General features: G+C 39.1%; 5 protein-coding genes across 8 annotated transcripts in view; 2 read left to right on the top strand and 3 right to left on the bottom strand.

Moving 5' to 3' along the window:
• LOC132851424 (carbohydrate sulfotransferase 8-like) overlaps nt 1-20,868 on the bottom strand; it is an 88,614-nt gene extending 67,746 nt beyond the window's left edge. Inside the window, exons 1-2 of the mRNA XM_060878310.1 lie at nt 20,806-20,868; nt 6,599-6,799 (exon numbers count right to left, since the gene is read on the bottom strand). Of these exons, the coding sequence (XP_060734293.1) occupies nt 6,599-6,788 (190 nt within the window). The 5' untranslated portion in view covers nt 6,789-6,799; nt 20,806-20,868. The remainder of the gene's footprint in view (nt 1-6,598; nt 6,800-20,805) is intronic.
• A 4,695-nt stretch (nt 20,869-25,563) lies between these two features.
• Nucleotides 25,564-34,467, top strand: lbhl (LBH regulator of WNT signaling pathway, like). The gene is made up of 4 exons (XM_060878309.1): nt 25,564-25,868; nt 30,155-30,236; nt 31,312-31,588; nt 33,068-34,467. The coding sequence occupies exons 1-4, from the start codon at nt 25,810-25,812 to the stop codon at nt 33,136-33,138; spliced, it is 489 nt and encodes a 162-aa protein (XP_060734292.1). The 5' UTR covers nt 25,564-25,809; the 3' UTR covers nt 33,139-34,467.
• Nucleotides 34,468-36,682: 2,215 nt separating this feature from the next.
• On the top strand, nt 36,683-39,657 carry c5ar1 (complement C5a receptor 1). Its single transcript, XM_060878308.1, has 2 exons — nt 36,683-36,797; nt 37,141-39,657. The coding sequence occupies exon 2, from the start codon at nt 37,146-37,148 to the stop codon at nt 38,223-38,225; it is 1,080 nt and encodes a 359-aa protein (XP_060734291.1). The 5' UTR covers nt 36,683-36,797; nt 37,141-37,145; the 3' UTR covers nt 38,226-39,657.
• A 7,103-nt stretch (nt 39,658-46,760) lies between these two features.
• On the bottom strand, nt 46,761-56,406 carry LOC132851699 (uncharacterized). Its single transcript, XM_060878683.1, has 4 exons — nt 56,037-56,406; nt 51,420-51,531; nt 49,619-49,711; nt 46,761-48,067 (listed from the first exon to the last, which is right to left on the bottom strand). Exons 1-4 carry the CDS (start codon nt 56,211-56,213, stop codon nt 46,761-46,763), a joined length of 1,689 nt encoding a protein of 562 aa, XP_060734666.1. The 5' UTR covers nt 56,214-56,406.
• Nucleotides 56,407-57,558: 1,152 nt separating this feature from the next.
• gramd1bb (GRAM domain containing 1Bb) lies at nt 57,559-140,581 on the bottom strand. 4 transcript variants are annotated; one of them, XM_060878306.1, is made up of 20 exons: nt 140,092-140,581; nt 120,268-120,339; nt 88,495-88,708; nt 75,952-75,972; nt 69,313-69,397; nt 69,079-69,182; nt 68,900-68,995; nt 68,624-68,704; nt 68,197-68,312; nt 67,900-68,062; nt 67,610-67,805; nt 66,976-67,122; nt 66,716-66,834; nt 66,221-66,363; nt 65,794-65,897; nt 64,813-65,013; nt 64,628-64,721; nt 63,906-64,013; nt 63,176-63,296; nt 57,559-62,158 (listed from the first exon to the last, which is right to left on the bottom strand). In XM_060878306.1, exons 2-20 carry the CDS (start codon nt 120,273-120,275, stop codon nt 62,069-62,071), a joined length of 2,211 nt encoding a protein of 736 aa, XP_060734289.1. In that variant the 5' UTR covers nt 120,276-120,339; nt 140,092-140,581; the 3' UTR covers nt 57,559-62,068. The 4 variants fall into 4 exon arrangements, with proteins under 4 accessions (XP_060734289.1, XP_060734287.1, XP_060734288.1 ...); XM_060878304.1 differs by lacking the exon at nt 140,092-140,581 and adding an exon at nt 128,132-128,823; XM_060878305.1 differs by lacking the exon at nt 140,092-140,581 and adding an exon at nt 128,132-128,823 and having other exon boundaries at nt 64,628-64,718.
• Between the last annotated feature and the right edge of the window lie 3,598 nt (nt 140,582-144,179).

The raw sequence follows: 144,179 nt of genomic DNA, 5'->3' as shown, positions 1-144,179 counted from the left end.
TCTACCTCTTATCCGAACTACCTCGGGTCACGGGGAGCCTGTGCTTATCTCAGGCTTCATCGGGCATCAAGGCAGGATACACCCTGGACGGAGTGCCAACCCATTGCAGGGCACACACACACACACACACTCTCATTCACTCACACAATCACACACTACGGACAATTTTCCAGAGATGCCAATCAACCTACCATGCATGTCTTTGGACCGGGGGAGGAAACCAGAGCACCTGGAGGAAACCCCCGAGGCACGGGGAGAACATGCAAACTCCACACACACAAGGTGGAGGCAGGAATTGAACCCCCAACCCCGGAGGTGTGAGGCGAACGTGCTAACCACTAAGCCACCGTGCCCCCCACCCCACACACAAATAATAATAATAATAATAATATGAAGTGAGAGTTTTCTATCTGCTATAATATAAGTGATATAAGTGATAACACGACATTAAGAGCTATGAACAGATAAAAGTGTCTCGTTAAATAAACTAATAAACTAAAATTGTCAGGAGCTCGGTCAGTTCCTTGCCAGACCACCAGAGGGGCGCTGGCAGGTGTTGTCTTATCACTTATTTATTGTTTCTATGTGGGCGGTGCTACACTATTTACCTGCTCCATGTTCCCACCATGTCACCTGTTTCTTCTTTGTTCTAACTGGTTGCATTATACATTTCTGTTTGGTTCCCTTTGTGTTTTATGAGTCTTTGTCTTTGTCCGTGTCACATCGATGTGAATGTTGTTATTATTAGGTTAATGTTGTTATAGTTATGTGTGATCCGTTGCCATGTTTGTGATGTTTTGTTTAATAAAACAATGGACACACGGAAATCCTGCTTTTGGGACTGATTCACTATTATGTGCAGATGAGTTTTATCCAAGCTTGTTACACACCATTGTTTGAGAAATGCTTCAGAAAACTGAGTCGGGACGACAAACAAAACAAAAATCAAAACAAACGAGAGAGTGTTCAGTGTGCATGTGTGACATTAGCAGAAAGCGGTTTTAACAGTGACATGGAGGATAAAAACAAAGAAAGAAAGAAATATATATATAAACTTTGGAATGTCTTTGGAAAATAATACGTGATGAGGTTTATTTTTATTATTTTTAATAAAAGTTATATAAGCAATAATAAAACTGCAGGCTGGACATTATTATTATTATTATTATTATTATTATTATTGTTGTTGTTGTTGTTGTTGTTGTTGTTGTTGTTTTTTCACACAACTTCCTTTTGAATTCTAGAAACTATTTAGTGAATCCATGTTCGTGTGTGTGTGTGTGTGTGTGTGTGTGTGTGTGTGTGTGTGTGTGTGTGTGTCCAATAACAGCTATTGCACACTGTCCCTATACTCGTCACCTCATTTATCATTTATCAGTTGAGCATCAGTGAGTCACTGCATCGCTGCGTCTCCTCATCCTCCTGTCAGCTGTGGAACTTTTCACCAGCTGACAGCTCGTTATGGCTTCATCCTTTGCCCCTCCAGATGAGACCCGACACACACACACACACACACACACACACACACACACACACACACACACCACTCAGAGAGACAGGATTCACCCACTCCTCCTGTTTTCTGTCTTCCATCGAGTGTCACTTTCTCATGGCCCTCCATCAAAAGAGTGTCTTGCTGAAGGAAAGCTCCACATGCAGCTCTGAGACACTTTACCCTAAGATCACGGGGCTTATCACAGAGCCTTGTGCTATTGTTTAACATTCTGTTGCTTTGAATTTAAAGAAATTTCATCAGAACCTTTCCAAATGTGTAACACAGAGAAGCCTCAGAAGATGTCAGATAGAAGAAACCGACTGGATTTTTCTTTACCTTTTGATGTTACGTGTCATGGCGAAATTGTTTAACACAAGTTTCACATTCACGTTTCCAAAAAACAAACAAAGGACATTAATTGTTTAAAAAAATTACTGAATAAAAAAAATTACAAGGCCAACCATCCTGACTAGAGTTATTTATGTCTCTCTCTCTCTCTCTCACACACACACACACACACACACACACAGACACTCCGCATGAGTAAACAACCACAATCTGAATGTGTTCTGGATAATTAAACAGATGCACATACACACACACACACACACACCACACACACACACACACACACACACACACACACACACACACACACACACACACACACACACACACACACAGAATCAGAGCATCACATTAACTTCCTCAGGCTTTGCTGTGTGAAGGTGTGTTAGGGATTAAGGGAGTCGACTTCTCCTTCTGCAGTGCTGACAAATGGGATTTGCATGTGTTGCATCCTCTTTCACTTCGTTTCACTCGGTTTCTCATCTCCGTCAAAACACATTACATTAAACATCGAAGTGGCTGAAGAAAAAATCACAAATCTGGTTCTGGGCCAAAGTTTTTAAGCTTATAACATCATCATCACAGCTTTAACCCTTTTCTTAACAAAAAATGTTCATGTTCAGTATGGAACATCTTTGTCATGTTTCACTCTACAGTGGTGTTAAGTAGATGCTCAGGACTCCTGTAGTGTAATTTGTCATGTTTTTTCAGTATTTCTGTTTTTCCTAGATGTTTCCTAAACGTTTCTAACTTTAAAGTAAATGATTCTAATAAAATTCTGAATAAAAATATCTGATATAGGAGAATGTGTTAGTTATGGGTTAGCATTATAATATGGAAGCCAGTGTTCTGGCAAAAAGGCTTCAAAAATAAATATAAAAATATAAAATAAATATATATCTAGTTGGTAAAAGTCAAGATTTGATCGAGTTGTTGTCAAATAGCTACATTAATTACTACAGTATCTGTCTGGGGATAAATTCAAACAGAAATCCTTTCAGAACGACGAGTCTTCATTCTGCAGACTTCCACCATCAGAAGCTACTGAGAGCCTACAAAAGCAGGTGAGATCTTATAAAACCCCACAGATGTGTGTATTGTATTTTTTTGTGCTCGTATGCAGCGTCTGGAGTCCACAATAAATAGACGGCAAGAAATGTATTGAAATTTACTTCTTTGTTTACGAAAAGTCTAGTGTACAAAGTCTAGTGTACAAAGTCTAGTGCACAAAGTCTAGTGCACAAAGTCTAGTGCACAAATTCTAGTGTACAAAGTCTAGTGTACAAAGTCTAGTGCACAAAGTCTAGTGTACAAATTCTAGTGAACAAAGTCTAGTGCACAAAGTCTAGTGCACAAAGTCTAGTGTACAAAGTCTAGTGCACAAAGTCTAGTGCACAAATTCTAGTGTACAAAGTCTAGTGTACAAAGTCTAGTGCACAAAGTCTAGTGCACAAAGTCTAGTGTACAAAGTCTAGTGTACAAAGTCTAGTGCACAAAGTCTAGTGCACAAAGTCTAGTGTACAAAGTCTAGTGCACAAATTCTAGTGTACAAAGTCTAGTGTACAAAGTCTAGTGCACAAAGTCTAGTGCACAACGTCTAGTGTACAAAGTCTAGTGTACAAAGTCTAGTGTACAAATTCTAGTGTACAAAGTCTAGTGCACAAAGTCTAGTGCACAAAGTCTAGTGCACAACGTCTAGTGTACAAAGTCTAGTGTACAAAGTCTAGTGTACAAAGTCTAGTGCACAAAGTCTAGTGTACAAAGTCTAGTGTAAAAAGTCTACTGCACAAAGTCTACTGCACAAAGTCTAGTGCACAACGTCTAGTGTACAAAGTCTAGTGTACAAAGTCTAGTGCACAAAGTCTAGTGCACAAAGTCTAGTGTAAAAAGTCTAGTGCACAAAGTCTAGTGCACAAAGTCTAGTGCACAACGTCTAGTGTACAAAGTCTAGTGTACAAAGACTAGTGCACAAAGTCTAGTGTACAAAGTCTAGTGTACAAAGTCTAGTGTACAAAGTCTAGTGCACAAAGTCTAGTGCACAAAGTCTAGTGTACAAAGTCTAGTGTACAAAGTCTAGTGCACAAAGTCTAGTGTACAAAGTCTAGTGTAAAAAGTCTACTGCACAAAGTCTACTGCACAAAGTCTAGTGCACAACGTCTAGTGTACAAAGTCTAGTGTACAAAGTCTAGTGCACAAAGTCTAGTGTACAAAGTCTAGTGTAAAAAGTCTAGTGCACAAAGTCTAGTGCACAAAGTCTAGTGCACAACGTCTAGTGTACAAAGTCTAGTGTACAAAGACTAGTGCACAAAGTCTAGTGTACAAAGTCTAGTGTACAAATTCTAGTGTACAAAGTCTAGTGCACAAAGTCTAGTGCACAACGTCTAGTGTACAAAGTCTAGTGTACAAAGACTAGTGCACAAAGTCTAGTGTACAAAGTCTAGTGTACAAAGTCTAGTGCACAAAGTCTAGTGTACAAAGTCTAGTGTAAAAAGTCTAGTGCACAAAGTCTACTGCACAAAGTCTAGTGCACAACGTCTAGTGTACAAAGTCTAGTGTACAAAGTCTAGTGCACAAAGTCTAGTGTACAAAGTCTAGTGTAAAAAGTCTAGTGCACAAAGTCTAGTGCACAAAGTCTAGTGCACAACGTCTAGTGTACAAAGTCTAGTGTACAAAGACTAGTGCACAAAGTCTAGTGTACAAAGTCTAGTGTACAAAGTCTAGTGTACAAAGTCTAGTGTACAAAGTCTAGTGCACAAAGTCTAGTGTACAAAGTCTAGTGTAAAAAGTCTACTGCACAAAGTCTACTGCACAAAGTCTAGTGCACAACGTCTAGTGTACAAAGTCTAGTGTACAAAGTCTAGTGCACAAAGTCTAGTGTACAAAGTCTAGTGTAAAAGGTCTAGTGCACAAAGTCTAGTGCACAAAGTCTAGTGCACAACGTCTAGTGTACAAAGTCTAGTGTACAAAGACTAGTGCACAAAGTCTAGTGTACAAAGTCTAGTGTACAAAGTCTAGTGTACAAAGTCTAGTGCACAAAGTCTAGTGTACAAAGTCTAGTGCACAAAGTCTAGTGTACAAAGTCTAGTGTACAAAGATAGTTGTAAAGCATTTGATTCTAAAATTAAGCACTTTTTACTAGAATTAAAAAAGTTGAGAAAGGAATTCTTCAAACCTTTGTTAGTATTTAGATAAATGTACTTGTTTATAGTCTAGCTCTACTGATCTGAAGATATAATTCCAGTGTTGTATAAAGTATTAGAAAGCAATACTTGAGTAAAAGTACAAGTATCATACTAGAAAAAGACTTTGGTTGAAGTGAAAGTTACCTTGTAAAATATTACTCAAGTAAAAGTCTTAAAGTATCTGATATTTACTGTACTTAAGTATCAAAAGTCATTTTCTGATATTTAATGTACTTAAGTATTTGAAGTAAAAGTAAAAAGTAAAATTTCAGTGATTTTCTGTAGGCATAAGATCAGGGGCGGTTCTAGGGTCTCATCTTTAGGGGGTTTTAGCCCTCAGTGAGAATTTAAAACAAGAAGAGTTTTATATTATATATTATATGACTACATAGTAAGACAAAAGTTATGGTATTATTAAATGGCAAAAGTGGACACCAAAATTTTATGCATGATGTAATGATGCCAGTCTTGAATCAGATCAGTTCATGTATGTGTGCATTCTCTACAAACAGTGTGTCCAATGAATGCAGTCATCAATAAAAATATTCACAAAGACCAAATCAGTAAATGTTATTTTTATTTAGTATTGAATGGATTGTTTGCATTAATATTTTGTTTGTGCTACAACTCTGGTCATAAGAATAGTGACATTTCACTGCTTTTGGTTGCCGTCTTTGGCATTTACCGCCGATTAACGTTATAGATAAACGCCTCCAGCTCTGACCACACGTGCACGCTGCACGTCCCTGTGCTTCTCCGTAGAGAGTGCGGAGCGTAACGCAATCTAGGAGCAGTGATTCGCCAAACCTCCCTTATTGCAGTCGCACACATTTCTTCTGATTTTATTTTGTAGTAATGAGTAACGAAGATGCTGAGTGGAAATATAACGGAGTAAAAGTATACATTTTATCTAGGAAATGTAGTGGAGTAAAAGTGAAAGTTGACATAAATTTAAATAGCGAAGTAAAGTACAGATACGTGACATTTCTACTTAAGTACGGTAACGAAGTATTTGTACTCCGTTACATTACAACACTGTATAATTCAGACATCTATAGCCTTATTTAAAGACGAAGGCTCTAGCATTTGCTGAATTTTAGTACTTTTTCTATATATTGGGAAAAAAATTCAGATTTTTTTTTTTTTTTTTTTTGTATAAGCAAATTTACTTTTTAGTCTAACCGCACTGGTTTTAAGACATCTGTGAGTTCTCGGAGACTAGTTATCTTCTCTCTATTTTATTACTTTCTTGTAGCTGAACAGAAATTTCAGAGAAAGATGAGCGAACGTGACAGTGTTGGACTTCAATCCCAACACACGAGAAGCATATGAGTGGATTTCACATCATTCCTCAGTGAAGACACACCACACACCACGTTTCTTAGAGCTGACAAGTTATATATGAGGTCCAAAAAAAGGATGGATGACAAACTTAATTTAAAATCTTTCAAAATGACAAAATCTCTCATTGGATGTTTGCATCAGATTCATTTTGATTCCTGATTCATTTGAATTCCAGTAAGGTTTTTGTGTGTGTGTGTGTGTGTGTGTGTGTGTGTTTGCAGTCACTGACCTGGTCCCTGCTGCTGCACCATCTCTGACAGATCCTGTAGGTGGATGAAGAGTATCAGACCACCAGCACCGAACAACACAACAAACCAGAAGGAGCAAGTGAGCTTCAGCCGTGAACCACGCATGAACCCTCGCCTTGACCTCCACCTTCCTTTAACAGCCTCCAGAACTTTACAGTCTGACCACGGCATCTCACTACACACTGAGAGAGAGAGAGAGAGAGAGAGAGAGAGAGGGAGAGAGAGGGAGAGAGAGAGAGAGAGAGAGAGACGGTGTTAAATGGTGTGACACAGTTCTCATCTTACACTGATCTCTCGAGGGAATTTAATTACATGAAGTATTAAAAAAAACTCACTAATATTTGTAACGTAAATATTGGTGTAAATTCTTCTTGTTCTTCTTCATGTTTATTTTTTCTTCATCTTCTTCTTCTCGTTGTTTTCTATTAGTCATTTCTTCTTCTTCTTCTTCTTCTTCTTCTTCTTCTTCATGTGTTTGTTCAGTTCTTCATCCTCTTCTCCTTCTGCTTCATCTTTTTCTTCTTCCTCTGCTACTTCTTCTCCTTATTATATATTATTATTTTTCTACTGCTTTTTCTTCTTGTTCTCCTTGTTCTTGTTCTTCTTTATCTGTTTTAGTTCTTCTTCTTCTTCTTCTTCTTCTTCTTCTTCTTCTTCTTCTTGTGTTTGTTTAGTTATTTTTTTTCCTTCTGCTTCATCATCATCATCATCATCATCATCTTCTTCTTCTTCTTCTTCTTCTTCTTCTTCTTCTTCTTCTTCACAGTGAGCTCACCAGTGATACAGAGCTCTGATCTCTTTTCACTCTCTTTCTCATCATGTGTAACAGACCCAAGCTTCACGTATCTCTATATTTCTTGAAACAAATGTTTTAACACACTCTCAGTGCTCAATGGACAATGTGGGAATCTTCCATATCACAACAAAATCCTGACTGCAGGCAGAACAAAAAGAGATCATTTCAACTATCTGCAGAATAAACAGTAAAAAGAAAAGAAAGTCCCATCGGCTCCTGCTGTGTTGAATGAAAATTGATGATGTTCAGTAACATGGAGAAATCATGGAGCATCTGGTCAGTCAACTAATAACCAGCAGGGAGTTTAACGTTCGGTTAATGTGGATATGAACACATGGACTGTATTAGAGACAATAAGTGACAATGACTCCAGAGTTAATGTTAAAAATGATTACAATGCACAATAGACAGAATAGATATCATTTTGGTGGAGTTTACCAAAGACTATCACAGTTAACAGGAGAAAGAGAGAGAGAGAGAGAGAGAGAGAGAGAGAGAGAGAGAGAGAGAGAGAGAGAGAGATTTCCATTACACGATCATCTTTGTTTTTTTTGGAATCTTGCCCCTCAGTTAAACCAGTTTTGCCACCTCAGCTTTGGTGGCTGTGTTAAAATCAAGGAAATCCCCTAGAATAAAAACTGCTCCAATTCCACCCAGGCTCCTAATCCCTGGACTGGGTGTAAACAATGTGTTGAATCCCCCTTTAATGAAAAACAGTAAAGAAAGAAAGGTCCATAAATCCAGGAATGATGTGACATTGCTGTCCTGCATCTATCTGAACGTTAGACTACCTGGTTATCACAAACAAACGCCACTGAATTCACACTTGTAAGTCTAAATGAGTTGATATGTGTCTGAAAACATTGCTGTCCAGTCACATAGAGACACGAGGGTTTACTTCATCCTGTAATGGCACAACCAGGTCTGTGTGCTCCTGTAATTGTTCAGTGTGTGTGTGTGTGTGTGTGTGTGTGTGTGTGTGTGTGTGTGTGTGTGTGTGTGTGTGGGTGAAAGCGATACATAAGCCAGTTCCTCACAGGCAGACGGGCCATTGATTGTTTAACCGAGGCAGACTTTGTCGAGTTGTGGTATTGATAATTGTGCTACAGTCTGCATCTATTTCATTTATCCTTTTCAATAATGTATCAACAGGACAACAATCAGCCCCATGAGGGCATAAGAAAGTAAAAATCAAGTCAAATTTACAGGAGATATAATTATATAATTGAAACGCTACAAAAGTTCGACAAGATTGCAGAATTTATACGTTTCTATCAGCAAGAGGAAAACACACCTCAGCTCACCTCACATCATAGTGCTTGTACATTGTACGCCCAGACTTCCCTCTCCCCAGACACTTCCTCCAGCTCTTCCGGGGAATACCGAGGCGTTCCCAGGCCAGCCGAGAGACATAGTCCATCCAGCATGTCCTAGGTCTTCCACGGGGCCTCCTCCCGGTTAGAGCCAGATTCCGTGTGCGGGGATTGGGTCGCCGAGGCCCCCGCCTTCGACTGCCACCCAATCCACATTGCACCAGCCCCTTACGGTTCCTCCTGCAGGTGGTGGGTACACAGGAAATCGGCCCCACGTCACTTCTTCGGGCTGAGCCCGGCCGGGCCCCGTGGGGTAAGACCCGGCCACCAGGCGCTCGCATGCGAGCCCCAACCCCGGGCCTGGCTCCAGGGTGGGGCCCCGGTTGCGACATACCGGGCGACGTCACGGACCTTGCTTTTGACTTCTTCATAAGGGGGAATTGAACCGCTCTTTGTCTGGCCCGTCACCCAGGACCTGTTTGCCTTGGGAGACCCTACCAGGGGCAGAAAGCCCCAGACAACATAGCTCCTAGGATCATTCAGGCACGCAAACCCCACCACCACAATAAGGTGGCGGTTCGAGGAGGGGCAGTTTATGTAATTATACAGTATGGTTATTAATGGTGCTTGCAAAGCAACATTATTACTATTGTGCCGGACAAAACTTCGGCGTGTAACTTGTCCCGCAGCTTTTGTCCTAGACCCATGAATGACATGTCAAATCGACCGGCTCATTGAGGAGAGGTGTGCTATTACTTTTATAAGCGATCCGAGTACCGGTGCTTCCGGTACCGGGTCTCAAAGTGGCCTTTTTTCCCATAGACTCCCATTATAAATTTTGGAGGTTTATAACTCGACAAGCTTTCGAACTATCTACACCAAACTCGACCAGCTCCTTTAGGGTGATACTCTGAACAAACGTTTAAATTGGTGTACCGACTGGTCTTTCGGTTCTGCAGCAGCCCCGCCCCCAAAATATGCAAAATCAAAAAACTTTTTACAACATGGACATGTGACATATCAAAACACTCACAACAATGAGGGGAACATCCTCACAGGTATTCTGATGATGTCACGTGATGTCACGTGATGTCACGTGATGTCACGTGAAAATAAATAATTAGCACAACATGGACATGTGACATATCAAAACACTCAATGAGGAAAACTTCCTCAAGAATATTCAGATGACGTCACATGCTCGTCTCGACTAGCCTCCGGGATTTGCCACGTGCAAGCACCATTCACATTTTCTTCAGGAAATGTACGTTCTAGTTGTTTCCTGTAATTGTGTGCTCGGGTTTTCATCAGTAAACATCTGAAGACTTTAGCAGGAAGGAATTAGTGTTAATTCTGTAATGAACTCAGTAATGACTCTGACCTGTTAGTTCCTCAGGAGCTCTTGGTTGCTCAATTCTACTGGACTATAAACTGTTGTATAAAGGACATTATTTACATTGACATTATTTCTGTCCAGTGTCACTAAATGAGGATGAGGTTCACTTCTGAGTCTGTTTCCTCTCAAGGTTTCTTCCTCATATCATCTCAGGGAGGTTTTCCTCACCACCGTCACCTCAGGCTTGATCATTATGGATAGATGTTAGAGATCAATGGGTTTCATTTTAAACTTCTGTAATGCTGCTTAGAGATAATGTGAATTGTTAAAAGTCCTAAACAAATAAATTGAGTTGAATTAATTACTTGCTAGCCCTGTCTAAATAACTCCCTCTGGTTGCACTGTGTAACTCTCACTCATTTACACACTCACACACTTGCTCACTCACTCACACACTTACTCACAAACTCACTCACATACCCGCTCACACACTTGCTCACTCACTCACTTACTTACTTACTCGCTCGCTTACTCGCTCACCTATTTGCTCACAAACTCACTCACTCACTCACTCACTCACGCATTCACTCATTCACTCACTCACTCACACACTCACTCACACACTCACACACTCGCTCACTCACATATTTACTCACTCACTTACTCACTCACTCACTCACTCACACAATTACTCACTCACTCACTTACTCACTCACTCACACACTCACTCACACATTTACTCACACACTCTCTCACACACTCACTCACTCACACATTTACTCACACACTCACTCACTCACACACTCACTCACTCACTCACTCACACACTCACTCACACACTCACTCACACACTCACACACTCGCTCACTCACATATTTACTCACTCACTTACTCACTCACTCACTCACTCACACAATTACTCACTCACTCACTTACTCACTCACTCACTCACACACTCACTCACTCACTCACACACTCACTCACACATTTACTCACACACTCTCTCACACACTCACTCACTCACTCACTCACACATTTACTCACACACTCACTCACTCACTCACACACTCACTCACTCACTCACACACTCACTCACTCACTCACTCACTCACACATTTACTCACACACTCACACACTCACTCACTCACTCACTCACACACTCACTCACTCACTCACTCACACACTCACTCACTCACTCACTCATACACTCACTCACTCACTCACTCACACATTTACTCACACACTCACTCACTCACTCACTCACACACTCACTCACTCACTCACTCACACACTCACTCACTCACTCACACACTCACTCACTCACTCACTCACACATTTACTCACACACTCACTCACTCACTCACTTACTCACACACTCACTCACTCACTCACTCACTCACTCACACATTTACTCACACACTCACTCACTCACTCACTCACACATTTACTCACACACTCTCTCACACACTCACTCACTCACTCACTCACACACTCACTCACTCACTCACTCACTCACTCACTCACTCACTCACTCACTCACTCACTCACTCACTCACACACTCACTCACTCACACATTTACTCACACACTCACACACTCACTCACTCACTCACTCTTCAGTATTTCACTTTGCAGACTATTTAACAGTCTGAATGAATAAAACACTGATGGGGCAAACTCTGCTGTTACATTTATTACATTACAGTTTAGATTATTATGTTCACCACTGCAATTATTGCTGTTAATCTGATGAACTTTATTCTTCTCTGTTGGCATGAGTGCTTCAGACTCCTGCTGGGATCTAAAACCGTGTTTGAGTGAACATCTTTAGAGCTGCAGAATAATTCAGTAACCATCACACCTGGATGAACACACACATTTCTCAACACTGCAACGGTGTTTCCAGGAAGGAAAACACCCCTGAGATGATATGTAGAAGAAACCTGGAGGTTGTAAGCGTGCATTTTAGAGTTCTACAACCTGGAACTAAAACAAATTTAATTTACCAATAAAAATAGTTTCAAAAAGGCACTGTTGCTGTGAAAACCTCATTTGTTGTGCATTTTTTTCGGAATGACAAATGGATGCATTATGAAACCAAATATTTAGCTTATTGTCAGAAGTTATTGGGACAATCCCTGGCCAGGTCACTCGGGGACGCTGGTAAACGGTTTATATTATATATTATTGGGTTTATTCCCACGTGGGCGGTGTCACGTCCTTTCCTAACGTTTTCCTGCTTTTTCAACTGTCCCTTATTTTTAATTTAATTTACAAAAGTAAAAGAAAAAGTAAAGGAGAGGAGAGGTACATTAAACACAGGACAAATACAACATGATTAACAAAACATAACAAAACCAGGAAAATCTTAAACACATCCAATCGTAACGTGCAAACATGAAACAATGACTGGTGACCACAAAGACTACATAGCAAACTTATATAGAGCCATGCATCAAGGGAAAGGAAATGATGGTTGAAAAACAATAGGAAAGGGCGTGGCACCACCTACATGGGAATAAATACAATAATATATACATAAAACTTCTGCCAGCGCCCCCTAGTGATCACGCTAGGGATTCTCCCAATAACTCCTGACACTTTTTTTGTTTTTTTAAATTATTCAATACTTTGCCCCCTGGTGGAATACAACAGCTCTAAAAAAAAACCGTATATTCGTACACACTGAGCATACGTAAAACATTACAGTTATACCGTATGTGTAGCCATATCTCATACATTATACTCTCACTCTCTTACTCATTTTCTACCGCTTATCCGAACTACCTCGGGTCACGGGGAGCCTGTGCCTATCTCAGGCGTCATCAGGCATCAAGGCAGGATACACCCTGGACGGAGTGCCAACCCATCACAGGGCACACACACACACTCTCATTCACTCACACAATCACACACTTTGGACAATTTTCCAGAGATGCCAATCAACCTACCATGCATGTCTTTGGACCGGGGAAGAAACCGGAGTACCCGGAGGAAACCCCCGAGGCACGGGGAGAACATGCAAACTCCACACACACAAGGCGGAGGCGGGAATCGAACCCCCAACCCTGGAGGTGTGAGGCGAACGTGCTAACCACTAAGCCACCGTGCCCCCCTCATACATTATACTTCATATTAAATTACACTAGGCTGTGCCACATTAACTGCATACCGACTACATAGAAGCAGAACAAATCATACATAACTTATAGCATCAGTTTTACATATTTATTGATATGCATTGATATTAATGACTCTAATGAGCTCTTAGCAGTGTACAGTTTAGTGTTTAATCCTGTATATGAACAAAAAACACTACATATCGATATTAATTGTGAGTAAAGGAAGACCGTAATAGAATTTCACACGTCTACACGTATAAAAAGCTACAAAATGATATAAACATATTATGAAATGATGCACTGATTATACCATGATTACGGATTTGGCACAATAAAGATTTTTTGCCATGATGACTGGCTATATTATTTGATATATAGGGAACGACACAGCCATCATTAAGCTCCATCATGTCTGTAAAATGGTTGGTATAATTAAACTGACAACGTAACAGAAAGTTTCTTTATACATTGTGTAAAGTCCAACATAAAAGCGTAATTTCCAGCAGTGTCGAGTTTCCTTAATTTGATAAAACGAACTAGACGCTTTAATTCCCAACCCTACAGACAGTAGAGAAGAGCGGCTACAATGACACTCTCTCATGTGTTCAGACTGAATGATTTGCAGTGTGAAGACATCGTCTGGTGAGACAGGTGAGAGACTGCTTCAGGTGAGACACCAGTCAGAAAATGTCTGCCATATCGAGAGGGTACTGACTGTACGATGCTCCACATCACGGCACAGCAGAACAAGGCCATTTCATTATCCAGAATGACTTACAGTTCTCATTTATAGAGCTGAGCATTAGAATTAAGGCAATTGCTCAGGGGCACAGATTGGTGATCCTGGGATTCAAACTCACATCCTTCCAATCAGTAGTCCACCACCCTGGACTAGTAGATCTCCACCTATCCGACTTACTGTACCAACCTTACTCGGTTATTTAACCGATACACATCTCTACCAACCGGCCAAGTAAAATCTTCACACTGTGACATCATGCGGTGGAATGAACTTCCACTAATGGTCAGAATATCTGAGTCCCTGGCTGTCTTCAAACCACATGTAAAGACCTACATCTGTTTTTTAAATGTCTGTGTGTATTTCTTGCTGTATTTCCTCTCAACAGAGTCTTCAGACTGATGGTGTTTCTAATCCATGATGTAGTGAACCAGTATCCGGATTTATTCTTAGAGGCTTTACAGCACTTCTGTAAGTCACTCTGGAAAACAGTGTCTGATAAATTCCATAAACTGAGCTGATGTGTTTAAGCTATTTAAATGTCATTTGTACATCAGACATATAATCCATTTCATTTTTACATTTTTTAATCGATCTATTTATTTCTTTTTATCTATTAAATTGTAAAATTAGAGGTGTTCAGTCACAATTTCCTCTCTGCCACTGCACAAAGAAAGAAAAAAAATGGTCCGAATAACTCCCGTGAATACGAGTCTCAAATTCATCCTCGTCACTTTTGTTGAATCCTGGATGAAATTAGACGACGTCCGTAACTATAAGTCCATACTTAGTGTTCAAGGGGTTCCACAGTGATTCTGACCATGATAAAGTGGCTCCTGAAGAAGAATGAATGGATAAAATATTAGGCTCCTGCTGGCTCTTTCAGTGCTTGGACCCCTAGTTATCAACTCAATCTCAAATAAGTCCCATCATTCAACACTCTTAAAGAAAACAGAGTGAATTATACACCTCTGCACTTTATTTAAACTATTAAAATCTAATTAATCCGCACATTTATTTGAAAATACACTGCTCCTGACCTGTGGAACCAATCAGCTGCAGCCATACAAGAAACAGTTGGCAGAAAACTGGCAGAAAGTCAGTAGGTGTCATGCACCAGTAACAGCAACAGTAACACACTGATGTTAAAAGTAAACACTGATGTTAAAAGTAAGTTAAAAGTGTGTTTACTTGTAAAGGGATAGAAGGTGAAGGGGGTAAGAGAGCGAGGGAGAGATCAAACAGAAGGCAAAGAGCAAAAGCAGAGATGGTTCTTTCTTCTCCTTAAGCGCTGACCTCCACGCAGCTCTGAGCCTTTTATGAATTTATGAAATAATCATGAAAAAAATCACATGCTGCTCTTTCTCAGTTCACCCTGCCTGCAGCCATGATGGCACTTTGATCCAAATATAAAAGACACACACACGCACACACACATGCACACACACACACACTCACAGACACACACACACAAGAGCCATTATCCAAACCCGTCCTTGCACATACACACTTACAAGTACATCACCATATTTTCTTTTCATCCCAATTATAAACCCTGAAAATGGAAATATATTCTTATACTTTTGTGTTCATAAATCTGACAATGTTCACACACTCAGATTTGGAGGCATATAACGAGACAAGTATGTAAAGAAAAACTACTGGGATATTTTGTTGGCAATGTTTTTGCTCAGTTTAATGGTGTTAAACCTCCAATGGACCCAACTGGAACGGATAAAAACATGAAGCTGAATTAGCATTAGCCATCTTTAGCCAGCATTAGCCATCATTAGCCAGACACTTAGCCATCTTATCTATCTCATCTTATCAGCGAAGACAGCTAATGCTAGATATAGTTTAGCACTTTATCAATGGTCTGTTAATGATACTAGCATTTTGCCAGCTCTGACTGGTCGAAATGCCACATTGAGACTGGAACACCCTTTATAATAAAACTCATATTCTTATTTCTGTAGACTCATAACACCACGTATTAGCGTAGCTGACTACTAAACACTTAACCTTCATTTAGGCTCATTTATTTAAGCCTGTGTAACACTTCTAGAGTGAAATAATGAAAAATGTGTCGATTATTTCTTTTCTTTTCTTCAAATTCAATTAAAAAGTAAAGGGACTTACAAACACCATCAGCTCAGAGTACAAATCAAACAAAAGGACAAATAGCAGAACTATAAATTTTTGTTTAAAATTTTGCTAATAAGTTTTGTTTGTAGGACAATCTGGTTAATGCCATAATAACCTGAACCCTAAAGCTGCAGCTTTCTTCCTCCGAACGCACTTGATACGCTTTCTCATCTATTGCATCACAAAGCTAAGTGCTTTAACTACATGTTCTGTTGTCTGCACTACAGACTATTCACTATTTTCTGAAAATTCTTATTATAAAATTCTAAATATATACAGTATATACAGTAATATACAGACAGCATGCTAACCAGCACGGCATTAATAAAACATGTAAGCCTGCGAGGTTACATCTAGTCTGCATTAGCATGCCTAGCCAAGCGCTGTGCCTTTGATTTAGCATTCAGAGGGATGTCACTGTCACTTCTCTCTCGGTTGCCAGGTGCAGGCAGCTCAAGGGATTTTTTTTTTTGTGTGTGCTTTAGAGTTATATCCAGCTGAGCATTTCTCAGAAAATGTCATCACATCGTCTCAAGGACATGTCGCGAGTGCATGTGTGTGAAGAGACGCTCCTCTGATCCGTTTCTCATTTTCTATATGGGTTACAGACACAAATTTGCTCAAGGATAGATTTCAGATTATATACAAAAAATAATACAAAGGCACTATAAAATACTCGTATTTTTCATGATTTAAGTCATCGAGGTAAAGCTATAGCAGTGTATGATGATGGAAACGGCCTTGTGAAGGAGACGGATGACAGCAACAGTCTGTTCCTCATTGGACCCTATTAACCTACTTGCCAGTCATGCTACCAAACAGGAAATACTCTGATAAATGAGATCTAAACCAGGCCACACATTGTCTGTTGTATCCCAGGTGTGTTTTCACTCAATAAGGTCAATGACATCAAATTCTGCTCTCTGTAGAATTCCAAGAAACATATCCATGACCTGAGACAAACACACAGTGATCTTTCTCGATACTACACACAAAAAAAAATCTTTTTGCTTGCACAGATTTTACCGAAAACAACTGATGCCTGTATTTCCTACTCAGTGAGGAGTGAAGTCCCTTTCTAGAACCTTCCAACTGACTGTCCTTCAGTGATAGAACTTACTCCTAATTTGCACGGTGGCTTATCACGTTCGCTTAGAACGTTAGCACGTTCGCCTCACACCTCCAGGGTTGGGGGTTCGATTCCCGCCTCCGCCTTGTGTGTGTGGAGTTTGCATGTTCTCCCCGTGCCTCGGGGGTTTCCTCCGGGTACTCCGGTTTCCTCCCCCGGTCCAAAGACATGCATGGTAGGTTGATTGGCATCTCTGGAAAATTGTCCGTAGTGTGTGATTGCGTGAGTGAATGAGAGTGTGTGTGTGTGTGTGTGTGTGTGTGTGCCCTGCGATGGGTTGGCACTCCGTCCAGGGTGTATCCTGCCGTGATGCCCGATGACGCCTGAGATAGGCACAGGCTCCCCATGACCCGAGGTAGTTCGGATAAGCGGTAGAAAATGGGTGAGTGAGTGAGCTTCTGGGGGCAACAGAGATAAAAAAGAAAAAACAAGGGCCACAATGCATCAGAGCAACAATTAGCACCTGAGAACAACCAGGTGCCAAACTCTGTAGAGACCGTAACTCAGCTCAGGGTCGTACCATGGATCATGAGATGAACCAAGAGGTGGTTCACCTATTTTTCACCATGTTATTGCCCTGCATGAACCCAGAATCGAGTGCAAAATACTCTCAGTAATTTGTCAACAAAGTGAGGCACATCTTTGACCCTATTCTGTACATGACATTGTCAATCTCTAAGCAGAACAAATATCATCAGGTCTATGACAATGTGTAACCATGACAACACTACAATTATTCACACAGTTTGATGAAATTATTCATTCAGTTTGATGAAACTTGTCCTCAATAACAGGAGCTATAAACACACCAACCTTATTCTACCAACCGTTCTACCAGTCAGATCCATTCATTCTCTATTTAGTGACAGATTTTCACAGCTGGACACCAAAGTCAATCTGATGGACAATCTGATAAAAAACCTCAGCGATAAGAGATCTAACAATCTGTACATTCAAGTGCTTGTTTTAATATGTAAATTATCTTCTTTTATTGTCTTGTATGATGGATGGTCTACATATATAGACTACGAACTTGCACTATGTTTATCAGAACATCCTTGACGTTGCACTGGATGACAGAATCGGACAGAAGCGTGTGAGAAAGTATTGATTTTATATTACGGTGGCATGAAGCCTTGTTATTTGTGACCTCCTTTCCACTGTGGCAATATATAATAGACTGTAATACATACTTCACCCGATACAAAGGCTAACAATCTGCCATGCCGACTGTTTATGTGGCTCCATTTACAGACTTGTGTCCAAATATTTTTATTTAAAAGCCACATGAAGTGAAGGAAAGAACCGTTTATGCTGTTTGTATGTAAGGAACCCAGAAGCTGATCACACCAGTACTGGGCTTGAGGGAATCAAGATGGCTGCTAACTAAAGTAGTCCAGTAATGTAAAACTCATTAAATAAACACCACACACATGTAAAATCGCACTACAGTATAAAAATGTGTAAAACTGATCAAATACATGGAGTGTTAACTTCAGCATAGTTCAATCTCCCACATATTTTTCAGTATCACTAACGTCTGAAAGAACCGCAGCTATAAAATCCATGAAAGTATTTAAAAATCAAGTCGACTGAAGTAGTTCATAATTACGGATATTTGTGCTTTGATATTCTGAAAAAGAAAAATTAGTTTACAACTTCCAATCCTTCAAAAATTGGTCAGTGATCTTTGCTTTTAGTTAAATTATTAGTTACAAGGTAAAATGTATATTTACTCATTTAATGTCATTACTATATGTTTAACTTTAAATCCCAAAGCCGTATAATTAATGACACTTATTATCTAATGAGACAACAATTAAATAAGGAAGGAAATATGGCTGGGTGATGTTAAAACTCTTAAGTTATTTAATTTCCAGTAAAAGCACATATTTTATTGTTTAATATTAATAATCATACAATTCAATATTTTATTCTTCTTTCAACAATTTGCCAATGCAAACATTTCTAGTCAAAACTTGACTTCTATTGAAAACATGACTTTTTTTTAGTCATTTATAGTTATATTTAATGATGCAGAACATCCACAATACTAATGAGTTCCTGTTATCACTTGTATTACAGCAGCTATAAATATCTGTTTATTTTTCTTTCTCTAAAGTGATTAAGGAATAAAAATAAACAGAAAGGTTCTCTCCTCACAATAAAGCACATCTTTTGCAGAGGACTTGAGTAATGAGTGTTTTAATATAAACCTGGGGTTTGTCTTTGAGCTCGCTAATGTCACAGGTTCTGTAATAGAAAATTAATCCTCACTTTCTGACCAATCAGAATAAAGAATGAACTGTGGGACGAGTAAAAGTACAGAACAGGCTATAAATCCATCATATTAGAGTTTGTGAGACCTATTTTCCTCTCTATTAGTACCATGACTGCAGCAACGCTCCAACACCCTCCTGTTCTTCACTGCCATATTAAGCAGTAATCAGTTACAGTAATTGAGTTTGGTGTGTTCCAGCACCTCTGATGATCCACATCCGGCACCTGGTGCTCACGTCCTCATTCTGAGTTACAGTTTTAAGAGTTCTGCACAAGAGGAGATGAAAATAGGGAAACTTGACCTCTTTTTCTCCCTCTGTTTTCCATACACAGTGTTATCTGCTTTTCCAAAGCGCTTTATTCTCAAAGTGCTCACCAGATCTCGCCAGTCCTTCACTGCGTTTCTCAAAAATAATGAAAATAAAACTTAATTTTGCTGACGGATATAAAGTCATTAGTAGCTAGTATTTACTTTTTAATGAATCTCTGCAGGGGGGCACGGTGGATTAGTGGTTAGCACGTTCGCCTCACACCTCCAGGGATGGGGGTTCGATTCCCGCCTCCGCCTTGTGTGTGTGGAGTTTGCATGTTCTCCCTGTGCCTCGGGGGTTTCCTCCGGGTACTCCGGTTTCCTCCCCCGGTCCAAAGACATTGTCCGTAGTGTGTGATTGCGTGAGTGAATGAGTGTGTGTGTGTGTGTGCCCTGTGATGGGTTGGCACTCCGTCCAGGGTGTATCTTGCCTTGATGCCCGATGACGCCTGAGATAGGCACAGGCTCCCCGTGACCCGAGGTAGTTCAGATAAGCGGTAGAAAATGAATGAATCTCTGCATTGCCTTTTTTCCATAACCACTAATGTTTCATGAGAATAACATGAAAACACCACTAACTAAGAAATAGCAACACAATCCCTAAAACAAATGACTTTTTTTCAGTATAAAACAGTTCAGAAGTTTCATAGGGAGTTTAATTTAGTGGTCTTTTTATTTGCCTTAGTGGAGCATCACATGAAGTTTATCTAGACTTTATCTAGGAGGTTCCTCAGGACTGGGAACCTGTGCCATAAATCGCAAGGTGTTTGTTCTCTGCTGTGATGTTGCACAGTTAAACCGTGACCCACGTGCGTTGTGTGTTTATCAGGTTTACGTTATTGTTTCTCGGAACCGTGAGAGCTGAGATGGGGTTTGTTTTCCGACCACCGGTTATATGATATAAATAAAAACGGCACCGTTAAAACAAACAACTACAATTCATGTCAGATGCCACAATGATAAGGAGAGTTGTGATCTCATCACTGGTGCTGAGGAAACAGCTCCAGTTGGAAGTTTACCTGCGAGGTGTGAATGCCGGGCTGCGGGCTCGAGCTGGTGCGCGCGCTGTCCGGGATCGATGACTCGCGATGTTCAGCTTTTTCCCAATAAGATGCGATGTTAAATTCCCTCCTGTTTCTCTGCTCTATTCCACAAAGCGGGAAGACGATCGTGTTCCAGTGAGAACTGCACCGCTGCGCTCCCTGGGACACGCGCCACTGTTCCTCCTGCACGGGGCGCCACCGGGAACGTGAGGAAAACTGTCTGGAAGAAAAGATGCTGTTGTTTGGAATCACGTTCAGCTTCTGGTGAACACTGACAGGCAAAAACAAGCTGCCCCATAAACACACAACTCAAACTGCCGTTTACCTCCAGCACGGCCATCTTTATTCATCTCTCTCTCTCTCTCTCTCTCTCTCTCTCTCTCTCTCTTTGTGTCTCTCTCTCTCTCTCTCTCTCTCTCTCTCTCTCTCTTTGTCTCTCTCTCTCTCTCACTTTCTCTCTCTCTCTCATTCTCTCTCTCACTTTCTCTCTCTCACTCTCTCTGTGTCTCTCTCTCTCATTCTCTCTCTCTCTCTCTCTCTCTCTCTCTCTCTCTCTCTCTCTCTCTCTCTTTCTCTCTCTAAGTCTCGGTCTGAAACTGTGAACTTGCTATTTTGTAAAGGATCTATCTATCTATCTATCTATCTATCTATCTATCTATCTATCTATCTATCTATCTATCTATCTATCTATCTATCAAAAGATAATGACAGGATTAGCTGGACTCCCAAACCAGTCATCATTCAATACACTGCAATCCGGTGTTTCTTCATGTGAAGATGTTTTCTTCATACTTTATATTTTCAGCCCCCACAGTGGACTTCCCTCCCACTGTTTATGGTAAAAGTGAATGTGATGTTAAAGGGCGCTCTGACTGCAAGACCTGTATAAAAGGCTTTGCTAATAAGCTTCTGTCACTCCTGCACGTCTTCACCACCAAATGCCTTTCAAGGGCACAGTCCATCATCTTGGCTGCCTTGCAATTGGCTCATACACTTTACTCCTCTCTTCCCTCTGGCGAACGCTTCTGCAGCATCAAGACAAACACTACTAGCCTCAAAAACAGCTTCATCCTGCAGGCAGTAGGCCGAGAAAAATGTCCGTCTCTGTCCATGTGGCCATCTCTCTCCACGACCATCCTTGCAATTTATTAGATCAATACATCTCTTTCAACAGCCATTTTGGATATTTCATATGTTCTTACTATACAGTATAAATTTGTGCGATGCTGTATGTATGTATGTATTATTATTATCATTATGTATACTAATTTAAAGTATATTTATAATTTTTGTGTGAAATGTTTACTTGTTGAATTTTACAAGAATTTTATTGTATATAGATGCATAAAGCATCCCCTATTCATATAATATTAAAAAAAAATTACTTTTTATTTGTCAATTTCTCCATCATGATATAAAATAAAAAATGGCCCTAAAGGTTATTTATTTTGGGACATCTATTTTTGTTTATTGGCGTCTCGTATAGACCTGTGTTTAGGGTTTAGATGACTTCATTAATTGACTTACAATCATCACTTACAATTAGTGACTTACAATGATCACGTACAAACACACAGAGAGTTAAATTAACTACTTATAATAATTATAATGAAGTTTCCTTCCACTGTCCAGAAACAAACTGGTGTGAAATCCTTCTTAATATTTTAACATACAGATCATACAGTAATATACTGTACTTTAAAAGTAAGTTAAGGTGATATTATTGATAACTATACTGTCATTATCAAAGAAATACATGTGGAGAAACACAGGTGATTCATCACCTCAGCAGCTTTTAAATTAAAGAAAAGTTTCTTTTCAACCATTTTTCTATTCTAAAAGTTTTCCTTACAAACTTTATCAGCTGGACTCCATGCGCCCCCGTGTGGCCAGGAGCGGTTTTGCAGTGGTTTGCAATTTTCTCATACACAAGCTAAAGCTAACAAAAATTAGGAATAAAAGCAAAAGGAAAATCAAATCGAATTGTTGGTGAAATGTTGACTTTAAATACTATACTATACAGTTTAGTTTTGCGGATGCACTGATTATATCTCAGCACAGATTTATTACCTGCATGCTAACATGTAATAAAGACAAATTCAAAATTAAAAATATGAAATTTCTAGCATCTCCAGGGTATTTAATAAATGTAGAGGTAGTTGACAGCATTGAACAAAAAGTTTCCAGATAAACAGGACATCCTGTCTTCCATCATCTGTATAAGTGCTTCTATAAGCTGGAAGATCCCAGTTTCTGGTTTTTATTATAAAGTCACATGATTTTGACCTCAGGACAAACTTCAGAGATTATGTTCTGATTATATTCATTTAATTATCAACATATTTGCATTTCAAAATAATCGGATTATTCATCTGTTCATCCCTCTTCTGTATGTGCTTTATCCTGGTTATGGTGGATCTGGAGCTTATCCCAGGAGCACTGGGTGTGAGGCGAGACTACTGTACATCCTGTACGTCTTTACCTGTTCTTGCTATTTCAAACACACTAGTGTTTTGTAGGTGATGCTGGTTACCAGATGGTGGTAGTTATGGTACAAAAAAAATAAATAATAATCTATACCTTAATATGTGTATTCCAGGAAAAAAAAGGAGGAACAAATGAAATACATAATAAATAATAAATTGGTTATAAAGGACCCTTTGGTCAAGGTGCTATCAATGTTAACTAGATCTGTAAAGTTTGTTGTGACAAACATTGATGTTGGCTTTGATGAAGCAAGTATTCGCAAAGGCCGGTGCTTTATGGAGGCCAGTGGACATAAGGGACAGTTTTGCTTTTAGAAGCAAGTGGACAGAAAGCTAGGGTGCCAAAACATTTGGAGGCAAGTGGAGACAAGCATGTGACATCATCTGAATACTCTTGAGGAAGTTTCCCTCATTGGGCTGAGTGTTTTGATATGTCACATGTCCATGTTGTGCTAATTTTTGATTTTGCATATTTTGGGGCGGGGCTTCGGTACAACCGAAAGGCCAGTCGGTACACCAATTTAAAACTTTGTTCAGAGTATCACCCTAAAGGAGCTGGCCGAGTTTGGTGTAGATAGTTCGAAAGCTTGCCGAGTTATAAACCTCCAAATTTTATAATGGGAGTCTATGGGAAAAAAGGCCATTTTGAGACCCAGTACCGGAAGTACCGGTACTCAGATCGCTTATAAAAGTAATAGCAACAAACTTCAGACCAGGGTCTCTGAATTTGGTGCATGTGGCTCGAAAGCCCTAGGAGGAGTTACTATTGATAAATTTTTGTCTAAGCTTAAATAGGAAAACAGAATGTTGGCTTCTACAAAGCTACATAATAAAAGTTCATTGGTGCGGTTCATTACAGTTTGTTATTAAATGCTACAAGTTTAGAGTTGAAGCAGAGTTAATATTTGCCAGAAGATGGAGGTAGTAAAGATATGAGTATTGATATTGATATAAGTTTTGTAATTTGCGAATCAAGAATTTTAACTAAAAAACAAAACACTGCATTTTTTTCTTGTCCATTGCATATGCATAATTTCCCTAATGTGAACTAGTATGAAATCTATCATATTCACTATTAAACATGATCAGTTTGCTTATACATGGCCCTGAGTTTGAAACATTGGAGTTACAAGGTGTTATTTTCCGCGCCCCGTAAAACTAAGTGGTTTATTTCAGCTTTAAATCTTACAATCTGCTTAGCATAGGTGCTCTGATCAGTGCACTTCCTTTTACAAGCCCTGACACACTTTCCTATAGTGAACCTGGCACGTGTGTGCTTGCAGGACAACAGATGAACAAAGGACGTTTAGGATTTAAAGGATGTTGGCTAAAGCTAATTCACTGTTAGTGTAAGCCTGAACACTCTGCTTTATATCTGCTAGCACAGAATCACACTAATTTATCGTATCAGCTCGCTGGCAGACAAGCCAGGGACAGTCGGTATAAATGTGTGTTAGCATGGCTATGCTAACACACATTTATATGGTTATGAAAATGAAATGTTTATGTGAATAAACATTTTATGTTTCTATGTTTATGAAAATAAAAAGGACTGAAGGTGTGAATTGTTGATCAGATGATTTAAACGATGGAAGAAACAACATGCAACAGATATTGACAGATATTAGATGTTAGCTTCTCTTCAGCTAAAAAAAGTGTGTATATGTGTGTTGGCGTCTACAGGGGTTCAGTTTTTTAGGGTGATTTTAGGGCACAGTCGGGCCACAGGAGTCACACAGTTAAACATTAGACTCAGTGGGTCTCTCGAGCTTGTAGTAGTTTTGTCTACCAGATTTGAGAAACATTCTGTAACCTTGATTTATTCATTACTTTCTTCACACACACACACACACACACACACACACACACACACACACACACACACACACACACACACACACACACACATATATATGTATATATATACCGAATACCTCCATAGTACACCTGATTTGTATTATAAGTGACGACTAAATACATAAAAACATATCAGTTTAATTTATGTATAAAATTACAGTAACTCATCACCAGTGATACAGTTTGGAGCTGATTAATTGAGCTTGTTGTGCTAAAAGGTAGAATCAGATGAAGTTCCTCCAGAAGTCAATACAGCTGGAAGAACCATACAGCACAAGCAGAGCAGCACAGCTTTGGTAATCATCTGCTCACATCTCTAATCAGCTCTGTCACTAATCCTGCTCCTCTACAACGTCCTTCTGCTGGGATAGAGAGAGAGAGCGCTGAAAAGACCAGGGAGTGGGAGAGGACTCAAGAGAGACAGATGAATGGAAAAAAGTGTCAGAGTTTGTACATTTGACGATGAACAGGTTGCTTTTGTATTTGGGAAGAGAGTCTAGGAATATTGAATATTGACCTGCAGGTCACGTCTCAGCTTCATCTTCATTTCCCATGTTTACGGATCACCCCAGGTCTTAATACAGAGAGACCACAGAGCTCCTCAGCTGGACCTGAACCTTTTTTTCTTATTAGCTGGATGAACAGAGCCTGTATGGAGCACGGCAGCATAGCAGAGGACGCCTGTATCTCCACAGGGTAGGACACCTCTGAGCTACAGGAGAGAAAGAGAGAGAGAGAGTTAGAGAGAGAGAGAGAGAGAGAGAGAGAGAGAGAGAGAGAGAGAGAGAGAGAGTCATGTTGTGTAATATTTAATAGATTGAATTAAGATTTTTAAATTACATCTTGTAAAGAGCCACAGAGAAAAGAGAAAAAGAAATCACAACAGCACTTCTAGCTTTACAGTATTCATTTATTTCTTTTTTTCATTAGCAACAGTATTTGTTTTTATATTTTATTTATTCACAGTTTTTAATGCAGAGGTCAGGAGGAAGATGAACAGTTTTCATCGAATATAGAGTAATATAGAGGGTGTCAATACTTTTGGGCCATGTGCTTACGGTTGTGTGTGGTGTGTTTCTGTGTGTGTGTGTGTGTGTGTGTGTGTGTGTGTTGCCTGAGCTCATTAATGACTTTGGCAATAACAACATAGGGATATGGCCGGATTTAATCTAGTTCTTCACTCCAGCTTCGATGGCAGGGGGTTGTGTGATATATGTGACATTCACACGACATGCTGGGTTGCCTTACTGATATGTTTAAAGTTATTAATGTGGAAAACATCTGCTTATTTTTGCGCAGACTAAAAAAAGATTATATATTTCAAAAAATATTATGAATGTACTGAAGATTATCGATAAAGCATTAATGTAATAGTAGTGTAACATTAATAAATCTGCATATTTTTACTCATTTTATGCATGACTCTTTTGCAAAAAGAAAATCAAATCTAAAAAAGAGACATCTCTCTCTCTCTGTCGCTCTCTCTCTCTCTCTTTCTAGCTCCCTCTCTCTCTCTCTCTCTCTCTCTCTCTCTCTTTTCTGTCAATCACAGTAACTCTAGCAGTTTTGGGTCTGTGTGCATCTAAGAAAGACAGCAGACAGCATTTTGCTTCTCATGCCTCAGAGAAAGCATGTGTTAGCCTTCACCCTTACTGATAAGTACAGTAGCTGATGGAGATCTGGCTGGTTCGTGGGAAGTGACAGCTGAACAAATTCTTTCCTGCATGCTCTAATACCCTACATAAGCCTGCTCTATTACCCTACATAAGCCTGATTCTTTACCACAATTCAACACAATAACAACAGTGGCCTCCTTTTTTTTTTTTTTTTTTTTTTTTTTACATTTCTTTTTAACATTCAAAACTTTGGAGATTTATGACTCGGCAAGCAAGCTGCTTACACGGATGCTTGTGATCTAAGTGAATATTCATTTTAAAAAAATGAACGTATTGGTTGTATAATTATATGTTCTGAACTAATAAATTAACAAACCAAAGAAGTCAAAAGTTGAAGTAAAATTTGAGCCAAGTCGATTGAGACTAAGTACAGAGCTCTTAAAAAAGCCAAGCGAGTTTAAATTGATCACAAATAACTCCTGTTTTTTCTTTAAATGGTAGAATTGCCCTAGCAGTGTATGTAGATAGTGTGAATATGTTTAAACTAGATATCATTCAGTTTAAAATTTTATCTGATGATGCAAACATGCAACCTCAGTGTGTTTCCATTCACAATGAGCTTTCAGGCATAGCTGGTGGAGTTACTTAGATTGTAGATTGTACTGATTGTACTGATAATCTTCTTCTTCTTCTTCCTCTTCTTCTTCTTCTTCTTCTTCTTCTTCTTCTTCTTCTTTCCCCCCACTATGCAGTTTGGTAATGATGTCCACATTTAAGTGTAATGAGGTGCAAATGAGATACCAGGAAATAGAGTTAATAATGTTGGGATAGTTTGAAAAGTTTAAAACAGTCCTACTGAAGAATTCTGTATACTGTTCATATTCACGTTTGTTGGCAGCTGTAAAAAAAACAATTTATTTATTTTTTAAGTGGTTTTATATTTGCAGAATGATTGGTTTGGGCTTTTCTAATGTTTTTCAAAATCTAATAATTGTACAGAAAGAATTAAAATAATAACAAAAGAAATTATTATTAATAATAATAATAATAATAATAATAATAATAATAATAATAATAATAATAATAATAATAATCCAGCATAGACTCATAGAAAGCCCCCACCCCACCCAAACAAACAAACAAACAAACAAATAAATAAATAAATAAATAAATAAATAAATAAATAGATAGATAGATAGATAGATAGATAGATAGATAGATAGATAGATAGATAGATAGATAGATAGATAGATAAAGTCAAACCAAATAAGGAAGAAAAGTCAAACCAACACAGGAAGAAAAACAGGAAAGCCAAGTTCTTTTTCTGTTTTCGACTCTAAGAACTTCCATTTCCACTTCAACCCTTAATCGTGCTTGCTGTGTCAGAAAGTCGTTATCGCATTAAAAGAAGCTTTTTCCATTTGTATACTGAATCAGTTTATATTTTAACTCAGTGTTTATCATTTTATGATAAACCATACACCATTTTCCACACACCACACCAGCGAGATGGGAGAAATGACATGCAGAGCATCATGGACTCGCTTTCACACACTGATGTATTCAATGTATAGAACTCATTGAAACCCTGGGGACAATCTCTGCACACACAGTAACCTGAGCTGAGCGAACTACATTTGGATTTGGAAGTGATATAGTCAGGTTTATAACAGAAGAAATGTCCTGATCCACTCACCCACATAAATGATGAACGTGTGATAAAAATGGAAGTTACATTAAAGTAATAACTTCTGTTTTCACTTTTAAAATCTGGTTTGTTATAAACCTTTATTTTGTCCCTATGTTAAGATATTTGAGACTATAATCGTGTAGGGATTACTTTCGTGACCCGATCGTATTAGAGATGATCTAACATCTGTATGTTATAAACGTAAACATCTCAGACACAGAGCAGAAATGTCATAGCGACAAATTCTATCATTTCTGCCGCTACAGCATTTCTGCATTTCTTCACTTTCTCTGTATATATATACACACTGTGTCAGAGATGTTACCTCTATTATGATTGGTCACAAAATCTAATAATCTCTACACGATCTGATGTGTATCATCTTATTAACTCACTATCATTATTAAATATTATATACAATACATTTCTTCTCCTCTTCACCTTTCAGTCATTTTCTCCTCATAAAGAAAATCTTAATCCTTTTAAAGTCATCCTCACTACTACTAACACTTTTTAACCTTATGAGCTCTTTTAAGGGTTAAGATGCTTTATCAATAATTTTTATCTTTACTAGGATGTCCTCTTTAATTCTAACAGGAAACGCCCACATTTCTAAGAATTTCATTAGAATTTCATCACTAGGAGGAACTCTTTGCACTAAGAAAGTTCATGAACACTGGCCTTGGTTTGTATTTCTTCCCTCAATAGGATCTGATGAAAAATGATTTACATCCAAAACATCCAAAATCCTGATCCAGAATCTTGAACTAAGCAGAGCCTATTGATCAGTTCACCTACGAAAAAAAATTGGTAGTTCAGTAGCTCCAATGTTCTCAGCATGAACCAGCTCAGCTTTTTCCACAGATCCTATTTACTGAGTTACATCCATTCACATTTATGTAAATGATTGAGCTAAAGGCAACTCATCAGACCAGAGTCTAGCTACAGGGCTGACGATATTAACAGATGTCAGGGAATTGAAGTCAAACCAAAAATGTGCAACTAGAAGCAAAGCCGTGGAAGGTAAAATGGGAAACAAGGCATGACAGCAACAAAAACATGACAAGACTATACACAGAAACCTTAAACTAAATGCTGATTAGTGGAAACATGTGTGAGTACTTACAGTAGTGAGAGTGTGACATGCAGGGTCATGTGACTAACGTTTGTTCTCCTTTCCCAACAATTTGAAGTGTTTTATTTACAGCCATGGACTGTTGTCACGACTCAGTCATGTTAGATTCTTATCCTGTCTTTCTTAAGCTTCGGATTTCTCGTGCAAATGAACTGTAGTCAATTAAATGACTGTGACATAGTGTAATTTGTTCGGATTTGCTTAAGCCTTGAATGAGTAATCTAAGCAGCGTAATCCTGCCTGCACACAACAGGCACATAAATAGAAACTGGGACTCTAGACAGATTAACATATCAGTTCATCTTGACCAGCGAAGGCCCTGATTCTTAAGTTTGATGGACAGACAATGCAGCCAATCATAGGAAAGTGTAATGTGAGAATATTTTCCACACAGGAAAAAGCATGCTGCGTATCTTAGAGTTGTGAAAGACTTGTGAACGTGATCACACAACCTCTGCACGTGATCTTTTCATGTCTTTTTTTCACTTAGTCATCATGCTCTAATAAAATCCTTTCTTCCTTCCTTTTTTATTTTAAATAGATGTGTGGAGGATGTAACAACCCTGGACTCGGTTATGTATGAAATTCCACTGCAGAAAAAACGGGACAAACTGCCTTTTCAGGTAAATATTTAATTATGAAGTATAAAATGAAAAAAACAAAAAACAAAACACTTATACAGACAAAAATAAAGTAAAAGTTTTTATACCTTAACAACCTTATTCATTTTTATGCCCATGCTCATTTCTTCTGCTTTAATCTGTTCCAACATCTCCAGTGTTAAACCACACATTCTTCTAACCAGATCTGAAGACCAAGTGGGTCATAAACCTGTGTTAAGATTAATACTTTGTTGGACTTTTGCATTATGTATAGATGGCTCCATTATTTCCAGGGTTGGCCATCCATCCATCCATCCGTCCGTCTATCTGTCTATCCATCCATCCATCCATCCATCCATCCGTCTGTCTATCTGTCCATCCATCCATCCATCCATCCATCCATCCATCCATCCATCCGTCCATCCATCCGTCTGTCTATCTGTCCATCCATCCATCCATGCATCCGTCCGTCTATCTGTCTATCCATCCATCCATCCATCCGTCTGTCTATCTGTCCATCCATCCATCCATCCATCCGTCCATCCATCCGTCTGTCTATCTGTCCATCCATCCATCCATCCATCCATCCATCCGTCCGTCTATCTGTTTATCCATCCATCCATCCATCCATCCATCCATCCATCCATCCATCCATCCGTCCGTCTATCTGTCTATCCATCCATCCAGCCATCCATCCATCCGTCTATCTGTCCATCCATCCACCCATCCATCCATCCGTCCGTCTATCCATCCATCCATCCATCCATCCATCTGTCTGTCTATCTGTCCATCCATCCACCCACCCATCCATCCATCCATCCATCCATCCATCCATCCATCCATCCATCCGTCTATCCCTCCATCCATCCATCCATCCATCCATCCATCCATACATTTGTTCCCCCATCCATTTATCTTTCTGTCGGTCTGTACATTCTTCCATTCCCTCCATCCCTTCATCCATCCATCCATCCATCCTCCATCCATCTATCTATCTATCTATCTATCTATCTATCTATCTATCTATCTATCTATCTATCTATCTATCTATCTATCTATCATGATTTTAAAAAGAATATTTTATCCATCCCCGCAGATCTTTCCAGACCCGGTGGAGGTGGTGCTGCACCCAGAGGGAACTCTGGTATGTGTCCCTCAGGGGAAAGAGCGTCTTCCCTCCATCGTGGTGGAGCCAACAGACATCAGTGAGGTGGAGAGCGGCGAGCTGCGCTGGCCTCCGGAGCAGGGAGACTCTGAGGATGACGACCTGTTTTTGGAGCAGTGTATCCCGCCAGCTAACATTGCTGACTGGGGGGAGGAAGATGAGGATGAGTCCATCATCATCAGCAATCAGCCAAGCACCTCCCTGTTGGGTGTGTTTGATAGCTTCACATTACTACTGCAAACACCTACAACAAAATATCTCCATGCATGGCCAAGGTTTATGCAAATAATATTAATCATTGTAATAATTACAATTCTATTGTGTAAATAAAATAAAAAAGTAAAATATGTGTTAGGCAAGGTTGCCAACTCTCACGCAATTAACCCAACTCTCACGCTCTCACGCCACACCCCCATATTCTCACGCAGACTCGTGCAGCAGTGAAGGAAAACAAATCGCACCACATGATCTCTCAAAGCAACGCGCAGAGAGACCAGACAGTCAGTGTAGTGAGTTTTTTTTGTGACAATTGTGAGGGAAATACACAATTTATTCCCATAAACTGTGTAGTCAGCCGTTCTCCCTCCCATCTGCACCGTGTGAATTGTGAACGCAGGGAGGTCAGTGGGGTGCTCCGTGTCTCCGTCCAGTTTAGTCTAGTAACTAACAGGTCTATGCTGTTATATAGTTTATATAGAATTAAGTTAGCATTAGCAGAGTTGTTTGTTTTGCAGCACTGAGCAGTTATTTTACATAACTTTATCATAAAAAACAGTACAAAAGCATTTCCAGATGACAAATATCTGGACATGCCTAGTAGTTAATGTCATCTCTAATGACAATCAAGATGGCAGACTTGGAGCCATGCTTCAAGTGGGACCTGCATCCAAATCAATGATTAAGGCTGCAAAATCAGCCACCAGCACTTACAATAGAGCACATGTTAATCTGTGAACATGTTAATCTCATGTTAATCCTATTTCTGTAAAATGGTTGTGAAATTTAAATGTAATGTAAATCTCCTGGAGGGCACGGTGGCTTAGTGGTTAGCACGTTCGCCTCACACCTCCAGGGTTGGGGGTTCGATTCCGTCTCCGTCTTGTGTGTGTGGAGTTTGCATGTTCTCCCCGTGCCTCGGGGGTTTCCTCCGGGTACTCCGGTTTCCTCCCCCGGTCCAAAGACATGCATGGTAGGTTGATTGGCATCTCTGGAAAATTGTCCGTAGTGTGTGATTGTGTGAGTGAATGAGAGTGTGTGTGCATGTGCCCTGCGATGGGTTGGCACTCCGTCCAGGGTGTATCCTGCCTTGATGCCCGATGATGCCTGAGATAGGCACAGGCTCCCCGTGACCCGAGGTAGTTCGGATAAGCGGTAGAAAATGAGTGATTGAGTGAGTAAATCTCCCAAGAAATTTTGTATAGATACCAAATACTTGATACTAATTGACAATCAATATATACTTAATACACTTATGCTAATGCAAGGATTTTGTGTTTGTATTTTTTTCCACACCAAACTACGCCCCTCCATAAGCCCCGCCCCCCAAAATCTCACTCTAAGCTGAACTCAAAAGTTAGCAGCCCTGGTGTTAGGTCAATCCAGCTTTCATACTAAAATTACCACACAAAAAAAATGCTTTTCTTTCTGCTATCTTTTGATCTCTGTTATTCTTTACTTCCCTTAACAGAGCTTCAGACAGATGATTTCAGAGATAACACCCCAACACTTCTTCCTGAGAATGTTCCTGCATTAAACTGAACAACTGCATCACACTCCAGCCCTTGCCTTGGTCACAAAAACACATTTGGTCCAATTTAAAGAACTTTTTCTTAATTCTTTTTTTTTTAATTTTGTACTAAGTAAGCACCAGTAAACAATTCTGACTTCAGTCTTCAGTATTGCATTCTGAACGAGGAACTAATACAAGCCTTCCATGACATCAATCATCCTACTTGTGTGTCAGAGAACTGCGCAATTTGTGAGAACGGCACATATTCTGCGCATCACAGCAACTTCCATTTCCTGTTCCTCTTTCACTGACCTTTTTAATCTATGCAAGTCACCTGTCTTAGTAAATATGATAAAAAATAACTTTCTTTTTTCCTAAACACATGTTTTTCTGAATGAAATAATTCTGTTGTGTCAGAATTCGCTGAATGACAGAAAATCTGTTGTGTTTTACGGAACCGGCAACTCTAATAAGGACTTTAGCTTCATTAAAAAATAAAATAAATAATATTTGAATTCACTGTAAAGACAAATCCTAGCTAACTACCTATGTCCAATAAGTAGCTAGACAAAAATGTCTGTGCCAATAAATTAAATTCAGTTCAATTTTATTTGCAAAGCGCTTTTAACAATCAACAATAGTAAAAAAAAGAGATTATTGTTATACAGAAGTTCAAGATTAATATTAGACTTCTATTTAAATGTGTTTGTATTTATCCCTAATGAGCAAGTCTGAGGTGACTGAGACGACTACGGCAAGAATAAATCTTTTAGATGGAAGAGGAAGAGTGTTGTTATGAATAATGTCTTTTCTACAGTCAGATACAGTCTGACAATTGTGTATTGATTAGGAGGTTGTTGTAATTAAAGACCACATGGAGTTGGAATCTTCTCTTTAAATGTCCAAAATACTCATGGCATGAAATCCAACTGGAGCTGATACAATCTCCATGGGATCTGTAGAAAAAGAGAAACTAGCTTGCATATCCTTGTATTTTGTTAATTATGTTAACCACCATTTGACCACCAGGTAAATCATTTAGTTTATATGATTCTAATTAACTTATATTAGCTAGTTCATTTGCTATTAGCTTGCAAAAAGTTTGCTTGCTACTGTCGCTGCCACTAACAGGATTTAGCTTCCTTTCAGCTGTTGTTACACTTAGGTTCCTTTGGGCCTTTGCTACTATTAATGGACAAAAAAGGAAAATCAATTAATCAATCAATCAATCAATCAATCAATCAATCAATCAATCAATCAATCAGTCAACCAATCAATCTAACCTAAGTGTATGTAAAATGTGTGTTTTTTTTTTTTTTTAATAATTATAATAGAATTGTTGTAAACGTTAATAAAACCGTGAGACAAAATAGTTTCTGTGTGTACTTTGTGGTATTCGAATACCAGCATATTTTTTGTTTAGTGACTGTCTGACCTTGTTATAATTTCTGTGATACTATAGGAATAAAAACTCTAGCTCTGTTCACTTTTAATCTTGACACATAAAATAACCTTAACGGTAAGCCACAGTTTGAGTTTCCAAACAAAACAGTACACAAAAACTGATTGGTGCAAATGTGAACTGAGAAACACGCAGCACAGTGCAAGCATTTTGTGTAAGCAGTCATGAAGGACTGTTATGGTTACCAGCTACACAATGTCAGGTCTGGTAGCGTTAGCTTATTTTACTACATTCAGAGCTCGAGCCAATGGTAGAGAAATTGTCATTGCTGCTTTAATACATTTAATAGATTTGATTAATCAATTCTCCTTTTCTCCTTTTTTTATTTTATAGAAAACATATAAGTGAAATGTTGTTCTTCGTTTAATGAAAATCCAAAATTAGCTATTTTTTTATAGATTAATCACAATACAAGATAACTTTATGCTTTATTTAAGGAAATGAAAAAGGAAAGTGATGTGACATACGGCTAAGTACGGTGACCCGAACTCAGAATTTGTTCTCTGCATTTAACCCATCCAAAGTGCACACACACAGCAGTGAACACACACACTGTGAACACACACTCGGAGCAGTGGGCAGCCATTTATGCTGCGGCGCTCGGGGAGCAGTTGGGGGTTCGGTGCCTTGCCGACCCGAGACTCGAACCCACAGCCTTAGGGGTTAGGAGACAGACTCTCTAACCATTAGGCCACGACGCCCCAATACTTTAGGATACATTACAATATCCTAAATATATACAAAATCGGAATTACTAGATCATTGCGTCTATATTTACATTTTTATTTTCAGTGCAGTGCATCAAAATGTATTTGAAATGATCAAACAAACAAATAACATTCATTCATTCATCTTCTTCCGCTTATCCGAACTACCTCGGGTCACGGGGAGCCTGTGCCTATCTCAGGCGTCATCGGGCATCAAGGCAGGATACACCCTGGACAGAGTGCCAACCCATCGCAGGGCACACACACACTCTCATTCACTCACGCACTCACACACTACGGACAATTTTCCAGAGATGCCAATCAACCTACTATGCATGTCTTTGGACCGGGGGAGGAAACCGGAGTACCCGGAGGAAACCCCCGAGGCACGGGGAGAACATGCAAATTCCACACACACACAAGGTGGAGGCGGGAATCGAACTCCGACCCTGGAGGTGTGAGGCGAACGTGCTAACCACTAAGCCACCGTGCCCCCTACAAATAACATGATGTTTCTTTTTTTTTTTAAGTTGGTATTGATCACTTGCTGATCAGATGCCGAGGATGGCTCCACAGGAACAGACCGGATATCCCTGGGTTTACTGTGGATTTACTTTAAGTCTCCAGTGATCAGTTCTTTCTGACTTTAACACAATCGACTTCATATTAAATCCAGAACAATTTCTCTGATTAAACGATTCTACATTTTGAGCATATTTTACACGTAGAAAGGAAATTATTTAATTGCACTATCTGGTGTCGCCTAGAAGAGGATGAGTTTTTATTCACCAGTCCATCACCGATACCTCTGGCTTACTTGTAAGGGATAAAATGTGTAATTGTTTATCCTGGATTAATATATTTCTGTAAAGCATCTGTATGATAATGTCCATTGTTAAAAATGCTATACAAATACAATTAATTTGACATTAAAAATAATATTAATAAATATTATTATTAAACAATGTTATACATGAATATTAAATATTTAATTCTTTGTGTAAGCACATCTGAAATTCAGATCAGTAATATTACAGATCAGTAATAGTGAAAAGATAATATATAATATTTTATTTTTTTGTATTTTTATGTAATTAACTTATTACGTTTCTACCTAAACAAGTAGGTAAATTTAACATCTGTTATTGATTTATATTATTTTATTTTCAGTCCACATTAATAATTTTCTCTCAGTTTTTTACACATACAAATCTATCTTTTTCCTTTTTCTTATTGTTTTACAGGTTTAATGAGTAAACTATACATTTACATGTTTTTTATAAAAAGTTTATTTATAAGTCTCTGTTGGTATGTGGCGCAATAAAGGCGTAAGTTCCAAAGCTGTTAGGCGTAGTTTTAGACGTAGCCACTTCCTTTCTGGCTCAATATATACAAATTGCAGAAGACAACACAAGACAAGATTGCAGATCACACACAAGAACCTGAACCTGTCAAAAGCCTGATACCACATTCAACCTCAACCAACCACATTATTCAATTTTCTGCAGTTCATCTAAACGTAAGTAACAGATCCTGAGAGCAGGAGACCTGGAAAAGGAAAAGATTTGATTTGGGCTTTGTTTTTTTTTTTAGTTAGGAAGGAAAGATATTGATTTATATAGATAAGATAGATTATTTTATTAAATTATATAGATTAGATTTTAGTTATAATTATATAGATTATATAGATTATTTTGGCTTATACCCTTTTTATAAGTCTTCACTCTTATGTCTGTGGCCGAGTCCAGGTCCTGTTCCATATTAGATGTTTCAGAAGATAAAGAGCAGATTAACATTTAATACAAACTTTGTCAAAATGTAAATCACAAAATATCTTTCTGCTCTTGTCCTTCCCCTCACAGATAAAATGGATGACTATGATGATTATGCAACATATGATTTCTCCAACCTAACAGACCCATGTGGTGGTGAAAAAAACTGTACGCTGTTCGACAAAACTGACATATCCCTGCTCGGTTGGCGTCACTGGTTTGCGCTAATCTGCTATGCGATAGTCTTCTTGTTGGGTGTCCCTGGCAACGGTCTTGTCGTCTGGGTGACTGGATTCAGGATGCCCCGTTCAGTTAATGCCCAGTGGTTTCTGAACCTGGCCTTGACTGACCTTCTGTGCTGTTTATCCCTACCCCTGCTCATGGTACCGCTGGCTCAAGATATGCACTGGCCCTTTGGTCCGTCAGCCTGCAAATTACTGAATTGCCTACTGTATCTGTTTATGTACTGCAGCGTGCTGATATTAACGATCATCAGTTTGGACCGCTTGCTCCTAGTCACTCGGCCTGCTTGGTGCCAGAACTGGAGGCAGCCGCATTTGGCTCGTTGGGTCTGTCTGGGTACCTGGGTGATGGCACTAATTGGGACCATTCCCCAGTTCTTCCACATGGTTGAAACGGATCATGGGTCGAAGAAAGTGTGTCATGGCCATTACTTAAATGAGGGGCATGCTTGGGCCATGGTTGCGATGCGTTTCCTGTTTGGTTTTCTTCTACCTTTCATTATAATCTGTTTCAGCCATTGGGCAGTGTACAAGAGGGCACACAAGAAGAAAAACGAGAGGTCGACACGTACCTTGAGGGTCATCCTAGCTGTAGTGATCACTTTCTTTGTGTGCTGGATTCCCTTTCATATGATTGACATTGTTATGCTTATATGGAATAAAGCAGTGGACAAAACAAAGGCAAACCTTCACCTGGCGCAGACATTAGCTCTCTGCCTGGCTTACTTGAACAGCTGTCTGAACCCGTTGCTCTATGTTTGCCTGGGCAGAGGGTTTAGGGAGAGCTTGACTAAGACCCTGAAGAGTGTACTCAACTTTGCTTCAGAGGAGCCAGCTCGAGGAACCAGTATGACATTAACCACCAAGAGCATCACCGACACAAACTATGGAGAGACCAGAGGTCTCAGTCAAAAAGAGCTTTCTAGGAGATAGATGCAAAACATTGCTCTGCTCCACACACACACACACACACACACACACACACACACACACACACACACAGAAATAGATAAAAAACAGCAAGTGTGTCTGTGGGTCACACAGAGAGTACCTGAGCTGCTCTGAGCTATAATGATACACCAGAGCAACAGTCGAGGAGCATAAAGATCTTTTCAATACATCACTCTATACATCATACATCATACCTGCCTAAATATTATCCATCTGCTTATCTATCCATCCATCTATCCATCCATCTATCCATCCATCTATCCATCTGGCTGAATTCTTTCAGCAATACAATTTATATATAAATAAATGTAAATCATTGATCAGGTATGTCACGTTGACTCCAGCAACTGTTTCAGCATGTTTGTAATTTCAAATCATTTTGCTGTTCTCTTTGACTTGAGTGTCACTGTACTGTAGGTAATGTCAAGTCATGAAGAAATGAAAACAAATGTGTCAATAATGTGTTTGTGCAGCTAATTTTAATGCAGCTAATATATGTATATATTGCCATATGTATTTTAAATGATCCATATAGATATTAATAAATAAAGTGATATCATATTTTAATAAATATTTCCTCAGTTCTAGTTTAGTTCTACAGTAATTTCATTCTGTAACATCTTACTCTCACAGCTTAATTTATTATTCAGTCTTTCAGCTTAATGTATATTACTCAGTGACTAGCAGCGCAATGTATTCAGCTACACTATATTTAACAGTAGTTATAAGGTTTACGATCGTACGGACTTTACCTAGCCTACTGTAGATTCATCTTTCAGACTGGTTTGAACTGGAATTTTAACTTAATTAGCGCAGTAAAAGGAGAAATTTCGGTTAAGATTACAAAATGAGCACACAGTAAACAGGATGTTGAGCAAACTCGGGCTCCTGCTTTGACACTTCTTCTAACTCCAAAATGCATGCAAATACAAACTTTATGCAAATGCAAAATTGCATGCAATCTTAAAGATTATGACTCTTGGTTATGGATTAAAAAGTGCCTCGTTCAGGACTTTTTTTATTTAATGAGGAAATAAATTCTAAATATATGAAATTGCTCAACAGTTTTGACAAGTTCTGTACAACTGACAGGAAACGTTTTTTTTTAATAAGAAGTGACCTAAGCAGGATCCTAAAACCTACAGCTTGTTTAATATAAAGTGGTAATAGAAAAATATTAATAAGCATCATCATCATCATCATCATCATCATCATCATCATCATATGTCTGAACAGTTTAAATGTCATTAGTGTGATCAATTAATAGATTGTGTGTGTGTGTGTGTGTGTGTGTGTGTGTGTGTGTTGATCACAATACAAGGATAAAATTAGATCCTTGGACAATCTGTAAAAATGTAAATGAACTAAAACAATAAAATTAATTGATCAGTTATTGACCTGGTGACGGAACAAATTTGTGCTCTGGCTTATAACAAGTTTGCAATATTTCTTTCTGTGTGCAAGTAACTTGTCATTTCAGTATCGTGACCAAATACTGTATATGATTGTTAAACGGATCTGAAACTTGAAATGTGGAAGAAAATATTATTTTGTCAGCATCTTGTGTATAGATGTTTTTTTCAGAGGCACATTCCTTTAGTACAAATACATTTTTTATCATTAAAACAAAAAAATGATAAAAAAAAAATAATTAAAAAAATATATTTATATGTTTATGTTATTATTTGTCTCATTTATAGTCTTGCAATAAATAATAATAAACCACATAATAAAATGCAAAAAGAAATATAAAAAAATAAATAATAAAAATTGCATCTTTACTGTAAATTGTAAAATAAAACCTAAAAGCTTAAAATATTTAAAACTAATAAAATAATAATCACAAATATGAATATATGAGCTGAAAGCCAATATTTTTATGCCTCTCATATATCCAGATTAAAGAGAATTACACGGTGAAAACATTAATAAAAGTATCTACAGTTAAAAAATATAATCGAAGGCATTCATGAAGAATTGATGTGAAACTTCTTAATTTATTCTGGTGCCTCTCTAATTAATCCCCTCTTTACTCCTTCACTGACTTTTGGTGACCAGACGCGACGAGGCAAAATCCGTTTTTTAATCGGCCCCTCCAGGATTTCTTGATTTTCTGATTGCAGTAAATTAAAACAAACTCAGTGAGATTTGGAATAGCTTGCAATTTTTTTTCAAAATGGCCACAGATCTTCCACAGCATTGGGCCAAGACGGGTTGTGGGACATCATCACAACACACATTTAGTCAAAACCCCATCCCTTTGTGTGTGGAACATACTGTAAGTAGAGCTATTAAAGAAGGTCAGTACATATGTGTCTTCACTGGTAGGAGTCATGTGAATCATGTGAATCAGGTAGGAGTCAAGAAGAATCATGTGCTCGCAATTTCACATTTCAGATAGCAAGTTATTTATTTATTTATTTATTTATTCATTCATTCATTCATTCATTCATCTTCTACCGCTTATCCGAACTACCTTGGGTCACGGGGAGCCTGTGCCTATCTCAGGCGTCATCGGGCATCAAGGCAACACACCCTGGATGGAGTGCCAACCCATCGCAGGGCTTTATTTATTTATTTATTTATTTATTTACTCAGCAAAAGCAAGCAACAATCACAAAAAAAAAAAAAAAAAAAAAAAAAAAACTTTGCAAAAATCCTGCAGGGACTGACACAATGTTCAAGAGATCTTTGGAATATTTTTTATAACCAAATATATTTGATAATCAACCAGATCTTTGCTATTTACCCTCACAAACACTTCAGGGAGCCTTCAGGGAACTTGCACCACAACCAGTTTCACAACCGTGTTTCACATCAATAGGCCATGAATATTTCTGCATTCACAATTTTTGTATTTTGTATTTGCACAAAGAAAAAAAAAACATAAAAAATAAAATTTCACACTTTCTGTACACTGTGAACTGAAGTGTGGCTAAAAAGCAGCTATTAGTCAGATATTCTGTTTAATTTAGTGAGAACTGTGGACATGTGTAGAGCTGCAACTTATGAGAGAACAAAACGTGTTTTTTATAAAGAAAAATTCCAAAACATAAAAGTGTGGTGAGAATCTTGAGCCATTCTAAGCATTACAAGAGTAAAAAGATTTCTAGGAGGCATTTTGAGGTATGAGACTATATAAGCTCCAGAATATTTGGATAATCAATTGAAACAAACAAACAAACAAACAAACAAACAAACAAACAAACAAACAAACAAAATAAATAAATAAATAAATAAATAAATAAATAAATAAATAAATAAATAAATAAATAAATGATACACATCAAAGAGGGGGGCACGGTGGCTTAGTGGTTAGCACGTTCGCCTCACACCTCCAGGGTTGGAGGTTCGAATCCCGCTTCCACCTTGTGTGTGTGGAGTTTGCATGTTCTCCCCGTGCCTCAGGGGTTTCCTCCGGGTACTCCGGTTTCCTCCCCCGGTCCAAAGACATGCATGGTAGGTTGATTGGCATCTCTGGAAAATTGTCCGTAGTGTGTGATTGTGTGAGTGAATGAGAGTGTGTGTGTGTGTGCCCTGTGATGGGTTGGCACTCCGTCCAGGGTGTATCCTGCCTTGATGCCCGATGACGCCTGAGATAGGCACAGGCTCCCCGTGACCCGAGTAGTTCGGATAAGCGGTAGAAGATGAATGAATGAATGAATATATATATAATCATTTAGATTTCTGGTGAATGTGGTAAGGTCTACCAATAAGTTGGACTATCCATTGGATGGTTGTGAGTTCAAATCCCAGGTCCACCAATTGTCCACTGCTGGGCCCCTGAGCAAGGCCCTTAACCTTTAATGGTGTATAAATCTGATAAAATGCAAGATGCTCTGGAAAATGGTTTGTGGCAAATGCTATAAAAATGTAATTTGTAGTCCAATTATTTTAGTATACGTTTAATTAAATTCTTCTTAGAAAAATGTTTCTAGTGAAACAGAATATGTTTCTTTCTGTGTGCTTGTTAAGTAACTTGTTATTTCAGTATCATGTCCATATGATTGTTATATGGATCTGAAACTTTAAATGTGGAAGAAAATATTCTTTTTGTCAGCATTTCTGTTTATCTTGTGCATAGATGTTTTTTCAGAGTCATATTCCTTTTGTACAAATATTTTCTTTTATCATTAAAACAATTACAAATTGTAAAAATAATTTTTAAAATATATTTATATCTTTACGTTATTATTTGTGTCATTTATACATCCTTGCAATAAATAATAATAATAATCACATAATAAAATAAAGAAATAAATAATAAAAATTGCATCTTTATTGTAAATTGTAAAAATAAATACTAAAAGATTAAAATATTAAAAAGAATAAAAAATGACATAAATAATAAATATAATAAAAACTAATAAAATAATAATCACAAATATGAATATATGTGCTGAAAGACGATATTTGTTTGCCTCTCATATACCCAGATATTAAAGTGAATTACATAATTGTTCACCTACAACCTGGAACACAAATGCACTGAAGTCACGAATCTGCATCAAACACTACATAATATTAAAATATGCTGAAAATATTAATAAAAGTATCAACAGTTAAAATATATAACATAAAAGTGCTGTGAGAATCTTGATCCATTCTAAGCATTACAAGAGTTAATATGTTTATATACACACACACAATCATTCAGATTCACCAGGAATCTGAATGATTATTTTATACATATATATATATATATATATGTATAAAATAATCCTTCAGATTCCTGGTGAATGTGGTAGTGTATTCGGTAAGGTCTACCAATGTGTTGGACTATCAGTTGGATGGGTGTGAGTTTAAATCCCAGGTCCACCAAGTGTCCACTTCTGGGCCCCTGAGCAAGGCCCTTTACCTTTAATTTCACTGGTATATAAAATTAGATAAAATTTAAGTTTCTCTGGAAAAGGGTTTGTGGCAAATGCTAAAAATGTTTTATTTGTTAAACATATTAGTATATGTTTAATTAAATGATAAAAAATACTATCTTCTGCATCTTTGTTTTATATTTTAAATATCTGGTTTGTTTATTATGTTGGCTTTGTAGAAGCCAACATTCTGTTTTCCGTTATAATCTTTTTATTAATGGTGCTTGCAAAGCAACATTCTTACTATTGTGCATACTCTTCTGGACAAAACTTCGGCGTGTAACTTGTCCTAGACCCATGAATGACATGTCAAATCGACCGGCTCATTGAGGAGAGGTGTGCTCTTTTCTAAGCGATCCGAGTACCGGTACTTCCGGTACCGGGTCTCAAAGTGGCCTTTTTTCCCATAGACTCCCATTATAAATTTTGGAGGTTTATAACTCGGCAAGCTTTCGAACTATCTACACCAAACTCGGCCAGCTCCTTTAGGGTGATACTCTGAACAAACTTTTAAATTGGTGTACTGACTGGTCTTTCGGTTGTGCAGCAGCCCCGCCCCCAAAATATGCAAAATCAAAAAACTTTTTATCAAAACACTCAGAACAACGAGGGGAACTTCCTCACAGGTATTTTGATGACGGCACTCGACACCACGTGACGTCACGTGTAGCCCCGCCCCCAAAAATTAGCACAACATGGACATGTCATATATCAAAACACTCAGCCCAATGAGGGGAAGTGCCTCACGTGTATTCTGGTCACATCACGTGACGTCACGTTATGTCACATGAAAATAAAAAAATTAGCACAACATGGACATGTGACATATCAAAACACTCAGCACAATTAGGGGAACTGCCTCACGTGTATTCTGCTCACGTCACGTGACGTCACGTGATGTCACATGAAAATCAAAAATTTGCACAACATGGATATGTGACATCAAAAATCGAGGAGAACTGCCTCACGGGTTTTCGGATCACATCACATGCTCATGTCCGCTCGCCTCCAAAAGTATTGGCACCCTAGTGGTCCAGTAGCTTTCACAATCTTTCTGTCCACTTGCCTCCAAAAGTAACACTGACCCTTATGTCCACTCGCCTCCAAAAAGCACCGGCCTTTGCGAATATTTGCACCGTCGAAGCCAACATCAAAGTTTGTTGCGACGAACTTTACAAATCTAGTTTTAGAAATTCTTTCTTTCTTTCTTTCTTTCTTTCTTTCTTAGAAAAAAGTTTGTAGTAGAGGCAGATCTGTAAAACAATCAAAGAATCTTTTTTTTAAATTGGTGCAATATGCAACATTGCATAGGAAATATATAACATAGAAAATAAATCAATTTGATATTTTTGGCATTTTGCCATAACTTAATTCTGTTCATTGTGTAGATGCTCAGTGTGAATGTGAAGGTTTCAGCACAAGTCAGGAATCAGGTTAGACCATAAAAAAAACAATCAATGCTGTAGTTCAGTTGCACCATTGTAATGTACATAGATCAAAACAGACACGATCGGATGTGTGTAACCATGTTTTTAAAATCTCACCCCAAGACATAAGGGTAGGGGCGGGCAAGGTTGTTTCAGGCTCTGTTGGCTTTTAAACTGAGACTCTGAGAGCTTTTTTGACAGAAGAATTTCCATGACACTGTGTCCTATTCATTGTCAAGATGTGTAATGAAAAGGGTTGATAATATAAAAGCTTTATTATCATCATGCAGTAAAAGGGAATCAGAAAGCGTTTCCAAATACTTAAAAAATCTGCATCTAAAATGCAAAGATGCTGGAATAAAAACAGCAGGCAAGACAATACTTCATTATGTACAAAACTTTGTGACAGAGCGCATTCACAGAAATAGTTTTAAACATTTGTTTTATGTTTAAATGTACAGATTCTTACAGCTTTCAGAATGGCTATTTCTCACATGGAGGTCGGCAGTGCTATCACAAGACAGCAACAACTTACATTCAACTGATACACTGGGTGGCATCAAGCTCATACTTAAAGAACAACTCCAGATAAGTTTGATTTTCTGGACATTCAGGACTTTCTGCTGAAGGTTTATTCAAAGGCATCAACTTACTTTCTGTGAGAAAGAAAGCAAACATGCTGGAACTTTCCAAGGCCAGCCAAGGCTCCTGCTATTGTATGAGTCATATGACTTTGACCTGGAGCTTGGAGATCATGTCTCACACACCATAGAGCTTCTACCTGCAAATAAATAACATTAGGTGTCTTTACTGTAGGTGACCTCTTACTCATTACTAGCAATAACTTCAGGGTGTCCAGATTGGGTAGGAAATAAAATCTCATGACAACAGGAAAAGGTTACTGGAGTTGTTCTTTTGGATCCCCATGACACAAATACCTATGTGTTGGAAGAGTTCAGGTTAATTAAATTCAGTAATAAATCCATGCTTGTGTGAGATTTGCAACCCTTAAGAGCAAAATGCATATCTTGTTAGGAGATCTCATGTAGTATAAACATTAAACTCCATATGGCTTGTCAAGGGGACATCATTACATTCTTTACAAAAGAAGGTTATGAGAGAAAACATTCGGAATTAACTTGACATAGTGTTACATAGTACAAAGATAAACAGTACAAAAAATGGGGGGAAAAGTAGAGCAGGTGGTTAATTACCTGCAGTGGCCCACTTCAGGCACTTCATATGAAATGCACTAAAGTAAGTCTGAATCTAAACACACAAAATTCTTCTTGCTTCCTGAAGTTATTCTATCTAGGATATGCACCAAAGAGAAGAACTATCTTTAGCCATTATCCAAGTTCAGGGATATGTTTTGAGTAAGATGCGACATGGTATCGTTCAGTGTTATGTCCATCTTAGGACTAGTGATCCTCACTCATACTTTTGTCTTCATTCATTCTTTTGTCTTTTAACTTCCTTCGCAGGGTTGTGATTAATGTAGAGCTTATCCCAAAAACACTGTGTGCAAAGTGGAAATATAGCCTGGAGGGGATACCAGTCAATGGCAGAGAGACAGTCCACTGACCAGCATTATTATGTGGGGGATAACAAAAGAAGAAGAAGAAGAAGAAGAAGAAGAAGAAGAAGCCTTTCTTTGTCATATACAGTATACATTACAGCACAGTGAAATTCTTTTCTTTGCACATCTCAGCTTCAAAAGCCATGATACAGCACCTCAGGAGCAAAGAGAGTTAAAAGCCTTGCTCAAGAAACCAACAGTGACAACCTGGTGTTACTGGGCCTTTAATCCCCAACAACAACCCAGGGCCTTACCTGTTTGGGCTACAACTGCCATAGGGAACACATTTAGATATGACATAGCAGCAACAATACCTACTGCTGTACCATGACACCCGGCACATGATTAAATATTCGCAAGTCAGGAATATGAGTTTGGTCTTGATCACTAAAAAAACAAAAGGGAAAGTTTGTTGAAAACAAGTCTCTCACCCAGAGAATCCAAAAGTGTGTTTGTGTGTTCTCAAGTTTCCATACTTAGCCAGCATTGTAAATTGTACAGTAGTTTCCATAACATTCAACTAGGTCAGAATTTGGACATATATTAAAATCCAGCTTTGGGTGGACAGATTCCACTTTCTAATACCAGACACCAACACCGGAAGCACAGCATATACCAAATGAATCTCAAATGCCCAAGACTATACAGTGGTCATGACCTTTAGTGAGCCTGAGCGGAAACGCAGGATCTTCCTCTTTAGTGCATGCGAGGCTTTGATCCTGACTATAGCAGTAGGTGCATTCTGGGAGAAAGAAGGCACATATGGGGGCACTTGTTGAGGCCAGACAAGGCCCCCACTGTCATCTGAGTCACTTGACTTTGAGCTGGAAGCTGGGGAGCATGTCTCACTCAAACTGGAGTCAGATCCTTCTCCCTGAGTTCCTCTAGCATTTGAGTCATTCCCAATGTGGTGGTCCTGCTCAGTGTACTTAGTACACAAATATGGGCTGATCTGAAAAGGTAGGTGTGTGTCTCTGAGCAGTCGTTCTTCTGCTCTGAGCAACGTCGCCTTCTCTTCTTGACTGAGGTCCACCGTGGAGCTCCAGGGTCTCTGACTGGACATATAATCTTCACTGAAACTGTGTATGTCTGTATCCCACCCCATTGTGTGATAGCCATGCTCTGGTTCATTGGTAAATCCTTGCGATTGGAAGCTACCTTCAGATCGAGACTGGTTGGTTGTCTTTATATGCCTCTGCCCGACCGATGACCATCTTTCCTCCTGATACAGTCTGCCTAAGGGCAGCTGATGTGCCAGTTCCAGAGATATAGGTGTCCAGTCTTGCTTGGGCGATTCAGAAGTTAAAGGTAAAGAAACACAGGGATGATTAATACAGTGTGAATCTATATCAGCCACAATAGTGGGTAAGTCTATGGAGGAGCTTGGATCTTTGCAAGCCTGTGAGAAGAGATCAGTCTCATTTCCTACATAGTACCTATCCTGTAATGTATTTTCATCACTAAAGATTTCCCATTTTTGCCACTCTGAATTTTCAGCTTGATCACAGTAGTCAGGTGGATAAGAATGTAGTTCTTGCCAGTGATCAGGAGCACAACTGAGGACTTCTGTAGAGGAGAGTGTTTGGTTGAGGCTATAGCGTTGTAGAAGACCCAAAATATAGGTCTCCACACGCATGGCTTGCTGAATGTCTTCTTCCGTGGGGCCCTCATCCACCTCGACAGTGGGACCTTGATGATCACAATGGATCCCAATGGGGCCACTATCCTCATTTAAATGAATAATGGGAGCCACGTCAGGTTTATTCACGTCCTCTCCATTTGGAGTTTGACCTTTTGACCACAGCGATCCATTGTCATCATCCTCGGCATCCTCAATTCCTTCTGCGATGCCCTCTAAAGGGGAGTACGGGGCAGAGAGTGAACGGGGCAGAAAAGCATGCAAGTGTCGTGGCCTTTGACCCTCCCAGTCCTGCATGTACGTGTCTTCTGGGAAAAGGGAAGGAAATTCAGTATTACTATCTAGATCAAAACTGAGATTTTTCATATATTTATAACTAATGCAATTTTAATATACCTTACAAGGTATTAAGCAGTATATTTTTTATACTGTTAAGAAACTACTCTGCATTATTCTGACCAAACTTGTTCACGCTTGTCAGCTCGTATGAACGCTGCAATTCATCAAAAGTCTCTTTTTAGAGGTTTCATTTTGACTGTGGCATTTTCATGTGGTATGAAAAAAAATAAACAAAAGATAGATCATGCAGCTCGACTCTAACGCATCCCCTCATAGACCTGATGTAGGAGATACTGATATATTTTCTGTAGCTGCAGCTTTGACAATATTGCCAATAACTGCAGGGTAAATCACACTAAATGAATGTACTCTCTTTAATGCATTATTGTTTTTTAGTAACAGATCCTTCAGCAGGACTCGATACCAAAGACAAATGTATAATCATTGATATGGGGAACTTTTCTACTTGGGAATGTTTATATAACCTTTATGGAAGGAGTCTCCAGTGTCAGCATGACTTGAGGGGGGACAATGACAAATGACGAAGAAGGTTGGAAATAATAGGAAATTAACAAGGACAGGAAGATCCACATACAGAAATATCCAAGAGCAGACCTTGAGTCTGGGAAATAAGGAATCAGAAAAACAGGACATTAGGTCACTTAGGAGGCGTATGAGGTAATTCTGGAAAATAAGGGGAATTCTGAGAAGTTAGGTAAATGATTAGGCGGGGCTTTGAGGGCAACTTTGAGAAATAATGGGTAATTGTATGTAAGGTATGTAAATTAAAATAGGAGGTGCCTAGAGGCACCAGAGCATATATTGAGGTGATGTTCTTGGGGAGGGGGGCATCTTTTTTGGGTTGCAAGGGAATGCTCTTTTGGGTTTTTATTTGTTACTTTTAACTTAGACATTTTTCCTTGAGCTCAATGGAATTGTTGGCTGGTTGGCTGCAATAAAGAAGTTTGCTCATTCTCATCCAGGTCTGAAGAGTCTTCTCATTGTTTTATTTGTATTAATGTTAGTGCTATCAGTGAAGTTTAATTAAAATAATTGATATTTGGCTAAAAGTCTATAAGTACAAATCACCCTGCGATATGTCCACTTGGAGGCGGGCTCTAAGTTCCGACAGTAGGAGTGTATATATTGTAGCTCCTATAACAGGAAGTTCCATATCATTAAATGTAATTTGATATTTATATACTATATATGGATAAAGAGTATATTATGTATTTGTAATGAATAAAAAACAGAAGTTGGCAAATTGGTGTAGTATTAGAGTAATCAAACACTTCAGGACACTACAGGATTAGAGCATAATCTACTTCACATTACCCAGTAACTGATGATTTTCCTATAATCACACACTCAGTGCTGTTTTATTCTTTGCGTAAACATCATTTACTAGCAGATTAAACAGATTATTACCAGTAAAGAGAATGTAATAGCAGAGTAATCATAATCAGTGAGCTCAGTGTGTATAAAAGGAGGATTAGTGAATATCTGGTGTACGGACTGACCCATCGATCTGCCTCTGTGGTTGTAGAAAGAAAGACTTGGAGAAGATCTCGACTGTCTTAATGAAGACTGAATTTCACTTTGCTCGTAAGAACCTGAGGAGACACACAACCGTACATCCGATGTCCAACACGATTTCACATTGCACAATAAAGACAGCATGAATACAATATGTTTTCCTCCATGTTGAGCTTGTACACTTTATGTAGCCTTTTTTTTAATCCTCTGATGAGGCAGTTTGCACTTTGTGAAGCAAGTGAACATAACAAAGAAGAGAGGTAGAGTGCTGAAGGAAAAATCAATCTTCTTAATGATTTTAATATTGAAGTGCCAAGCACAAAGCAGCAGCTTGGGTCTAAATAATGCTTGTGTGTATCTACTAAGACTTGTATTTTATTACGGTTTATACCACAGACAGTCATTCTGGATGTAATGAAAATCACATTTTAATGATTAAAGTTTAACGATACATGATCAATTCTATGGTATCATTTCTATTATATTTCTACAGTAATAACACACAGGGATTTACTGTATATGGCAGATGAACGCTAAGCTTCAGAGTAACTTGTTTGAATGTTTTCTGTGAAGTGATGTTTATTATTGACAAAATCTCCAGTGTCAGTGCTTTCTGAGGTAAAAAAAAAATAAAAAACTAAACCTAGGTGATTACAGGAACAAACTTGTTTCGTTGAAGCCTCACAGCATTAAACTGAACTATAAATGTGTATAAAAGTGTGTTTCATTAAAGGCAGGGTCTCCGATTTTTAAGAAATGCTTCAGAAAACTGATTCGGGCCGAATAATAAACAAAAATCAAAACAAAAATCAAAACAAACGTGTAGCCAATGAGCAGAAAGGGGCGGGGCTTGTCAATATGCGGCGGAGAGAGTGTTCAGTGCGCATGTGTGACATTAGCAGAAAGTGGTTTTAACATTGACTTGGAGGATAAAAACAAAGAAAGAAAGCGAAGAAAGACTTACGATAAGGTAAGAAGTAGGACGTGTTAATATAGGATCAGCTTTCCAGTGCTGGAGAGAACTGAAGGAGCAGGAAGTTGGTCACATATTCACAGATTGGAGTTTCCTGAGTCAATAACTCCTGAGCTAAACGCTGTTACTACACAAATAACACCTCTTTTCTATCGTAGTAATGTAGAGACGCAGCTACAACCACGTTTTGTGTAGTAACAGCATTTAGCTCAGGAGTTATTGACTCGGGAAACTCCAATCTGTGAATATGTGACCAACTTTACTTAAGACGCCGAGGCGCTTTTTTCCTTCTCGATAGGTGAGTAACGTTGGTTTTTCTTTGTTACACAGAACTAATATATGTCTTTGTCCTTTACATGATTATGCTTGTGTGTCATTTTTGCTTGTTTGTTTATCTGCAATCGTATTGTTCTTCCCTTCAGCTATGATAAAGACATTTCTTTCCATTAGTTGCCTGGGTTACGTATGTATGTGTGGGCGGAGCTATCAATACAGGGGTGGGGCCCATTTGGGTTAGGGGCGTGTTTGTTTTGGTGATTTTATATGTCAACACTGGCTTTCAAAAATTCTGTATTCACTGAAGTGATGAATAAAACACACTGCCCTATCGTTTGGGTTAACTACACACGCTGTCTTGTTTCTTTGACCTTTCTTTCTTTATATAATACATTTTTATATTTATTATCTAGCGATGTTGTTAAAGCTTAAGTGGTTGTTTTGTAGCCATTGTTTTTCTATATCATTGTAAATTTCCCTCTAGGTAGCAATGAGAACCTCAACAATGCATGTTTATGTGCGTCTGGATGTAGCACCTGAGCTCGACATGTGGTCCAGGTTGCCTTCTGTGTTGGAGTGCATTGTCATCTCACTGAGGTGCTGCTGCAGTACCGCCATCACACCACCGGGGGCATCCGGGAGCTGCTTCTACAATACACATCATAATGAAGGCAGATGAGTGTCAGGGTTTGTAATCCTAGATCTAGTCCATGTGTTTTCTGGACTTTTACAAATCTGATTTAATTTGTCTTAACACAAGTGTCGTATAAATTGCACAAGTCTCAGAAACTGCACAAGACTCTGAGCTTTTTCCATCTGGCACACATTTAACACACACTTTCTCTCTTATTCTATCTCTTATTATCCACCTAATCATTATTGAATTAGTGAAAGCTGTGAAAAGGAAATCTATCCTGAGTATCTCCCATCTTTGGAAAGCAGAAAATCCAATCATGATCTGCATTCTTATTAAGGCAATGCATAATTTATTAACTTTCTCCATGCAGTTCTGGTTAATTAGTGGAAACGATGTCTCTGGATGAGGACAAGGTATTAAAAGTGATCATTCTGGTAACAGTAAAATATACGTGTTGGTCAGCAAAGTGCTTCTGTGATTTCAATAATGAACAAACAACCAAAAAAAAAAAAACAGATGTGGTGAAATCCATCCATGTGGTCTGAGCAGACAAGAAGATGGAGCTTATTGTTTGATGTGTGTGTGTGTGTGTGAGAGTGTGTGTGTGTGTGTATGTGTATGTGTGTGGTATATTATCTGTTATTTAAACCACAACAAGAAGTGTGGAAAATTTTCCATTTTTATGTTTACATTAAATAAATGATTTTCTTAAAGGTTTAGTTTAATGATCTATCTATCTATCTATCTATCTATCTATCTATCTATCTATCTATCTATCTATCTATCTATCTATCTATCTATCTTATTATTAATAATAAGATCTTCTTGCCTTATGTTAAGCATCTGTGTGTATTAAATAACATGAATACTGACACAAAGCATGTAACATACATAACTACGTCTAAACTAAATAACATATTAATACGTCAAGAATTAAACACTGTTCAATCTGCAGATTTTTGCCGTCTGCACTCTTCTTTTCTTTCTTGCATTTTGGTTCCTTAATTATTTTTTTCATTTTCATTTCTCTCGTGCATTCAGTCCAGTTTAATTGTCAAGTTGTAATTTGTTTTCCATTTATGCAGCACTTACACAAGTGAATATTTTTCTTTATTCTCTCGCTTGTTTCGTTTGTTATTTGTATTTTTTCACTCTTTTGTTTTTGTTTGTTTGTTTATTCGTTCGTACATTCATTCATATATTCATTTATTCTCTCTCTTTCTCTCTCCCTCGATTTAAGGTGCCTTTAAAAGTGGCTTATTATCTTTAGCCCTCTGTAGAGAAAGTAAAGTTGGACTCAAAATAAATTCCATTATAATTGATTTCGCAGCTGCTTGTAATCTATTTGAAGTAGCTCAAGATTTTAGATTTACAATTCATTTAACTTTACATGCATTTGTCTATTTATATCATTAAAGTGTTTAGGACGTATCTCACAGTTTGAAAGTGTGAGTCTAAATTTCAATTTCAAAGAAACAATCTGCTTCTGTCTAAAAGCACAATAAACAGAAATAAAGGCTCAGAATGACAAATGAGTTTAAAATCTGCAGCCTACAGAGCGATAGGAAAACTGATTTGTTCCCTAAGCCCACTATCTGTCTGAAACAGTCTTCATTTACATAAATCCTCAATTTGAATCCCTATGAACACACACACACACACACACACACACAATCTCTGTCCTGAACACGTACGTAAGTTTATCTTGGATAAGTTTGTGACATCTTGTTCAGTCCGAATTTCACAGCCTCTAATGTTCGACGTGACCATGACTGTATTAATGCTGACGTGCATCCATGGCAACGTGTTTAAGTGATGGATGGCAGAGAATGAAAGAGGAAGACAAAGAAGAAAGAGAAAAGGGAAAGAGAAGCTGGAGTGAGACCAGGTCTTTGTGTGTTAATGTTTTTGTTTTGTGTTAATCGCTTTTGCCAGGCTTGTGTCTTTTCTGACTTCTCAGTCGATTGATTAAATGAAGGCTTGTAGAATTAAAGTGAACAACTGAATCTCATACTGTGCTTCAGTGAAAGTGGAATTCAATCTCCATGATGTTGCAATCAAACGCAAACAGCCTGCAGCTCAGAGCTGCCCTCTGTTCCCTCTGAGACCCCTTAGGACTTATCCAAAATTAATCTTCATATACTGTGTCAAGGTGTGCGCACACACACACACACCACACACACACACACACACACACACACACACACACACACAAATGTAAATTTATTTCAATATAAAAAGACCACACACCCACACACACCCACACACACACAGGAAGTAGCACACACTACACACAAAGGTCTCTGTGCCATGTTTTCTCCGTATAATCAGCAGTCTAGTCCTCTGACAAATGCCACCAGGTTCTGCGTGTAACGCTGCCTCACCTGCATTCATTTATTTTTACCCCAGCAGTGAATCAGTTATTACGACTCTAGGCCTCTGATCAGAACATTTAAACACTGGCATTAAGAGACAGAGCATCTCTTTAAGTCTTATCATCTTAGCTGTATTGTAATTTTGCCAAATGACTAAATGTGAAATGTAGGTCTATGAATCCTACAACACACTGAGGCTCAGCTCACATGGTGCTAATGAGCTAATTCAATGAATTAAACAGGATTACATGACACTGTGACGCTGTCTGCGCCATGATGCACATTTCAGATGTAATCTCCCAGCTTGCCTAAAGTAAAGCTAGGTACAATAAAGGCATTGTCACTGGAAAGCCCTTCTGTTGCACATAGAAACGTCAAGCCAAAAACATTATTAAGGTTTTAATATTTTAGGATTTTTAGCATGTATCTCCCAGTTTGAAAGTCTGAGTCTACTGCTGTCTAAAAGCACAATAAACAGAAATAAAGGCTGAGAATGACAAATAAGTTTAAAATCTGCAGACATAAAACATAAAAACAATCACTTAATATATATTTATAAATATGCATTTAGAAATATGCTGCATATGTGTGTGTGTGTGTGTGTGTGTGTGTGTGTGTGTGTGTGTGTGTGTGTGTGTGTGTGTGTGTGTGTATGTATGTATGTATGTATAAATCTGCATGAAAATAATAAATAAATCATGAGGTGGGGGAAGGCACATTAAAGAAAAAACAAACATTCTTCATATTTACTTAATATTCTTCTTCTTTGTGCTTTAGATTTTTGTTTCTAAATACATTTACATTTACATTTACATTTACAGCATTTGTCAGACTCACTTATCCAGAGCGACGTACATAAGTGCTTAAATCTCTAACATTGAATACATTAATGATGGTTCACTAGATTACATACTTAAGATACCATGAGTTTAAAACATTGTTCAAAGTTACAATGAAAAAGTTTCAAAAGTGTTTTTTTATTTTTTTTTATTTTGTTTGTTTATTTATTTATTCTACAAATAATCATTATTTATTATTATTTATTCTACAATTATTTAAAGGAATGAATTGTAGTAAACAAAAAACCTGATATATAATAAGTAATCTCACTGTGTGTTGATTTTGTTGAGTGTGATAAGTTTTCCTGTGGCACGTGCCAGTGACAACACGTTTGATTGACGTTTCTCGAGCATTGCTGGTTCGGGATCAAAGGGTTCGTGACTCCGGGGCTCGCGCTGTCCCGTGAGAGATAGAGTGCAGCTCATTAGTATTCCACTCCACTCGTCTTTTGTTTGATCCACCGAAATGGGGGCGGGGCCTCGGGGGAACAGGGGGTGGGATGTTTTTTATTTGATTATTTCATTATTTAATTTCTCTCAAAGGGCCACAGTGAAGCGTGTGCGAGTGACGTCAGTGTTGCACGTGCTGTGTTGTACAGAAGCGCGGTTTATTCATCTGCAAGCATTTCTTTTTTTTTTAACAAATGTATTGATTTTGCTATTTAGTTTTGACTGGGTTCTATAACTTGCTTTTGTTTTGTTTGTTTGTTTGTTTTTGAACATGTGTTGTGTTTCTTCTGCTCACAGATGCACAGATGACTGTAAGTCTATGCTGCATGCAGCTTGCAGGTGTTCATAGTGCACTTTTCTGTGTAAACGCATTGCAAAAAATAAAAAATAAAAATACAGACAAGTTTTTTCTTTCTTGTTTTCTTTTTTTTTATATATATATATATATATGAAATACTGCGTGTTTCGATATCTGTAAGTTGACTAGAAAGGAACAATGGACCATTAAAATGGGTCCAAACTCCACCCCCATCCCAAAGACGCATCAATTCCAGCTGTCAAAATAGCCTCACACATTACAAAGGGGCAGGGGATGCAATGCGTTTGAACTATAATCGAGACAGAAAAGATCAAATTAAAACCCTAATTAGATTCATGCACTTAGCTTCAGCACCTGCCTAAAATGTTTACGCAACCTTTACGCGCCGGAGAGGTTTAACTACCTTAATAACGCACCATGTTCTCCAGATGTATGCATACATTAGGAATTCTTTATGTTCCATTTTATTTGTTATTTATTCCTACACCAGTAATACTCACACGAAACCGAATGCAGATGTTTTCTATACCGACCTGCTGCCATTTCAGAGTCTCGTGCTCTTTCTCGGTGTCTCCATCTGCCAGGACGCACAGCACCAGTCTCTCCTGTCTCCGTCTGGCGGTTTCCAGCTCCCACAAGCTGTACACGACGTCCTCCAGGAGCTCCTTATTATTGCGGCTCGTCATGTGGAGAGAAATTCCGCGGTGCATCAGGACACAGAACTGCTTTCCTCAATCAACAAAACGATGTAAATCTCATTAACTCCAACACCAGGTTCGTGTGAAACGCCTTTGCAAAACGCCAAAAAACATCTTTATCCCTTTAGCCACAGCTTAAAGCGTCTTTTTTTAGTTTCTCCAGCTGTTCTCCACGTCAACTGAGCAGTACGCGCTGCTCTCACGCCTCTCATCCAGACGCACGATGAAATCGACGCTCTCCGTCGACTGAATCTTTGAATATTCATCCCAAGTCGCCTGCTATTGGATGCGAGCTCCTGCTGCAATCATGAATATGTGAACGTAATCCAGCGCGACTGCTTCCTATTAGCTTATCCAGCGTTTAATTTGCATACAGCGCGTGCGGCCCCAGGTTTTTCCCACCACGCGCATGAATGAACGAAGTCTCTCTATATTCTATCATATAAATAACAACATAAATAGATTAAATATGAAATGTAATGACATAAAATCAATTATGTAAATTATGATCTAATAATGCATTGCCAGTAATTCAGTTAAATTAATTAGTTAGATTAGTTAAAATAAATGTAATTAATTAATCAATAAAATAAAAAAATAAAATAAAGCACGGTTTTATATATATATATATATATATATATATATATAATGTTTTGTAGCATATATATATATATATATATATATATATATATATATATATATATATATATATATATATATATTAGTTATTCTTAGATTATTTAATATATTTGTTTACCACCAAAAAATAAGTTCATATTCACTTACATGTGAATTACATGTACATTACACTTCCACTTAAATTCCTTAAATTAATGTTTCACTCTGCTACAAAACACTTAAATATAACTTTTCCTCCCAAAAAAGTTTTCCATGTCGCTGTTTAATAGAACATTTCCTGATGGATATTTATGATATAGATTATTTGACATGTCTCTTGTTAATAAGATTGAATAATGCAGCTTGTCTTGTTAAAAAAAAATACTACAGCATTAGTTCTGTAAAAACCACTGACACTGGAGTTAAAAAATGAGAAAATGTCAGTATATCAACTTAATAATAATAATAATAATAATAATAATAATAATAATAATAATAATAATAATAATAATAATAATAATAAATATTGTTATTATTATTATTATTTTTGTATGGAACAGTTACATATGGAATGTTGTTGCCATAGAAACAATAAGGAATTAAGCCAATTAATATTAACCTCTGATCTAGATAGATAGATAGATAGATAGATAGATAGAAAAATAGATAGATAGATAGACAGATACTTCTATCAGAGCTTCATTAAGTGCCTTTAGGTGTGAATAAATCTACAGACACGTTTTAATTTTTCCAGTGTTTTATTCAACCTTTCCTAATTCACATAGATCAGAAAGCCACTCAGTCTCTATGAGGCAAAGTGTGTCGGGTTCGAGAGGAGGCCGGCGCACAGCGCAGACTCGCTCTCTGTGTCAGTGTACACTGCAAATATACATTACATACACATATAGTGCATATGTACTCATATATTATAAATCTATCCTTCTGTCCTAGAGAACAAAACTGTTCTAAAAACAAAGTGAAAAAGGAAAACAAACATGTGCATTAAAAACCAAATGTGCTGACATTTGACGTGCTGGTAAAAAAAACTACATGAACAAGGAAAAGAAATTCTTTTGCTATGTAAGATTGTTACTTGGATTTATGTGCGATTGTCCATCACACCACTACAGCACTATAGAGGACGTGATGTTTGTGTGTTACCAAGGAGACTCATCACATGATCATCATCACCTATCATAAATGAGCTGATTTACAAGTAACTGCACATGCAGCGCATTTCACATGCAACGTGCATGCTTACATAATCCTGACTTTAACAAGTGATTCAATAACAGTGACTGTAACCGAATCATTCAAGTCGTTCAGATCCACATCACACACTCAAAGTAGTTTTGGTCAAACACACCAGCAGGAGTGATCATGATAAACAAGAAAGACGTTTAAATGACTAAGAAATACAGTAACTGTGACTGCCAGTTCATTTCACTGACGTTTGTGGACATAATAACTTCATCTGAGATGATCAAGGTCCATAAGAAAAAAAAAATAACTATGTCTATAAAATATGAAATGGAATACATGCACACACATATACACACACACACACAGAGAGAGAGAGAGAGAGAGAGAGAGAGAGAGAGAGAGAGAGAGAGAGAATCAAGCTGCCTAAACAAACTCTGAATATGTGTAACGTGGCATAAAAATCGGGATTTAAGTCACCAACTCTGAACATGGCCCACAGAAAAAACTATATAAAAAATTGAGGAAATGATTTTGTCTGTAATGACTGTAACATTAGTGAGAGTTTTAAACCTGAATAAAATAAATCACTATAAATAGGCAGCAGGTAGTCGACATGTAACACTCATTTCTAGAAATGTTTCAAACAGCATCTTGAACCAAACACAAACCAAAAAAAAAAAAAAAAAAAAAAAAAAAAAACACAGCAAACTACAGCAGAGGAAACATTCAATCTGTTCAAACGTTCAAACCCATGAAGAAGTAGGAATAAAAAGGAAAATTTAACAAATGACATCAGAGCAAAGCAAGCTATTGGGAATAAAAGGAACATTCTAGAAAGTTCTGTAACTGTGCAACTTTGATTTAAAGTTGAAGTGATTTAGCAAAGCACCTGATTCCAAAGAAATTAGTTGATAAACTAAAATTAGAACGATCCCAGCATGTGACGTTACGAGCACACGAAATACTCTCCACAGTAATGTAGCTCTCTCTCAGTCAACACATTCCTCTGTCTCATGCTGTCACCAATAAATAAAGTGCTTTATCTCTTCACACACACACACACACACACACACACACACACACACACACACACACACACACACACTTTTAGGCTGTGTTCCAATACTGTATTTATAAACCCTTTGATGACTCTGTAACATCTGCAGGACAGGAAGCAGATTTTTCTTCATCTGAAGCAAAATGGCAGCCATTTTCTTTTCTATTTGTACAGACTGTTTTACTAGCTAATGAGCTGGTTTAGCTAGTTGTGTCATGAAGGCCTGCAGTACATCAAATTCTTTATTTAATACACCAATACAACAGAAATCACGAACTTATTCCCAAAAGGGAGAATACAAATCTCTAAAGGGTTTGTTGCCCTCTAGGACTTTAGTTTGTCACCCCTGAGCTAGCGTGCTAACTAGCGAGGCATTTAACTAGCTAGGCAAGTGTCCAGAGCCAGAAAATTAATTCAAATTCTTTTCTACTAAATAAATAACCTGCTAAATTTGAAGCACAGCATCAAATTCTTTACACTAGTTAAAATAGAAATACAGTAAAGTTAGTTAAAGTAAGAAACGATGGGAAAACCGTAGCTGAGGCAAACTAACAACTGTTGAGACTCCGATGAGACAAACTACATATTTTAAAGCTAAAAAAGTCACACATGCGATAAAAGAGAAAGACAGTGATGTTTTAAAAATTAATTTTGTCATATAGAAAAAAATTCTTAAGTTAATTACACACACTTAAAAAATAAAAAAATACAGTAGTAAAATAATTGGACTTTTTATTTCCAAACTCTGCTCCTATGATGTACAGGCGGTGAAGTTGGCTGTGTATAAAACCCACTTTTGAAGAAGATTTATTCTTTTAGTCTGTGATGTGACTCCGGCTCGGTTTCTCAGCCGTCATCTAACAACCTTTACTTAGCCGAATATAATAATTAATAGAAAAACCCTAAAGATTGTAGACAGTATTGGAGCACAGCCATAGACTTAATGACCAAGAGTAACAAAATAAAAGTCAATGGGTCTCATTATTATTATTATTATTATTATTATTATTATTATTATTATTATTATTATTATTATATACATCTATACAGAATTCAGTAATATATTTGGTTCAGGTTAAACCCTTCTCTGTCTCCTCTGTGCAAAAAGATGTTCCTTGACCAAATATATTGACAAGAAAATTCAGGTCTTTCAGTGCTTTGAAAATTCACCTCAGGCATTGTGTTTACGTCAGGAGAGCGGTGATCCAGACGTCTACCCTAAACAATAGGTGACTGCACTCTCTGTGTGGGGGGATGGGGGACGAGCCGATATGGCGGCTCTGGGAGTTTACTGCTCGATAACTGCTGGGCAAGAGAAAGGCAGCTTGGCTTTGTACACCAGACATGAAGAACATGACAAGTAGAGTGGAATGGTCTGAAACTTCAAACACGCTAGACAATTGTCCACTTGTACTAACACACGGAAACACGTGACACATAGACGTTACTTATTACAGTACAAGTTTCTCACACTCTCTCACACATACACACTCACACACACGTCACAGACGTGTGCCGGTGCAACACTGAAGTAAACGCTATTTCATTTTAGAGTTTTTTTTTTTATCCTGTCTAGATTTAGATTCATCACATAGATAAATTAAATATATATTATATATTCTCTTCCCAAATATACTATATATATATCTTATATTTCCATATCATTTAACATTTTAGGAGAAAGAATCACAGTTTAGTAACCAAACACTGTAATAAAAAATACATCTCTTCTTTGACGACTGGCTGCAGTGTCCCTTGTTTCACAATTGGCCAAAAAATAAAACACAACAGGGTTCGGGATTTAAAAAAAAAAAAAACAAAACTGAATACATCATACTTTCATACTCTGATACTGGAGACTCCTTTCCAAAAAGTAAAAAGTCTCCTTAGAGAAAATGTCTCTGTGTCAATGATCATCACGTCTTTAAATATTTTCTAAAAACCAACAGGCATACAAGTAATAGTGTAAGTTGTTGCTATAGAAACGCTAACGTATTAGAATATACCTGTGATTTGAACCGTTATCTGTCAAACGAATCGAATCGATTCCAAATGAATCGTTTTTGAATCGAAAATAAATTCTAATCACTTTTCTTGGGGATGGTTACATAATACGTCACATAATAAATAGCAAACAAATGAGTTAGCAGTAAAGTGACTGAATTTTAAGCACCTTTGACCAGAAGACTGAAGCCCCAGGACCGGAGAGAGCATTCAGCCAGACGGCTATCAGCGTCACCGCCTTGCGCTTAACTACAGCCCTGAACTCTCTCCAGCTGGACCCAGAGTGCTGATCTTATACTCTGAAATGTTCATGATTCAGCTCACAGGCAGCAGAAGTCTCTCCGACTTACAAAAGCGTCTACACCTTTAAGTTTTAAAGGCACTTTACTACTTATGTGGCTTCTAATACTTCCTGCAATAACAGTCCAAATATTGGGCCACTAGGGTTCATTTGTAATGGAAATGTGAGGGAAGAGTGTCATCATGGCCATGTGTATGCTGGGAAAGGGACACTGCAGCCGTACAGTGAAACGACATGCCAGAGAGTCTCCTGAAGGCTAAAATGATCACATCACTTTTCTTCAATTAACAGAAAAGGGGTCACAACACTTCAAGGACTAGAGGGTTTCAAATGAAACTATATAGATAAAAAAACAGACTTCTCATTTTTGCATCCTCGATCCACGGCTTGTCTCTCTGCGGAGACTTTCGTCTTGCTATCAGCATCGGTGAATGAAAGGCGGAGAAAAAGAGGGAAGACTGCAGCACGTCACGTTCCCACGATTCCTCAGAGCAGATGGAGTCATGATATCCTAGGTGTGGATTCTCCGTGAACGTTCCCCCAATCTTTCTCTGTGCCCAACCCCAAACCCCCACCGCCCCTATTGGTGTAACAACAGTGCACAGGAGGATTCTGTTCACACACTCGTACACGGACTTCACGCTGCGCTGACCGGCGACACCTGGTGGCTCTACAGGGGATGTGTCAATGGTAGCGAGTCCGTTTCTCGTCTGAGTCTGAGCCATAGTCTCTAAAAGTTACACCTCTCTGCAGACTCAGCAAAGAGTCTTTCATCTGAGAGGTCACAAACATGCACACACACACCCACACACACACAGAACAAACAATTAAAACATAATTAATATACACAGATGTGATAGAGAGAGAACATTTGACACCAAATTTGATCTGATTTTTCCATTTACATGCATTTCAGTAATCTGAAAACCCTGTTCACTATTTACTACACACTGTTTTTCACTCTCATGCAGACAGGTCTGGGCGGTCAGATAAAATGACGATAGACTAAATTCTAGACCAGTATGTATTCCCTGCTTTAGCTCTGTTGTGGATTGCTAATTTCTGGAGGGAAATACAACCAAGTAATTTCATGCAGAAATCACTAAACAAGTTCGAGTACATGTGATTGGTCACAGTTCATTCAGGATTGGACAAGACTGGAATTAAATGAAAAAGTAATTTTTTTTACACCTCTAAAGGAAAGATTCAACTATCAAACACCTGCATAAAATTATAACTTCTATTTGTACAGTGAAGAATCTGAAGTTGGCTGTTATGGTGATAATCGTGTCAAGCTAAAAGTAGACTAGATTTAAAGTGCATTATACAGTAAATATGAATCAATTTACTCCTAATTATAGAATGAAATAACATCTTATCAGTGCTAGAAACCCATTACAGAGCTATAATTTACATCCAGTTTAGATTTTATTTGACTTTATCTGGATTTCAGACACTTCCTGGTGTGTCATGTGTCAGCTTTAATGCTTACATTGTGATCTAGAGTATCTTGTGAAAGGAGATATGATTTTATGTGGCTTCAAACTTGTGTGTATGTGTGTGTGTGTGTGTGTGTGTGTGTGTGAGTGGGTGGTGTGTGTGTGTGTGATTGTGAGTGGGTGGTGTGTGTGTGTATGTGTGTGGGAGTGTTGTGTGTGTGAGTCTGTCTGTGTGTGTATGTGTGTGAGTGGGTGGTGTGTGTGTGTGTGATTGTGGGTGGGAGTGTTGTGTGTGTGAGTCTGTCTGTGTGTGTGTGTTATGAGAGAGTGTGTATGTGTGTACACTCTCTACCTGGTCTAGCAGCAGAACTGATGATTTGATGATTTCTCTCCATTTCTGTAGTTCGGCTTCATGGAAGCGCTGCTGAGACTCTAGAAGCTGAGCCCATTCCACCTGCGTCTGAGGTAATTTACTAGAAACACACACACACACACACACACACACACACATTAACAAACACTACTCCTACATCCTAAGTGTCTGAAGGAGCAATTATTAGAGTGTACAATCAAAGCTGCTCCCAGTGAACCAGTGACCATAATGACACACTGTTATTACTGTTTAACTGTAATAATAACAATAACAAAGTATTCTAAACAACATGTGCAATAATAGAACTTTTGAAAAACGTGCAATATTCCTCGTGTGCAATATGTCTGTTCATGTCACTACTACTCGTGGTCTCTTTTTATACTTTTTGTTGTGTACATACTGTATATTATATTATATTATATTATATTATATTATATTATATTATATTATATTATATTATATTATATTATATTATATTATGTCTCTATTCTTTTATATATTTGCATTTCTTTATCTCTGCTGCTGTAACAAATAAATTTCCCCATTGTGGGATGAATAAAGGTATATTTATCTTATCTTATCTTACTCAGTGATGATTCATCTATTTGGTGTATAGATAAGAAGAACGGTGGATGTGCCTGGTGTGTGTGTATGACAGCACACACTGGAGTGGAGTGTTTGTGTATCATTACACACACTCTGCTCGTACCTCTCGTCCAGACGGAGACCTTGCCAGGTCATAAGACTCTGAGCGGAGTACTCCAGCATCCACAGCTTATAGAAGAGCATCATGTTTAGGAAAACCAAAAGCACCAGGCTGGAGAGAGCACGCACACACACACACACACACACACACACACACAAAAAAAAATAAAAATCAGGTCACACAGCTGCACAAAACAATGTAAAAAATAATATAAGGTAATGTTGGGGTAATAATGAAGAGTCAGGGTCATTAGTGAGTGTTTTAATGTACATTAATAATCAGAGTATTATCTAATTTGATCAGTTATCAGATTAAAGTGGCTAACTATACCATGATATCTTAAATCGGATTATATTATAAGAAATTCCTGTTCCAGTTAGCGATGTTTATCCAATTTCATGATATCTACTCACATTAATATAAGATTAATCTAGTCAGTCTACTTAAATCAGATCTTTAAATGCATGTAAACCCACTCACTGTAAATCAGCAGTCAGCTCACTTATCAATATGTCTTTATAAAAAAAATAGAGAGAAATTGGTTTAATGTATGCAGTGAATGTACCTTAAGCAGATCCTAATGGCAGCCAAAAGGAGAAGGAAAGAAAAATAATACACACAAAGAGAACCTCATGAATACAAATCTAAGCAACAGATCGGGATTAAAAAACATGTCAGCCGAAGAGAGTTAAGACGCATACGTAGAGAAAAACACATGTACTTACACGAAACTGATAATGAGCAGCAATTTGGAGAGTTTGCAGAAGGCTCCGCCTCTGGGGGTGTGTTCAGGAATGTGTCTCGTTTGGGTGGAGCCTGCTAGGAAAGTCGTGCGGAGTTACACACGTACATCAGTAACATGCAGCGTTACAGAGCATGTGTGTGTGTGTGTGTGTGTAAAACAGCACACCTGATACATGCTTGATTCTATGGATGACTTCCTCATCAGTGGGTGTAGTCACAGGGCTGAGCGTTTCCTCCATGTGAGGTGTGCGCAGGTGAGGAAGAGGCCTTTTTCTCCGCCTCAGGGTGGAGTTTTTCAGAGCTTTGGTTTTCGGTGACGGCCCGTGTACTTCTAATATGAGCTCTTCGGCTTTCGTCAGCTCGAGCTCTGCATGAAGGGATTTAAATGATCAATCATTTACATAACATGTATATTTTATATATATAAAATATATATATATATATATTAAAATAACAATGTTTTTATTTCAAGGTTATTTCAAGTTTCTTTATTTATCATTTCGCTACATGTTGAGACATGCAGTGGAACGAGATGTCGTGTCTCACAGGTCAAACGGTGCAACATCCATACAGACATTAAACATCAAAAAAAACAACACAAAGCACAAAACAAATGACCTCATGAACATGACCTCATGAACATCCTGCGGCTCCTTCCTATACCAGAACTATAATAAGCCCATAAATTAGTGCTGGGATTGTATCATTGGTTGTTGTGTGTTTAATTGATGTCTTTTTTGTTGCTTTGTGAACTTTATGTGTCTATTTGTTCCTATTTCTTCAATCTTTTTAACAGAATGTTTAACCGGAGGTTACCAAAGATCAGAAAATGAAAATTATGCTGAATCCAACTAAAGCTCATAATGCTAACTTTCCCCAAAAACGCCACCTCAACATGGAAATCCTATTCGGAATGTCAGGAATGTCTCCTCAATCCAGCGTTGAGAATATGACATCATGAAAACATTGTTATTCAGAAATTAAAATATCCTTTCACTTTAAATGCGACTCTAGTAACATTGTTGTGAGCAATTAGCTATTCATGACAAACTGAGCCATTTATTAAATCGCTCCGGTCACCTTCTCTTTGAAGCTGAGCTATTGGACTAATAATAAAACCTGTGCATGATCTGAGTGTTCTGCCCACCGAGGCTCCTGAAGTTCTCCTCCAGTCCGCTCCAGAAGTTCTTCTCGATGAAACCTTTGACCAGTCCCCAAGGCTGCTTCCTGTATCGCAGCTCTGTAGAAACCCTGCGGCAAACAATGAGATCGCTTTAAAGCTTATTACAGGTCTACAAAATGCAAGAGACGTTTTTCAAAAAACGAATGACAAAAATCTAGGAAACGAACGAGTTAATGAAATCTGATAGGCTCTGTTAGTTATTATACTGTAGAATGACATCATTGGTTTGTCCATTTATAGTTTATCATTTCCTGCGATCACGTACGTTAACACGTCTCCCTGTTTCTCATTCATTTCAACAAAAAAATGGCAGCTTGTCACGTTACTGGGAAACTATTTGTAGATTCATATTATTATAACCAGAAAGCAGTTGGTTGAATAGACAATGTACCTGAGCCGACACTTGTTCTTGGCCACGCGGGTGAGTGTGTAGCGGTTCAGTGTGTAGAAATAGTCGTGATAAGGAACATCGTGAGTGACAACTTCTGCATCGATGATGTAACACTCTTTCTCCTGGCTGGCTTTGTACAGAGTCTAATTATCAGAGAGAGAGGAAGAGAGAGAGAGAGAGAGAGAGAGAGAGAGAGAGAGAGAGAGAGAGAGAGAGAGAGAGAGAGAGAGAGAGAGGAAGAGAGAGAGAGAGAGAGAAAGAGAGAGAGAGAGGAAGAGAGAGAGAGAGAGAAAGAGAGAGAGAGGAAGAGAGAGAGAGAGAGATAAACAACACATATGGAACAAATATATATATATATATATATATATATATATATATATATACATATAGTATATAGAGTATATAGGGTGTGAGATGTCTTCTTCTGTCTCTGTCTCTGTGTGTGTGTGTGTGTGTGTGTGTGTGTGTGTGTGTGTGTGTGTGTGTAAAGCTGACCTGAGTCTCGCTGACGTTGGCTGTTTTGGGAGCCAGTGGGTTGGAGAGTGAGATAGTGTACATGATTTCTCTCCTCTGGTTCCCTGCTTCCTCTTTCTTCCAAGGCTGGAACACTACATCTGTGTGTGTGTGTGTGTGTGTGTGTGTGTGTGTGTGTGTGAGTAGGAGGGCAGAAATCCAGAGCAACTTATAAATAAAAACCAAAAAGTTGTATTTCTGTATGAACACGCTGTCTACGGTGTGGAGGTAAATGAACAAACCTGTGAATCTGCGCTGCTCCATAAAGTCTGCCATGAACTGCGACTCGGTGAAGAGGAACGAGTACATTTTGTCCACGCTGAATTTAAACACCTCATTAATGTACTGACGCCCGTTTAGGTCATCATGGAACGCCTGTACCTCCACTTCTGAGCACACACAATATACATATGGACGAGTTTGTACTGGTGTACTGTGCATTATATAGTATGATATTTAACAAATTTATATGGTTTAATTTCCCAAAATATAAACAAACTAATGGGGTCACGGTGGCTTAGTGGTTAGCACGTTCGCCTCACACCTCCAGGGTCGGGGTTCGATTCCCGCCTCCACCTTGTGTGTGTGGAGTTTGCATGTTCTCCCTGTGCCTCGGGGGTTTCCTCAGGCTCCCCGTGACCCGAGGTAGTTCGGATAAGCGGTAGAAGATGAATGAATAAACAATGACCCTAACCAGGGCAGTTCCTCAGGAGGAATCAATCGATCTTTGTGTGCGTCTCATAGGATCTCAGTGCCGATGTGTACCTTTAATACCCACGTTAACCTGTGAACATTTCTGCCAAAAAATCGCCTCCTATTTGCCTATGCATTTTTATCTGTTTAGAATTTGTCGTTCGTTCAAAATAATGCGCAGACCTTCGTCGTCTGTGTCAGACGAATCGCTGAGCTCGGTCGGGATATCTTCGTTATCGTTGAAGTCGAGAGAAGGCGAAGACACGGGACCCAGCTGTCCCTCTGCAGACTCGCAGCTCTTCTCGTCAGCCAGCAGAGGCAACGTGAGGAGCTCCGGGTCGGGCAGACAGTCCGTGTACTCCTCAGAAGCAAGAGCAAACTGCAACCAGCAGAGAGCACTATTTTACACACAAACCGCAAGGTGCTAGTATTCAGCATGCAGACAGGTAGTGGAAAAGTGTGTTTGTACTCACAGACAGAGGCAGGTCTGTGCTGCTGGGCATGGACGTGATGGTGGAGTGTGTGATTGACCTCTTGTGTGACTGAGGGCTGCTGTCCTGCTTATTCTCTCCGCTGCTCTTAGATGAGTTATCATTACTGACCTCGTTCTCTTCAGCAGGGATCTCTTCAGAGTAACTAGAACACGAACACACACACACACACACACACACACAGGGTGGAATGTCAGGAATGTCTATAAGTTTATAGTATATGAGTAACCTGTGTGTTTCATGAATCATGTGTGTTATGTGTTACTTGTGTGTGTTTACCCCATAGTGTTAAAGTCATCATCGGGGGGAACGTAGTCTTCATCGTCACTGGTCAGCCCGAGCTCGTTACCATAGCACTGATGCACAAAGTGCCACAGTTCCTTCGGACACAGGGGCTGTAGCGAGAGAGAGCGAGAGAGAGAGAGAGAGAGACGATCCATCAGAACACATCATGCTACACAAGCTTCACAAATGATTTGCATTTTGTTGCCTAGCACTAAATTACAATAAGCAAATATAGAGATCATTTTCAGGATAAGGACGTCTGCCAGTTAGTTAACCGCTAGTTAAAGGCATCTTGACGCTAGAATCACTTCGTTATTTAGTGTAAAGTTCGGAATCTCTCATTATGAGCAGATCAGATGATGTACTGTAAGGTGAAATTTTACAGTGTGTTAGGGGACGTGTCAATGGCACGTGCGTGTACCTTATCCAACAGAGCGTTCTGCCAGAGCCGGAACATCATCATGTACGTCCTGTCCCTCGCCCCGAACGATGTGAAAAAGTGCTGGAGTAGAGACAGAGAATAGAAATGGTTGTGTAGATGCTAACATCCAATATGGAATAACTGACAGATATTCGCATAAATGTAACTTTCAAATGTTATTATAAAACAACAAACGTGAGCCGCTGACCAATAGATAACTCATCTTGTCCTCTCTAACCCTGCTTCTTGCTTGTGATTATAGAGTCCTGCTGTTACCTTCTCAGAGTCTGTGCACACTTGGATGGCATTGGGAATGAGACGCGCTGTCTTTTCTTTAGTCATGGAGCAAATATCCTTCAGACGCACCGTCAGCTACACACAGAAACAGAAATCCTGCTTTATTAACCGGTTACGTAACCGTAATCCCTTTTAGATTGAATAAGAAAGACTCGTACTAGTGTCTCCCAGCGGAAGATGTTGCTATAGAAACAGATCCAGTTCTCGGAGAGGTAGAGTCTTCCCTGCAGGAGGATGTCCCTCTGCAGAGCACAGGAGTAGTCTAAAAAGGGTCAAAGGTCAAATATGAATGCTTACTGTCAAAATTATAGCCAATATATTCATTTTATTAGTAATTACTTAGGTACAGTAGGTTAAATGTATTTCTTGGAGTGTGCGTTTACAGTACATACCCACAATGAGGCGCTCTGTATCTGGGAGCTGTTTGAAGAGCTTCCTGAAGTCTTCATTTCGCTGCTTATAGGTGGGGCTGAGAACCTGTACGAGACATGAACACGACAAGACGTGAGGACGCGCCGAAACTCGTGCACTGAGCTCAACCCTGTCGCTTCAAGAGAAAGCATGTTGTTATGGTACGACGGGAAGAGAACACTTTGAGGCGTGCTTTAAAATGAAAATAATCAGCTCCGGTGTTTTCTGGCCACATCACCCCACCCTGTAGCTGATTAACACCATTACCCCAGGTGATATATTCATCTCATTAAACATCAGCTTTCAAGCTGAAGTCGAACAAGGAGTCGGTGTCACTACGGCACACAAAGAATGGAGACAAACGTCCATAAGGGTTATCACAGGAGCTGCCCTTTGGAAATGTCATGATGACTCAGAGCTGAGATAACATCTGTCGGTGCATCAACTGGTGGAACATGTGAACAGCAAACCGCTGCGTACTGTAATCTTATCTAAACGACACTTTTGTAAAGCCTCACACAGTAAAATTTTTTTTTTATATCGTTATAAATAATTAAACATTTTACCTTCAGTGTAATCGATAGTCAGAAACACTGTAACAGACAGGAATGATAAGAATGACAAGAACGTTGGTGTTTCCCTGTAATGTTATAATTCCCTGGCTATATTATAATTACAGCTGTATCAGCACTCAAACAATATACTGTAACACTCAAACAATATAAACTCTGCTGTGCACACACACTCCTTGCACAATAAGACAGTGAGAAACTAACAAGGCCGGTAAAACATGACCGCAAATGTACCTCTTACACAAAGGTCCTCCTGTATTTGAAAGGCTAAACAGCTTAGAAGCTAAATTTAGAAACGGATTAGACTGAAAAATGATGTGTCACATAAATATTTATTGACTCATTCGACTGTCGTAAGACTCGGATTAAAATAAGTTGGTATCTCAAATGAAAAGTAAACGTTAAATACTTGCTAGATAGATATTCGATGTGACCTTCTTCTCTACGTGACTAGTGCTTGATGGTGTAATTTTCACTACAAAACATCAACCAAATTGTCCACAGCACCTCCATCTAAAGTTCTCATGCTACACTGACCACACCATCAATTAAACCACCGCTGTCCATTCCGTCACCCAAACCGGTTCAATTAAATCTACACAACAGTAATAGTGGTTGTAGAGAGATGTGGTTGTCTAGTGGGTAAGGTGTTAGACTACCAATCAAGGTTAGTCCAACACCTCGATAGATTGTGAGTTCAAATCCCAAATCACCAAGCTGCCACTGCTGGGCACTCGAGCAAGCAATTAATCTTTCAACCAATATGATAACCAATTGCTCAGGTGTAAAAATGAGATAAAAATGTAAGTCGCTTTGGACAAAGGCGTCTGCCGAATGCCATAAATGTAAATGTAGTGACTCTTCTGTAGTTAATCATGATTGTAGAAATCCCTCTCCACCTTCCACACCTTTAGTCCAAACAATTTGGCAACTCACAGCTGGGATGTCCTCGTCTTCCTGGTCTTCCTCCTCTGACTGGGTTTCCGTGGAACTCCGTAGCAGGCTGTAAGGCACGGCTGAGCCCTGCAGCAGTAGAAACCTGCTAAGAGTCTCCTCCAGCTCCAGCAAGATTTCCCAGTCCCCATGAGAACCTTCCATTATAAAATCTAACACCTTCAAGCACCAGTGGCACTAACCAGTCTCACAACAGCAGGTCGAGATATGTTTCAGGATGCCGTGAGCGTATAATTCCGGGTTCAAAATGCTAGCCAGCCTTCTGATTAGTCCAAGTCCCAAATAGAGTGTGGAGTGTGTAGAGAAGAGATGATCTCCACCTGATCTTACAGTCTGCTCTGGAAGAGTCTGTGCTAACTAGTGCCACATGATTCCAGTGTTTGTCACACACACAAACATAATCGGTGGCCGATGGCCTATAGTAACCCCAGCAGACAGATCTGTTATTATGCTTGTTTGTTCTTCTTCTCGCTGAGGGAGTGTGTGAGTGCCTTAAAGCACCAAGTCTCATTTATCTCTTCCTTGACTTGGCAGAAAGCATTTATAGTTTGTTTTTCAAGTCTGGACTGTTTACTTTTTGTCCCCAGTCTCGAGTTACAAAGAGTAAACTTCTGCAACTTCAGGTTGGAGGAATGCTCAGCACTCACATGGTCTTTAACAGCACCAGAACTGATTCTGCTGGTTCTCCAAGAAGGAAACACGTTCTACCGCATTCAGCTGCTGTGAATTCCTCAGAAATGCTCAGGACATGTTTCAGCTTCTGATCTCTTCTCTCTCTTCTTGATTTCTCCAACCGCTTCTCACACACCAGTTTCAAATTCTATATCCACAAGTTCTCTGGTCCTAAGCTGAAGATAACCGATCACACTTAGTCATGTGACCTCTGCGATTCCCAGCCTAGATGAGTTTCACTATGCAAAGCAAAACCCGACAGGAGAAATTCAAATAATTTCGTCGCTATCTCTCATTGCAATGAAACGCACATTGAGCGAGACGTCTTTTCTGGCGTTGATAAAATGTCTGTGACTGTCATTCCATCTAGTCGATCGAGTGTCTTTTCAGATAAAACACAGCTAATACAAAAATAAACTCATACGAAGTGAATATGAACAGTTCATCTGCAAGTTTCTTCTTTAGGGTGATGTTCTATGTGGAAGTATCTGAGTATCTTTTGTGTTGTACCGGGAGACAATTGTGTAAAGTTGGTTACTCATTAACTCTAAGGACAAACAAAAAGAGCTCTCCCAGGCTGGTACCAGGAGCAGCCATCGTGACGCTACAATAAAGACATCTATCTAACTCACATACACATCCGTGTACACACATTACATAGGTCTGTCTGTCTATCTATCTATCTGTCTGTCTGTCTGTCTGTCTGTCTGTCTGTATCTACTGTACATTCACACCAATACACCACATTAACTAGAGCCACTGATTTGTTGTATAATCCGGACTATGAATGTCTGTACGCGATACATGGTAAATATAATACACACTCCTCTGACTGGTAAATATAATACACACTCCTCTGACTGGTGAATATGATACACACTCCTCTACCAGGTAAATATGATACACACTCCTTTGACTGGTGAATATGATACACACTCCTCTACCAGGTAAATATGATACACACTCCTCTGACTGGTAAATATAATACACACTCCTCTGACTGGTAAATATAATACACACTCCTCTACCAGGTAAATATGATACACACTCCTCTGACTGGTGAATATAATACACACTCCTCTACCAGGTAAATATGATACACACTCCTCTACCAGGTAAATATGATACACACTCCTCTGACTGGTGAATATGATACACACTCCTCTGACTGGTGAATATGATACACACTCCTCTGACTGGTGAATATGATACACACTCCTCTGACTGGTGAATATGATACACGTCCTCTGACTGGTGAATATGATACACACTCCTCTGACTGGTGAATATGATACACACTCCTCTACCAGGTGAATATGATACACACTCCTCTGACTGGTGAATATGATACACACTCCTCTGACTGGTGAATATAATACACACTCCTCTACCAGGTGAATATAATACACACTCCTCTGACTGGTGAACATAATACACACTCCTCTGACTGGTGAATATGATACACACTCCTCTACCAGGTGAATATGATACACACTCCTCTACCAGGTGAATATGATACACAATCCTCTGACTGGTGGACATAATACACACTCCTCTGACTGGTGAATATGATACACACTCCTCTACCAGGTGAATATGATACACACTCCTCTACCAGGTGAATATAATACACACTCCTCTACCAGGTGAATATGATACACACTCCTCTACCAGGTGAATATAATACACACTCCTCTACCAGGTGAATATGATACACACTCCTCTGACTGGTGAATATGATACACACTCCTCTACCAGGTGAATATGATACACACTCCTCTGACTGGTGAATATGATACACACTCCTCTACCAGGTGAATATGATACACACTCCTCTACCAGGTGAATATAATACACACTCCTCTACCAGGTGAATATGATACACACTCCTCTGACTGGTGAATATGATACACACTCCTCTACCAGGTGAATATGATACACACTCCTCTGACTGGTGAATATGATACACACTCCTCTGACTGGTGAATATGATACACACTCCTCTGACTGGTGAATATGATACACACTCCTCTGACTGGTGAATATGATACACACTCCTCTGACTGGTGAATATGATACACACTCCTCTACCAGGTGAATATAATACACACTCCTCTACCAGGTGAATATGATACACACTCCTCTGACTGGTGAATATGATACACACTCCTCTACCAGGTGAATATGATACACACTCCTCTACCAGGTGAACATAATACACACTCCTCTACCAGGTGAATATGATACACACTCCTCTGACTGGTGAATATGATACACACTCCTCTACCAGGTGAATATAATACACACTCCTCTACCAGGTGAACATAATACACACTCCTCTACCAGGTGAATATGATACACACTCCTCTGACTGGTGAATATGATACACACTCCTCTACCAGGTGAATATGATACACACTCCTCTACCAGGTGAATATGATACACACTCCTCTACCAGGTGAATATAATACACACTCCTCTACCAGGTGAATATGATACACACTCCTCTACCAGGTGAATATAATACACACTCCTCTACCAGGTGAATATAATACACACTCCTCTACCAGGTGAATATAATACACACTCCTCTACCAGGTGAATATGATACACACGTAGCTGCTGGTTTCATGGATATGGGCTCAGAACTCATTTGTGGACGGTTGAGCTGTAATCACAGAAACACTCAGTGCCATGGGAGATCATCATGGCCCATAACCACACACACACACACACAAACACACACACACATACACACACACTGTCTTATCTAACATTATTTACTGCATTAAGTAACATCTTAAAAGTAGCATTAGCATAACATACCTAACGCTAACAGTGAGGTACAGTCACACTGTATGAATGTTACATTCTGCTAACTCATAAATTCGCAAATTCTTTTCAACTTCCTACTTGAGAAATACAACTAACTACTTTATGCTAATCAACATACAGACACAGTGTTTCTATAAAGTTATGGCATATGCACAACACTCATCTGATAGATGGCTAGCGTGACGCTAACAAAAGCCGCACATGGCTCACCACCTAATGTTTACTCAATGACTAAGAATTAAGGTAAATTAACAAAAGATTAATTATTTAATTACAAGGTGTTTCATAATGCTGATTATTTACTGCAGGTTGGACATTTATAGATATTGTTTGGAATTTGTTTTTCTTTAGAACATGTTATTAAGACTCAGTGTTATACTTTGCCACCGCAATGTCTTGATGTTTATCATGGGGTTTATTGTGAACTGAATTTTAAATGGTTAATGTGTGTTTTGTACATGTTAATGTGCACTAACTGATATGTGAAATAATGAGTCTGTTAAAGGAAACTTAAATGTTAAATGTTAAATGAGGAGAGTGAGAGATGAATACACTACAGGAAATAAAGGCACAACATGTAAAAGTGCATGAAGACGTGCAGTACAGCTGCTCCACCTAGTGGCATGTGGCTCAAATATTCTGAACACAGATACGCGCACACACACACACACACACACACACACACATGCAGAAGAATACACACAGACAGACAGACAAACACACACACACACACACTCACTCACTCACATGCAGAAGAATACACACACAAACAGACAGACAGACAGACACACACACACACACACACACACACTCACATGCAGAAGAATACACACACAAACAGACAGACAGACAGACAGACACACACACACACACACACACTCACTCACTCACTCACATGCAGAAGAATACACACACAGACAGACAGACAGACACACACACACAAACGATCAGAGACACACTCTCACACACATGCAGAAGAATACACACAAACAGACAGACACACACACGGACAGAGAATTACACACTCACACTCACATACTTACACACACAATCAGACACAAACACGCACACACACATACACACACACACACTCACACACACAAACTTGCACACACAAACACACACAAACAACACACTCAAACACACAGACACAGAGACACACACACAAACACACACGTACCCACACACACAGACACACATGCACACACAGACACACAGACACACATGCACACACAGACACGCACGTAAACATGCACATATACACTCACACACACGCTCATACACACAAAAACAAACGCTCGGACTAACACACATACATGCACACACTCACACATACATGCACACACTCCCACACACCCAATGAGTCCATTTCTAAGGTTAATGGTTAATTATTAATGATTAAATTACACATCGTTCTGGTAAATGTATGAGTAACACACAATGACACTAATGAAACTGTGTTTGTGCATGTGTGCAGAAAATTATGCTACCACTGTGTAAATGTTATGAGAAAGCCCAAGGCACACACACACACACACACACACACACACACACACACACACTTAAAAAACAAGAAATGTTACTTACATTGTACCAGCTCTGACTTTTCTGTGAAAGAGACAGAGAGAAAAACAAGTTTGAGAGTGACGCAGGTGCTATAAAACACACGCACACACGCACACACACACACTTTCCCCTCAGTAGTGATGTCACTAGAGGACACCATAACATCAACTCTACATGAAAAAAAAAAACTCTGTTGCACAGTGTGTTAATTTCTGCTGACAAACAGAATGGAACCAAAACACAACCAGTCTGTAAACAGACAAACTGTGTCTTAAGCAGGGAATAAACCACTTGCTGTGCAGTTATAATTATATATTACTTATAATGTTGTGAAACGTCCATGAAGCTCTAAACAGCTGTTCCTCACAGTCATTTGGTGTCAAGCTGAATAAAGGATGAACATGCTGATAGAGAGAGAGAGAGAGACAGAGAGAGAGAGAGAGAGAGAGAGAGAGAGAGAGAGAGAGAGGGAACATTTCTATGAATATGGCTCCATCGTACAATCATCTTTCTGACTCTGACGATCAAAATGAACCCGGCTTAAGCACTAAAACGCTGACTCCAGACACTTTTCTCCACCCACTCCAACCCACCTGCACTCGCCTCTTCATCTCTCTTCTACACTCCCGTCACACTGGACGGTTGACCCCAAATACTTAAACTCCTGGACCTTCTTGACCTCAGCTTCACGTAACCTCACCGTTCTACTTCCCTCCCTCTCGTTCAAACACATGTATTCAAAGATGCAGTGTAGCTCCTTCTGACCATCTGTGTACTTCTCCATTAACGTTCTCAGAGCAAAAATTGCATCAGTAGCGCTTTTTCTGGGCATAAAGTCATACTGCTGTTCCTTTCTTAGCCTAGCTTCCACTACTTTTTTCCCATAGCTTCATTGTGTGGCTCATCACCTTTATACCTTTGTAGTTGCTACAACGCTGCACATCACCCTTGTTCTTAAAGATCTGCAATACGTAAAACACTTCTCTTCCGTTCCTCAGGCATCTTCTCACTCTCTAAAATCCTGTTAAACAATCTAGATAGAAACTCCACTGCTGTCTCTCCTAGACACTTCCACACCTCCACAGACATGCAATATGGACCAACAGCTTTCCACTCTTGATTCTCCACAGAGCCTTTCTCACCTCATCCTTTCTAATCTTTCCCATTTCCCACTCTACGATATTCACCTCTTCCTCCCGTCGTTCCCTCTCATTTTCCTCGTTCGTCAGCTCCTCAGATTATTCCTTCCACCTTCTCTGCACACTCTCCTCATACGTTAGCACCTTTCCATGTCTAAATTTAATCATCCTTATCTGTTGCACATCCTTCCCATCTCTACCTTTCTGTCTCTGTTCTTTCTCCAGTCCTTTTTACGTCCTGCTTCTTTTCAGCCTCGTCCTCTGAATGCTGTACTTCCTCGTTCCACCACGTTTCCTTATCTTCATTTTCCCTTCCAGATGACAAACCTAGCAGCCTCCTATCTGTCTCCCTGATCACTTTGGTTCTAGTTTCTCAGTCACCTGAAAGCTCTTCCTGACCACCCAAAGCCTGTCTCAGCTTCTGTCTTAATTCCTCACGACATTCTTCCTTTCTGAACTTCCACCACCGGTTTTCTTTTCTATCTTTCCTCTCCTCTTCTTCCTGACCACCAGAGAGATCTTACACATCACCATCTGATGCTGTCTTGCTACACTCTCTCCTACAACCACTTTGCAGTCACTAATCTTTCTCTGATTGCTTCATCTACCTAGAATGTATTCTACCTGTGTATGATATTCTATGTTCCTCTCTCTAAAAATAAGTCTTAACTACAGCCATTTCCATCCATTGTCTTTAACACCAAACCTGCCCATCACCTCCTCATCACCTCTGTTTCCCTCACTAACATGCCCATCACCTCCTCATCACCTCTGTTTCCCTCACTAACATGCCCATCACCTCCTCATCACCTCTGTTTCCCTCACTAACATGCCCATCACCTCCTCATCACCTCTGTTTCCCTCACTAACATGCCCATCACCTCCTCATCACCTCTGTTTCCCTCACTAACATGCCCATCACCTCCTCATCACCTGTTTCCCTCACTAACATGCCCATCACCTCCTCATCACCTCTGTTTCCCTCACCAACATGCCCATCACCTCCTCATCACCTCTGTTTCCCTCACTAACATGCCCATCACCTCCTCATCACCTCTGTTTCCCTCACTAACATGCCCATCACCTCCTCATCACCTCTGTTTCCCTCACCAACATGCCCATCACCTCCTCATCACCTCTGTTTCCCTCACTAACATGCCCATCACCTCCTCATCACCTCTGTTTCCCTCACCAACATGCCCATCACCTCCTCATCACCTCTGTTTCCCTCACTAACATGCCCATCACCTCCTCATCACCTCTGTTTCCCTCACTAACATGCCCATCACCTCCTCATCACCTCTGTTTCCCTCACTAACATGCCCATCACCTCATGTGAACTCACTCTAGAATCTTTCCTTCTTTTCTAACTCACAGCCTACCTGTGGAGCACAACCCCTGATGACATTCAACATCACCCCTTCAGTATCTAACTTCAAACTGATTACCCTGCCTGACACTCTTATCACCTCTAAAACATTCCTCACCCATGCCCCTTTTCCACCGAGGCAGTTTGAGTGCTGGTTCGGAGCCTAATTATGTTGGCTTTCTGTTTTTCTATTTAAGCTTAGACAAAAATTTACCAAGAGTAACTCCTCCTAGGGCTTTCGAGCCACATGCACCAAATTCAGATATGTTGTAGACCCTGGTCTGAAGTTTGTTGCTCTTACTTTTCTAAGTGATCCGAGTACCGGTACTTCCGGTACCTGGTCTCAAAATGGCCTTTTTTCCCATAGACTCCCATTATAAACTTTGGAGGTTTATAACTCGGCAAGCTTTCGAACTATCTACACCAAACTCGGCCAGCTCCTTAATTTTCAGATCCTAAAAATTAGCACAACATAGGCATGTCGTATATCAAAACACTCAGCCCAATGAGGGGAATTACCTCACGTGTATTCTGGTGATGTCACATCGTCAAAGCCAACATCAAAGTTTGTCACGACGATCTTTACAAATCTAGTTTAGAACCAGTTCTTTCTTTTTTGACAGCCAAAGCACCGGCTCTGAACCAGGAAAAGTGGTTCTTAAGTAGCACCAAAACGTTGCTGGTCTAGACTTAAAAACCGCTTGCGTCAGGAGCTGTGGGCGGGGTTAATGTTAGCGCATTTGATAATGTACCTTAAGTATACTAATGTTTAATACACTTTTACTTTACCGCAATATGATCAATTATCAGCACACATGATAGTAAGTAGCTACATGCTAAGGCTAAATTTTTTCTGTATTAATGATAAAATAATGTTATGTACTTTCTCGATTACAACCTCCGTTTATACAAATTACATGGAGCTGCACGTACATGTTGGATTCGCCTCGTTTAGATGCCAATGTAGGTTCGCAAAGCTATGAACATTAAAAGTAAAGCAACATCCGCCATTGTTGATGTATTTGTGTTTGCTGCTGCTGTGCTAACATTGCTGGGAAACGTGAGACGTATACAGTGACGTAACACTCGGTTCTGTGATGGCTCTCTAACCGATGGAAAGGCAAACCGGTTCTTAGAAGCTTCGCCAGCTTCTGAACCAGCACCCAGTTCTTTTTGGTAGAAAAGAGGTACCACTCATCCTTCAGGATCACTCCTACCCCATTTCTCTTCCTATAATAAAACATCCTCCTCCAATACGACCTATTTTGCTCCCCTTCCACCTGGTCTCCTGCACTCACAGTATATCCACCTCTTCCTTCTCCCCATCATGTCTCTGTACCTTTCCCTGTCATTGTATGAGATGTGCTAACATCTGTATGTATACAGCATATATAATTTCTACGCTGTGTCTGAGATGTTATCTCTATAATGATCGGTCACAACAATAATTCCTACACGATCTGATGTGTATCATCTTATTAACTCACTATCATTATTAAATATTGTATACAATACATTTCTTCTCCTCTTCACCTTTCAGACATTTTCTCCTCATAAAGAAAATCTTAATCCTCTTAAAAGTCCTCCTCACTACTACTAACACTTTTTAACCTTATGAGCTCTTTTAAGGGTTATGATGCTTTATGAATAACTTTTATCTTTAATAGGATCTCCTTTTTAATCCTAAGAGGAAACGCCCACATTTATAAGAATTTTAATAGAATTAGATCACTAGGAGAAACTCTATACACTGAGAATTTGCATAAATACAGGCTCTGGAGCCAAGCGGAATCTCTCACTGTGTAATGGTTTGGATCCTAAAGTGATGGAAGTGTGGGCTGGTTTCCTCTGGCACCTTGTCAGTGGAAATGAGGGGAGAAAGAGAGAGAGAGAGAGAGAGAGAGAGAGAGAGAGAGAGAGAGAGAGAGAGAGAGAGAGGGAGAGAGAGAGAGAATGAGAGAGAGAGAGAGAGAGAATGAGAGAGAGAATGAGAGAATGAGAGAGAGAGAGAGAGAGAGAGAGAGAGAATGAGAGCATGAGAGAGAGAGAGTGAGAGAGAGAGAGAGAGAGAGAGAGAGAGAGAGAGAGAGAGAGAGAGGGAGAGAGGGAGAGAGAGAGAATGAGAGAGAGAGAGAGAGAGAATGAGAGAGAGGGAGAGAGGGAGAGAGAGAGAGAATGAGAGAGAGAGAGAATGAGAGAGAGAGAGAGAGAGAATGAGAGCATGAGAGAGAGAGAGTGAGAGAGAGAGAGAAACAGAGAGAGAAACAGAGAGAGAGAGAGAGAGAGAATGAGAGCATGAGAGAGAGAGAGTGAGAGAGAGAGAAACAGAGAGACAGAGAGAGAGAGAGAGAGAGAGAGAGAGAGAGAGAGAGAGAGAGAGAGAGAGTGAGAGCGAGAGAGTGAGAGAGAGAAAGAATGAGAGAGAGAGTGAGAGAGAGAGAGAGAGAGAGAATGAGAGAGAGTGAGAGAGAGAGTGAGAGAGAGAGAGAAACAGAGAGAGAGAGAGAGAGAGAGAGAGAGAGAGAGAGAGAGAGAGAGAGAGAGAGAGAGAGAGAGAGAGAGAGAGAGAGAATGAGATAGGGATCAAACCTGCTGATTGATGCAGAGATGTTGTGAGTGTGTATATGTCTATGAGACACACAGAGACACACTGAGGGAGAGACGGCAACTGGGAAGCAAATTATACTGGTGTTAAGGAAGGGTCCTATGGAGCTGAACAGTGATTTTCTCTACATAAAATAGGTTTGAGTTTCATCGCTACTTCTAAGCAAAAAAAGCCAGGACCAAAGACTGTGTACTTATTGGCTGCATCCCAAATCGCATCCTCGTGCACTTTTCTGCATTACTTAGCAATGATAAACAGTGTGTGTTCGCACTGAAAATACCAACAAGAAGTGCCTTCATGCTCTTAGTAAACTAAAATAAAAATAAGTGTTGAATGTTGGACGTAGAAGAAGTGGGCGGGGCTACCAGAAGCTGACACCGGATACGGAAAACAATTCAAGTCAAGTGACTTTTATTGTCAGATCACCACAGCACATGTGCCTTGGTGAGTGAAATTCTTAGGAGCGAACTCCAGAAATTGCAGAAACGATTAGCATACAGATAATTATTCAAGAAGGGTGACGACGCTCCGGTGGTCAAATCGTCTTAGAAACGTCGTGTGTTTTATTTGTTTTAAAAAAAATTGTTTTTAATTTGAGACTATTCTACACTTCTAAAATTCATACACTTCAGTGCACAGAGTGGAATACATCATTTGGGATGCAACTGTTGTCTTTTATGTGTCTTGTGACAGATGTGACAGTTGTTTCCTAATTACACTAGACATTATAGATTCGATACTGACCACACATGAATACATTATTCACAATGAACAGAATGTTTTCTAAACAGATACAAATATAGAAACGAGTAGGAGGCAGGTTCTTATTTTTCCCCCGTTTTTAAAGCTTGCCAGAAAGATTCACAAGACATCTGGTCGACTATGGTGTGTATCAGGACTAGGATCCTGCAGGAGGTGACGATAAAGCTGTGTCTACCCAGGAACAAAATCAAACCTAAACGCAGGGATAACAAAACGGGGGAAACTGGAAACACTAGGAATAAACTAGGCAGGAAAACATGAAACAGGGAAAAAAAACAAGAACATAAAACATAGAACAAAAACACGGTGACAAGAGACACTGACGACGTCAAGGACAACGAAGCACAAAAGGTATTTACAGGAACAGGTTTGAAGAGGCGGGAAGGGACTAACACACATAAGCACAAAACATAAACAAAGACATGGTACAGAAAATAACCAAACACCGCCATCATGCCCCCTAGTGTTCTGGCAGGGGATTGGAAAAGCCAACACTGACGAAGGCATGCAGTAAGATATGAACCTCGCAAAAAAAAAAAATAAATAAATAACGTCCGTGTTTATTAACATGAACGTGATGTATTTTATTCATGCTTAGTAAATGCCTGGTCAAGGTCGATTAGTTTAAATTAGTCAACTACGGAAAACCGACTAAAACCATTACATAATAAACTGTACATCTATAACGCGAGTGATGTAGCTGAGGTTTGGGAAATGTCAGAGACAATGAAGTCATTTCTAAATGTTTTCAGTGTTTTCTGGGAGCAAAGTCACAATAAAAATAATAACACTGTTCAGGCCATGTAGACTTTATGTTTTAATTAGAAACAACATAAAAAAAGGATATTTGAAGAGTTAAATAGACACGTTTTCTTCTTCTGTACGTTTTAGCTCGGTGTATTCACTCAGTCCGTATTTTCTCGGATAAACAATACTCGAATTTCCTCGCTGTTTAGCTCTACTGTAAGGCAGCGGAGTGGCAGAGTATGGAAATGATTTGAAATGATTGAAAAAGCAATGCTTACTTTGATCAGGTTTAGTCTGTCATACTGCAGAGGTGAAGTGAAGACAGAATGAAGTCAACAGACAGAACAGAAAAGAGAAGGAGCGGATGTTAAAAGCAGTGACAGTGACAGGCATTCGGTTTACGGACACGTAATGCGCGCATCATTTAAAGAAGGAAGAGTAAATAGAGACAGAGAGCAAACAGACAGAAAAAAATGAATAAGAATGAAAGAGAGGTACGAAGCGAATGTGTGAGTGAGCGGCGTGTTAGTCGCAGTAGGGATCTGGATGGCTGGAGCGGGAGATACTGTAGGTGGGTGGGCGGAAAGCTGTGTGTTGACGTGATGGTGGAAGTCCGCTGGAGCGAACCGCACTGCGCTTCAATGCGCTTCAGAAGCATCTGTGTTGTACTGAACGCTGAGAAAAACACTAGACTGAGGAAAAGCCCACTCACTACTGAACACAGTAATAACCTGCGTTTAATTCTTCAATTTGGTGAGAAAGGGTTGATTAACTTTCTGTAACAGAGGCTCAGCTGCTTGCAATTCAACTCTGATGTTTATATTAAACATCCCAGTGCTAAATATGACTCGTTTCTATAGCAACAGCATAAATAGGGACTCGCATTATATGGCTGAACGCCGCACACGAACAGATTAGGAAGCGTGCTGTTTAACAAGGAAAGTTTAATTCATTCATTTTTATCGATTATATTTTATTCAGGAAAGAATATTTTGTTCTTCGTGGAATCGAGAACAAGTTTTGTACTTTTTTGTTCCCAAAAGGTTACAATAAACTAAGTGTATATATGGATAAAAAGTTCTTAAGTAAATAAAAATGATCTTCAGGGTATAATTCATCATAATAACACAGTAATTCACACACACACACACACACACACACACACACACACACACACACACACACACACACACACACACACAAAGAAAACACAGGACACATTCACACTGACATACAGTAAATGCGTGTGTGTGTGTGTGTGTGTGTGTGTGTGTGTGTGTGTGTGTGTGAATTACTGTGTTCATATGATGAATTCTACCCTGAAGATCATCTTTATTTACTTAAATTTAGTTACATTTATTGCATTATAACATACACACACAAACACACAAACACACACACACACAGAGAAACAAAACACAGGACACATTCACATTGACATACAGTAAATGCGTGTGTGTGTGTGTGTGTGTGTGTGTGTGTGTGTGTGTGTGTGTGTGTGTGTGTGTGTGTGTGTGTGTGGTGTAATGCAATAAATTTAACTAGCAGCCATTTGTATGCATCCACACAAGCGTAAAATGAAGGACACACAAACAAACAATGGAAAAGAGAAATGCTTACTTTGGACAGTCGCTTGTGAGACTAGCATGCAGCGAGGAGGAGAAGAAAGAATTCAGAAAAAAATGCAACAGAAAAACAGAATGACAACAAGACAAAAGTGCAAGAGAAAGCAAAAGAGTCACTTTTATATCACAGAGATTTGTCTGTCAAAACCTGACACTGAATGAGGAGGCAAAAGAAAAAAAGAAAAGGAAACAAGAACTAAAGCTTAAAAGAAAGTTAAGCATGGAAGATGACAGGATCAGTTTATGGCACTTAACATACATCCTTCCACCCCAGTCTCCATTTACCCAGTTCTCCATCTATCCATCCATCGATTTATCCATCCATCCATACATACAACCATCCCTTGCATCTAGGCAGACATTTATCTAAAGTGCATCCAGAAAATATTCACAACGCTTCACTTTTTCCACATTGTAATGTTATAGTCTTATTCCAAAGTGAATTAAATTTAATATTATCCTTAAAATTCTACAAACAATATCATATAACGACAATGTGAAAGAAGTTTGTTTGAAATCTTTGCAAATTTATTACAAATAAAAAAACAAATAATCACATGTACATAAGTGTTTACAGCCTTTGCCTTGACGCTCAAAACTGAGCTCAGGTGCGTCCTGTTTAGGGCGCAAAGGGGCGGAACATTTTCCCGTAAATGTTCGGTAAATTTCCAGAAACTTTCCATGGGAACTTTGTCTGGGGAATTTTTTTAATATTCCAAGTTGGAAACTTACCTGAATTTATGGGAATTAAATTTTTGGTACATTTCCAGAAACTTTCCATGGGAACTTTATCTGGGGAATTTTTTTAATATTCCAAGTTGGAAACTTACCGGAATTTAGGGGAATTATTGGGAATTAATGGGAATTAATTAGAAATTTGCGGAAATGTATATACTGTAAACTGTATCATATACAATCATAAATATAAACATTTTGTTTGGACATAAGCATAAAATGAAATTTTGACAACGCTGGCTGAGGTGAAATGTATCCACACATGAGATGATGTGTGTGACATAGTTCTAAAGAATAAGATTAAAAAAAAAACTTGTACAAACACTTATGCAATGCAATGCACAGAAATATAAATAATTAGTTGAACATTTGGAAAATTTTGGAATAAAAAAAAAAAAAAATTACAATTGGCACAAATGAATAGAAACAGGCTAGATGAATAAATACTCCTCAAACGGAATGTGTGCTAAAACAAACTATAACCTACTATATACAATAATCCAGTCAAAAGTTTGGACAAATTACATTTTTTTTTATGTTTTTGAAAGAAGTTTCTTATGCTCATTTATTATGAAATATTATTATATTTTAAATTGTAACTTATATTAAGCAAATGATCCTGAACAAAGAAATTAACAGGTTATAAAGATTATGAATAGTCTTTTTAGACAGTTTTTTTTCTTCATCTCGGCTAAATGTCTGCTCAGTCAGTATATTTGTATTTACAGTGGTATAATTTTGTTGCACAACAGCTTACAAGAAGCACTAGGAAGTTTTCAATATAACTTTATGTAATATGTAAATACTCAGATGGGTATTTCTTGACATTATTTTGTGTGCAGGATTCAAGAAATGATGTGTGTTATGTTATGGAGGAAAGTACAGTGCATTAAAGCGTATGGCCTCAAAAGCCGTGCAGTAGGCGAAGTGCTGTGTGCATGGGATTGATGAATGTGCAGGATAGAAATTCAACTGAAATTGCAGTAAATCTGGTTGTTTTAACCAAGATTTATCCTGCAAGATTGTATTTTTTAACTACATTTGAGTTCCCTGTTATAAGCTAACCTGCAATTTTGTAAATTCCCAGTTAATCCCATTAATTCCCATTAATTCCGTTGTTTCCAGCCGTGAAAATTCCCGGACTTTTGCAACCCTAATCCTGTTCCCACTGATTATCCCTGAGATGTTTCTACAACTTGACTGGAGTTACCTGTTGTAAAGTCAGATGATTAAACATGATTTGTAATACTTTCTGGATGCACTGTATCTAGTTGTATAACCCTCTATTTATTATCCATTTACCTGCTCATCTGTTTAGCCATTCTTTTATTCATATATCCTTCCTTTCCTCTATCCAGCACACTATCTATCTGTTAATCCATTCATCCATTTACCAATCCATCTATTTAACCAGTCAACCATTCATGTTCTTCTCTGTATGTTTATTTATCCATTTACCAACCTGTTAATCCAATTATTCTTCAACCTATCCATCCATCCATCCATACATCCAGGTGTCCATTCATTATTCATCTATCCATCCATGCATCCATCCATGCATCCATCCATCCATGCATCCATCCATTTATTTAACCAGTATTTCATCCATTCATGCTCTTCTCTGTCTGTTTATATATCCATTCATCCACCTGTTATTCAAATTAGTCTTTAACCCATTTAATCTATCTATCCATCCATCCATTTATTTAGCCACTCTTCCATCCAGCCAGTCATCTCTCCTTCCATACATTTATCCAGCTGTCCAAACATTGTGCATCTATCCATCCATGCATCCATCCATCCATTGTCTATTCATGCTCTTCCCTGTCTGACTATTTATCCATCCACCTTTGTATTATTCCAATTACTTATCTTTAAATCATTTATAATTATTTATTCCATCCATCCATCCATCCATCCATCCATCCATCCATCCATCCATCCATCCATCCATCTAGCTACTGTATCCAATCAGGCCCCAATCCTTTTGTCCATCTATCTGTTTTGACTTTAGATTTCTTCAGTCATAATGATCATTTGGTATTATGCTAAAATTATTTTCTTCTGGAGATCCAGAATGTAACTGGGTCAGTGGGTGAGATTTTATGTAACTTTGATTACAAGAGTCCACTTGAGCTGATTGCTTTTCCTGGTAGTCCCATGTAATCAGTATCGGTCCTGCCCTCTGCTTGCGTATGATAGGGTTCACATGGTCAAACATTCAGCGCTGATGTAGTACAGAATGTCATTTCAGTTCAGCTGGACAAAGCTGACCAGTGTGAGTAAATTCAATTCTGGACCTTACTATGGGTGTGACGATGTAATGACAATTACGTATCTAAAGCAGTTATACTGTTTGTACAACCCATAGACATATATAGAGATCAATAAACAACACAGAAAATTATATAATTATACGATATGTGTTACATAATAAACGTGTATGGACAAATTATATTTAACTATTATATTTATACCACATCGCTATTAAATTGTTAAAGCATTTTAACAAGAAAGTGTTGATTCTTTGTGTATATCAGCAGCTCAGCTAACAGTTCTGTAGATCCAGTTGCAAGGTTTATATTAATATAGTAGCAGCTTACATAAATTAATGTAACCAAATGGATTCAAATGCATGTAAAACAGAGAATTTAGGGTCAGGGCTTTTTAACACTCAGAGGTGAAGGACTTTGGAGCTTATGGATGGAGGTTTTCTGACTGGACAGGACTGTTTACACTTTACACTGGAGATAAAGGCAGAAAGTATGCTATTTTTAATAAGGGTAAAAAGGGCAAGGCAAACAGATTGAGGCACAAAGAAGGGGCAGGTGTCTGGGGTGTGTAGACATTGTACACAATAATAAATGGATTTATGAATGAAAAGAAAAACTGAAAGTGTACAAATAAAAAACACGTCTGTATATATATATATATATATATATATATATATATATATATATATATATATATATATATATATATATCGTCGCTGTCGGGCGGAAACCTCGTATGTCCAAATTTGGTCAGTTTCATATTTTTTCACATATCGATGCTATTGGTCAGTCCCCACGTGGGTCTGTTATTTTTACAAGTTATTAACCAATCTAAAGTCTTGAAAATAGCTTGAGCGCAAATCTCATAACTCCATTGGACACTTCAACTGTCCACCTCTTCCTCACTCCGCGGGAGAGCTTCACGGCATATTTCTCCTCAAGATTAAGAGTCGCAACGAATCAACACGTCTTCTGAGGTAAATGTCTTCAAAACACTGGGCTCAAAGAAAAAAAAATCTTGACCCCCGCTAGTTATGGTGCTCGTCTGAGGACAGGAATTTAGCGCAAGACAATCCACTGCAACGCGGACTAAACCCTGTGCACTGCAGATAAGGTACGGCGTTTTTTTAATTTCCTGAAAAATAACGGTTTTGGAGATACGAGGATTCCGCCTGACAGCGATGATATATATATATATATATAGAGAGAGAGAGGGAGACAGACATGTTTTTTTATTTATTACATATTTATATAGATGAAGCGTCTACAATTCTAGAGAGGATCTATGCGAGCAAGCACACCTCCTCACCTTGGAGTTTTTGGAGCTGCTGCGTGTGGACTGAGCCGAGTACGTGCGGGTGACCAGTTGCTCTGGGGTAGAGGGCGACTTAGAGGTGTCAGAGTGTTCAGAGCCCTTCTCCACCATGTTCTCTCCCTCCAAACTCGGCACAGTGGGCGAGCGACAGCGCTTCCGCAACACCGGAGAGCAAGCGGGGCTGCTCCGGGTGGAATTACTGGCAGTGCTGGAGAGAAAGAACAGAGAGATGGAGATGGTGGAGAGAGAGAGAGAGAGAGAGAGAGAGAGAGAGAGAGAGAGAGAGAGAGAGAGAGAGAACTATTAACACATTTTAAATATATACATTCACTGCATTATACTACTGTATATACTAATGTATATGGCATATATATATATATATACAATACGTTTAAAAAGGTCAGCGGCAAAGTTTTAGCAGATCTGTAAATTTGACATGTGCTGTATGTAAGCAAGCATGATTATTCGAAAATTAGCATTTTTGTTCTTAATGATAATGTAAAATGATTCATTCAATAACTTTTTCCATTTTATCTTAAGGGTGTGAAAACGTTTGCATTCAACTGTATTGTGTCAAGAGAAAAACACTTCATTTCTTTTTCTTCCACATTCTGGGTTCCTCATTCACACTACACACTACACACAAACACACACACACACACACACACACACACACACCCCATGCCTGCTTTGTAACCTTGTTGCTCATTCTAACCCTCCCAAACACAACAGATGGTAAACACCTCCTCTAGTTTCATTCAGAGCTGAATCAGCCACTCAATGCTCCTTATGTAACTGCTTACGTCACAACCAGCAAATCACATGATCGCTAAACCTCTCTAGTATTTCACCAGCTCACAGAAAGATACACACTGACGGTGTTGTTCGTGTGTGTGTTTATGTGTGTGTGTGTGTGTGTGAGCGTGTACCAATCATCAAAACCACCACCAGCTCCTCCACGTTGACGTTATTTCATCAGAAGAAAAATACTAAAAAAACAAAACAAATATCTAATATGACACCGGACTGGAAAGCCCTGTTTATTTTCTTTAAAAAAAGCAAAATTATATTTTACAAATTCTAAAATTAATAAAATGTTTCTAAGAGGTAATTCTTTCGAACACTCTTAATCATTTTCTACTGCTTATCTGAACTACCTCGGGTCACGGGGAGCCTGGCGTCATCGGGCATCAAGGCAGGATACACCCTGGAGGGAATGCCAACCCATCACAGGGCACACACACACACACACACACACACACACACACTCTCATTCACTCACACACTCACACACTACGGACAATTTTCCAGAGATACCAATCAACCTACCATGCATGTCTTTGGACCGGGGGAGGAAACCGGAGTACCCGGAGGAAACCCCTGAGGCACGGGGAGAACATGCAAACTCCACACACACAAGGTGGAGGCGGGATTCGAACCTCCAACCCTGGAGGTGTGAGGCGAACGTGCTAACCACTAAGCCACCGTGCCCCCCTCTTTCGAACACTGTTATTTATAAGTAACACTGAAGTTGTGGTAAACTAATTTTTACAAAACCAATATTTTTGGAGCTACAAAATAAAATAAGATGAGATCGTCTAGAACATTGGCTCTCCGACAGTCCGTAAAGCACAGCAATATTGATTTCTTATTATTTTCAAAATTTTTTATTAGTTATTTTTATTCTTAATTTTGTTCCGATAATGGAAATCAATCACAATTCTTTTTAACAAAGGGGACCCAAGTACCCAAGTCAACTTAACCTAAAGTGTACTTTCAGTGGGAAGTTTATGAATAGAAAGTTGTATAGCTTTCTATTCATAAGAGAATTTTAAATAATGTTAATGAAATAAATTAATAAATTAAATTATTATTTTTTAATATTTTTAATAATTATTATAATTATTATTAAATTATTAATAAATAAGTCCCTGACAAGAAAAGTATGAGAATGAATAAAATGAAACATAAATAGAAAAAATAGAACATATTTTACATATATCATACTACTGTACAATAGGCCAAAGGATGCAGTGTGTGTGCGTGTGAGTGTGTGTGCGTGCGTGCGTGCGTGTGTGTGTATGTGTGTGAAGGGCTGTGAACTCTCTAACTCTGTTTTGTAAGCATGTGTAATCGTGAGAGACAGAACAGAATGCATTGATATTCTTGCTACATGAGATCTGTCTGGAAAATGAAAAGATCCTACACACACACACACACACACACACACACACACACACAGAGAGAGACACAGTTTATGTCTCTAGCATCTGTCACCCATGGAATGTAGGACAGATTATATTAAGGAGGTTGATAAATATTAACTAGAAAAAGAATCGCACCATGACGGCTTCTATAACATCTTACAGCTGGGAAGAAATGTGTATAATCTCAAAGACGTACTGCAGAGTGTGTAGAGGAGATACACAATAAAGGTTACACAATAAAGGTTACACAATAAAGGTTACACAATAAAGGTTACACAATAAATCCACAAAATGTACAGTAGTGAGGATCTCTCTCTCTCTCTCTCTCTCTCACACACACACACACACACAAACACACACACGCACAGTAGTAAGCTGTAGTTAAAAAGTGAGGGTGTTTCTATGGTAACAGACAGCAGAATTGGTGGCTTTAGTAGAGTTTCAGCTGGAGAGTGCAAGACAGGGATGAGCACAGAGAACACATACAGACACACACACACACACACACACACACACACACACACACACACACACACACACACACACACACACACACACACACACACACACACAGAAATGATAGCATGAGTACCTGAGCTGCACTTAAAGCTATAATGATGCACCAGAGCAACAACTAAGGAGCATACAGATCAATACATCACTCTATATACATCATACATCATACATGCCTAACTGTTATCCATCTGCCCATCCATCCATCCATCCATCCATCCATCCACCAACCCATTGATACAGACACCCACCCACACACACACACACACACACCCATCCATCCATCCATCCATCCATCCATCCATCCATCCATCCATCCACCAACCTATTGATACAGACACCCCCACACACCCATCCATCCATCCATCCATCCATCCATCCATCCATTTATTTAGCCAGTCTTCCATCCAGCCATTCATATAACTACTGATCTAACATTCTGCAAACAATTCAAACATTCATCTGTGCCCATCCTACTAATCCACCTATGATTTCATCCATCCATCCATCCATCCATCCATCCATCCATCCATCCATCCATCCATCCATCCTTCCATCCATCCACCAAACCATCCATCCATCCACATCTATACCTGCAGCACTCAAACAACATCTAATCATATTCATATCTATTATATGCTGCTTTGAACTTCCAAACTTTCTGTCTCTGCAGTTTTGGCTCCTAAACCATGACCATCTGCCAGGGTCTCTCTCTCTCTCTCTCTCTCTCTCTCTCTCTCTCTCTCTCTCTCTCTCTCACACACACACACAAACATACACATCACACATCACAAATCCTTATCATTTATGCACAAACAACAATCATATTTCTAACATATATGCATCTGTGTATCTTCTCCAACACAATTGTACTCTTCAACACACAGGTCTGCATTTTACTGATTCAAATTGCTGTTATTAGACTGGATCAAACTAATACCAAATAAACAAATACACATAAACACACTAATACAGCCATGTACACACACACACACACACACACACATACACACTGCAGAAGATGGTCCCTAGCTGTTTACTGTGGGAGGAGCCATGGACATGAAAAACAGTGGATCCAAATGTGGGCTGTGTCTATATTATTCCAAAGTGCAGCATGGGTGTGGCACATACTTATCCCCAAACACACACACACACATTTACACACACACACACACACACACACACACACACACACACACACTATCTGTGCCAAGATCTTAGCACCAAAATAACCAAGCACCCTTTCCTATCTTCCTCTTATTTATCACACATACACCTACACACATCATTTCAAAGCATTAAAACAATACAAATCTTCACTCCCTCGCGTTCCACACTAACCTGGCCGCCATGTATCACGGCACTGTTGTGCTCGCCATCTCTTTGAAGGAAGGGGTGGCTCCCTGACAGAGAACAGGAGGAGAGGATGAAAGAGAGAGGAAGCATTCCACAACAGGAAGACGGACGTGTTAAAGAAAAGCTCTCAGCCCTGCTGCATTTGTGCTGGAGTCTCTCTACCAGTTCTCATGGTAATGGCTGCTCTCTTCCTCTGACTCTCATCTCTCTGCCCCTCTCTCTCTATCGCTCTGCATCTCCGCGTGCACTCGTGTGTCTGTGTACGTATGCATGTGCGTGTGGGAGAGAAATGGTGCGTTACGGAGAGCGGCGGAGCCTCGGGTGGATGAGGATGAGGACGATAAGCGAAAGCACGAAGAGGACAAAGACAAAGAGAGGATGAGAGAGAAAAAGAGGGAGATCTGGCTGGTGCAAAAGTGCCTGCTGGCTCGTTAATAATTTAAAGTTGATGAAAGGAGCTGGTCTGACATCATTCACTTTCAGTTCACTTTACAGTCTAGTGGCCAAACCAACAAACTAAACACACACTCACACACACACACACAGGCACTTTAATTAATGAGAGTGGGAGATTCATTTTCTGGGATTCTAACAGACGTTTCAGCTGGAATTTCAAGCAAGGAATAAAACTGTGCTGCTGAATGAAAATAATCAATGAGAACTTAATGTGAGCGTAATGTACTGAATCAGACTGAATTACTACCTGAATGTGACCGTTATCCAATAACAGCATGACCTAAAGTGTTTTATTCCTTTTATATCACAGCAATTACATTTTAAAGAAAACATTCTACAGAAAACCTATAAAAAAGTTGTTCCTTCACCAGTTCACTCTGTTTATGATATTATTATTATTATTATTATTTAATTAATCATCCATCTAAACCGTCTACTCCATCTATACTTTATCAATGCATGCATCCTTCCATCCAACCATCTAATCATCCATCCATCCATCCATCCATGCATTCAACAGTCCGTCAAGACATCTATCAAATCATATCAATCCACAGAACAAAAATCTGTCCATTTATCCATCCATTCATCCATCCATCCCTTCATTTATCCATCCATCCATCCATCCATCCATCCATCCATCCATGTATCGATCTATCCCTTTGCTATCCATCCATTCATGTCTATCATCAATTCAGTTTACTGTTCGTTTATTCCTTCGTCCATTCATTGAATCTGTGCTTAAATGTGTCAACTACTTTCTACCTAAATGTCCACACATCTGTTCATTTGCTCAATCATGTCCATCCATCCATCCATCCATCCAACCATCCATCCATCCATCATGTATGTCTTTGCAGATATTTGTTCGTTCATCTATCCATTCTCTCACTAGTTTGTTCATTAGTCAATTGACCTACAGTATTTTCTCACCAACAGCCATTCTCACACCAGACTCCTTCTCTAATGACAAAAAAAACATCTTTTCAAGTTACCAAGAAACCTTTAAGTTCTCTGACCTAAAACTTAACGTTCCATGAAATCGGTTGTATCTCTGAACGTTACAAAGTGTTGACAGTCTATCAATAACCACAGTAACCTTAATAAACACCTCTTTACTGAAAACTTTTTAACAATTACACAGGGATTTTCATCAGAGCTAAAAAAAAAAAAACACACTTGAGGAAGCAGATAATATTTGTAGGGTTGGAATGATTTCTTGAATGGTTCAGAAATAAAAAGCTGTTTGTTTTGAGGATTACATTTTTACAGTCCGGGACTCGCCGTTAATGGTGCCATTAGAATTTCTCTCTGAGAACGGAGTGGTAAAAATATGATAATGTTCTTATGTTCTTGGTGTAAAAACTGCAATAAATACTGCAGTCTGTGAGTTATCACCTCAGCATTAGCAATGCCTTGAACCGAATTCGTCCCTCAGTGTGATTGATGCTTGGGATGTCTTTTCTGGACTGCCTTCATCCAGCAATTTCATTAAAAGCTTAAACCAACAGGATAAATCAAAGGGTAGATTTAAAGCACTCTCTGCTCAGCCAATCATGGAGATTAACAGTGCAGCCAGTGCAGATCTATACATTTAAATCTACTACCATGACATCAGAGTAACAAACATCTCCTCACTCAATCTCTCTTATAGTTGATCTAGAGATGTTCTAGAGATGTGTGTGTGTATGTGTGTGTGTGTGTGTGTGTGTCTGCGCACGGCGAGAAACTATGGCCTTGTTCCAAGTTTCCCTTCCCATCCGCTGATTGTAAGATACTTCGTCTTTGGGGTTGTTTACCATGTTGCTATGACAACCAGGCTTGGGAATGAATCTGAAGTACGCAATGTTACAGCAAGGCAGTGTTACGGTGGCTATGCTGTATCCATGGTAACACAGGATGTCCCTCACTCACTCACACACACACACACACACACACACACACACACAACACACACACACACACTCTATGCTGTAGTTCTGAATGATAGGACAAGTTGAGAGGAGGTGGTGAGATTGAACACACACACAAACACACACACACACACACACCCACACACACACACTCATGCAAAGATGCACAACATTCACAACGTCACCAAGAGAAGAAACAGCCGGTTTGACATCACAATGGCAATAAATCAGCATGAAATCTTGCTTCTTGTTCCTTTTTTCCTTCTTTCACACACGCACGCGCACACACACATGCATGAACGCACGCTCGCATGCACACACACACACACACACAGTCCACACTCAAAACACATCGAGTATGTTTATATCGATCTATTTGCTTAAGGAGTTTGGTGCTAATGTTTTGGTTGGTGATGGATTTAATGAATCCTGTGTGAGGTGAGTGATTGGTGTTTGACTGTCATGCAGGAGTCAGAGGAAGACATTACAAGCATACTGTAGTCACAATGGCATTAAATAGGTCAAAAATAAATCAGCAAGCTCAGACATAAGTGATGATCAGGCTGCACTGATAAAAACAAAAAAAAAACCCAAAAGACTCTTATTCATTGACTCATTTTCCAGCTCAAAATCCCAGAATGCAATTCAGCCACGTGTCTACAAAGCAGTAGCTCTGAATTACAACTGAAGCTCATCTTTGGATTAAACATCATAGATTGGGCAAAGTAATCTCAAACTAAATAAAACTACTACTTTTACTATTACTACTATAATAATAATAATAATAATAATAATAATAATAATAATAATAATACTAACAATAATAATAATAATAATATACTCCAACTACTAATAATAACCATAATAATAACTAATAATTATTATTAACCATAGCAATACAGACTACTTGTACTAATTAGTTCTAATAACTCCTATTTCTTATTGCTACTAATTCTACTACTACTGTTACTAATATTATTAAAATACTAACTATGATTTATAAAACTATTACTTCTACTACAATTAACAATTAATACTATTACTAATATCAGCACCACTCTACTACTTTTAAAACTACTAAGAAAAAATGTTACAAGATATGAATAATACATGTTATTTATATCATATATATATTTCATATGTGTAAAGCAGAAAACTATGTTCTAACATCCCTACTACCACTGTAACAATTACTAATAATACTAGTACTACAAATTGTATTTTTAAGTTGTATTAGCATTACCCTGCGACCAATAAAACTACTCCGAACTACTGCTACATGTACTACTACTAAAACTACTACTAATGACTACTAATTACTAACACTACTACTAACTACTAACAGTACTAAAACGACTAAAACTACTAACACTACTACTAACTACTAACAGTACTAAAACGACTAAAACTACTAACACTACTACTAACTACAAACACAACCACAAAAACTACTATTAACTACTAACAGTACTAACACTACTAGCACTACTACTAACTACTAACACAACTAGAAAAGCTACTACTACCTATTAACACCACTGCTTAAACTACTACTAACTACTAACACTACTACAACAACTACTACTGCTAAATTACTACTAAAACTACTCCTACATCCACTACTACTAATTTTACTGCAAGTATACAGCTACTAGTTCAGGTACTACTGTAAATAAAGATAAGCATCATTTATCCAACACATTTCATATGTCTAAAAATGGCACACGAATCTAGTGAAGAGTTACTTGAGAATATGTTTTGACATAAACTCCTACACACACACACACACACACACACACACACACACACACACACACACACACACAGTTCACTGGAGTAGCAATTAAAATACAATATGCTGGTAAACAAGGAGCAGTTTAAATATTCAATTTGTGTGTGTGTGTGTGTGTGTGTGTGTGTGTGTGTGTGTGTGTGTGTGTGCGTGTGAGTGTGTGTGTGTGTGTGTGTGTGTGTGTGTGTGTAGTAAAATCCCAGCCTCAGGCACTGTGAATGCTGTATGAGTGCCCAGAGGGAGCCGGGATACAAGAACACAGCCAACCCCTTATGCTCGTCCTTATGCCAAGCGTCCGTTTATTCTTCACCCTCCTGCTGGACAGAGCGGAACAAAGCCTCCCCTCTGCATTTCCCCTCAATCCATCCCTCCGTCTCTACTGCCAACGTTACACTTCCGGTTTAGCTTTTGTCTATCTTTCTATCCCTTCCACTCCGTTTCAGCGTGTCCTGACGAGATTTTTCCTCAGCATGGACCCCATCAGGGTCAGCCAAGATCATCGATCAGCGTCGACACACAAATAAAATGCATTCATCTTCATGACAGTGCAAAGCCACAGAACTGAGACTGAAGTCCACACTGAAGTCTAATCGGTTTAGTTCAAACCGGGTCACATGGGACGCTGAGTCAGAGGCTAAGAGCTGCTATTTATTATTGCTATTGCAATATCAGTTTTCATGACAAACACGTTTAAGGAATGTGAGGCAAAGAGTTTATTAGTCAACTCTTAACTGCTGGACATGTGTCTGTGTGTGTGTCAGTGTGTGTGTGTGTGTCTGTGTGTGTGTGGTCATTAAAGCATGACCCATAAAAGACAGGCAGCAACACAGTGGATAACAAACACGCATGAACTGCCAAAGACACTACAGTTGTTAATAAGCCAGAAAAAGTTTATTTAGAAAATTCTGTAAAAAACTGTGCATTCATTATAAATCTCTCTCTCTCTCTCTCTCTCTCTCTTTATCTCTCTCTCTCAAACCACAGTTTGTCATTTTACAGAGATATGTTTATTTTTTGTTTTATAAATCCATTTATTATTAGTCTATATTATATTAGGAGCGTCCACTTTACGAGTTTCTGTGCACGAGCTGTTACTGTTACTATAGAAACGAAAACGTCGGAATGAACGCATGAATATAAACCTTTCGCACGACCCTACGGCCGTATTACAGCCGTTTCTCTGCTAGAACGGTGAGAGCTTGTTCTGGACGTCATGTAGCACACGCAGTAGTGTAATTAATGCTGTTCTGTTATTCACAATGTAGAAATGATGAATAATGAACAGGAAATGCTCAGGGAGTCAGAACAAGTAAAAAAAAAAAAAGGGACAATTCAGTCTTTATATTTTCAACAAAATTTTCCATTATTTTAAAAATAGACATCAGTCACAAAGCAGCTGTTAGAGGAATCCAGATGTGGATTTGGTCGGGGGCAAGAGTTGAATTTCAACATGATTCAGAAGAAGAAAAGAAGCCTGTAATTATTTGTTGTATATCGTCGCTGTCAGGCGGAATCCTCGTATCTCCAAAACCGTTATTTTTCAGGAAATGAAAAAAACGACGTCGCGTTGCAGTGGATTGTCTTGCGCTAAATTCCTGTCCTCAGACGAGCACCAGAACTAGCGGGGTCAAGATTTTTTTTGCTTTGAGCCCAGTGTTTTGAAGACATTTACCTCAGAAGACGTGTTGATTCGTTGCGACTCTTCTTGAGGAGAAATATGCCGTGAAGCTCTCCCACGGAGTGAGGAAGAGGTGGACAGTTGAAGTGTCCAATGGAGTTATGAGATTTGCGCTCAAGCTATTTTCAAGACTTTAGATTGGTTAATAACTTGTAAAAATAACAGACCCACGTGGGGACTGACCAATAGCATCCATATGTGAAAAAATATGAAATTGACCAAATTTGGACATACGAGGTTTCCGCCAGACAGCGACGATATACATTACGGGGGAAAGTGAGATTTTTTTTTCCGCACATCCCGGCTTCTGGAAGTTGTCTGAAGGTCCGATGCATATAGCCCATAAAAACAAGAAAATCTTCAGTAGGTTTGAAGTCATCATCTGATTGATTTGGTTTTACAGGATTTTCAGAGACGTGAGTGTCCCTTTTTTTTTTTTTTTTTTTTTTTTTTTTTTTTTATCAGTCCACCCGGAAACAAAACCGTCATGTGACAACGAGCGCTTATGAGGATCACCTAAACACTGGATTTTCTAAATGATGTCAAGTTCATGGTATAGACTCGTTCATTTGGATGCCTTTTCTAAATAAACCATCTTTGGTTACACACTGGTCTGTTTTTGAAGGGAAAACAGGACGCTGAACAAAACATGCTCTGATTGGTTGCTTTACATGTTAGTCAGATATACACGCCCTTTTTGGGCGGTTCTTGACCAATAAAAACTGTTAAGGTGTGCAGAATTTCTGTAGGTCATGGTAAGTAAGACTAGGGTCTGAGCACAAAGGCACCAATGATACAACACCTCTAGATTACAGAGAGCTTAAGGGCCTTGTTTAAGGGCCCAGCGCTGGCAGTTTGACATCACTACACCTTGAACCCCAAACCTTCAGCGCAGGACCTCAGGTCATTACCTATTTGTGGGAACCTCCTATTCTGAGTGACTCCAGAGTGACCGGTGTGATTCTAAATCTTTACACAAGTTGTTAAGCACAGGACAGTGTCTACAATTATAGATGTCACAGCCACCACAGACAGACAATTCCTCCCCACACCACCAGAGGGCACTCCAACACATTTTTGTTTCTCTGCTCTGTTTCTGTTCCTTCCCATGATTGTGCTCACCTGTTTCATATTTTCTGATTGTTTACCCTAATTAAGTTTTACAGTTAAGGGAACGTTGCACGTCATGTGATTACATTTATCTGTGTTTGTGGTTACTGTTTGCTGTGTGAATAGCATTTGTCTTCCAATTTATCCTCGACCTTTGTGTTCTAATTTGTGTCTCTGAAATCTTCTGCACACGTTTTCTGAGGTCCATTCAGTATTCGGTATTTTTTTATTCATTATAGTTACTTGTTATTCTCAACTTATTTCCTCTTCATATCTCGGGAAGCTTTTTTTCTTGCCACTGTGGCCTCTGATTAAATCTCCATCTGGGTTTCTGCTTCGTGACAAGTTTTTTTTTGTTTAAAAACACTATACCCATATTATCACAAAGTAAAAAAAAAAAAGAGTAATAAAAGTGATAAAAATGACTCTGGATCGTTTTCATTGTTAAGACAGAAAGAGAACTGGAGAGATATTAAGAGAACAATAGCGTTCATGTTTAATGAGTGTGAGTTGCATGGGATCAATGAAGCCTTGCTACAAGTCAAGGTAAGAAGGAATACGTCCTCTTACGTAAGTGAGTTTCTGCTTCGGTTAAGACAATTACAGCTGGTAGGTTAAGCCACGAATGCACAGCGTCCTACTAGAACACAATTCTGAAAAGCACGAGCTCGCTATTTGCTAACGGCTGCAGTAAATCCAGCTCTTAGGATCTACGTAGTTAATGGAAATGCGACAAAAAGTTTTGAAGCTGTCACATTGGACCTGCATGTGAAGTCGGGACCTTACTGTGTGAGTGACCTAAATGTTTTCCAGCTGTCATTATCATTATCACAGGCCTCTCTATGGGTTAACCCTGCCTCGGCAAAGATTGAGCATCGACGTTGACGTTGGCATCGATCGGAAAGCACAGCACACACAGCCAACGTGACCTTGTGCTACAAAAGGGAGGTTTAGCTTGTGCATCTCGCTCATACATCAACTTTCACAATAACAACAGGAAAAAAGAAGTTTTTGCGAGTTTCTGCTTTAGTAAACTGGATTCAGCAGCTTCTATAAAGCTTCCTGTGTGTGTGTGTGTGTGTGTGTGTGTGTGTGTGTGTGTGTATGTGTGTTCTACTGCAGCTGATGTTATTTTATGACTTGTTTTTATTGCAATTTCACCTGATTTTTACATAATAATAAAAGTTGATAATAAACAAATTAAATTGTTTCCAGTCTCAGTCTCCAGGTTCAGCACTTTATATCATAAAGAAAATAAGAAACCGATGATTAAGATGATGATACAATGTAAGTAAATAATTGGATTTAATGCAGAATAGAAAGAACATCATTAAAAAATTAAAAAATAAAAATAAACATTGTGGTATAAAAGGAATAAAGCACCATCATCTTCTGACCATGCTGTTGATTATTTTAGTTAGTTAAGTTAGAGTTTGTTTAGTTAAACCCTAATCATGCTGTATGACCTAATGGAAGATAAAAAAAAAAAAAAAAATTACTTAGAAGAAAATAAATATTCCAAATATTCAATATTTGAACATAATTATTTACCTATTTTATTTATTTTCTTTCTAACTATTTAACTATTCCAAATGTTAGATTAAAAAAAAATGATTTTTTGTAAATCATGTAAAGAAAATGTTTATGAATTGTGTGAAAAAGAAATTCAGAATAAATATAATAAATGTTAATTTTTTTAAAAATATTTATTTACTTTATTTTTTTCTAAATCATGTAAAAAATCATGTAAGAAAAAATGTTATGAATATTAAAATTAAAAGTAAAACAGCTATATTTATGTAAATATGTAACTTATGTACCAATGTTTTTAAAACTGTCCTTTTAAATAATAATTACCAGCAGAAATGTATTTGAGACTTGCCTATCTATCTATTGTACCTGTCTGTCTGTCTGTCTGTCTGTCTATCCATCTATGTGATCTATCTATCATGCTATCCATCCATTAATTTTTTTTTTTTGTATATGAATGGCATCAGTGCCACTCTGTAGGATCTACATACATGTCCAGTTAGAGTAGATCCATGTGTAATGAGAACACTCGGTGCCAGTTAGAGTAAAAGATCAAGCTGAATCACATGACTGCTGTAAATAAGTCTGAAGATGAAGAGTTTATCACCTGTGATTTCTGTTATATAACCTTTGCTCACCTATACAACTTCGTCTAACAATCACCCTTCAGCCTCGGCGGCTCACCTGCTCGAGTGATATCAGGAAGATCCTGAGCAAACACACGAGGACTCTCTCGGGAACCTGCATAAAAGCACTCAGGCTAAATTCTGAGAATTCAGGCTTTTTGTTACTGGAGAACGAATGAAAAACTCACATAATGAATGTATGTAGTGAAAGGACAGGACTGTAGTTAGAAATACGGCTAACTCATTAACACACACACACACACACACACACACACACACACGGGCCTTTAATGCATTTAGCCTTAGTCTCTGATTAATATGTAACTCATTTACTTCAGCTAAAGTAACAGGACATTTGCTCGACACGAGCACACAAACAGCTGGAGACAACAGCTTAGGTGTATTTTAGATGCACAGGTGCATGTGAGGGAAAGAGAAAAGAGCAAGAGCGCAGGAGACGGAAAGAAAGAATGAAGACGAGTGGCATCCCATGGGAAATTAATGTGACAAAAAGAGCCTTCAAGTACAAGTGATGATTAGAGGGACAGGCGATGAAAGGAGAGAGAGCGAGAGAGAGAGAGAGAGAGAGAGAGAGAGAGAGAGAGAGAGAGAGAGAGAGAGAGAGAGAGAGAGAGAGAGAGGACAGAAAAGTCTCATCAGATTCAAAACACTGATGCTGGCCTACAAAGCCAAAAATGGACCAGCTCCCTCTTACCTCAAAGCCCTCATCACTCCTCGCACTGCACCCCGCACCCTCCGATCTACCAGCACTGCTAGACTGGTTCCACCATCTCTCAGGGTAAGAGGCAAGTATACTACAAGACTCTTCTCTGTACTGGCACCAAGGTGGTGGAACGAACTTCCCCTAGAGGTCCGGACAGCTGAGTCACTGGCTATTTTCAAGCGGCGGTTGAAGACCTACTTATTCAGGAAACACTTCAACTAGCACTTCTTTCATTATCTTTTGCATTTAAAAAAAAAAAAAAAAAAAAAACACACCTTTGACACTTTCATTGTAACTTTGAACAAATGTTTTAAACTCATGGTATCTTAAGTATGTAACTTAGTGATCCAGCATTAATGTATTCAATGTTAGAGATTTAAGCACTTATGTACGTCGCTCTGGATAAGGGCGTCTGCCAAATGCTGTAAATGTAAATGTAAATGTAAAAAAAGTCCATAGAGAGTAATCCTGCTGCCTTCAATCAGAGCCTCCTGCTGGGCAGAGGATAATGTGGGACAATGAAAAAAGAGAGAGAGAGAGAGAGAGAGAGAGAGAGAGAGAGAGAGAGAGAGAGAGAGAGAGAGAGAGAGAGAGAGAGAGAGAGAGAGAGACTCATGGGGATATTAATTGAGATAAACGAGAGAGGACAGATGGAGGTGATAATATGATTTAACAAGGCCACCACAGCGTGAATGAGTGTGTCATATTCCGGGGGTGTTTGACAATATGTGCATTTCCTTTAAAATTTCTGGCTGCTAGATTGCACCAATTCTAATATACACTCATTTTGTGCACCTTTTCATGTGTAAAGAACTCTGAGACCCAGAAACGAAATCCTAACTGCAAAAGAAAAGCAGGAATATCAGAAAAGAGCTTTAAAAAACTCAGTAACAGTTCAAACCCAGGACTAACAACTCCAGCTAGGAGTGTGTGTGTGTGTGTGTGTGTGTGTCACATGGGAGTAGGAGGTTTATGGAGGTTGCCAGGTGCTGATTATTGACAGCAAAAGGGCTACAATATTACTTTAAGTTCAATACCATGTAAAAATAGAATTTTGTCTTTTTGCCCAAATGAGATTTTTTTTTTATTCAAGTCTGAATTTAATTACTGGAATCTATTTAGCTATAATTCATTTACATAAATTAATAACTTTCTCTATCATTGTGCTTAAAACTGTGAATGATTAAACTCCCCACCTCAGATTATTTCCTATTGGCTGGAACATAGTAATATGATCTTGATGTGTTTTTTTTAATTAATTAAAAAACACATAATAGTTTTCATCCATTAATTAATACATGAAATAGGAAACGTCCATATAACAAGATAACACGCTTCCTCGCCAGCCTCAGTTTAACTCTGGGTGTTCCTACTTCTGGTTGCCATAGCAATATAGCGGTTTTCTGGCCACAAAAATTAAATGAGAAGTGAATGAAATGAATGAAAAATGAATAAAAAAATGAATGAAAAAATAAAAAGCTGTCGTTTCTCTGGACACGGCCACACCTAGTCACCGATGCTTGCTGTCACCGAAGTCACAGGAAGACGCAGATGAAAAAGACCGATCTCTGGAGCTTTGTCGCTGTGACATCGTTTTTTTTTTTTGAAGAAACAGCATAACCTCAGTTTACTTACAGAAATCTTCACATAGCATTGATAAGTGTATTAGTATAAACCTGTCATTTCTTTTACAGCTAAAACTAATATCAGTTCTAGAAAGGCAGTTACGTTCAGTTACGCAAGGCACCGCACCCCCCAACTGCTCCCCAGGCGCCGCAGCATAAATGGCTGCCAACTGCTCCGGGTGTGTGTTCACAGTGTGTGTGTGTGTGTGTGTTCACTGCTGTGTGTGTTCACTTTGGATGGGTTAAATGCAGAGAACAAATTCTGAGTATGGGTCACCGTACTTATGTCGCCGTATGTCACGTCACTTTCACTTTAAAAGGACTCAACCTCTTCAGACCAATCAGAACGGAGAATCCAACAGCGCTGTGCAACAAACCAGCAATAATAAGCTGCGTTTTTAAAACGACATAAGATAAACATTTCACACCAAGCGATTGGGCTCCTGTTGTGACCTGCACAAAAATAAAAATATTCATAGTAACGTCATTCAAGTAAGCGCTTGAGACACTCGTTACGCTAAACATTTTCCCTTGATCAACATGCACATGATAAGGAGCACCCGGTGGAAACCCTGTGCATGAAGCCAACATCTACAGCAACATGTCGCCATCAGCCTCCGTCCCCAGGGGTTTGGACAAGGATAATAATGAGCTTCCAAACAGCTGCAGAGCGAACTCTGTCAGGTAACAGCTGATGGTGACGGAGAAGAGTTAAACGTTCTGAACCTTAAGGGCACTACTGTTCAGCACACTCACAAAAGCACAGCGGAGGATGGATGACTGTAAAAGGTGAGACAGACGAAGAAGGAAAACAAAGCTGAGAAATCACTCTATGAGCTTGTCTCTGAGTCGTCCTGTTATTCACCACTAAAAATATCCCACACTGGGCCACGGAGATAAGAGCTTGAGTGAGAGATTGAGGGCTAATGAGACAGCTAGAGATAGAGTGATAGAGCAAACGCGCCAAAAAAGGAAAGCGAGGGAAGAGGAGAGGGACACTGCGGAGAGACAGATATATTCCAGGTGATGGTGGGTCGCCCTTTAGGGAAAAAAAAATTAATTTCACAAGTGGACAAGTAGTTCTATGATCTATGAGGAGTCTATCCCTGGAATACTGAGCGAGAGGTGGGAATACACCAGGATATTTATCACAGGATTCCATGCAGACACAAATTCACAAGTCATCTGTGGCATGATTTTGGAAGGTGGCAGGAAACCTGGAGAAGCTGGTGGACATTGTTGAACAGATACTAAACTGAGCTCCAGGATTGAACCAGATGATATCCAGCAATGACGCAAAGTCAGGGACGGATAAAACAGGGCACATTCTCTGATTGACAGCGAAGAGAAAGTTTGCCCTTCCCACTCACAGAGCCAATCGTAGGCTTCTGTGATGTCATGTATGTGGAAGAGGGCTGAAAGTAAATATGTTCTGTTAGTCTGTCCTGTGATGCAATTGGCAGGCTTTATGTGTCTAGTAGGAAGCAACTCAGCCTTTGCCCCCAATAAGTGGTAGCCATCAAGTGATGAGGAGCCCTGATTGGTCGGTGGGATTTGGCAGATGACTAAATTAGGGAGAAAAATGTCACCAAAAATTGTTTGTCAAGCAGACAACCTGTTAACTCATACCAAGGTTATCTCATACACTTACCTCTTTAATATGTTCTAACAAACAATTCTGAGGTCTACGTTTTCAAAAGTGCAACAGCCAATCAGGTTTGTTGTATTCAAAAGTTTGTTAAAAAGTCTACAAAAGACCGGAGACGCATCATAACCCATAAGCTAAGCATTGTGTTGATGGACAACGTGCAATACCTTTCCCCGGCACTACATTTTGTGAGAACACACTATGCCATCATCATGCATGAGCCAATAGGATGTGGTCTGTGGCCAGTCGTCTGTCATTTACATCAACGTTAAGCGAGATATTGGAGAACAACATTGCAGCTGTCAAAAAAAATCTGAAAATCACAATTGTAAGGTCTCGTGACTAGCCTCAGCTTGGCAAACTGCCAGATTTCTAGCCTTTGCTCCAGAACCTAGTTACTAAATGTAGATAAGAACAGCCTACTTCCACAGCAAAGATGTATTTAATAAACACTGGATATGAAAACAACGTCTCCGTGATCAGATTTTAGATTTGCAGTTTTCTTTGGCAGATCTGGATTAAAACCATAGTCGATTTGGTTATAGATAATCATCCAAATGATCAAATATCTGACTTTGATTTTACAGAACATTGTATACACACACACACACACACACTAGAAAAATCCAATAGCCTCACCAATTCCTATCCATCTATTACCCGGGATAATGATACGATTGACAAGCTCTTAGATACAAAATTCATCCCAAGTGCACGTGCTCTTACCAGGCGAGTTTGAAGCCTCTCATGAGTACGGCGCAGAACGTGTGTGGCTGGACATGCTGGTGAGCGGCTGCCTCTCGTCGGGCTGCATGTCAGCATCGAGCAGCCGGATAGAAAAGATAGCGTCCTGCTGTGCTGTCCCATTCGAGAGCTGCTTCGAGTGCTGACGCTGACGCTAACAGGCTCCCTACTGCGCCAGATGGTCCCTGGATTCTATCAGGTAACGCTTTAACTAACGGCGTGTCCGAGAACAATAGTGCGGAAAGAGAAAACGAGCAGGAGATAAAACTGAAAAATAAAGAAAGCGAGCCGTAATGACTGTGTAATTCACAACGTGCGCACAATCGGTACATTTATCCCTCTCTTCTTCTGTCTGTCTCTCCCTCTTTCTCTTGCTCTGTCAGTGGGTTTAATTCCCTCCCTCCCTCCCTCTGTCCATCCCTCCCTCTCTGTCGTTATCTCTCTCTTAGCTCTCACTGCAGCTGAAAAGCAGACTTGCTGAGCCAAAAGCAACTACTGAGCATGCTCGTGCTCACGGCGTGATCTTCGCAAGTTGGATTGTTGTTTAGTCAGCTGAGCGTTTATTCTCTTCTGGTGGTTTGATTTCCTTTCCTAAGTCTTCACAGTGCAGGACAGGAGCAATGGTGTGTGGACATGTATTCAGGGATTATGGTGAACTGTTGTCACTCCTTCCTGTCAGCCTCGATCAGCTCACTGCTAATCTTTTAATGCGCATGCAAACACACACACACACACACACAAACACACACCTCATTATATGCTTTAAGTAGAGGTCAATTTTCTTTCATGTCATCACTGGGATTGATTCAATAATCAGATTATATTAGTGGTTAGTCCTATAATAAAGGAAAGTCACAGAGGATGACATCTTCAAACAATCCCAGTGTGTTGTACCAGGATGCGGATTAAAGGTGCGGTGTGTTATTTTTGAGAGCCCTCTTCTGTGCCGCAAAACCTCAAACATCGAGGAGATCCTTACACAGGCAAACGTCATACAATGATTATACTTCTAAACCTCAGTTATAGGGTTCTACACAGAACCCAGAGCTCACACAACCTTTCTAAGAAGTCAAGTTTCTATTAATTCATATGCTTGATGCTTAAGATATACTCTGAGCAGGAAGGGAGAAAAACTTTCACATATTTAACCTAGCTGTGACTTTAAATTGGGATTCGTTCTGGTTATAATGATTTTTTTTCTTTTTTTATCAGTTCTTCAAAACACATGTTTTTTGGACATGGCAATAACAATGAGAATCTCAGAGAGGTGAATCTCAGACCTAGTGGTGGAGGCAACAATCTTCTACAGCCTTGTAAAACATGGCAACTTGGAGCAAACGTGTGCCTATTACGTCACCCGTCCTTTGGCTGTTCTGTCAGATGAACTGTATTCATGATGATTTTTGTTCTTCTTACTGCTTCATATGAAACCTTTCAGGTTACACTAATTAAATAGTTCCTGCATCTTAACTGGTTGCGTTTTTCTGGCCCTGAAACTGCTTTATCTTGGACAGGATCATAACTAAGACATCGGTCCCAAGGCAGGGATAATGTCTGGATACAATATTTAAAAGAGTTTCAAAGGGCCTCTAATAGAGTGGCCTCAGAGGTTCTCAGATGGTCCAACATCTACGGTGTGAACGTGACATTTATTATTTTGCTTATATCCCTTGCTACAGGGATATGAGCATTCCCTGAAAACATAGTTCTGGTTTCAGTAAACTGAAGCTGGACACCAAGATTTACAAAATAGTGATTCCAGGTTCATTAGTTGTGGCATTTTAACTACATTTCATGTGAAACCAGCATAACGTTGCTGTCGGGCGGAAACCTCGTATGTCCAAATTTGGTCAATTTCATATTTTTTCACATATCGATGCTATTGGTCAGTCCCCACGTGGGTCTGTTATTTTTACAAGCTATTAACCAATCTAAAGTCTTGAAAATAGCTTGAGCGCAAATCTCATAACTCCATTGGACACTTCAACTGTCCACCTCTTCCTCACTCGGCAGGAGAGCTTCGCTGCATATTTCTCCTTAAGAAGAGTCGCAACGAATCAACACGTCTAATTTCCTGAAAAATAACGGTTTTGGAGATACGAGGATTCCGCCCGACAGCGACGATAATAAAGTGGACGGCGAGAGTTTTTATTGTATTGTTCCTGAATTTGTGCCACAAATGTAAGCTAATTACAGCACACCAGTCCTATGAAATCTCTGAACATGTAAATATTTGTAAATGGTAAAATTATTTTACTAAACAATAGATAGATAGATAGATAGATAGATAGATAGATAGATAGATAGATAGATAGATAGATAGATAGATAGATAGATAGATTCTGTAGATAGATAGACAGATAGATAGATACTGTAGATACAGTAGATAGATAGATAGATAGATAGATAGATAGATAGATAGATAGATAGATAGATAGATAGATAGATAGATAGATAGATAGGTTGGTAGGTAGGTAGGTAGGTAGGTAGATAGATAGATAGATAGATAGATAGATAGATAGATAGATAGATAGATAGATAGATAGATAGAACTTTGTTGTCATTGCATATTACAGGTACAAAATGCTGTATATGTGAGACATATGTCATTATTTATTTATTTAGATTTGCATGTGCTTTGCGATTTTCTTTCTTTTTCAACTCTCTTATAATAATCTGTGAGCAAAAATATCCAGACATTTAAATTAATACTGCCTGGGATTTGTTAGATCATTCTGAAACCCTAAATTAAACCTTGTTTAAAAAAAAAAAAAGTTTAAAATGCAAAACAAGGGCTGCTATTTCCGCAGTTCCGTCTCAGAGCTTGGCTTACATAAAAACTCCCAAACGAGTGCCAGAGCTGTATTGTGAAAGTGGGCACAGAAAGTATTCTGTGCTGTTTCTTAACTACGCTGATGTAGAGGGATTAAACAGTGGGAACAAACAGCTCGAGCTGACACGCAGCACGACCCAAAGCCTCATATGACCTGCAGAAAACAGCCTGTGCTGAGAAGTTCCATAAACACCACACCACACACACATACACATATGCACACACACGCACACGCACACACACACACGCACAAACACCAACACACACACAAGATACACTCATTGACATGGCCACCACGGAGCAGAGACAGCTGCAGAAACCACAACAACACTCGGGATTCTGGGAAAGCGCGACTTCACGACTGTGAAGGTGAGAGAGCTCCGACTGGGAGAAGAGAGAAACAGACAACGGGTATTTTAGAGGATCTAAATTATAGAGTGACAAAGTGAAGATGCTTGTGCAGTCTTATGTCACTCTGAGATACAGGCACTGGATATATATGGATAATGATGGGCTTTACATCACTCCCATTATAATCTCAACTCACTATAACTCAGCACCAAATATTCTTATGCTCTACCAGATTATACGTTTATTGGCCATTATCTTAATGCATGTGATCTGATCTGATCTGGTAAATAAATAAAACTCAATCTTAATTCATTCATTCATTCATTCATTCATCTTCTACCGCTTATCCGAACTACCTCGGGTCACGGGGAGCCTGTGCCTATCTCAGGCGTCATCGGGCATCAAGGCAGGATACACCCTGGACGGAGTGCCAACCCATCGCAGGGCACACACACACTCTCATTCACTCACACAATCACACACTACGGACAATTTTCCAGAGATGCCAATCAACCTACCATGCATGTCTTTGGACCGGGGGAGGAAACCGGAGTACCCGGAGGAAACCCCCGAGGCACGGGGAGAACATGCAAACTCCACACACACAAGGTGGAGGCGGGAATCGAACCCCCAACCCTGGAGGTGTGAGGAGAACGTGCTAACCACTAAGCCAATCTTAATTCATTTGTATACTATTTTAAAACGTTGAGAACTTGACAGAAATCAAGGTTTAGGGCTCTTTTTTGCATGACTACAGTGAGGAGAAACTCTCTGAGACTGCACTAATGAGGATAGATCTGGGATGTGAGTTCTGGGATGAGAACAGTACAGTATTTATGATTAAAAAATCCTAGGTGTTAAAAAAATAGCTGAGAGCATCAAGATGATGTGTAGAGCAGGTAAAAGGGCAAAGCATGTGATGAAGATTTTCTAATTTATGTTGTTTTATCCATCAATCTTTCCATCCTTTCATCTATCTGTACATCATAATCATATGCAGGGTTGCAGGGAACCTGAAGACTATCACAGGATACTTGGGGAACAAAGCAGGGGCAACATCACAGGGCATGTGGAAAGGAAGGGTAACAACACATCACAGGGCACGTGGAAAGGAAGGGTAACAACACATCACAGGGCACGTGGAAAGGAAGGGTAACAACACATCACAGGGCACCTGGAAAGGAAGGGTACCAACATATCACAGGGCACGTGGAAAGGAAGGGTAACAACACATCACAGGACATCTGGGCAGGGTAACAACACATCACAAGACACCTGGACAGGGTATCAACACATCACAGGGCACCTGGACAGGGTACCGACACCGCACAAGGCACCTGGAAAGAAAGGGTACCAACACATCACAGGGCACCAGGACAGGGTACTAACACATCACAAGACACCTGGACAGGGTATCAACACATTACAGGACACCTGGACAGAGTACCACCACATCATAGCGCACCTAGAAATGATACCAACACATTACAGGACACCAGGAAAGGAAGGGTACCAACACATCACAAGGCACCCGGACAGGATACCAACACACCATAAAGCACCTGGACAGGGTACCAACACATCACAGGGCACTTGGGCAGGGTATTAACACATCAGAGGGCACCTGGACAGGGTACGAACACATCACAGGGCACTTGGGCAGGGTATTAACACATCACAGGGCACCTGGACAGGGTACCAACACATCACAGGGCACATGGACAGAGTATTAACACATCACAGGGCACCTGGACAGAGTACCAACACATCACAGGGCACCTGGACAGGATACCTACACATCACAGGGCACCTGGACAGGATACCTACACATCACAGGGCACATGGACAGGATACCTACACATCACAGGGCACCTGGACAGAGTACCAACACATCACAGGGCACCTGGACAGGATACCTACACATCACAGGGCACCTGGACAGGATACCTACACATCACAGGGCACCTGGACAGAGTACCAACACATCACAGGGCACCTGGACAGGATACCTACACATCACAGGGCACCTGGACAGGATACCAACGCATCATAAAACACCTGGACAGAGTACCAACACATCACAGGGCACCTGGAAACGAAGGGTAATAACACATCACAGGGCACCTGGAAACGAAGGGTAATAACACATCACAGGGCACCTGGAAACGAAGGGTAATAGCACATCACAGGGTCACTGGGACAGGATAAAAAAATCTTTTTGCTTGTACAGAGTATACATCTGTAATGGACAACAAGTATAAAAAGACTTTGGCTGTTTTGGATTGAAAATGATTTAAAATACTGAAGGTAATTATTAAAGAGCTATGAAAGATAAAATATGCTCTAAGTTGATAAATAATCACATAAAATATGAAAATATTATCAGGAATTCCATTTCAGCATTAACATGAATTTGTCAGTAACATGAAGTACATCTACTGGTGAAGGCAGGAAATGTTCCTCAGGATCCTGTCTGTAGTCTGACTAGAGCAAGACTGTGTGTGGTGCTGAATGGACAGCTCCCTTTTGCCTGGCTCATATACAAGTGTATGATGCAAAAGTTTAGGCACCCCTGTCCAAATCCTATATTTTACTAAACACAATTGCTGGCACTCATTCAAATTATTAAAAAATATATACTTTTCTGCAAACACGAATGTAGTTACTTTATACCGGATTACCTTAAAAAATAGAAAGATAAAACAGTAATTATGGGTAATTAGAACTAATTTATAAGTTAGTAAGTGACCTATTGATAATTAATAATAATTAAAATTTATCTCATTTCATACAACCGAGGAATTGAAAGTTAAGGGCTTCGCTCAAGGGCCCTGTGGTAGCAACTTGGTGGACCTGGGATTCAAGCTTGCAACCTTTCAATCAATAGTCCAACACACAAACCACTAGGTTACATGCATTGTAAATTGTGATCAGATGACAATTCCAGAACATAATAAATTTTCTGTAATGACTCTTCAAACCGGGTGGCACGGTGGCTTAGTGGTTAGCACGTTCGCCTCACACCTCCAGGGTTGGGGGTTCGATTCCCGCCTCCGCCTTGTGTGTGTGGAGTTTGCATGTTCTCCCCGTGCCTCGGGGGTTTCCTCCGGGTACTCCGGTTTCCTCCCCCGGTCCAAAGACATGCATGGTAGGTTGATTGGCATCATTGGAAAATTGTCCGTAGTGTGTGATTGCGTGAGTGAATGAGAGTGTGTGTGTGTGCCCTGCGATGGGTTGGCACTGCGTCCAGGGTGTATCCTGCCGATGACGCCTGAGATCGGCACAGGCTCCCCGTGACCCGAGGTAGTTCGGATAAGCGGTAGAAACTGAGTGAGTGAGAGTGAGACTCTTCAAACCTTATGCTAACATTTAATCATGAGGTCCCCTAAAAAGCTGAAAATTTAGCTAATTGATGCCTAGAAAATAAGGGAAAACAAAAAAAAAGATATCTAAGCACTTCCATCTCACTGTTTCCACTGTAAGAAAAGGCAATCTGGAAGACCAAGAAAACAAATAAATAATACTGTTGGTTATATCGTTAATAACAAAACCGTCGATGTTTAAAGTACGCAAAACAATATAACGGCTATGAAAGTGTCTTTTTGGAAACAACAGTTAGGAAATGATGAAATAAAAATAAAAATCTTTGGCCACAATCACTGTTTGAAGAGTTTGATGAAAAGAAGACCTTTAAACATGAGGGTGCATCTATTGATTTGGAATCATATGGCAACCAGTGATACAGGAAATATTACACAGATGTAAATAAATATCTAGTATATATCCAATATTCCAGTAAATATTAAAAACCTTTGGAAGGAAATGTGACACAGAGAGTCACAGACTACAATTTGAGTTATGGATAAAGACATAATACGGATATGAGATGTGTGATAGAACCACCCAAAGGTCATGGTGGGTTAAAAGAAGGTGCCAAGTAATACAGAGCAACACATTTTGGGGGAAAAAAACCCCAAACCACACTTTGGGGACGTCGTGGCCTAATGGTTAGAGAGTTTGACTCCTACCTAAGCCTAAGGTTGTGGGTTCGAGTCTCGGGCCGGCAATACCACGACTGAGGTGCCCTTGAGCAAGGCACAGATCCCACCCCCGCCACCCCCCCCTAGGTATGTGTTCACGGTGTGTGTGTGTTCACTGCTGTGTGTGTGCACTTTGGATGGGTTAATTGCAGAGAACAAATTCTGAGTATGGGTCACCGTACTTAGTCGTATGTCACGTCATTTTCACTTTCGCTTTCACTTTCACAAACGTTGAGTAGAGTAAGTAACTGCATATTGACAAAGTTCCAATAAGTCAACTATATGTACTGTACACGAGTCGCAACTCAGCTGATTGAGGTAATGACATGAACAGACACACATGCATACACACCTACACAAATATATGAATAGACAGTGATCTCTAACCCATAATGAAAATCCTTCTGTACTGTAAGTGTTGTATACACGGCTGCAAGACAAAAAAGCACTTCATTCGATTTCCTGCTGCTGATCCAGACTAAACCAGACGCACTGACCTCATACGTATTACATTACACACAATCAGTGACACTGAGAGACTTATTTAGCATCAAAGCATGATGAATAAGAGAAAGAGAGAAGAAGAGAGAGTGCAAAGAGACAGACAAAATAAAAAAATAAAAAAAAAAGGATTTTTTACAGTAAAACTAGAAAAAGTTTGGACTTCCATCCAGAGTTAATTCTACATCATTATGAGATACTATTTGTGGTTATATTTGCATTGGTATCACTTATAAACACTGATGCATTGGTGGGAGAAGTTACTTTAATCACCTTGAAGATTATTTTCCAGTAACAGAATGTGTAAGTGTTTAGTTCCTCTAATAATACACTGACTTCCCAATTTATTAAAGGACAAAACATCCTACTTTTTTTTTATCTGTTTATAGGTACTTTAAAGGTTAAGGAATATCAAACAAGTTTCTTTTGCATCTATTGAAGTTGAAAATATCTCCGTGGATTTTAGAATCGACCATGTCACATTTCAGCATCAGAAACAAACAAAAAGAAAAAAAAAGGAAAAAAAAACAAACAAACAAACAAATAAAAAAACTTAAGGCTAATTACACAGCGAATAAAGTGCAGTCACTGATTAACGAAACAGTGAACAATGTGTTAGATTTGCTCTTAGAGCTACAGGAATAAACAAAAAGAAAGTGACAAACACAAACACACACAAACACACACACACACACACACACACACAAACTGGGGCCCATAAGTGATGATGGAGCATGTGTTCACATCAGCATGGCTCTCATTAAAAACTCAGCTAGGGTCCTGTTTTGTTGCAGGCTTTCCAAAAATAGATCTAACATTTAACATAAACAGAGAAAATAAGAGAGAGAGAGAGAGAGAGAGAGAGAGAGAGAGAGAGAGAGAGAGAGAGAGAGAGAGAGAGATTATAACCTGAGTAGGACGACAGGGCTACTGAAAGATGAGACAGTGGCATTATAGGGAGATTTGATGGATTAAAAACTACGGTGCTTTTTTTGGCAGAAATATGGGGCTCATTTTAAGAGGATAAAGATAATGATTATAACGCCAGCTGAAAAGAAATTTCGCCAGCTGTAATTATTAATGAATTAATTATAAGCCCCGCCCCTCATTATGCTCCTCCTCCCTTCACTTTCGACTTGCAGGCAGATTATGAAACTGTAGTTGAAGGCTGTTAAGGAATAACTACAAGGCCAAACCTTAATCTGTGAATTATTAGCATGTGACATTAGCATTGTACTGTATTGAGAAACACTCTCTGTTACAGTACTACAGTACATCACCAGTTTATACGCTAGTCAGTTACAAACCACGTGACTCGGCAGCACGCTTGTCCTGTTTTTATTTTTACTCTTCTGGAAGTTTTGATGATTAACTTGAATAATTTGCACCCACAATATCCTTCTGTTGCCCTGCTAGGACATTTTGTTCCATTTACAATGTAGAATGTCAATAAAGCCTGTTTGATTTCAGACTTTGACTTTGATAACCTAAATCATACAAACAGTCACCATTTTTTAACTACTGTTGCGTTGGTCAACTTTATGCTCTGGTTTTCATCAGTGAACATTTGAAGATTCGAACAGGAAGGAATTAGTGTTAAATCTATAATAAACTGAAATGACTCTGACCTGTTAGTTCCTCAGGAGCTCTTGGTTGCTTAATTCTACTGGACTATAAACTGTTGTATAAAGGACATTATTTACATTGACATTATTTCTGTCCGGTGTCACTAAATGAGGATGAGGTTCACTTCTGAGTCTGGTTCCTCTCAAGGTTTCTTCCTCATATCATCTCAGGAAGTTTTTCCTCACCACCGTCACCTCAGGCTTGATCATTAGAGATAAATCTTAGAGATCAATACTAACTTGATTTTAAACTTTACACTTAATTAATTAAAATATATATAGTTTTTATTCTGTTTTTATACAAATGTAAAGCTGCTTTGAGACAATGTCAATTTGTATAAAAGTGCTATACAAATAAATTCAAATGAAACTGAATCATCATCATCATCATCATCATCATCATCAAACACCAAACTCACCTCCGCCTGTCTTCCACAAAACTGAAGTTCGGTTCACAGTCCGGTTTGAACATGCCGATGTATCTGTCGTCTCTCTCTCGCTACGCCCGGTGTTTAAAAAGACCAACAATGACATTCCATGGCTTGCAATTGCATTGAGGGATCGACTTCACAAAAGTGACACAGGCTTTCAGACACTTCACCAGAGACAAAGCCAGAATGATCATGTGATGGTGTTAGTAAATCTCTGAAATCTCTGAGCCAAGACTGAACACAGACAAACTGCTCCATGAAACACTGTGACATGACATAAGCTATGTGTCCAGGCTTCACCTCGGCTTGTCTGACCTACTGTCAGTCCAGAAGCCAGAAGCCAGTGAAATTTCAGCTATTTTCTTTTGCAGATTAAGATGACTCTTGGGGGGGGGGTCACGGTGGCTTAGTGGTTAGCACGTTCGCCTCACACCTCCAGGGTCGGGGTTCGATTCCCGCCTCCACCTTGTGTGTGTGGAGTTTGCATGTTCTCCCCGTGCCTCGGGGGTTTCCTCCGGGTACTCCGGTTTCCTCCCCGGGTACAAAGACATGCATGGTAGGATGATTGGCATCTCTGGAAAATTGTCCGTAGTGTGTGATTGTGTGAGTGAATGAGAGTGTGTGTGTGTGTGCCCTGTGATGGGTTGGCACTCCAGGGTGTATCCTGCCTTGATGCCCGATGACGCCTGAGACCCGAGGTAGTTCGGATAAGCGGTAGAAGATGAATGAATGAATGAATGAATGAATGAAGATGACTCTTTTTTTTGGGACAGTGGTGGCTCCAGTGGTTAAGGCTCCAGTGTTGATCGGAAGATTATGGTTCGAGTCACAGCACTGCCAATCTGACACTGTTGGGCCCCTGAGCAAGGCCCTTAACCCTGACTGCTCCTGGTGCACTGTATCGTGTCTGACCCTGGGTTCTGTCCCCAACCTCCAGTCAGGATATGTAAAGAAAGAAATTCACTGTGCTGTAATGTAGATCTGACAGAATAAAGTCTTCTTCTTCTTCTTCTTCTTCTTCTAATCAGTATTTGAATAAACGTTACGTCGACTTTTAAGTGTTTGGTGAACGGGTAGTGATTAATGTTCTATAACAGCAGCGTTGACAACCCAAGACAAATCACAGGTTTATTTTAATGCACTCGTTCTCACGAAAGTCTGATTTTATGGAAAGGAGTCTCCAGTGGTTGTGCTTTTGTTACACTTAGTGTTGAAGTATTTCTCAATTTTCAAGGGAAATCCTTAGAATGGAAACATGTTTAAGGTTTCAGTAGCAGGACAAGCTGAATTATTATTATTATTCACCTCTGTCCTCATCCTATGAGCTTTGATCACTGGGATCTGATCAGCGATCCAACATCTTCAACTACTGATCTAATCAACACGCCACCCCACTGATCCACCGAAATGTTCCAATAAAAGCTTGTTACATCATTTTTTATCCTTTATTGTGGTCAAATCGTTTCTAAATAAGGCACATACACGTCTTACGTTAGTCCTAAGAGTTAAATGGTCAACCCTATTAGTAGGTTTTCCACACAACAGTTTATTTTTAAACCAAACTACAAGTTAATGGCTGCTTTCCACTGGAAACTCACTCAGCCACGGTACTTAAGCGCAACCTCAAAATAGCTAACAGGAAGTTCACCTGGGAAAACATCCGCTGGCAGACACAGCATGGACCAAGACTTATATACGAGTATAAGAACACAGCACAGACCAAGACTTACATACGAGTATAAGAACACAGCACGGACCAAGACTTATATACGAGTATAAGAACACAGCATGGACCAAGACTTATATACGAGTATAAGAACACAGCATGGACCAAGACTTATATACAAGTATAAGAACACAGCATGGACCAAGACTTATATACGAGTATAAGAACACAGCATGGACCAAGACTTATATACAAGTATAAGAACACAGCACAGACCAAGACTTATATACGAGTATAAGAACACAGCATGGACCAAGACTTATATACAAGTGTAAGAACACAGCACAGACCAAGACTTATATACGAGTATAAGAACACAGCATGGACCAAGACTTATATACGAGTATAAGAACACAGCACAGACCAAGACTTATATACTAGTATAAGAACACAGCACGGACCAAGACTTATACAGGAGTATAAGAACACAGCCTGGACCAAGACTTATATACGAGTATAAGAACGACCCGAAGTACCGCTGACCACAATAATCTATTACGCAAGAATCAGCGTGTGCATGAATAAATGTTAATTAGTGCATCATATTAAACACATGACACTTATCTCACATGTCTCTATGTCACATGTCTGTGTTTTCTCAGCATGGAAATTGACACCACAGTGCTGCTGAATTCTCACTGCTGACTGTTTATCTAAGGAGGCTCTCACACTGGCGGTTTAGTGTGAATCAGAGCGTGGTTCACATGATAAATCAGTAATGTGTTAGCAGTCATGTGGACCTGGTCCTTTTGTACTACAATCATCATCTTCCAGTGTGGAACATTAATTCATTTTCACAACAGGACGCATCACACCGCACATTTTTATTCTGTTTTTTTTTTTTTTAAGAACAACAGAATAAAAGCTTCTTGACTTGACTTGAAATGCAAACCTCGTGTATTTTTTTCCTTACACGTAAGTCTGGACCAACCGATTAGTATAAACACATGTTGAACAGCATCAGGTTCAACAGTATTGTGGATGACCACTCATACTCCTCATACACATACACACACACACACACACACTCTTCACCCTCCTGCCATCTGGAAAAAAGGTACCGGAGCATTCAAGCCCTCACAACCAGTTTCTTCCCTCAAGTCATCAGACTCCACACACTTAACCCTTGTATGGTGTTCGTATTTTTGTTACTCATCCAGTGTTCGTGGGTCTGGTGACCTTCTGCATTTTTTGGGTTTTTAATCCAACACAATCAAAAATTTGATGTTAAAATACTCTACAGATGTTTACTTCATCCCAATTACAAGCAATATAAACAGCATATATGGTTAATATTTGCCCTTTACCTTTATTACATCACATTTTTTAATTCAAGTGCTATTCGTTTTTTGTTGTTTTTTTAATGAAATGTAATAAAAAAAGAAAATCAAATTTAATCAAGTTATGAGTGGGAAAAAAAATCAACAAATTTACAAGGAAGAAAAGTTTTTTAAAACTATTGATGTTTATGAATATGGGTCCCACAGACCCGAACAACATACAAGGGTTAAAAACACACTCGTTCGTCATACATTTACAAGAACCCTCTATTTCTCTATTTTTGCACAATGTACTTTATATTATACGGTAGATACATTGGTCAACGCTATTTTGTGTATTTGTCCTGTATATAGGTCTATGTAGTTAACTATATATGCTTGTAATAACAATAAAAGCTTCTTGATTTGACTTGACCTGACAATCTGGACTTTACTATACAAGCAACACAATGTAAATAATATGAATCTCCACTGGAGGGCAGAACAGAGCTACAGAATCCCTTTCCTTTAAAATGGAAGCCATTTCACAGTTAGAACTAGTCATGCAAGCAGACTGGAGCAGACTAATGATGCTCTGTTATCATCTGGTATTAAAACAATCAGCATCAAAACAATGTCTTGCACCCGTTCAGTGTAGAGATAAAATATTATAATGCCTTTGTTTTGGAGCAGGTCCCAGAAATGTGTGTGGAAGACAATCCAGCAGACATTCACTTAAGTTTGAACTTATTTAAAGTTTTCTCAATCTTTATTTCACTCTCTCACACTTTAATATACTCTCTCTATAAAAAACACACACACACACACACACACACGCACACACACACACACAAACACAAACACACACACACACGCACACATACACACGCATACACACACGCACACACACGCACACACAAACACACACACACACACAAACGCACACACACAAACACACACATAAACACACACGCACACACACAAACACACACACACACACACACAAACACACACATAAACACACACAAACAAACACAAACACACACACACACACACAGACCCAGGGAGGAGGCCTCTACCTGCGCATAAACGGAGTCAGGAAGCGTGAGGAGTCATCATCATGGCTGCTCTGCTGGCTGCTCGGCTGACTGCTGTGACAGACAAACACACACCTGTCAGTCATCACTATAGACGATTAAATTTTTCAATAGTGAACATTTTATTGTGAACATTCAGTTACACAGCTTAAACATGATAAGGACATTATATCATTCATGTCTCATTTCAAAAGTAAAGGCAGAAGTTTTCAGGACAAATGTCCCTTTGTGTGTGTGTGAGAGAGAGCGTGTGTGTGTGTGATTGTGAGTGTGTGTGTGTGTGAGAGAGAGAGATTAGTTGGCCACCAGAGGGCAAACTCCAACGTCTTTGTACGTCTCAAAGCTCTTCAAATGTTCACAAAACTCTACACTTATATATATATATATAAAATTATAAAGTGTATAAACATATAAATACATATGTGTGTGCGTGTGTGAATACATTGTATGCACAAAAGCACCAAAAAGATGTACAGACAGTGTACACACACACACACACACACAGTTTAACTGACTCTGAAAAGTCAAAAATTGTCTTTCAGTGGGATGCAGCACTCTTGAAATATCTAAGATTTTGGGGCGTGATCACAGAACCATCAAACGTTTTGTTGCAAATAGTCAACAGGGTCGCAAGAAACGTGTCGAGAAGAAAAGACGCAAATTAACCGCCAAAGAATTGAGAAGAATCAAACATGACGCTACCAGGAACCCATTATCCTCCAGTGCTGCCATATTCCACAACTGCTACTGTACCTACCTGGAGTGTCAAGAAGAACGAGGTGTTCAGTTCTCAGAGACATGGCCAAGGTAAGAAAGGCTGAAACCCGACCACCTCTGAACAAGACACATAAGTTGAAATGTTAAGAATAGACCAAGAAATATCTGAAGACAGATTTTTCAAAGATTTTGTGGACCGATGAGATGAGAGTGACTCTTGACGGACCAGATGGATGGGCTGGTGGTTGGATCAGTAACGGACACAGAGCTCCACTTCGACTCATACGGCAGCAAGGTGGAGGTCGGGTACTGGTATGGGCAGGTATTATTAAAGATGAGCTAGTTGGACCTTTTCGGGTTGAAAATGGACTCAAAAATCAACTCTCAGGCCTACTGCCCATTTTTAGAAGACACTTTCTTCAAGCAGTGGTACAGGAAAAGTCTCCTGACTCTGCATCTTTCAAGAAGACTTTGATTTTTATGCAAGACAACATGCATCAAAGTACTCCACTGCATGGCTGGCCAGTAAAGGCCTTAAAGATGAAAACATAATGACATGGCAACCTTCTTCACCTGACTTAAACCCTATTGAGAACTTTTGCGCCCTTCTTAAGCAGGAAATTTACAGTGAAGGTAAACAGTACGCCTCTCTGATCAGTGTCTGGGAGGCTGTGGCTGAGGCTACTGTACACAAAAAGTTCATTCTGACCAGATCAAGAAACTGACTGACTTTCTTTTATCGAAAAGAAGGGTGACTATATTGGTCACTGAGGGTTTTTTTTTTTGAAATTTCAGAAATTTTTATCAGTAAAATTTTGAGTTTGTTTATTATTCTCACTTTAACAGGTGAAAATAACCAAGTGAGACGGGAAAATCTTTGTTTTTCATTTAGTTGCATAATAATTCTGCACATTAATAGTTGCCTAATAACGGTGTTCAAATAGATATTCTCTTAAGAAAGCCAAAACTTCACTTTTACTACTTAAATGTTCAGGTTTGAGGGTTTGTTAACATTTTAGATTGACCAAGAGCACTGTAGTTGTACAATAACAAAATTAATCCTCAAAAATACAACTTTCCTAATAATTGTGCTATAACAAAAGGATATGCTAGAACATTTACATTTACAGCATATATCCACTATTATCCAGAGTGACTTACATTTTTTTTTTTCAGTTTATACACCTGGTCAATCGAGGGTAGGGGTGCCTTGCTCAGGGGCCCTGCAGTGGCAATTGGTGGACCTAGGATTCGAACCAATGACCTTCCGATCAGTAGTCGAACGCCTTAATCACTGAACTACCACATTCATTCATTCATTCATTCATTTTCTACCGCTTATCCGAACTACCTCGGGTCACGGGGAGCCTGTGCCTATCTCAGGCGTCATCGGGCATCAAGACAGGATACGCCCTGGACGGAGTGCCAACCCATCACAGGGCACACACACACTCTCATTCACTCACACAATCACACACTACGGACAATTTTCCAGAGATGCCAATCAACCTACCATGCATGTCTTTGGACTGGGGGAGGAAACCGGAGTACCCGGAGGAAACCCCCGAGAACATTGCTAGAACATGCTAGTGTTCGCTGATTATTTATTTCTTGCACATACAAGCAAAAAAGCTCAAATTAATATCACAGCAATCAGTTTTAATAAACTTACAAAATTTCCAACACAACATTGTATTAAGAAAAGTTCAGATTTATTCAAGTAAAACTTTACAGGCTAAAATCTAATCAGGACTGCGTGGAGGTTGCCATGTCTTTCATATTTAAATGTAAGTGATTTAATAAAGACAGTGAAAGCAAGAGAAAGTGTGAGCGAGAGAGTGTGTGAGTGTGTGTGTGTGTGTGTGTGTGTAGAAGGCTCCGAGTGTGAGTGTGAGTGTGTGTGTAGAAGGCTCTGTCAGAGAGTCAGAGAGTTAACACAGTGTGAAGATGATGAATTATTCACAGTTTATTCTCCTTTAATGTCAAACTTGTTTTCTTCCAGTATGTTGATTTGACGAAGGTTTTAATCCTCGGCTGAACGACCTGAAGGACCGTTCAGTTTTAAGAAGCTTCTGTTAATTATGCTTTAAACACAACCGAGATCTAAATGACGGAGCGGATTTAGTGTCGCGTTAAACTTTTTATGCTGCAGCATTTACACACGTACAGTAATAACATTGATGTCGTTGTAAAGACTTGTATGCATGACACACATTTTATACATGACTTCACTCTAGAAGCACAAAACACTATAACTTTGTGATACTGTATAGTGAGTGCACATAATCTATAGAGTTCATGTTGATATTTCAGTCTCACCTCGAATAAAAATCTATTTTTTTATTACAGAACATAAGAAATATAGTAGTAAAAAAAAAAGTTTAACATTATGCAATGATTAATATAATACGAAAGTTCTCGATTAATATTAGACTTATATTTAAATGTGTTTGCATTTATCACTAATGAGCAAGTCTGAGGTGACTGAAGTGACTGTGGGGAGGAAAAACTCCTTTAGATGGAAGAGGAAGAAACCTCGAGAGGAACCAGACTCAAAAGTGAACCTCATCCTCATTTGGGTGTCACTGGAGGGTGTGATTATAAACTGTTATAAACACCAGAGAGTGTTATTATGAACACTGTCTTTTCTATAGTCAGATACAGTCAAAAGACCACATTAAAAATGTAAAGTCTAATTTAATTTGCATTTTATAAAAAGTTTAAAATAAGAATGCAAAGCAAAATCATTATCACAAGTGGTCTAAGACGGTGTATATGATTGGGCCATATGAGTGTGTTTATGTTTGTGTTTGTGGACGATGTCCTTGTTAGAGGAAATGCAGAGCGTCTGGGATGAAACCTAACCTATCTGAGTGGATGTTGCAGGTTCCAGAGATAATAGACAGTCCTGCTCCTTGTCCACACACCACGGTTCAGGCAAATAAATACATAGTGCTACTGTATAAAACAAAAGTGCAAACAAGTGTGCCTAAATTTAGCGCAACAGAACGATACCGGAGACTTTAGACTTGAATAAGAAGGTATTAACTACGGAGAAATAAAACTTTAGGCCAGTAGAGAAATACAACATTACACAGATTCAGATCAGAATTACTTTCGAGAAAGAACTCTTGAAACGAGGTGAACAAACATCAACCTCTTTTGCATTTTGGATGAATGAAATATTAACAGAATGAATGAAATATTAATTGTTGATTAATGATAAAAACAAAAAAAAAACTCTTATTTGGAAGACAGAGTTCTAATGAGAACAATTTAAAGTTGTATATATATATATATATTTATTATTTGACTGGAAACTAATTTCTTTTCACCGAAGGGTGCCAATATTTCTGGAACACACTTGATAAATGATAGATATAAGATATAAGAAGGCATCATACAGGTGGAGCAAAGCATTCAAGATTTATGAACCGAGGTCTTTGCATTACACTGAATTAAGCAAAAATAGCCTCTCTCTCTCTCTCTCTCTCTCTCTCCCTGTATCTCTCTCTCTCTCTCTCTCTCTCTCTCTCTCTGTCTGTATCTCTCTCTCTCTCTCTCTGTATCTCTCTCTCTGCCTGTATCTCTCTCTCTCTCTGTCTGTATCTCTCTCTCTCTCTCTCTCTCTCTCTCTCTGTCTGTATCTCTCTCTCTCTCTCTCTGTCTGTATCTCTCTCTCTCTCTCTGTCTGTATCTCTCTCTCTCTGTCTGTCTGTATCTCTCTCTCTCTCTCTCTGTCTGTATCTCTCTCTCTCTCTCTCTCTCTGTCTGTATCTCTCTCTCTCTCTCTGTCTCTCTCTCTCTCTCTCTCTCTCTCTCTCTCTGTCTGTATCTCTCTCTCTCTCTGCCTGTCTCTCTCTCTCTCTCTCTCTCTCTCTCTCTCTCTCTGTATCTCTCTCTCTGTCTGTATCTCTCTCTCTCTCTCTCTGTTTTTTCTCTCTCTGATTAATATCACTTGCTGTGGTTCATCAATAATTGACAAGAGAGATTAATAGTGCTGACTGGCCTGTTATGTAAAGCAGCTGTAGTCTTGCAATCAGTCATTCAGACCTTTACACACACACACACACACACACACACACACACACACGAACACACACACGCACACACACGCGCACACACGCGCACACACACACACGCACGCACACACACGCACACGCACACACACACACACACGCACACACACACACACACACACGGTATGTTAGCAGAATAAAGATGCCGCACTGAAGAGATCGCAAATAACGTTCATGAAGTAAACAAAATACAGTTAAAGTTTCCATTATTAAATTATCTGACTATCTGAAAACAAAACAATTTGAAATGAGTTTGACCAAATTTATATTGTATAAAGTTGGTCAAACTCATTAAACACACAAAGTCTGCAACGGATTCTGATTAGTGACAAGCTGGTGATTTATTTTCTCAGACACTAGGCATCAATATTCTCGTTTAAATATGATCGTTTCTATAGTAACAGAGGGACTTGCATTGCAGATGATATGGTCACGGTTTTTATAAGAATATGTTTATTTAGTCAGTGGTTTGTAAGAGTCCGTGTAAAGCTGTAACTTTAAGTCTTCCATTATGGGAAAATCATCAACCGAATTTTTTGTGTAATTTATCAGGAAAAGATTAAATCCAGGAAGTAAACAGAATTACGACTCGGAAACACACATCTTAAAATGTAAAGGTTTATGACAAGGTATATGAAAGATATGAAAGGTATATAGATGCAAACAAATCCTGAACTCATACAAAACAGGTTTCAAACCATCGGGTCATACACCAATGATAAGAAAGGGGCGAAGTCAAGACCTTAACAGAACCTTCAACATGTGATGCTTATCGCTATGACAATCATGACCCAATATTGGGAATTGGTGACAAACAATAATCTCGTTGGATCTAACTTGCACGTTAATGTACGCAGTTATGGAAAGTTCAATGACATGTAAACTTTCCATGACTTCATATAAGAACATTTTATGTTCAAATTTAACTTAAATATTTTATTTACTCGTCAGCGTCTCCTAACGCACCCTCGAGTGGGACACCTAGATTGTATGACATAATGGAGGAGTTAAAGAGTTCTTTTGACTAACTGTATAGTTTCTAATTCAAGGTCCCCTTTAATCTTGTCTAAAACTTTATTAGCACTGAGACACTTAAAGCGTTAAATTGTAGCCTGGTTAAATGTTTATCACGCTGCAAAACAGTTATAATGTGGCTTTCACGTGCTTTCTCGAGGCTCGAGCTCTGTTGAACAAGTTTTTCTGACTTTACTGTGTATGAATTCTTGTAGCGGTGTCGTGACTCTCCAGTCGTATGTGACCTAAAGCCATGCTTCATTGAGATGGACAAACCTCAGGCTTTATCATCTAATATTAACCATCAGTGTCACGAAACAGACTACGGAGTAAGACACATAATAGTAATAACAAAATAATAACATTCAAAAATATTGGCGAGACCCAAAGTAACGGGATATAGTTTAAATCCAAACATTTTACATTTATGGCATTTGGCAGATGCCCTTATTTAGAGCGATTGAGGGTTAAGGGCCTTGCTCAGGGGCCCAGCAGTGGCAGCATAGTGGACCATGGATTCAAACTCACAACCTTCCGATCAATAGTCCAACACTTTAACCACTAAGCCTTAGAAGATAGCTTCAATAATTATTTGAAAAACTTAATTAATTAGCTTCACTGACCATTTCGTGTGTCAATCCTCATGCCTCATGCTTATTGGTTCTTCTATCCACTACATGGTAATAACTAATTTTAATGCTGACTCAAGAGACGTTCACTGGTGCTCTAGGGAAATTTGAGTTCTCGCTTTTACAACTCATCAAACGCAGCCCATAAAGCTTGACATTTTTTGAAAAATCCAAAACGTATTTTATTAGCCGTGATTATCGAAAGGAGCTTTCAGGAGCACGACTATGAATGATGACTATTCTCATAAGCACATACCATAATAAGCACAACAGTGTGGTGCTTAAAAATTAGTTCCGTCAAATCTTTTGAGAGAGAGAAAAAAAAAATCCCTTTGAAATGGTTTTGGCAACAGCAACAAATAAAGAGGAACAACCGCATACAACAATCTGCCACTTATCGTGTTTAATCAATATTAAGCTATGTTTATGCAAAAAAAAACAAAAAAAAAAAGTGTGACATCTGCTTTCATCACAGAATTATATTTATTTATGTATGACAGTAATTGCTACATCCTGGTCAGGATCTAGAGCCTAGTCTGGAAACACTGGGTGTGAGGTGGGAATACATCCTGCTTGGTCCATTGCAGTGCACCAACACACATTCACACGAAGGGGAAATTAGAGCATAGTCAATTCACCTACAACCGTGTTTTTTGAGGTAAAGAACCCGGACATGTCCCGGTGTAGAACTCAAGCTGAGGTACGAGTCAGGAACCCTGGAGCTGTGAGCCAGCATCGCTACCCAATATCAAACTGACAACTAGCTGAAATCACAATAGGAAAATTTCCTGCTTCAGCCAACAATTAAACAGAGTACCTGGAGAAAACCCATGGTTAGAACATGCAAATCCAGGGCAGGAATCAAACCGCCAACCCCACTGATGCAAGGTAAAAGTGCTAACCAGAACAAACAAGAATTTAAAAAAATGACTTTCTGAATATTACACATACGTTACACTTGGATGAAGCTGTTAATGAGGAAACGTTGACGCACCGTTAAATAATAGCTGTGATAAATAATTGCTACATGATCTAAATATACAAATCGAATATATGAATAAATTATGATGAGTTCCCAAGCCACACCCCAAACTGTATAGTACCATGCTAAATGTCAAAATATTGTGTTACCTGAAGTATGGTATTATATACAATCTGGACATGTGTAAGCATGACAGTAGCATATTAGCCAAGCTTCTGGAAATTTACAGAATTACAGAAAAGGGTTTATACCCGATTCTACCAAATGTCAGTTTAACTATATATTATAATATAATAACATTTATTTTATAATAATTTGAACAGGTCAAGGGAGGTACTGGTAATAATAACACTATTATATATTTAAAGAACAAAAGTCAAAAATTAGAGCTTGTATGTCCACTAGGATGTCACTCAAAGACCAACCTGCTTTCGTTGGCTGGCTCTTTCTTCTCTCGCACCTTCAGCCACTTGCGTATCAGAAAGCGTTTCCGTCGTGGTGAGGCGCTGGGAGTAGAACAGTTGGACCATGGAACGTCCTCGTCGCTGGATGGGGTGATTTCAATGGCAGGAAGTTGTAGATACTCCTTGGAGGCTAAGCGGGAGCCTGAATGTCTCAGGGATCCGTTTTCCAGACGCTCGCTCGTTGCCTTCTTTGTTCGACGCATCTTCAAGCGGCGCCGCCTCAAGGTGGGCGTGGAGGAGCTGGACCAGGCCGAGCAGGGATCGTCCCGTGGGACCTGTACCCGGAGAGATGGCGGCCTCAGAGTGTCTGTCATTCTCAACAAAGTAAGGGCCTGCCTGCACCACTGTCGGTGTTGACGTCAGAGTTGCTACTGAGTCTGCTAAGAAGCTGGCTGGGTAACAAAGAAGCAAGATTTGTTGTAGATCCTGATGACCGTTTCCAGAAAAGTGTGTCTGCCCAGCTGGTTTAGTCCAATAAAACTAAAAGACTTCCTGTTTACTGATTGATCCTGTTGGTGCTGCAAGACATGATAAAATCCTCACGGTCGTATCTCATCGGCTCCTACAGAAATGCTCCTCTGTCTGACGATGATCCGCCAACTGTAACCTCAATCAAGAGTCGATTATCACATGAAATCTTTTGATTTGTCCCAGAATTGTCCCTTTTTGATGAAGGATGCGATAGACTGATAGATCAACGGACGGATAAAGTATGCGAGTTACAGGAGGCTTGCTGTCAGGACTCGAGCAATGGAGCAAATGTATCAGGTGACACAGCAGGACTCTTGTTTCCCCTCACCACAAATAAAACATGCATAAGCACCGGCTGACAATGTAATAGTACTCCAGGCCTCCCTGAATGTCAGTGGCTCAGTTAGAGACATTCACACTCTCACAAGCGAAGGAATCCCAGTAAGAACACACTGGTGGTACCTTCTGCTCTCGGATGCAATGGGATGCTCCTGAAACCCTGCAGTGATAGACTGAAGTTCCAGGACACACTGTGACTTTAGAGGAACACAAACGTCTGGTGTTCTGAAGTGTAGGAAGTGTAGGTTAAGTCCTTGAGGGGCATTTAACCTGAGATATCTCACCACTGGGTACACGGTATACGTGAACGGTATGCTTGTCCATTTAGAGGCATCAGGGAAGTGGCACAGTTGCAAGGTTAAGTGGTGTGCTACCTGTATGTGTGGGGGGTGTGTGTGTGGGTGTCTTTGGTTAAATCCCTGAGGTATTTCTTCTCAATGCTCCTCTTCTTAAATGTCTGGCCCAAGCAGCTGTCCCTGCCTACAGGTTAAAGTAAAGTGATAGGGTTTGCTAGGTATCCAAGACACCAACAGCCGAACAATTATGGATAAGGTGATGTATAAAGTAGTGATGGGCACAAAGGTAGTAAACTAATTTGTATTTAATTCTCACGTAGCACCTATTGACCTGTAAGACCAGTTCTCACCATGAACACTATAGTAATTATGCAGGACTGCTATACTATACAGTCTTTTACAAGACTGCACTATATAGGTTCTGCAATGGAAACCATAATTAACACAGTTAACGTCTGTGGTTTATGTGACACAAAAACATACTGTAGTGTTACTGAGAACTTTTACTGGTTTGAAGACCTAAAAGAAATTATAGTCCTTTTAGTAATGTGTCATATTTATTTTAGTCATATTCATTGAAATGTATTCAGCTACATAGTTTCTCTTTTTTTTTGTTAATTAATCAATGACATTAATTAAACAAATCATATCTAAACTTATTTTATGACTACACAATGACTTAAAATGCCCATCACTAATTAGTAAACATGTCTTCACAAAACACACAGACAAGAGGACATTTGTGAAATCAACCACGATGAAACACACACACGCAAACACACACACACACACACGCACGCACACGCACTCACACGCACACACACGCACACACACACTACACAATCATATTTTATCATACTGTGGCTTTGCCTGTGAACTGAAACTCACTGGTCTCAGCTAACACTACCACCAACACACACACACACACACGCACACGCACTCACACGCACACACACGCACACAGACACACTACACAATCATATTTTATCTTACTGTGGCTTTGCCTGTGAACTGAAACTCACTGGTCTCAGCTAACACTACCACCAACACACACACACGCACGCACACGCACTCACACGCACACACACGCACACACACACACTACACAATCATATTTTATCATACTGTGGCTTTGCCTGTGAACTGAAACTCACTGGTCTCAGCTAACACTACCACCAACTCACACTGAACTCATTGCCCTGAGCCTCTGTTTCATGTTAGAGGATGTTAAGACTGTTAGACGTTTTTATGATATACTGAATCCATCTACAGTGTAAATACATTCGAAGGCACCATTATTAATGGAGACTATACTGCCAACCGTTAACGCAAATGTAAACGCAAAAACATTAAAATAACTAACAAGCACGGACGCATGGAGGTTGTAGTTGTAAACTGCACGTTACTCCACCCCCTTGTTTTTATCTCACTCCAAAGACTAAAATCAACAAATCATATATGACTACACAATGTATACACAAATATGACATGATGTAGGTCTTCAAAATAAATGACAATAAAGTCCTTGTGGTCTAGAGATCAGGAATTGTCTGCATCATTAATAAACTTTACTTGATTCAGAGTTTGGGAGTAAGTCACAAGTAAGTGCAAGTCACAAGTAAGTCTCAAGTCTTTTTTTAATATTTGTCAAGCAAGTCTTAAGTCTCAAATGTGCGACTTAAGTCTGACTCGAGTCAAGTCGAGTCCCCCATCTCCGAGTCATTTAACTCAAGTTCGAGTCAAGTCTCAAGTCATGAATGTAAAGTCAAAGCCGAGTCTTTTTTTAATATTTTTCAAGCAAGTCTCAAGTCTCAAATATGCGACTTAAGTCTGACTCGAGTCAAGACATATGACTCGAGTCCCCCATCTCTGACTTGATTACTCTTAGACTTATAGTTTAATCTTGCTGGTTTTTCCGTAATAATGAAAAAAAAATGAAGTTAAATTGGGGCATAGAAGCATTTATTATCACCACATATACATTACAGTACAGTGGAATTCAATTCTTCACATATCCCAGCTGATGAGGTTGGGGTCGAAGCGAAGGGGCAGCTATGATACAGCACTCCCGGAGCAGTGAGGGTTAACGGCCTTGCATAATTGCCCAAATTGTTTTGTTTAGCCTATGGGTTATGAATGGTGAACATACACATAACCCAAGACATCTGGTACACTAATAAATACTAGCATTTACTCACAATACTGTACTTAGCTATGTTTTATTGTGTAGTTTCTTGTTTGTCGTGTCCTCAAACAGCTAGATTCTTGGATAATTATTTGCAACGGAAATGCAGAAGCACCATAGCACACTAGTAAGTCATTTATATATTTATCCATTAGCATGAGTCAGTAGTGAATAGTGAATGGGGAAACCCCAACAGGGCAGCCTGAGCAAACACAAGTCTAACAGTGTAAACAAATCAGTCTGGACCATCCAGAGTATCTAAAGCCAAACATCTGCACCTTTGGCCTCCAGATTTGACAATGATGTTGATTCAGCAAACATCATATTATAAGTAAACAATGATCTGACTTTCTGATTGCGCTCCCAATGGTAACTGGAAGAAACGGTAAAACTAATACTGGAAAGAGATCTGTGCAATAAAAAGAATTTATTTTAGACTTATTAGAACTCTAATGGAGCAATGATGTAATTTAGACAGGACAGATAACTATGGAAGAAATGAATTGGCACAAAGGCAGATCAATTAAAAGAGATGCATGAATATATTGGCTTTATTTATTTATTTTAGAAATTAAAAAATGGTTCACAAATATATTTAGAATGTACAAACACGCATACGTGTAACAGAATGAATTGAGCTGTGAATCATTTATGCATCGTGTGGCAGGTTTTTAACCACTTGCTAGCGACTGGACAACTTAAAGCTTAAATTTAGTATCAATTATATAGAAGAAGAATAAAAGCCTTTATTTTGTCACATAAACATCACAGCACAGTGAAATTCTTCCTCCACATATCCAAACTTTGGAGGTTGGGGTCAGAGCACAGGGTCAGCCATGACACAGCGCCCCCTGGAGCAGAGAGGGTTAAGGGCCCGACATCGGCAGCTTGGTAGAGCTGATCCTGATCCTCTGATCAACAATCCAGCACCTTAACTGCTTAGTATAAACCATACTAAGATTTCAGCATCACAAGGAACCTGGAATCTATCTATGGGGACTCGGAGTACAAGGTGCAGACATCCAGGACATCCTGGACAAAATTGCACATACTATGGAACATTTAGAGATGGCAATCAGACTACAACATGTGTCATAGGGAGGAACCTGGAGAACCCAGAGGAAGCATGAAAACATCGTACCCCTGAACACCTACAGTCTAACCACTAAACAATACAATTGCATTAATATTCTCAGGAATACCGTATAACCATCCGGTCGTATAAGGATTTAGTTGACAGGTTGTTCCAATCGTCTGGAGAACTCGATGTCCTTCTGCTGATTTTAGCTCTTTCTATTACTCAATCACGAGTCCAGTTAATCAGTCCTCTGTTTCTGAGAACTTTTCTAAGCTTCTCTACTCATATAATTTTGTATTCATATTTACACGACTTAGAATAAATAACCAGACTGTTATTAGTATCCAGCAATTTTATAGCATTTACTATCATTTGAACTGAAAATAAATATGGAATAGAATGGCCTAAAGGATCAATTCATGGAAGTCAGACCCTTAACTTGGAGTGCAGCTTAACCAGTGATGAATGTCACTAAATGTGAACGTGAACGAAGAAATATTTTTGTCCGAGTGCAGATACGCAATCATTCAGGAGGAAGTAAATCACTCTGCTGACAAAAACAGTGCTACTGAATCGCTCTGATTTTAATCACACTGGGGAAAAGTGGAATATGGATTTGCTAATGTAATATTTCACAATCCTGCTGTTAGTGTTTTCCATTCTGGTTCTTCCAGAACTACAGCGTTGGCTAATTAAACACACTGCAACACAAAGGCTCGTTAAAGGTTGTATAACTTAGGAGCATGGATCGGGGTTAAGTTTATTCATCGATTGTTCGTATTTACACCACGGAACGAGCAGATGTGTGATATCCTGGGAAAAACACTCCGTCTGGGGAAATTAATTCTACAGTCTGTGGACTTTCCAGAATCTATACAAGTCTCTAATAGAAAGTGCTGTAAAGAGGACGATGATAACATCGAAAGATTTAATAAAGACTACACTGAACACACTGGTTGTCTAAAAACAACCACTATGTTGCAAATATATACTGAATTCATTAGCATTTCATTTAAATAAATAAATAAATAGTCACACAATCCATGTATGTCCATCGTCGCTTAATAGCCTACAGACATATTTTGTTAGGCAACTTCCTTATCGATCTAACACCATATCTGTGGAATGCCCTGATTTTTAGGCTTTTGCCATTTAATTAAAACAATAATAATTTACAGAGATAAAATTGTTTCAGAAAGCAGGTGTGAGACTATGCTACAGGCTAGAAAATAAAACCTATCAATATATTTGCCAGAAAAATCTATCAATATGTTTGCCAGAACACTATTCCATAGTGATATCTAACCAACACATTTTTATAAGAACTCCAGCAAAGCCAGAGATCTATTTATAAATGTGAGTGACCTTTGTTCTGCCCTGTGATGATCTGAGGCCTGTTATGTACATGTAGAGCTACAGGTTTCGATCCGTTAGCTGAAAGTATGTGAGTGAGTATGAAAAGTAGGACAAACAATGTAGGACGATGGAAAAAAGTAAAAATTCAGAGTAAACACCACCATCACTACCACCATACTAAAATGATGAACAAGCCACTCGCCGTCTGGTTCAGTCTCCCGGAGTTTTTTTTATTTTTCTCTCTGAGAATGAAGATCGTTTCTTTCTACTTTCACAGGAAGAAAACCTTCCATGTTTAACGCAGCACTTGAGGAGCGGTCTGGATGATATTTGGATCTTATTTTTGTAACTAGGGATATCAATCAGCATGCTAGTCAAATGGTAGACAATCTTTTCTGCTTGCCCTGCTAACCATGCTAACTATGCTACTCCTATAACAAATGGGACATTTACGTTACAATTTTTGCCATTAAGATCTTTTTGCCGTTTCTTCTTATAAGTATTAGTTTATATCTTAGCAAACTGTATCAATGTCACAAAAAAAAAATAAATAAATAATGTGAACATTGCTAACAAAAATTCATCACGATTTCCATATATGGTAATAAGGTAATGGGCGGGGTTAGAACTATGACAAGAAGAAGTACTGACTAGCAAAAATTTTGAGAACAGATGGTTATTTTGTCGGCTTTAACACGAGCTGAGCGTGAGTGATTTACACTTTCTTTAGCTATCAGGCTAAAGATCAACAAAACTTTCTGGATTTCGTGTTTAGAAGCAGAGCGATCACTTGATTGTGTCCATGTGGTAAAGGTTATGTCTTTTCACTTCCTCTGCCTGGATTATGTTGCTTATGTCTTCTGTGACATGTTTCCTGGACATACGCAGAAAAAAAAAACTTTATTAGACTCAAATACTTTTAAAATAAACAGACAAGGATGAATCGAGTTGGGACAGAGAGAGAGAGAGAGAGAGAGAGAGAGAGAGAGAGAGCGCAGGTGTAGAGTAGGGATACGTGTTCAACAACGTTCAGTCGTGTTAAATCTCTTTTCCGCAGCCGTTTGAGGAACATGCACGTCGAACACGGCACTGTTTCTTCTCCTCCTCTATTGAGGTCAGCTTTGTTTCAGAGGCAGCGGAAATTCCCCGTGGAGTCAGACGGGCGGATGAATAAAGTAACTTTCACTACATCCTGACAACAATATCCCAATCTAAACCACTAACCACGTCACACACGAGCCTGTGAATAACACTGTCTGGATACAGAGCTTTGAGGAGGAATGGGCTGAGACGCTAGTAGTGCAGACTTTCCTCTAATATTCTCAGAAAGCGCTAGAACTCGACTGATCCCTTTATTCTCTGACCTCTTATTGACATTGACCAAAACTGATGCCTGAATATTTTGCATCCGATATATTTTCTAGTCCTCGTGTCTCACACCTACAAAACTCATCACTGATTAGATATTGGGGAAAAAACTTAGAAAAAGTTGCAAAAAATAATTAGATAATTCATCAGGAATAAATCCAATTTAGCAAAAAGGTAGCCAATTCAGGTGCCATTTATTTATTTATTTGTTTGTTTGTTGATTTATTTGTGTATGCATTTATATATTGTTTGTTTGTTTATCTTCATTCCAACACTTTAATTGTCATTTATTTAGTATAAAATACAATTATTTTATTAAATATTTAATAAATAATAAAATTACATTTGAATAAGATAAAGTTATATAAAGACAAAAAATACAGCAAAAATACATTTTAAAAAAACAGAGGCAAGTGGCAACGTGTGGGCGATTTAAATTTGTACTTTACTTACTCTCTTTTGTTTTAAATAAATAAGTAAATAAATATACTTATTATATCTATTAGGTTTTTTCTTGTTTTTTACTTGGCCAATTGCATCAATGTCACAGATTTTGCTTGTTTCTAAAATAAATTTAAAAAAATCATCACATTTTCCTTATATGGTAACAGAGTAATGGGCTGGGTTAAAAATTAGACAACAAGAAGTACTGACTAGCAAAAATTTTGAGATCAGATGAATATTTTGTTGGATTTAACATGAACTGAGTATTTAACCTCGCCACTTTCACTAGTCCTAAGTATTCAGAACACTTCGTATGTAAGACGACATGCAAGTTCTTATGACACTGAGGTCATGAGACTGCTGTGGTACACACTCTCTCTCTCACACACACACACACGAAATGTCCAGAAAGTGGACTTCTGAAGAGCATAAAGTTGATGAATAATGTGCCGTCCTGTGGCCCTCACAGAGACCTACAATCTCCCCTCAGCATAGCTAATAACTGCAATCGCTTCATCCCAAATTACAGTCATAAACCTATGTCCTTAACATACAATTAGCTTCCATCTGCAGGACCATTTTAGATCCTGCTCCGCTCATCCATCACTGTCACTGAAAGTAGGAGCTTCTTTGGCTAAGTGAAGCTTGGCTTGTCTTCAGGCTTGTGTGTGGCGGCCCGAGGAAGAAAAAACCATCACGTGGGAAAAACTTCAGGCTTTGAACTTTAACGTGTTCCTCTTTAGCATGTTCGGCAACCAGAAGAAAGACCTCCAGGGGTGAGAAATACAAGCAAGTGATGAAACACTCGTAGAAATAACAAGCGGACATGATGCTATACAGAACAGCAGAACCTGCAGTGTTCTATTCCTTTTGTTCAACAAATATAACTCTGTATTCATTACAAAGAAAAACATCATACTTTTTATCCATTTGCATATTTATATATTTACTATTTACTATTTGCTATTTACTGATTTAATAAGAAATTAGGGGACTTGGAAGCCTAGTGGTTAAGGTGTTGGACAACCGATTGGAAGGCCATGGGTTCGAATCCCAGGTCCACCAGACTGCCACTGCTGGGCCCCTGTGCAAGGCCCTTAACCCTCAATTGCTCAGTTGTATAAAATGAGATAAAAATGTAAGTCGCTCTGGATAAAGGAGTCTGTTTACAGTAAATGCTGTAAAGGTAAGAAATACATTTTTTCACAGTCTTCATAAAATCTCCTTTTATGAAGATGTAATGGAAAATGTGCAATCAGTCAGATTATCAGCATCATCTAGGCCAGTCACTTCTACTGAGGTTAGAATTAGTCACAGCGTTTGATGCCTGGAAGCCTCGAGTCTCTTATGACTGGACTGTCCTTCATTCATTCGGTGAGCTTAGCGTCAGCATCTCTGCACTATCAGCATCGTCAGCTGCGGTTTTACAAACTGAATCTAGATACCTCAGTTTGCTACAGCACATAAAACCATGACATGATCTTGAACATGAACATGATATTTAGAGCATTAGCATTTAAAACACCTTCTTTAACCTGACTGACCTTTTATAAATCCGGGATTACACAGGATCTCTGTCTGAATTACACAGGATCTCTCTCTGAAACCAAAGCAAGATTAAAATTAAATAAAATAAAAACCCTGCACCTCTTAACTCTTACAACCAGATGCCCAAAAAAATAGTTACGATGTTATAACATAACAGTTACGTTAATGTTACGATGTTAATATAAAGCTCATATGATAGTAGACACTCAGGACTTGTAGTTAATTTGTAGTTAATAATGTTTAATGTCTTGTTAATAATTTGTAGTGTTTTTAAGTATTTCTGTTTTGCTCTAGATGACTTGGGGCAACGTTTTCATAGAAAAGTTCCGAAAAAACAAAAAAGGTTAGTTTTTTTTCCACCCAAATTTTTGTATATTTAAAGTAAATGCTGATTTCGAACCCATTTCTGCTCTCTGATACGCATCAAGTGCTTGTTCACAGTGTTGCATCTATAATTGGTGGGTGTTTATCTTCAACCACTAATATTCTGTCGCATGCTAAAAGCCATCTGTAATCACATCATGTGTTCATCTCTAACTGTTACAATGTAGTCCATGTAGTCGTGGCCTAATGGTTAGAGAGTCTAACTCCTAACCCTAAGGTTGTGGGTTCGAGTCTCAGACTGAGGCCACAACTGAGGTGCCTTTGAGCAAGGCACCGAACCCCCAGAATAAATGGCTGCCCACTGCTCCGGGTGTGTGTTCACGGTGTGTGTGTTCACACACAGCAGTGAACACACACACCGTGAACACACACCCGGAGCAAAAAAAACAACCGTCAGAAAAACAACGTTGGTTTCTAAAACATTGTGCCCTGTGACATACGCTGGTGTCACTTTAACACACAAGCCTCCCACAAACACTTCCTGTGGGCTTCGCATTCCCACACTCGAGCGCTCTAGAAAATGTGGCTAAAGGTTCTGCTTGCTTTCATTTAAAAATAAATAATACCAGACAGTTATGTGTGAATAATCTTCATGTATATGGTGTTATAATAGAAATGATTTAGATGTTGTTTTTCAAAATGAACCAGACGCACTGTTATGACAGTAATAACACTTTATGTGCTTTTGTAACATCTAATGTAACTAATCTAATGTACGCTAATTTTTCCACATACTTCATCAAGAATGTTCGTTTTTGCTTTAAGGAAAAGGACAATGTCTTTCTGGGCTTCTGAGCACCTGTTCATCCGCATGTGAAAACTCACACACACACACACACACACACTCAATGATAAATGTCAACTCAAGGAGAGACCTTGTGTTTCCCAATGGCTTGGAAGAGCTCAAGTTACAAAACCTACTCTGTGGGGTCCAGTGGAAAATCTCTGTTTATGTATGTACAATATGTGTGTGTGTGTGTGCGTGTGTGTGTGTACTCATGTGAGTGTGAGTGTATGTGAGCTCAGAAGGTAAGGGTGTAATTGTATTGGCGCCCGTAAACAACCTCGACACACACAGCATTAGCCTCACCATAGAGAGCAGGATCATGACTGTTAATAGACACAAAGACACATTATAATTTTTTAGCCTTTTATAGTTCTCATGAACGCTTCCCAAAGACCCCATAAACAAATCAGCTCTTCTTCGAACTTATAGAAGCGAGATGGCACTGAGAAACAATCGCTCTTGTAAACAAGTTCCCTTTTTTCCCTCTCTTGAAGTGAATAAGAGAACAAAAACACAGCTCATCGTGATACAGAAAAAAACTGTTTTAGCTTTACGTCCGAATGTTACAAGGCACTGACGCTGGAGACTCCTTCCATGAAATGTTAAATATACATCTACAAACAGAAACGTACACGGTTTAATCATCGACATGTTTATTTATAGAAACAATACTGTACTTTTACCTCATTTAAGGTGAGACAGTACAGGAGGAAATGAAAATGCTGGCTCACTTTCAAAATTTATATGTAAATTATAACATCTAATCTACATCTGAGAAGTTTTTCTAGAAAACTAGACTAACAACTTTGAGGAATGCTTAAGCTCCGCCCACTTTGTAGTCATTCTGTTATATATATATATATATATAGTCTGTCATTACATTTTAATGATAGATGTTATTTTCTTTTATAATCCTAATAATCCACACTTAACTAGACTGTAAACACTGAAAACAGATGAATTCTTAAATTTTATTTATTGATTTATTTATTTATTTGTGTATGCATTTATATGCTGTTTGTTTGTTTATCTTCATTCCAACACTTTAATTGTCATTTATTTTGTATAAAATACAATTATTTTATTAAATATTTAATAAATAATAAAATTTAAATAAAGTAAGATAAGATAAAGCTATATAAAGACAAAAAATACAGCAAAAAATACATTTTTAAAAAACAGAGGCAAGTGGCTATTTATTTATTTATTTATTTATTTATTTTGGTTCTACTTTTAATGTTATTCATTGAATAACAAAGACATGACCAGCTTTTCTATTAAACATTTCCTCTGGGGACGGTGGAAAAAAAATAATTTTAAGAACATCATCATTCCTGGTATTTTAGGTTCTATTACGTATGCAAATATATGCAAATTTATTTCGATTTTTTTTTTTTTTTTTTGCATAAACAAATTGACAAAAATTCCAATATCGGCAATCAAAATCTTAAACAAAGCTTAATTGTGCTATTTTAATGAAACTAAATGAAATAGTTTAATAAAAGTGACCCTGTTCACCTGTAGCGTCTGAAGCCAGGGATAACAACATAATACAGCTTATAACAAATAAATCATCTCATCGTCCCTGAAGATCTTTACATCCGACGAAAGAGCAGAAAAGAGACTTATAGAGAAATCAACATGAAACCATGTTTAATTGTTTACCTGCTGCAGAGTCCAGCTTTTCTGACGGCCGAGTTAAAGTCGCTGCATTTGTTTACAATAAACACAGTGACGTCACACTGTGACACATGGAAATCCCGGCTCTCGTCCCGGGTCAAACTGAACAAAATAGAGCAGTTTACGTGTGAAATAAAGCATCCGTGATACTGTAGCTACCACACTAGTCTAACTTTGCCGTTTCTACTGCGCCATTGAAGCCTCCGCTTTGCTCAGCAGCATCGTACATGCCGATTGATGTAAATCCGTACTAGCATACTAGCATGCTAACTAGTATGCTAGCATGCTGACTAGTATGCTAAAGTAGTAGCACAAAATAAAGCCGTTTTATTTTCCGTTTTATTTCTGTAGCACATCATTAACACTCCTAGTACACACTGTTTAGTTAGTTGTACTCAGAGTTCACGCCTGAATTGTTTGCGTACTACGTTACATACTTTTTAGTAGGCGATGTAATTTATAAAGCCCTTTATTCTGAGAGTCCTTTCATTTTTTTTGAGTGACAGAGTTCCGGACTAACCGTTGACACGGATACGGGCACGCACCCGTTTCTGACCAATCAGAGCGCACAAAGGAGGAGTCAACGGCAAACTGTGCCGTTGTATCCAATCAGTGTGAGCGCGAGAGAGCAGACCACCGCTCTGCGTCCAATCGGGAAAGAGCGCGTGCTGACCAAAACAGCAGAGCAACTTCCGGGCGTTAACGCTTTCTGGGCTGTGATGCAAATTGAGTTGAAAGAGTCTCTCTCTCTCTCTCTCTCTCTCTCTCTCTCTCTCTCTCTCTTATTTTCTCTCTCTCTCTCTCTCTCTCTCTCTCTCTCTCTCTCTCTCTCTCTCTCTCTCTCTCTCTCTCTCTCTCTCTCTCTCTCTCTCTCTCTCTCTCTCTCTCTCTCTCTCTCTCTCTCTCTCTCTGTCACTTCATCTCTCTCTATCTCTACCTCCCTTCCTCCTGTCACTCTCTGTATCTCTATCTGTCTCTCTCTCTCTCTCTCTCTCACTCTCATTCTCTCTCTCTCTCTCTCTCTCTCTCTCTCTCTCTCTCTCTCTCTCTCTCTCTCTCTCTCTCTCTGTCACTTCATCTCTCTCTATCTCTACCTCCCTTCCTCCTGTCACTCTCTGTATCTCTATCTGTCTCTCTCTCTCTCTCTCTCTCTCTCTCTCACTCTCATTCTCTCTCTCTCTCTCTCTCTCTCTCTCTCTCTCTCTCTCTCTCTCTCTCTCTCTCTCTCTCTCTCTCTCTCTCTCTCTCTCTCTCTCTCTCTCTCTCTCTCTCTCTCTCTCTCTTATTCTCTCTCTCTCTCTCTCTCTCTCTCTCTCTCTCTCTCTCTCTCTCTCTCTCTCTCTCTCTGTCACTTCATCTCTCTCTATCTCTACCTCCCTTCCTCCTGTCACTCTCTGTATCTCTATCTGTCTCTCTCTCTCTCTCTCTCTCTCTCTCTCTCTCTCTCTCTCTCTCTCTCTCTCTCTCTCCGTCTGTATCTCTCTCTCTCTCTCTCTCTCTCTATCTCTATCTCTCTCTGTCACTTCATCTCTCTCTATCTCTACCTCCCTTCCTCCTGTCACTCTATTTCTCTTCCTTACTAAATCCATACTCTCTCTCTCTCTCTCTCTCTCTCTCTCTCTGTCTCTCTCCATCTATATCTCTATCTGTCTCTCTCTCTCCATCTGTATCTCTCTCTCTCTCTCTCTCTCTCTCTCTCTCTCTCTATCTCTATCTCTCTCTGTCACTTCATCTCTCTCTATCTCTACCTCCCTTCCTCCTGTCACTCTATTTCTCTTCCTTACTAAATCCATACTCTCTCTCTCTCTCTCTCTCTCTCTCTCTCTCTCTCTCTCTGTCTCTCTCTGTCTCTCTCTATCTGTCTCTCTCTCTCCGTCTGTATCTCTCTCTCTCTCTCTCTCTCACGCACACACACACGCATCTCAGTTACAAGTAAAGATCTAAAGAGGCTTTACAATGATTAAGTACGTTTTCAGACAGAAATGTCTGTTTTGCGCTTTCCATGTTCATGGTAGCTTTAATTAAAGTTGTAAATGAACTTTCTTGTTCTTTCTTGAACTTTTCTTCCTTTTACAACATTCATTATAATGTTAATAAATAAAAAAAAACATTCTTGTCAAAGTGCAGTAGTGTAAGAGGAAACGTGTCATTCTGTTTCGTGTCATTCTGCATTATTTTTCTACAGCAACATGCTCTCTAATTATTTTTCTACAGCAACATGCTCTCTAATGTTTCATACTTAATGCATATGTCTGACACTCAGGTTAAAGGTCATTAGTATAAAATAAGATCTCTGTCATATACTTGTCATAAATAATTATTGTGAATGCTAAGGGAGCTGTATGACGTACACATAAATGGCATTTAATGAATAAGTGAGTTTCACTCGAGAGTCCTGAAAACGTTTGGGATGAAATGGAACACAAATTTCACCCTAGTCCTCCTCATCCAACATCAGACCCCGATCTCTCTAATGCTCTCATAGCTCAATAAACACAAAGCCACACATCCATGATCCAAATTCTGGTGGAAAATCTTTCTAAAAGAGAAGAGTGGCGCTTCTTATAAAAGCAGAGCTGGACTTAATCTCTCACCAAGCACATTTTCACCATATTGTGTATCTCGAATAAAAATAAAAATAAACTTAGTCTTTCAAATCTAGCATCAATTTTAGATAGATGTACAAAAGAAAACTGTCCACAATCTGCTAGAGTGTGAATATAGGACAGTGGACTCTGTGTACAAAGATTCATTAGACCATTAGACACCAGGCCTTGTGAAGCTGCAGGCTGAATACCAATTACTGATCCACTGTACCCACTGGATAGCTTCTTTCATTTAAGGAGCCAAGTCTTAAGCACTTGTGGATTAATTAACGTTCCCCAACTGGGATGAACAAAGAGATGATGAATGAAACTGGTTAATTTACCAATTTTGTTTTGTATCCTGAAGGAATTCACCTAGTGTATTCAACAAAAAGTGTATTTGAATGTGCTATTAGAGTCTGGAATTGTTAGAGAATGTACAAAGCCTGATACATGCTGTATATATTTATGAATATTATCTTGATAGTAAACATAAATAACTAATATAATTTATATGTCAGACTCTTTTCCTGTAGTGATAGTAAGAACAAGAACAAATATTCCTATGTCAAAATAAATGTGATCTAGTGTTACCAGGTCTGCAGTTTTCCAATGGAAACTGTCCATTTTTCGTGTTTGTTTGTTTTTTGTTCATGAACAATAAAATCTATATAAAATAATATCACCCTGGTAGCCAAATTCTATGCAGAATTTACAGTGGACAGGGTACTAACCTATCACAGGGCATAATCACACACATACCGATTCACACACAAATGATTCCAATCAGCCTACAATGCTTTGGATTGGAGCAGGAAACCCAAAGTACGTGGAGGAAACCCTGAAGCACGGGGAGAACAAGCATGAGAACTGCATGCACACAGGGCAGAGGTTATTATTTGGAAAGGCAGATTTCAACCTTTCAGGCCAAGCATAAGATAATAAGCTCTAAATAATACTGTTCATCAGTGCTAGATGATTAAAGCTCCCACATGTTGAAACGGGATGTAATGCAGCATGTCCTCAGAGCAGTTAAACTAAAAGAATGTGTGAGATCCGCTTTATCTCTGTCATGGCATCCTGCCTGGTACACAAAGACACACACACCCACACACACACACACACACACACACACAATACATATGCACAAACATAACACACACCAGCTTTTCTCCATTAAATGCACAAACACACACACACACAAACACACATATACACATGAAAAATGATATTCAGCTACAGACAGAAATGAAAAGAAGTCCTGATTTGAAGAAGCACAGAGGACACGGGAGACGATTTTTACGTCATTAAATAGGACATGATGATGAAGACAAATATTCATGCAGCCGGGAGGAGACAAGTGGAGAATTCAGTGTCTATAAACCTTGAAGAACATTTTTTTAATTAAATAGAAAATAATTTTAATTGAGACAACCTGTTGCTGCATTTAAGGTATAAAACTGTTTCTAGTTTATAGTGTAGTTAAAT

Source organism: Tachysurus vachellii, chromosome 9 (assembly GCF_030014155.1).
Source record: "Tachysurus vachellii isolate PV-2020 chromosome 9, HZAU_Pvac_v1, whole genome shotgun sequence".
NCBI lineage: Eukaryota > Metazoa > Chordata > Actinopteri > Siluriformes > Bagridae > Tachysurus > Tachysurus vachellii.
This window is presented reverse-complemented; position numbering and strand designations above follow the sequence as displayed.

Excerpts from the sequence above, each read along its gene's own strand:
- c5ar1 (XM_060878308.1), top strand. The coding sequence starts at position 37,146 with ATGGATGACTATGATGATTATGCAACATATGATTTCTCCAACCTAACA.
- LOC132851699 (XM_060878683.1), bottom strand. The coding sequence starts at position 56,213 with ATGCACCGCGGAATTTCTCTCCACATGACGAGCCGCAATAATAAGGAG. Across the intron at positions 51,532-56,036 it reads AGACTCTGAAATGGCAGCAG|AAGCAGCTCCCGGATGCCCC; the intron begins GTCGGTATAGAA and ends TGTGTATTGTAG. Across the intron at positions 48,068-49,618 it reads CCACAGAGGCAGATCGATGG|AAGACACGTACATGCAGGAC; the intron begins GTCAGTCCGTAC and ends CCCTTTTCCCAG.
- lbhl (XM_060878309.1), top strand. The coding sequence starts at position 25,810 with ATGAACAGAGCCTGTATGGAGCACGGCAGCATAGCAGAGGACGCCTGT. Across the intron at positions 25,869-30,154 it reads GACGCCTGTATCTCCACAGG|ATGTGTGGAGGATGTAACAA; the intron begins GTAGGACACCTC and ends TATTTTAAATAG. Across the intron at positions 31,589-33,067 it reads GCCAAGCACCTCCCTGTTGG|AGCTTCAGACAGATGATTTC; the intron begins GTGTGTTTGATA and ends TTCCCTTAACAG.
- gramd1bb (XM_060878304.1), bottom strand. The coding sequence starts at position 128,484 with ATGACAGACACTCTGAGGCCGCCATCTCTCCGGGTACAGGTCCCACGG. Across the intron at positions 75,973-88,494 it reads GCAGCTCCAAAAACTCCAAG|AAAAGTCAGAGCTGGTACAA; the intron begins GTGAGGAGGTGT and ends TCTCTTTCACAG. Across the intron at positions 66,364-66,715 it reads CCAACGTCAGCGAGACTCAG|ACTCTGTACAAAGCCAGCCA; the intron begins GTCAGCTTTACA and ends TCTGATAATTAG.